The sequence below is a fragment of the Lissotriton vulgaris genome, chromosome 1_1 (genome assembly GCF_964263255.1).
Source record: "Lissotriton vulgaris chromosome 1_1, aLisVul1.2, whole genome shotgun sequence".
Lineage (NCBI taxonomy): Eukaryota > Metazoa > Chordata > Amphibia > Caudata > Salamandridae > Lissotriton > Lissotriton vulgaris.
Genome location: NC_141685.1, coordinates 15,449,328 through 15,571,223, shown reverse-complemented (window position 1 = coordinate 15,571,223; position 121,896 = coordinate 15,449,328). Strand labels below are relative to the sequence as shown.

Below are 121,896 nucleotides of genomic sequence, written 5' to 3'. Positions count from 1 at the left end.
TATCTCCTTTTCTACAATGGAGACAGCCCGGGTTATAAATTGATCCATTGTACCTATTACTACGTCTCCTGCAGCTTTTCTGGATTTGCTTGCTCTAGTGCCTGTGGCCATGCTCTTGCAAATCCCGTGCCCGCCTAGCAGAGCCAAGAGATGTGGCCCGGCCCGGCCTCTTCTGGCCCCTGATGGCCAAAGATGGTCCCGCCCTTGTCCCGGGCTTCTCCCGCGATGCTCCCGCACAGCGGGGAAGGGGCGTCCCTTTATGGGGGCGTGAAGCGAGGGGTGGGAGGGGCAACAGGTCAGCAGGTGTGCCGGGAAGCAGGGGCTCCTGGTTAGGAGAGTCCCTGCAGCGGCGCGGATGCTTCGTGCGTTATACCTTGCTCCCTCAAGTTCTTCAAGTGGGCTGTGAGCAAACGTGCTCCCAACAGCCAGACAAGCCCAAAACTGCGACGCGGCACCCGCAGAGCGGGTGCGGCTAGTTGTTGTCGAAAAGCAGTGTCAGCAGCGACCACAGGGAAACGCCGGTAAGCCCTCGGCGTGTGAGTGTCCCGCTGGAGTGAGGAGTTTCCGATCCTTTTCACCCTCTGAGCGAGGGGTGGGAGGGGCAACAGGTCAGCAGGTGTGCCGGGAAGCAGGGGCTCCTGGTTAGGAGAGTCCCTGCAGCGGCGCTGATGCTTCGTGCGTTATACCTTGCTCCCTCAAGTTCTTCAAGTGGGCTGTGAGCAAACGTGCTCCCAACAGCCAGACAAGCCCAAAACTGCGACGCGGCACCCGCGTAGCGGGTGCGGCTAGTTGTTGCGAAAAGCAGTGTCAGCAGCGACCACAGGGAAACGCCGGTAAGCCCTCGGCGTGTGAGTGTCCCGCTAGAGTGAGGAGTTTCCGATCCTTTTCACCCTCTGAGCGAGGGGTGGGAGGGACAACAGGTCAGCAGGTGTGCCGGGAAGCAGGGGCTCCTGGTTAGGAGAGTCCCTGCAGCGGCGCTGATGCTTCGTGCGTTATACCTTGCTCCCTCAAGTTCTTCAAGTGGGCTGTGAGCAAACATGCTCCCAACAGCCAGACAAGCCCAAAACTGCGACGCGGCACCCGCGGAGCGGGTGCGGCTAGTTGTTGGTGAAAAGCAGTGTCAGCAGCGACCACAGGGAAACGCCGGTAAGCCCTCGGCGTGTGAGTGTATTGTATTGATTTTGGATCCTTCCCGGATGGGCGGCAAGCCATGGTGTTGATTGATTCGTGCTCGAGGTTCCCAGTGGTGGAGGTGCTTCCGTCTACGGCATTCAGTCATGTGAAGCCAGCGCTGGATCGGGTGTTCGCCATGTTTGGGTTCCCCGATGAAGTACGCTCAGACAATGGGCCGCCGTTCCAAGGCGCAGAGTTCCAGACATATGTAGCAAGGAGGAGCATCCGACACAGGAAGATCACGCCGCAATGGCCCCAGGCAAACGGAGAGGTGGAGCGGTTTATGAGGACTATGAATCGAGCACTCAGGATTGGCGTGGAAAAAGGTGATGTGCCGGAGGAATGTCTGTCGCAGTTCTTGAATGCATATCGGTTAACACCTCACTGCACTACCAAGTGCGCCCCGGCACACGTCATGTTCAAGAGACCCCCACGAGACTGTATACCCGTGAGCCCAGCATGGCAGGCGCCAGAGTTAGATCACGAGGAGACCCAAGACCGGCGAAGAAAGACGAACGAGAGAGTGAGTCGAGCGAGGGGAGCAGGAGTCAGACCACTCGCAGTTGGCGATCGGGTAGTCCTCAAGACCCGTCACCATCAGTCGAAGTACCAAACGACATTCGAGCCGGAGATATGGGAAGTTGTGAACATCCACGGCACCATGGTGTCTGCGTCCCGAGGCACCCGAGTTGTAACGAGAAACATATCCTGGTTCAAGAGAGTGGCTCCCGGTGAAACCACGCCAGAGCAAAGGTGGGAAGACGTGGAGGTTGGAGAGGACCTGCCGGTCACCTCGGAGGAAGCACAGGAGCCCCGAGTGAGAGAGTCCGGGCCAAGCCAAGGAAATGCAGGAGGTAACGTCGCACCTCCAACAACGGAAGACGTTGCTACAGGACCATCTGAGGAGCAAGGGGCCGGATCACAGCGAAGCCAACGGTACAACCTGAGACCAAACCCAAACCCCAGTCAAAGGCTCTGAGACTACGCCTGGAGAGTACGCTCGGCAAAAGACTCTGAGTGAGGCTGGACTGAACATCTGTGAGTTTGGAGGGATGTACTGGCGGAGCCACCCGGCCCGTCCAGATACGCACGCACGCACGCATGCAGCCCGGGGGCGGGGTAGCCCTCGGGTATAAATAAACGGGCGTAAGACCGCACGTGGTCTTTGCCCCTAAGCACTAGACAGACTCTGTGTCCATTATTCACACAGTACGTTAGTTAGGCCCCACTACGCGGCCTAGGTTGTCCTTGCCCCCGTTACAACTTTACACCGCGCTCTGACACCTTTGGGTAATGTTCGCGATTTATAAAAACGCACTAAATAGAATGAATAAATCGTGATTGGCTGGGAGAGCTGGGAAGCCTGAGTGCTTCTGGTGCTGTAGTAGACTTGAAGCGGCGCAGCAGAGAAGGTAAGGTTTTGTTTTTTAATCCACCCCGCTCCCACCCACATTTGGAGCGACACACCACTACACAGGAGGTTTAGCCAAGGCTGATATTTTAGACTCATTTATCCTTTTCCTTCTTCCCATCAAATGCGTCCCACTTGCGACATGCAAATGTCACACCTAGGGGCTCCCACACCATGAAATGTCTCTCATCAGCAGACTAAAAACTTGGCAAGTTACCTACAGCTGTAAAGTCTATCTTAAAACAGCTGTAACATCAATGTAACAAAATATTTCTCCAGTAAAGCGCTGTATCACCTTTTGGCAACGTAAGCGCTATGTAGAAATAAAATTAAATAAATAGCAATGTTTCTTAAACGAGCACACTTCATACTGAACAAAGTAGTGTCTCGGGGTTGGGCATGCGCAATCAACGGTAGAGACGTGTCTGAGACCAGGGCATGCGCAGTTCATACTTCGGCGCCGAGGGTATGCGCAATACAAGAGGATGTTACCGTACACAGCTGAAAGATGAGACTCCGCCCTTTAATCTGGGCATGCGCAGTACAACCATGAGTAATTCGTATACCGGGTTCGGAACGTGCGCAGTACAACCGTAAACGAAGAGATTAGTATACCGTGTTGATGACATGCGCAGTACAGCCGCGACTGGATAGTGTACAGTGCTGAGCGCATGCGTAGTACATCAGTAATTGAGCCGCACGTGCCCCCCATCCCCCAGGTTTGGGTCGCCCGGAGCCCCCGCGGCCCCCTCTCTGCGCTCAGAATCGGAACTTTCCCTGCAAGAGATCCCCGAGAGGAAGGACCAGGCCCCGCCCCCTGGAGAAGAGAGCGGGGACCGAGGAGGTGAGTCTGAGAGAGACCAGGGTCATCACTGACCCCAACACTGACGTCACTACTGACCCCTCCCAGCCCTGCTGACCCCACTACTGACCCCCCAGCCCTGCTGCCCCCACTACTGACCCCCAGCCCTGCTGACGTCACTACTGACCCCCCAGCCCTGCTGATGTCACTACTAACCCCCACCAGCCCTGCTGACGTCACTACTGACCGACGTCACTACTGACCCCCCCAGCCCCGCTGACGTCACTACTGACCCCCAGCCCCGCTGACGTCACTACTGACCCCACCAGCCCTGCTGCCCCCACTACTGACCCCCACCAGCCCTGCTGCCCCACTACTGACCCCCCAGCCGACGTCACTACTGACCCCCCCAGCCCTGCTGATGTCACTACTAACCCCCACCAGCCCTGCTGACGTCACTACTGACCCCCCAGCCCTGCTGACGTCACTACTGACCCCCAGCCCCGCTGACGTCACTACTGACCCCCCAGCCCTGCTGACGTCACTACTGACCCCCCAGCCATGCTGCCCCATTACTGAACCCGACTAGCCCTGCTGACCCCATTACTGACCCCCCACAAGCCCTGCTGCCCCCACTACTGACCCCCCACCAGCCCTGCTGACCCCATTACTGACCCCTCAGCCCTGCTGCCCCCACTACTGACCCACCAGCCGTGCTGCCCCCACTACTGACCCACCAGCCATGCTGCCCCCACTACTGATCCCCCAGCCCTGCTGCCCCCACTACTGACCCCCACCACCCCTGCTGCCCCCACTACTGACCCCCCACCACCCCTGCTGCCCCCATTACTGACCCCCCAGCCCTGCTGCCCCACTACTGACCCTCGACCAGCCCTGCTGCCCCCACTACTGACCCCCCAGCCCTGCTGCCCCCATTACTGACCCCGACCAGCCCTGCTGCCCCACTACTGAGCCCCAACAGACCTGCTGCCCCCACTCCTGACCCCCGACCAGCCCTGCTGCCCCCACTCCTGACCCCCGACCAGCCCTGCTGCCCCCATTACTGACCCCTGACCAGCCCTGCTGCCCCCATTACTGACCCCTGACCAGCCCTGCTGTCCCCATTACTGACCCCTGACCAGCCCTGCTGACCCCATTACTGACCCCCCACCAGCCCTACTGCCCCCACTACTGACCCCCACCAGCCCTGCTGCCCCCACTGCTGACCCTCGACCAGCCCTGCTGCCCCCACTACTGACCCCCCAGCCCTGCTGCCCCCATTACTGACTTCCGACCAGCCCTGCTGCCCCCACTACTGATCCCCGACTAACCCTTCTGCCCCCACTACTGACCCCCCAGCCCTGCAACCCCACCTACTGACCCCCGACCAGCCCTGCTGCCCCCACTACTGACCCCCGACCAGCCCTGCTGCCCCCACTACTGACCCCCACCGGACCTGCTGCCCCCACTACTGACCCCCGACCAGCCCTGCTGCCCCCACTACTGACCCCCGACCAGCCCTGCTGCCCCCACTATTGACCCCCAGCCCTGCTGACGTCACTACTGACCCCTGACCAGCCCTGCTGCCCCCACTACTGACCCCCGACCAGCCCTGCTGCTCCCACTCCTGACCCCCGACCAGCCCTGCTGCCCCCACTACTGACCCCCGACCAGCCCTGCTGCCCCCACTATTGACCCCCAGCCCTGCTGCCCCCACTACTGACCCCCAGCCCTGCTGCCCCCACTACTGACCCCTGACCAGCCTTGCTGCCCCCACTACTGACCCCCAGCCCTGCTGCCCCCACTACTGACCTCTGACCAGCCTTGCTGCCCCCACTATTGACCCCCAGCCCTGCTGACCCCACTACTGACCCCCGACCAGCCCTGCTGCCCCCACTATTGACCCCCAGCCCTGCTGACCCCACTACTGACCCCCGACCAGCCCTGCTGCCCCCACTATTGACCCCCAGCCCTGCTGACGTCACTACTGACCCCCCACCAGCCCTGCTGCCCCCACTACTGACTTCCACCACCCCTGCTGACGTCACTACTGACCCCCCACCAGCCCTGCTGCCCCACTACTGACCCCCCACCCGCCCTGCTGACAGCACTACTGACCCCCCACTAGCCCTGCTGATGTCACTACTGACCCCCCCACCAGCCCTGCTGCCCCCACTACTGACCCCCCACCAGCCCTGCTGACATCACTACTGACCCCCACCACCCCTGCTGCCCCCATTACTGACCCTGACCATCCCTGCTGACCCCGTTACTGACCCCCCACCAGCCCTGCTGCCCCCATTACTGACCGCCCACCAGCCCTGCTGCCCCCATTATTGACCCCCGACCAGCCCTGCTGACCCGACCAGCCCTGCTGACCCCACTATTGACCCCCCTGCCCTGCTGACATCACTACTGACCCCCACCAGCCCTGCTGCCCCCACTACAGACCCCCACCAGCCCTGCTGCCCCTGAACCCCACCAGCCCTGCTGCCCCCACTACTGACCCCCACCAGCCCTGCTGACCCCACTACTGACTCCCACAAGCCCTGCTGCCCCCACTACTGACCCCCCAACCCTGCTGCCCCCATTACTGACCCCGACTAGCCCTGCTGCCCCCACTACTGACCCCCCAGCCCTGCTGATGTCACTGCTGACCCCCCCAGCCCTGCTTACATCACTACTGACCCCCCACCAGCCCTCCTGCCCCCACTACAGACCCCCACCAGCCCTGCTGCCCCCACTGCTGACCCCCACCAGCCCTGCTGACCCCACTACTGACCCCCACCAGCACTGCTGCCCCCACTACTGAACCCCAACCCTGCTGCCCCCATTACTGACCCTCACCAGCCCTGCTGCCCCCACTACTGATACCCCAGCCCTGCGGATGTCACTACTGACCCCCCAGCCCTGCTGATGTCACTACTGACCCCCCACCAGCCCTGCTGCCCCCACTACTGACCCCCCACCAGCCCTGCTGTCCCCACTACAGACCCCCACCAGCCCTGCTGCCCCAATACTGACCAACACCAGCCCTGCTGACCCCATTACTGTCCCCGACCAGCCCTACTGACCCCCCCCTGACCCCCCACCAGCCCTGCTGATGTCACCACTGACCCCCCACCAACCCTCCTGACCCCATCACTGACCCCCCACCAGCCCTGCTGACCCCTCTACTGACCCCCCAGCAGCCCAGCAGCCCTGCTGCCCCAACCACTGACACCGATCAGCCCTCCTGACCCCATCACTGACATCTAAATTCCAGCAGTGTCCAGGGGATAGGGGCCCAATAGAACACAAGCTGAAGGAAAAGGCGGCGGCATCTGGACAAAATCCTTTATGAGTGGAGCAATTATGCAGATACTGTGATAATAAATTGGGAGGGTGGTGTTTAATGATGTGACGCATCGGACACCCCCCCCCCCCCCTTTTCCTTCTCGTATACTAGTTGGGGATAGGGCGACAGGCACTCTGCATGGTTGGAGGATCGGGTAGTTCTAAAGCCAGATTGAAGGGATGGGGGATTTATATTTTATGTTGCAACTGTTTACAATTTAGTTGACGGAGAGGGTACAAGTGGCAATATGAGCAGGAGACGAACCTCGCATCAGGAGGTATGCAAAAAAGACCTTGCAATGATCATTTTGGTGCAATGGGGGCAGAATAGGGACTTATGGATAGAGCATAGGGTTTCAACAGACATACCAGCCCTACCCCTGATGTGAGATATATGGGTGGGATCACCATGCGAGCTTCACACTAGCCAAAATAGACACAACAACAGATAAGGGACTGAAACTCCTCTCCTGGAATGTTAACGGGCTGATAAACTCAAGCAGGGGATAGTGCTTCAATATATCAAACAACACTCCCCAGATGTTACCCTACTAGAAGGGACACCTTTGATAGGTAATTCATGTAAAGCCCTGAAACGTTATATATTAGTGTCACACTATGGATTCTCCACTGGTTCAAGAGGCGTAGGAATACTCATGTGATGCAACTTTTCCTTGGCAGTAGACCGTACCTGTAAAGACTCACAAGGTAGATACGCCGTGGTAGCATAAATCTGTGGGGCCAAACTATTATAATAGCGGCAATCTACATCACTCCTACACTCCACAACACTGTTTCCCAAGGTCTGGGGGACTTACTTCCGAACTTCCAACAGGGGAAGTTAATTATAGGGGGAGACTTTAATGCACCTCTGTCTGGATTCCTACATCGTTATACCCCGTGACTCGCCTCACAAGCCGTCGTGTTTCTTTGAGTTCCTCGTAGGTATGGGATTCGCTGATATGTTGTGTACCCATAGCCCAGACAGGGCACATTTCACATTTCACTTGTGTAGTGTAGTTCCTATATTCCCAATAGGCTCTGCGCATTGGAATAATATATCCTATAGATCAGACGTAGGACTGAGGTCGACTAGGTCTCTATCGAATATATTAGACTTAATTGTGAGTGCCAGCTAGCTCAGAGGTCACTAGAAACTTTCTCGAATTCAAAAGATGGGATTAGTTTCTGACAACCGCATAAACATGACAACTTTGTTTCCCAAGAATAAGAAATGTATCTCTAGAGTCACTGAAACAATAGATAGATATTTCACTCAGTCAATCGTGCATGCTTCGTTTCACCAGAGGTGCAGAGAAATGGAGAGACAGGCATTTTCAATAAAAGTATTTATTGAACAGTCTTCTTTCTCATGCAGAAAAAATGAACTGCTACAATCGTAATACTGGTAGCAAAGTATAATTTATACAGTACGAAGAGTATTATAAAATAGTACTGTAAAAGCATGGTATCGATTCTAAGCCATATAAAATAACATACATAAATAACAATGACTAAAAGTACTCAACTGGTGCTTCTAAAATACGCCTAACCCGGTGTACCTAACCTATGTCTAGTACAAGGGAAGAAGTAAGTGAGGTGTAGCTAAAGTTTAGTATTCTTTGCCAAGAATCTTATCCAAGAATTCTCTAAGGGTCTAATCAGCTCCGTACCTTGGTTCTAGAATGAAGGAGGTCTAGTATCTCTCTCTCAGGACTCGATTTCCCAGCAACCCGCAAGGGTAGCCTGGAAACACTTGGGCTGGATTTCTCGGCAGGAGAAAAAGACAACATCTCACTCAGTGCGTCAGCTGGAGGGTAGGCTTCCTTCGGCACTTGCTGCGGCGAGCTGTGTCTTTGAGGTAGATAGTCGAACTGCTCCAAGCCACCGTGTGTTTGCCTAGGCAAGTGTGGGCATATTTATACTTTGAAGGTGCCGAGTTTGACGTAAGGTTGGACATAAAACGTCGATCAAGCAGGGGGAAGTCCCTGACTGCTGAAGGCGGGTTTTTCCAAGAAATCATTATAGATTTTCGGAACTAGTGGAAGTAGCCATGCCGTATTAGGACTGCATGAGCTATGTCTTAATATGGTTATGATTTCTATGCCTATATAAGTATACGGTACTTTATACCTATATAAGGGCATGAATCGGGAAAATTACACTAGGGTCCTAAAACGCTATGTAGGAGAGTAGGGTCTGCTATCCTATTGTCACCCCAAATTTTTGCTTTTTGCTTCACTGGTTTCTGACTTAATGTGGCTGTGGGCCTGCTAATCAGACCCACAGCCTGCTCTCTCTCTAAATTACTGCCAATGCACTTTAGGTGCATTACGAATTGGAACTGGTTCACCTTGTGAGCCCCTGTATTAGTGCACCCTAGGTGCCCAGGGCATAGGTGTATCCAAGGCCTACCAGGGGCTGCAGCATGTATTGTGCCACCCCTGGCCTGGCCCCCATATTTGACACAACTGGCTGATCACTCAGCTGGGGTAAGTCGGTGTAACCACCTCTTACTTAGGTACAGTATGTCTGTGCCTAACCCTAAACTGGACACATATGTTCCTATCAGCCACTCCTATTGAAGGCCTCATCAATCCTGGAGGCAGAGTGCTTGGAAATATGTGAGATGGTGCTCTGGCATGAGCTGAGCCTGTCTGCAGCTGTCGGGAACCACTCCCTAAGCTGTTCCGGGATATTGCCATACCATATACTCTTAAGTGCATTATAATCCTCGCGGTTAAATGCTAACTTTGGTTTGGCTTTATCAAAACATGTCGAGTAAGGTGTCATACGAATTGGAATACTATCCCCTCGCCAATTCTGGCGACGGGGATAGCATTCCACCCTTCTAGAGGGATACGACATGTGTGTAGCCTTAACCCCGGTTAAAGTTAAACAGAGCCTCAGCATCACAAAATGGACGCTGCCACCACAGACACAAGTCTGGCCTCCTGCTGCTGACCGAAACTCGGCAGATGGTGGCCTGGACAAAGGGTTTCCTGCCTTGGGAGGTGCGAGCACCACCCCAGACAGGATTTTGTGTATTGGGTAGGACAGGGCTAAATAGAATCAGACATGCCCGGGGCACACAAGGTGTCCCCGTGCATAGGCCAGTCCAAACCGGTCCTGGGACTTTCCAGACCCAGGCCTGGCGCGGAACTGGACAAAGGAAAGGGGGTGTAACCGCCCCCCTTCCTGGTTCCTCCCAGAGGAGGGACCTAGTAGGTGATCCACCCCTCAGATTGGGAATAAGAGCGGGAGCAGTGCCATTGCACAGCAGATCATCCTGAAATCAACTTTAAACAAAGAAGAAGACTGGACTTCGACATTCTGCTGCACAGAAGACTGAAGAGAATCTCCCTTGTGGCCTAGGAGTGGCCACCCTGTGAACACAGGTACCAACCAGCAACTCGACGTCTGCTTTGCCGCCGCCTCCCGCCGGAGACCGAGCCCAGAGCCCGACAAGAACCAGACTCCCAGACCTCTCAGAGCCCGATCCACAGTCCCTGCAAAGAAGGGACCCGTGGAGGCACCGAGTGACGTGGGACCGGACCTCTTGGAAGACACTCGAAAAGCTGACTGCGCAGCTTCTGAGGCATCCTCGACGTTGTGCTTTGGGGATTGAGAACCCCCACCACCGAGCAGCCCTTGCACCGAAGATCAGCCCTCCAGCATCTCCACGATCTGCGTGGGGCCCTTTTGCATTGTGCCACTCGACGCGCCATCCCGGCCACTAGCCACGTGGTCAGCGGCCATCTTGGCGACGAACCCGAAGATTTACACAGCAGGTCTGGTTGCTCCAGACCTACCCAAGCTCCTGTGAAAAGGAGCACCCGCTCTGACCTTGCTGGTCCGAGTGGTAAGCATCTTTCACCTTCTGCCTGGCTTGCCTTTGCCAAGGCCTGTTTGCTCCGATCGAGGTGCCGACACCGCCAACAGCGAGAAGCCTGCGTGGGACAGCTCGTGACCGACTCCTGGACGTCCTCGACCCCGGGTATCCACGTGGCTGCAGAAAAAAGCTACCCGACAACGCCTGTTTGCACCCGACATCGCCTGGTTCCAATCTGGTTCCACGGTAGTCACTGGCTAGTGACTTTGAACATTGTCCCCTCTGCTTTCAGGTCTTCACATCTTCAGATCCACCCTTGGATCCACCGGAACTCTTCTCATCGAGCCGCCTGCAGCATCTTCAGCTCCAAGCACCATCGACCAGCGTGACGAAACCCGACACTACTTCGACCCTGTGCACCCGCTTCCTGTGGGTGAGGTAACTCAGCTCCGCCGGTGCTCCTGCACTGGTACTCATCCCAAGGGCCTGTGTTTTAAGTTTCAGCTCCGTAGGTCACTCGGAAGGTTCCTAACTTTCTAACTTTGTGCTTTTTACGCACCATAGACTTTGTATTGAAAAGTGCGTGCACTTTGAACACTGCACCCGAGTCCCGTGGGCCTTTCCCGACTTAGTTATTTCCAGTCTCGAATAGCTCCAGCGATTCCCAAGGCCCTAGGCCTCTTCACTTTCCTATTGGTATCTCTTATACCACTTTCTTAGTATATGGTTTAGGTGGCCCCTAGGGCTCATCCATATTGTGCAACTTTTGTGTATTTTAAACTGTCTTGTGATTTAACGCTTGTGCTTCTGTGCTCATAAAGAGTCCAGGGGATTTTATAGTTAATAAATCAATATATATTTTCAATATATATCTGTGTGGTGTCCCTTTCATTTGGTATTCAAGGGGGTTGTGTATGGTGTAACAGCTGGCTTCACATGCCTTTCAGAGTTTAGCCTAAGACTGCTTTGTCCACGTTACCACTAGGATAACTGGTCTACAAGGTTGAATTACAACCATCATCATAAGGGTTGCTTGGCATGGTACAAAGTGATCACTAGAACTAGTGAGCATTATATACCAGGCCAACTTCTCACATTGGTGAGCAGCGGATTGGGATCTGAGCTTGCTGTTGTTTTACCATTACAATCTTTGAGATTATCATTTGAAAGATCATACAGGTACCTGCTAGGTACATATAAAACAAGACTAGTATACTTAAGTTCTACTGAACTTAGTTGTTGTAGAGCAAAGGGAGTAGCACACCCTAGCTACAACTACTAGATAGGTTTAGTAGGTAAACACCAGTGTAGGTAGATTGCAACACATCCACCCACACTAGAGCAATGTCTGGAGCAGAGGGGTCCAGTGGACTTGCTCCTGTTGAGAGTGACCCTCCAAGGGCACCATCCAAATTTGCTATTTTTTCCTTTAAGGAATTAAGACAGCTTTGTGTCTTAAGGGGTCTGAAGACAGGGCCTTCCCCTACTACAGACCACCTAAGAGAGCTCTTAGACCAGTCTGAGACTCTAAAGCCCTCTAAGGCAAACCCCACAGGGGATGCTGAAGGAGGCCATCCTTCAGAGGATGACACTGTAGACACCCCTGCCCCTATCATCCTGGTAGATGAGGAAGCCTCCACCACTGGAGCTCCTCAGGTAGATGTAGAGGAAGAAGAAGAGGAGGAGGAGGTGGAAAGCAGTGAGTCAGATGATGACAGAGATAGTCAGGTGCTGGTCAGTAGGCTGAACCAGGCTAACTTAAGCTTACTTGGGAATGAATCAGGTAACAACCCATTCAGACCCCCAGGTGGACTTAACCAGGGGCATAGGAGGAGGAGGAATCACTCAGGTGAATCCAATACCTCCCATGTCTCTAGAGGCTCTCATGGTCACTCCAGGAAGGAGATGACTAGCCCTCAGAGAAGGGAACATGAGGCCAAGATGAGAGAGGCTGAGCTTAGGATCCAGAGGCAAGAGTTAGAGGTTGCCCTGGCCAAGGAGAAACTTGCTAGAGCAAGACAGCCTAGAGAGAGTGGGGTAATAGAACCCACTGGTGGCAGCAATATCCACAAGGATAAAGACAGGTCTTTTGATAATAGAAACCGGAGTAAGATTGTGCCCCCCTACAAAGCTGGGGATGACATCCATAAATGGATTACTGCAATGGAGAGAGCCTGCAGAGTACAGCAGATCCCTCAGGAGCAGTGGGCAGCAATCTTGTGGCTCTCCTTTGAAGGTAGAGGCCGAGACAGACTCCTCACAGTTAGTGATGGGGATTCTAGAAACTACCTGGTCCTGAAGAGTGCTCTGATTGATGGGTTAGGCTTAACCACTGAACAGTACAGGTTAATGTTCAGAGATACCCAGAAGACACAGACTCAGGACTGGTCTGAATTTGTTGAGTGTGCCACTAAGGCTCTGGAGGGATGGTTGCTGGGAAGCAAGGTTACAGACTATGAAGGATTGTATAATTTGCTGATGAGAGAACAAATTTTAAATAATTGTCAGAACCAGCAGTTGCATCAACATTTGGTTGACTCAGATTTGACCTCTCCCCAAGAATTGGGAAAGAGGGCAGATAAATGGGTAAGAACCAGAGTTAAGCAAAAGAACCAGAACCAGAACCAGGGTGGTGACCAGAAGAAAACAGACCAGAAGGGTGGGGAGCAGAAAGCTAAAGACCAGAAGTCTTCAACAGGGCCCCAAACTGAGACAGAGGGTGGGTCCCAAACTTCCAAGAAGAAGAAGAAAGAAGGTCAGAAGAAACCCTGGTGTAAAACTTGTAAGAACACCTCTCACTGGACAAGTGAGTGTAAAAAGGGTGGAGCCCCCAGCACTGCAGCCCCTAAGGCACCTGCACCCACTAGTACAGTTAGCAGTGCTGGTCCTCAAGCCAAGGGTTTAGTGGGTATCACTTTGGGAACTGAAGGAGATTCTGACCTAGTCAGAATCCTTACACAGGCTGTTCTGGTTTGTGAAGGGGACATAGATTTGACCCCTGACATAAGTCCCAGTAACCTGGGCAAATACAGACAGACACCTTTGATCAACAACAAAGTGGTGGCTCAAGCTTACAGGGACACATGTGCCAGTGTCACTATGGTGACACCTAACTTTGTGGACCCTGGACAATACATGCCAGGCGATGATTACCTGGTGACCAATGCCAGCAATGTCACTACTACACATAGTGTGGCACTTGTTAACTTTTCCTGGGGAGGGGTAACTGGCCTAAAGAAAGTTGTGGTTAGTGCTGATCTCCCAGTAGAATGTTTGTTGGGCAATGACCTGGAGAACTCTCTATGGTCAGAAGTTGAGTACAGGACTCATGCAGAGATGTTAGGGATATCATCACATGTCCTTGCTGTGACCAGGTCACAGGCCAAAAAGTGCCTCTCTGAACCTCAGGTCTTGGATCCTGGAACAATGGACCAAGTACCTCCCAAGAAGAAGAACAGGAGGGTTAAGGCTGCGCCTTCCCAACTGCCTACAAGTGAGGATCAGGCTTCACAGGAAACTGATCTTGAGACCCCTGAAGGAACTGTCCCTGAAGAACTTGAACCTGATCAGGTTGAGTTTCTGGGGACAGGGGGACCTTCTAGGGCAGACTTGGGGCAGGCTCAGTTAACCTGTCCTTCTCTTGAACCCCTCAGACAGCAGGCTGCTGCTGAGGCTGCTGGGAATGCTCAAGGTGCCCATAAAGTATATTGGGACGATGGACTCCTTTATTCAGAGGCTAGAGACCCCAAGCCTGGTGCTACCAGGAGGTTGGTTATACCTCTGCAATTTAGGGGCTTCCTACTCACCTTGGCCCATGATATTCCTTTAGCAGGACACCTAGGCCAGAACAAGACTTGGGACAGGCTTGTCCCTCACTTTCACTGGCCTCACATGTCTGAAGACACCAAGGAGTTTTGTCGCTCCTGTGAAACCTGCCAAGCCAGTGGTAAAGCAGGTGGAACAACAAAGGCCCCCCTGATACCACTACCTGTGGTGGGGGTTCCCTTTGAAAGAGTGGGGATTGATATTGTTGGCCCAATGGATCCCCCTACAGCATCTGGGCACAGATTCATACTGGTGGTAGTGGATCATGCCACCAGGTACCCAGAGGCAATTCCACTTAGGACCACAACAGCTCCTGTTGTGGCCAGGGCCTTACTTGGAGTTTTCTCCAGAGTGGGGTTTCCTAAGGAGGTAATATCAGATAGAGGTGCCAACTTCATGTCTGGATATTTGACAGCTATGTGGAAGGAATGTGGTGTCAACTACAAGTTCACCACCCCTTATCACCCACAATGCAATGGGCTTGTTGAGAGATTTAACAAGACCCTAAAGGGCATGATTAAAGGATTACCTGAAAAGCTCAGGCGAAGATGGGACATCCTTCTGCCCTGCCTTTTGTTCGCTTACAGAGAGGTCCCTCAAAAGGGGGTTGGCTTCAGCCCCTTTGAATTGTTGTTTGGGCACCCTGTAAGAGGACCCCTGTGTCTAGTGAAGGAAGGATGGGAGTTACCTCTCAAAAAGCCTAAACAGGACATAGTGGACTATGTACTTGGTCTCCGCTCCAGGATGGCAGAGTACATGGAAAAGGCATCTAAAAACCTTGAGGCTAGCCAAGAATTACAAAAAGCTTGGCATGACCAAAAGGCTGTCCTTGTTGAATTTCAGCCTGGACAGAAGGTATGGGTGTTGGAGCCAGTGGCCCCAGCAGCACTCCAAGACAAATGGTCTGGACCCCATACAATTCTGGAGAAGAAGGGAGAGGTTACCTACTTGGTGGACCTAGGAACTCCCAGGAGCCCCCACAGGGTGCTCCATGTAAACAGATTGAAGGCATATGTCAGCAGGGCAGACATGGGCTTGCTCATGGCTACAGATGAGGGACAGGAGGAAGAGAGTGACCCTCTCCCAGACCTGCTCACTCAGAACCCTGAGGATGGCTCAGTTGATGGTGTGGCCTTAGGTGGCAGCCTCACTGAACATCAGCAACATGACTGCAGACAAGTTCTACAGGCATACAGGCATATGTTCTCCTTGACACCCAGTCAGACTAACTGGTGTACACATGTGGTGGACACTGGTGACAGTCTTCCTGTAAAGAGCAAGATTTACAGGCAACCTGATCACGTCAGGGACTGTATGAAGACTGAGGTGCAAAAGATGCTGGAATTAGGTGTCATTGAGCCTTCAGAGAGCCCCTGGGCTAGCCCAGTGGTTCTGGTCCCCAAACCTCACACCAAAGATGGCAAGAGAGAGATGAGGTTCTGTGTGGATTACAGAGGACTCAATGCTGTCACCAGGACAGATGCACACCCTATTCCAAGGGCAGATGAGCTCATTGACAAGTTGGCTTCTGCCAAATATTTGAGCACATTTGACTTGACAGCTGGCTACTGGCAAATCAGGTTAGCTGAGGAGTCTAAAGCCAAGACAGCATTTTCTACCCCTAGTGGGCATTATCAGTTTGTGGTGATGCCCTTTGGTTTGAAAAATGCACCTGCCACCTTCCAAAGGTTGGTGAATCAAGTCCTCACTGGGTTGGATGACTTTTGTGCAGCTTATCTGGACGATATTGCTGTCTTTAGCTCCACCTGGGAGGATCACCTGGTCCACCTGAAGGAAGTGCTGGAGGCTCTGCAGAAGGCAGGCCTCACTATCAAGGCAACAAAGTGCCAGATAGGGCAGAGCAAGGTTGTATACCTGGGCCACCTTGTAGGTGGAGGCCAAGTTCAACCACTGGAGAGTAAGATCCAGACCATCAAGGACTGGTCCCCTCCAACCACCCAGACTCAGGTCAAAGCTTTCTTGGGCCTGACTGGGTACTACAGGAAGTTTGTTAAGAACTATGGGTCCATTGTGACTCCTCTTAATGATCTGACATCCAAGAAGATGCCCAAAAAGGTTCAGTGGACAGAAATCTGTCAAAAGGCATTTGATGACCTGAAGAAGGCCATGTGCTCTGCACCTATCCTGAAGAGTCCTGACTACTCAAGAGAGTTCGTTGTCCAAACAGATGCTTCTGAGTTGGGAGTGGGAGCAGTGCTTTCACAGCTTAATGTAGATGGCCAGGACCAGCCCATTGCTTTCATTAGCAGAAGGCTGACCCCCAGAGAGAAACGTTGGTCAGCTATAGAGAGGGAGGCCTTTGCTGTGGTGTGGGCCCTGAAGAAGTTGAGGCCATACTTATTTAGTACTCACTTCAAGATTCAGACCGACCATAAGCCCCTCCTATGGCTTAATCAGATGAAGGGTGAAAACCCCAAACTACTCAGGTGGTCCATTTCCCTACAGGGGATGGACTTTACAGTGGAGCACCGCCCAGGGACTGACCATGGCAACGCAGATGGTCTCTCCAGGTACTTCCACTTAGAACATGAAGACACAACTGGTCAAGGTTAGTCTAATGTCCCTGCGTTTGGGGGGGGTTATGTAGGAGAGTAGGGTCTGCTATCCTATGGTCACCCCAAATTTTTGCTTTTTGCTTCACTGGTTTCTGACTTAATGTAGCTGTGGGCCTGCTAATCAGACCCACAGCCTGCTGTTCTCTCTCTAAATTACTGCCAATGCACTTTAGGTGCATTACGAATTGGAACTGGTTCACCTTGTGAGCCCCTGTATTAGTGCACCCTAGGTGCCCAGGGCATAGGTGTATCCAAGGCCTACCAGGGGCTGCAGCATGTATTGTGCCACCCCTGGCCTGGCCCCCATATTTGACACAACTGGCTGATCACTCAGCTGGGGTAAGTCGGTGTAACCACCTCTTACTTAGGTACAGTATGTCTGTGCCTAACCCTAAACTGGACACATATGTTCCTATCAGCCACTCCTATGGAAGGCCTCATCAATCCTGGAGGCAGAGTGCTTGGAAATATGTGAGATGGTGCTCTGGCATGAGCTGAGCCTGTCTGCAGCTGTCGGGAACCACTCCCTAAGCTGTTCCGGGATATTGCCATACCATATACTCTTAAGTGCATTATAATCCTCGCGGTTAAATGCTAACTTTGGTTTGGCTTTATCAAAACATGTCGAGTAAGGTGTCATACGAATTGGAATACTATCCCCTCGCCAATTCTGGCGACGGGGATAGCATTCCACCCTTCTAGAGGGATACGACATGTGTGTAGCCTTAACCCCGGTTAAAGTTAAACAGAGCCTCAGCATCACAAAATGGACGCTGCCACCACAGACACAAGTCTGGCCTCCTGCTGCTGACCGAAACTCGGCAGATGGTGGCCTGGACAAAGGGTTTCCTGCCTTGGGAGGTGCGAGCACCACCCCAGACAGGATTTTGTGTATTGGGTAGGACAGGGCTAAATAGAATCAGACATGCCCGGGGCACACAAGGTGTCCCCGTGCATAGGCCAGTCCAAACCGGTCCTGGGACTTTCCAGACCCAGGCCTGGCGCGGAACTGGACAAAGGAAAGGGGGTGTAACCGCCCCCCTTCCTGGTTCCTCCCAGAGGAGGGACCTAGTAGGTGATCCACCCCTCAGATTGGGAATAAGAGCGGGAGCAGTGCCATTGCACAGCAGATCATCCTGAAATCAACTTTAAACAAAGAAGAAGACTGGACTTCGACATTCTGCTGCACAGAAGACTGAAGAGAATCTCCCTTGTGGCCTAGGAGTGGCCACCCTGTGAACACAGGTACCAACCAGCAACTCGACGCCTGCTTTGCCGCCGCCTCCGGCCGGAGACCGAGCCCAGAGCCCGACAAGAACCAGACTCCCAGACCTCTCAGAGCCCGATCCACAGTCCCTGCAAAGAAGGGACCCGTGGAGGCACCGAGTGACGTGGGACCGGACCTCTTGGAAGACACTCGAAAAGCTGACTGCGCAGCTTCTGAGGCATCCTCGACGTTGTGCTTTGGGGATTGAGAACCCCCACCACCGAGCAGCCCTTGCACCGAAGATCAGCCCTCCAGCATCTCCATGATCTGCGTGGGGCCCTTTTGCATTGTGCCACTCGACGCGCCATCCCGGCCACTAGCCACGTGGTCAGCGGCCATCTTGGCGACGAACCCGAAGATTTACACAGCAGGTCTGGTTGCTCCAGACCTACCCAAGCTCCTGTGAAAAGGAGCACCCGCTCTGACCTTGCTGGTCCGAGTGGTAAGCATCTTTCACCTTCTGCCTGGCTTGCCTTTGCCAAGGCCTGTTTGCTCCGATCGAGGTGCCGACACCGCCAACAGCGAGAAGCCTGCGTGGGACAGCTCGTGACCGACTCCTGGACGTCCTCGACCCCGGGTATCCACGTGGCTGCAGAAAGAAGCTACCCGACAACGCCTGTTTGCACCCGACATCGCCTGGTTCCAATCTGGTTCCACGGTAGTCACTGGCTAGTGACTTTGAACATTGTCCCCTCTGCTTTCAGGTCTTCACATCTTCAGATCCACCCTTGGATCCACCGGAACTCTTCTCATCGAGCCGCCTGCAGCATCTTCAGCTCCAAGCACCATCGACCAGCGTGACGAAACCCGACACTACTTCGACCCTGTGCACCCGCTTCCTGTGGGTGAGGTAACTCAGCTCCGCCGGTGCTCCTGCACTAGTACACATCCCAAGGGCCTGTGTTTTAAGTTTCAGCTCCGTAGATCACTCGGAAGGTTCCTAACTTTCTAACTTTGTGCTTTTTACGCACCATAGACTTTGTATTGAAAAGTGCGTGCACTTTGAACACTGCACCCGAGTCCCGTGGGCCTTTCCCGACTTAGTTATTTCCAGTCTCGAATAGCTCCAGCGATTCCCAAGGCCCTAGGCCTCTTCACTTTCCTATTGGTATCTCTTATACCACTTTCTTAGTATATGGTTTAGGTGGCCCCTAGGGCTCATCCATATTGTGCAACTTTTGTGTATTTTAAACTGTGTTGTGATTTAACGCTTGTGCTTCTGTGCTCATAAAGAGTCCAGGGGATTTTATAGTTAATAAATCAATATATATTTTCAATATATATCTGTGTGGTGTCCCTTTCATTTGGTATTCAAGGGGGTTGTGTATGGTATAACAGCTGGCTTCACATGCCTTTCAGAGTTTAGCCTAAGACTGCTTTGTCCACGTTACCACTAGGATAACTGGTCTACAAGGTTGAATTACAACCATCATCATAAGGGTTGCTTGGCATGGTACAAAGTGATCACTAGAACTAGTGAGCATTATATACCAGGCCAACTTCTCACACGCTATACAACACCTACTCCACTTATTATGTCAGATATTACTAAATTTGTAAGCATCTAAAACATAACTATAGCATGTGTTTACAATCCCACCCAAAAATACATAAAATGCATTCGAAAATGGTTGTACACATAAATGAGCATTTGTGCTTGTACGCATTTTAAAAAGCAATAGCTATCATTCAAAGCATATTTAATCGATATTGGAAATGCTTTCTGAATGAATCATGAAATGACATTTATGAAATGGCTCGAAATTTACAGAAGAGAAAGGTCGAGACCATTCCATAGCAGAATATATAAACTGTTATAATTTTTGGAGCACAAGGCCAAATATTGTCTCTGGGAAGTGTTCAGAATGAATTTCTTGTTCTCTAAGAATAGTTCTACTTTAAGCGGATTGTAGGAGAGTAGACTCTGCTTCCTATGGTCACCCCCACTTTTTGCTATGATTTTCTGGTTTTTCGACTTTAGTGTGGCTGTGGGCCTGCTAATCAGACCCACAGCCCAGCTGTTCTCTCTCTAAATTGATAATCAATCGATCAGAGTACTTGTAAAGCGCGCTACTTACCCTTGAGGGTCTCAAGGCGCTATGGGGAGGGGGGGTGCTGCTACTGCTCGAAAAGCCAGGTCTTGAGGAGTCTTCTGAAGGCGAGTAGGTCTTGGGTCTGCTGTATGTGGGTAGGGAAGGTGTTCCAGGTCTTGGCGGCGAGATAGGAGAAGGATCTGCCGCCGGAGAACCTTTGTTGGATGCGCGGGACAGCGGCGAGGGCGAGGCTGGCGGAGCTGGCGGGTGGGGGTGTACAAGCTGAGTCTGCTGTTCAGGTAGGCTGGTCCGGCGTTGTGGAGTGCTTTGTGTGCGTAGGTGAGGAGCTTGAAGGTGATCCTCTTGTCGACGGGGAGCCAGTGTAGGTCTCTCAGGTGGGGGGTGATGTGGCTGCGGCGGGGGACGTTGACGATCACTCGGGCGAAGGCATTTTGGATGCATTGTAGTCGTCGTAGGTGTTTTGCTGGGATTCCTGCGTAGAGTGCGTTGCCGTAGTCCAGTCTTGTGCTGACGAGGGCCTGTGTCACAGTTCTTCTTGTTTCGGTCGGGATCCACTTGCAGATCCTGCGGCGCATGCGGAGGGTGTTGTAGCAGGAGGAGGAGACGGCGTTGACCTGCTTAGACATGGAGAGGGAGGAGTTGAGGATGAATCCTGGCTTGCGTGCATGGTCAGTGGGTGTTGGTGCTGTTCCCAGTGTGGTCGGCCACCAGGAGTCATCCCAGTCTGAGGGGGTGGGTCCGAGGATGAGGACCTCCGTCTTGTCCGAGTTCAGCTTCAGACGGCTGCTCCTCATCAAGTCGGCGATAGCCTTCATTTCCTCGTGGAGGTTGGCTTTGGCGGTGTGTGGGTCCTTGGTGAGAGAGAGGATGAGCTGGGTGTCGTCGGCGTGGGAGATGATGTTGAGGTTGTGATGGCGGGCCACTTGTGCGAGGGGGTCCATGTAGATGTTGAACAGTGTCGGGCTGAGAGATGAGCCCTGGGGTACGCCGCAGATGATGTCGGTGGCTTCGGATCGGAAGGGTGGGATGCGGACGCTCTGGGTTCTGCCGGAGAGGAAGGACGTGGTCCAGTCAAGGGCCTTCTCTTGGATTCCGGCTTCTAGGAGGCGTGTCTTTAGAGTGCGATGGCAGACCGCGTTGAAGGCGGCAGACAGGTCCAGGAGGATGAGGGCTGATGTTTCGCCATTGTCTAGTTGGCGCCTGATGTCTTCTGTGGCGGTGATGAGGGCTGTCTCGGTGTTGTGGTTTCGTCTGAATCCGGACTGGGACGGGTCCAAGATGTTGTTGTCTTCCAGGTGGCGGGCCAATTGCATGTTGACGATTTTCTCGATGACCTTTGCCGGGAACTGGAGCAGAGAGATGGGCCGGAAGTTCTCAAGGTCCTTGGAGTCCGCCTTGGGCTTCTTGAGGAGGGCGTTGATTTCGGCGTGCTTCCAGCTTTCCGGGAATGTCGCTGTTTCAAAGGAGATGCTGATGACCTTCTGTAGTTGGAGTGCGATGGCTGCGTCTGCTTTGTTGAATATGTGGTGTGGGCACTGGTCTGATGGAGATCCTGAGTGGATGGAGTTCATGACCTTACGTGTCTCGTTCTCGTTGGACCAGGAGATCAGGCGGTTGGCGCTGGTAGTGTTTACAGGGGAGGTGAAGTATGGCGTAGTCGGGGTGGTCGTGGTGTTGAAGCTGTCGTGGATGTCAGCGATCTTACGGTGGAAGAAGATGGCTAGTGAGTCGCACAGTTCTTGTGAGGGCGGGATGTCGTTGGCGTTGGCGCTGGGGTTGGAGAGTTCCTTTACGATGCTGAAGAGCTCCTTGCTGTCGTTTGCATTGTTATCCAAGCGATCTTTGAAGGAGGATCTCTTGGCTAATCTCATGAGGTGGCGATGTCTGCAGGTGGCATCCTTGTGGGCTGCGTGTTTGTCCGGTGTGCGTTCGTGGAGCCATATCTTCTCTAGTTTCCGGCATGCGCGTTTGGAGATCTGGAGCTCGTTGGTGAACCAGGTGGCTCTCTTGCTGGCGTGGCTGTTGGAGGGTTTCTTGAGCGGGGCGAGAGTGTTGGCGCAGTCGTCGATCCACTGTCTGAGGTTGCAGGCTGCAGCGTCTAGGTTGGTGGGGTTGGCGGGTGGGTTCTGGGCGAGGGTGGTGATCAGCTGGTCTTCGGTGACTTTGGTCCAGCAGCGGCGAGGCAGCTGTTGGGTATGGTGGTTTCTTGAAGGTGAAATGGATGCAGCGGTGGTCGGTCCAGTGGAGTTCGGTGGTGCGGTCGAAGGCGACGTGGGTGCCTGTGGAGAAGAAGAGGTCCAGCGTGTGGCTGGCGGCGTGGGTGGATGCGGTGACGAGTTGTCTGAGGCCAAGGGTGGCGAGGTTGTCCATCAGGGTGGCGGAGTTGACATCGTTGTTGTTCTCGAGGTGGAAGTTCAGGTCCCTGAGGAGGATGTAGTCCATGGAGGCGAGTGCGTGGGTGCTGGCGAGGTCAGCGATGGAGTCGCTGAACTGAGCCTGGGGTCCGGGGGGTCTATAGATGAGTGTTCCTCTGAGGGTGGTGTTGGGGTCGGTGTGGATCCGGAAGTTGAGGTGTTCAGTGGTGTTCAGAGTGTCGTCTGCGTGGGTGGCGACCTTGAGGGTGGACTTGTGGACGATGGCTATTCCTCCACCGATTCCGATGGCAAGATCCCAGCGGGTGATCTTGTAGCCGCCTGGGATGGCTATGGCGATGTCGGGCACCGAGGAGTCGTCTCAGTCAGGAAGGCTGAGGTACATACCTAATTGGGAATTGGGTCACCTTTGTGAGCCCCTGTATAGTGTACCGTAGGTACCCAGGGCATAGGTGCATCCAAAGCCTACCAGGGACTGCAGCATGTTTTATGCCACCCCTGGCTGGCCATCCAAACTGACACCACAGGCTGATCACTCAGCTTGGGTAAGGTGGTGTATTCACCCCTTACTTAGATATAGTATATCTACCTTACATATAGACACATATGCACCTATAAGTCATTCCTATGATAGGGATCGACAATCCTGGAAGCAGAGTGCTTGGTTTTATGTGAGAGGGTGCCCTAGCATGAGCTGAGCCCCTCTGCAGCTTTCGGAACCATCTCCTTATAGATGTTCTATGATATAACCATACCATTTACTCTTAAGTGCATTATAATCCTAGCGGTTAATGCTAACTTTGGTTTGACTTTATCGAAACATGTCGTGTAAGGTGTCAAACATTTTGGAATACTACCCCCCCCCCCCCCCCCCAACCAGTTCTGGTGGCGGGGGTAGCATTCCACCCTTCTAGAGGGGGAAGACATGTAGTTACTGCTTTACCCGGTTAAAGTTTAAACAGAGCCCAAGCATCACAAAATGGATGCTGCTGCCACAGACACAAGTCTGACCTCCTGCTGCTGGACGAAACTCCGGCAGGGGAGGCCTGTACAATAGGTTTCCTGTCCAGGGAGGTGCCAGCACCTCCCCAGACAGGCAGATGTGTATTGGACCGGGTGGGCTGCAGCAACAGATGCTGTTTGAAACACTGCCTGGGGCACACAAAGTGATCCATGCATAGCCCGGTTCAAACCAGTTGCTGGGGCACTCCAGCCCTGCTCTGGTGCGAAACTGGACAAAGGGAAAGGGGTGTAACACCCCCTTTCCAGGTCCACCCATAGGAGGGACCTAGCAGGTAATCCAACCCCTTTTCTTAGTATAAGTATAGGAGCTGTGTCCCTAGGACTTTAGATTATCCTGGAACGAAACTCTGATACAGAACTCTTGGACCCTCGACATTCTATTTCGACGAGTGCCACGTGGGGCCTGCTCTTGCATTTCAGCTCGACGCGTCTTCCCGGTTGCTAGCCCATTGGCTAGTTGGCCCTCTGAAGACTTTCTTTTGAATTACACTGCTGGCCTGGTTGCTCCAGGCTTGCTCCAGCTTCCCTTCAAAGGAGAAGCGCCCCAGACCTTGCTGGTCTGACTCAAAGCCAATCTTCACTTCCTGCCTGGGTTGCGTTTGCCAAGGCTTGTTGGGTCCAATCCGAATTCAGACGCCACAGTCAACTGAACTCTTGGACCTTTGACATTCTATTTCGACTAGAAGACAGAAGACATCTCCCTTGTGGTCAAGGAGTGACCACCCTGTGCAAACAGGCACCATCAGTAACTTGCCGGTCTGCTTTGTCGATGCTGCCGACGGAACCTGAAGACTCAGCGACACAGGAACTGGACTTCCAGACTTCTCTGACTCCGACCCACATCCACAGCAAAGCTGAGACCTGTGGCGGACACGAGAGACGTGGGACTGGACACTCTGGACATCCTGCATTTTGCTAACAGCATCGACTCCTGAGGGGTATACAACCGTTACAACGCAACTTTTACAACGACCTACCATTACAACGCAACTTTTACAACGCAAACTATTACAACGCATTGCGCTGGGGGGCGCTCTAGGATAGGGAATAGGTTAATTTACTATCCAATAACCTTCCCTACTATCCACGGGGACTGGAGTTGGAATAGTAAATTAAACTATTCACTATCCAGCGCCTAAAAGCATTATGCGGTGTAATGGTATGCGTGGTAAAAACCGCGTTGTAAAGGTAGGCGTTGTAAAAGTATGCGTTGTAACGTCATACATCCCTCCTGAGGTAACTCGAAGTTGTGCATTGGGGTACAAGAAGCCCCAGTTCAGAGTACCATTTGCACCGAAGATCAGCCCTCCACACTCCACGAGTGCTGCGTAGGGCATGCTATTGCATTTCAGGTCGACGCGTCTTCCCGGTTGCTAGCCCGTTGGCTAGTTGGCCCTCTGAAGACTTTCTTTTGAATTTACACTACTGGCCTGGTTGCTCCAGGCTTGCTCCAGCTTCCCTTTAAAGGAGAAGCGCCCCAGACCTTGCTGGTCTGACTCGAAGCCAATCTTCACTTCCTGTGTGGGTTGCGTTTGTCAAGGCTTGTTGGGTGTATTCCGGATACCGACACCGTAGTCAACTAGATCCTTCGTGGGACAGCTCGAATCCAGCTCCTGGTCGTCTACGACACCTCCTGGTCCTCGTGGCTGCAGAGACAAGCTTCACCTGAGATCATCGCGACATCGCCTGGTTCCTTCCTGGTACCTTCCTGTTCTCTGGCTAGTGACTCAGACTCTACCCTTCTGCTTTCAGGTTTTTCACATCTTCGATCCACCCTTGGATCCATCCGGACACTCTTCCTCTGGTCGCCTGCAGCACTTCTTTGCAGATCTCCATTGAAAGCATCGACGAAACTCGACACCAAAAGACACCTATGCACCCGGCTTCCCTGGGTGAGGTAGCACGAGTACTCCGTGCTCCCGTGGGTATTGACACTCCAAGTGTCCTGGTCTAAAGGGGGTTTGTCGTAGTCAGGGGCATAACAAACGCCCCCGCAGACCCCGCATTGCGGGGGGGCCTCACTCTCTACAGTTAATGAAGGGGGCCCCCAGGGGGCCCGGCCCCCTCAGCTCTTCTGAGGGCTGTGAGAGAGGCCTGCGCTGAAGCAAGCCTCTCTCCCTCTGTGTCAGAAGCAGGTGCAGCCTGCTCCGTTCCCCTCACCCCCTCCCTCTGACTAAAGAGAAACAAAGTATCAACATTGTTTCTCTTCAGTCAGAGCCGGAGGCAGGCCCGGGACAAGGTCGGGGGCCCAGAGACAGCAGTCTCCACTGCTCCTCTGAGGCAGCACAGAGCCCGGCCCCCACTCTCTCCTCTTGATAAGCAAAGCCCACCCCACAAGAGAAGAGACAGGGACACGGAGGGGGTGGGGGCCCCACCCCACAAGAGAAGAGAAGTGACAAGGACAAGGATTGGGTGGGGGCCCGGCCCACCCCACAAGAGAAGAGACAGGGACAAGATGGGGTGGGTGCCCCATCCCACAAGAGAAGAGACAGGGACAGGCCCCCACCGAGAAGAGACAGGGACAAGGATGGGGTGGGGTGGGGGCCCCATCCCACAAGAGAAGAGACAGGGACAGGCCCCCACCGAGAAGAGACAGGGACAAGGATTGGGTGGGGGCCCCATCCCACAAGAGAGGAGAAGAGCCAGGGACAAGGAAGGGTGGGTGCCCCACCCCACAAGAGAAGAGAAGAGACAGGGACAAGGATGGGGTGGGTGCCCCATCCCACAAGAGAAGAGACAGGGACAGGCCCCCACCGAGAAGAGACAGGGACAAGGATTGGGTGGGGCCGGGTGGGGCCCCACCCCACAAGAGAAGAGACAGGGACAAGGATGGGCTGGGGGCCCCACCCCACAAGAGAAGAGACAGGGACAAGGATGAGGTGGGGGCCCCAGAGACAGCACTCTCCACTTCCCCTCTGAGGCAGCTCGGAGCCCGGCCCCAACGCTCTCCTCTCCATAAGCAAAGCCCACCCCACAAGAGAAGAGAAGAGACAGGGACAAGGCTGAGGTGGGGGCCTCAGAGAGCAAGAGCAGGAGGCAGCACAGAGCATCGCTCGGGACCCTGACAAGGGTGGGAGTGGGGGCCCCCGGACAGAGTATTCTCCAGGGCAAAGCTCACATGAGAAGGGACGAGGCAGCAAAATGGTGCCCTCAGGTAAGCACTGTTGTTAGAAGCACCATGTGGGCGTCTGCAGGGGAAGTTAAGGGGGGGCCAAGAAGGGTGCAAGGCAGAGGGGAGAAGGGTGCAAGGTAGAGAAGAGAAGGGTGCAACGCAGAGGGGAGAAGGGTGTAAGGCAGAGGGGAGAAGGGTGCAAGGTAGAGAAGAGAAGGGTGCAGAGTAAAGAGGAGAAGGGTGCAAGGCAGAGAGGAGAAGGGTGCAAGGCAGAGAGGAGATGGGTGCAAGGCGGAAAGGAGATGGGTGCAAGGCAGAGGGGAGAAGGGTGCTAGGCAGAGGGGAGAAGGGTGCAAGGCAGAGGGGGAGAGGGATGCAAGGTAGAGAAGGGTGCAAGGCGGAGGGGAGAAGGGTGTAAGGCAGAGGGGAGAAGGGTGCAAGGTGGAGGGGAGAAGGGTGCAAGGCAGAGGGGTGAAGTGTGCAAGGCAGAGAAGAGAAGGGTGCAAGGCAAAGAGGAGAAGGGTGCAAGGAAGAGAGGAGAAGGGTGCAAGGTAGAGAAGGGTGCAAGGCGGAGGGGGAGAAGGGTGCAGGGTAGAGGGGAGAAGGGTGCAAGGTGGAGGGGAGAAGGGTGTAAGGCAGAGGGGAGAAGGGTGCAAGGCAGAGGGGAGAAGGGTGCAAGGTGGAGGGGAGAAGGGTGCAAGGCAGAGGGGTGAAGTGGGCAAGGCAGAGAAGAGAAGGGTGCAAGGCAAAGAGGAGAAGGTGCAAGGAAGAGAGGAGAAGGGTGCAAGGTAGAGAAGGGTGCAAGGCGGAGGGGGAGAAGGGTGCAGGGTAGAGGGGAGAAGGGTGCAAGGCAGAGAAGAGAAGGGTGCAAGGCGGAGGGGAGAAGGGTGCAAGGCGGAGGGGAGAAGGGTGCAAGGCAGAGGGGAGAAGGGTGCAAGGCGGAGGGGAGAAGGGTGCAAGGCGGAGGGGAGAAGGGTGCAAGGCGGAGGGGAGAAGGGTGCAAGGCAGAGGGGAGAAGGGTGCAAGGCAGAGAGGAGAAGGGTGCCAGGAAGAGAGGAGAAGGGTTCAAGATAGAGAAGGGTGCAAGGCGGAGGGGGAGCAGGGTGCAAGGTGGAGGGGGAGAAGTGTGCAAGGCAGAGGGGAGAAGGGTGCAAGGCAGAGGGGAGAAGGGTGCAAGGCAGAGAGGAGAAGGGTGCAAGGAAGAGAGGAGAAGGGTGCAAGGTAGAGAAGGGTGCAAGGCGGAGGGTGAGACGGGTGCAAGGCAGAGGGGAGACAGTGCAAGGCGTAGGGGAGAAGGGTGCAAGGCAAAGGGGAGAAGGGTGCAAGGCAGAGGGGAGAAGGGTGCAAGGCAGAGGGCGAATGGTGCAAGGTAGAAAAGGGTTCAAGGTGGAGGTGGACTAGGGTACAAGGGGAGGGGGAGAAGGATACAAGGGGGAGGGGGAAAAGGTGCTAGAGGGAGGGCAAGAAGGGTGCAAGGCAGAGGAGAGAAGGGCGCAAGGGGGATGGCGATGAAGTTAAAAATGTGCGCCCCCCCTGGAAACATTTCTGCGGACACCCATGGAACGCACACTACTTTGTGAGGGAGAGTGGAGAGAGAGAGAGTGGAGAGAAACAGTGGAGAGAAACAGTGGAGAGAAACAGTGGAGAGAGAGAGTGGCTAGAGAGAGAGAGAGAGAGTGGAGAGAGACAGTGGAGAGAGAGTAGACAGTGGAGAGAGAGTGGAGATAGACAGTGGAGAGAAAGAGAGTGGAGTGAGAATGGAGAGAGCATGGAGAGACACTGGAGAGAGTGGAGAAAGAGAGAGTGGAGAGAGAGAGTGGAGAGAGAGAGTGGAGAGAGAGAGTGGAGAGAGAGAGTGGAGAGAGAGAGAGAGTGGAGAGAGAGAGAGTGGAGAGAGAGAGAGTGGAGAGAGAGAGAGTGGAGAGAAAGAAAGAGTGGAGAGAAAGATAGAGTGGAGAGAAAGATAGAGTGGAGAGAAAGATAGAGTGGAGAGAAAGATAGAGTGGAGAGAAAGATAGAGTTGAGAGAGAGAGAGAGTGGAGAGAGAGTGGAGAGAGAGACAGTGGAGAGAGACAGTGGAGAGAGCGAGTCGAGAGAGCGAGTGGAGGGAGCGAGCGGAGAGAGCGAGTGGAGAGAGCGAGTGGAGAGAGCGAGTGGAGAGAGCGAGTGGAGAGAGCGACTGGAGTGAGCGACTGGAGTGAGCGTGTGGAGTGAGCGAGTGGAGTGAGCGAGTGGAGAGAGCGAGTGGAGAGAGCGAGTGGAGAGAGCGAGTGGAGAGAGCGAGTGGAGAGAGCGAGTGGAGAGAGCGAGTGGAGAGAGAGAGAGAGGAGAGAGAGAGGGGAGAGAGAGAGAGGGGAGAGAGAGAGAGGGGAGAGAGAGAGAGGGGAGAGAGAGAGTGGAGAGAGATAGAGTGGAGAGTGGAGAGAGAGAGAGAGAGTGGAGAGAGAGAGAGTGGAGAGAGAGAGAGTGGAGAGAGAGAGAGTGGAGAGAGAGAGAGTGGAGAGAGAGAGAGAGAGAGAGAGAGAGAGTGGAGAGAGAGAGAGTGGAGAGAGAGAGAGAGTGTGGAGAGAGAGAGAGAGAGTGTGGAGAGAGAGTGGAGAGAGAGAGGGTGGAGAGAGAGACAGAGAGTGGAGAGAGAGACAGAGAGTGGAGAGAGAGACAGAGAGTGGAGAGAGAGTGGAGAGTAGAGAGAGACAGTGGAGAGAGAGAGACAGTGGAGAGAGAGACAGTGGAGGGAGACAGCAGAGAGAGAGAGTGGGTGGAGAGAGAGTGGGTGGAGAGAGAGTGAGTGGAGAGAGAGTGGGTGGAGAGAGAGTGAGTGGAGAGAGAGTGAGTGGAGAGAGAGTGAGTGGAGAGAGAGTGAGTGGAGAGAGAGTGAGTGGAGAGAGAGTGAGTGGAGAGAGAGAGTGAGTGGAGAGAGAGTGAGTGGAGAGAGAGAGAGTGGAGAGAGAGTGGAGAGAAAGTATAGAGAGAGAAGGGGGAGAGGGTGGAGAGAGAGGGAGTAGAGGGAGACAGTGGAAGGAGACAGTGGAGGGAGACAGTGGAGGGAGACAGTGGAGGGAGACAGTGGAGGGAGACAGTGGAGAGAGAGATAGTGAGAGAGTGGAGAGAGAAAGTGGAGAGAGACAGAGGAGAGACCGTGGAGAGAGAGACAGTAGAGATAGAGTGGACAGAGTTGAGAGAGAGAATGGAGAGAGAGTAGAGACTGACTGACTGAGAAACTGACTGAGAGAGAGAGTGACTGACTGACAGAGAGAGAGACTGATTGAGAGTGAGACTGACTGACTGACAGAGACTGACTAAGGTAGAGAGAAACTGATTGAGAAAGAGAGACTGAGAGAGAGAGGCAGAGACTGACTGACAGAGAGATAGACTGATTGACTGTCAGAGAGACTGACAGAGAGAGACTGACAGAGAGAGACTGACTTGGAGAGAGACTGACTGAGAGAGAGACTGACTGAGTGAGAGAGTCTGACTGACAGAGACTGACTGACAGAGTGAGAGAGAGACTGACTGACTGGGGTAAAGAGAGAATGACTGAGTGAGAGAGACTGACTGACTGGGAGATAGAGAGACTGACTGGGAGATAGAGAGACTGACTGGGAGAGAGAGAGACTGACTGGGAGAGAGAGAGAGACTGACTGGGAGAGAGAGAGACTGACTGGGAGAGAGAGAGACTGGCTGACTGAGAGAGAGATTGACTGACAGAGAGGGAGACTGACAGAGAAAGAGAGACTGACTAACAGAGAGAGAGAGAGACTGACTGACAGAGAGAGAGACTGACTGACAGAGAGAGAGACTGACTAAGAGAGAGAAACTGACAGACTGAGAGAGACTGATTGAGAGAGACTGATTGAGAGAGACTGACTGAGAGAGAGAGACTGACTGACAGAGAGAGAGACTGACTAAGAGAGACTGACTAAGAGAGACTGACTGAGAGACTGACTAAGAGAGACTGACTGAGAGACTGACTGAGAGAGACTGACTGAGAGAGACTGACTGAGAGAGACTGACTGAGAGAGACTGACAGAGAGAGACTGACTGACAGACAGAGAGCGAGAGACTGACTGACTGACTGAGAGAGACTGACTGAGAGAGACTGAATGACAGAGAGAGAGAGACTGACTGACAGAGAGGGACTGACTGACAGACTGACAAAGAGAGACAGAGAGAGAGAGAGAGAGAGAGAGAGAGAGAGACTGACTGACTGAGAGTGACTGACTAAGAGAGACTGAATGACAGAGAGAGATAGACTGACTGACTGAAAGAGAGATACTGACTGACAGAGAGAGAGAGACTGTGATGGAATTGGGGTCAAAGTGTGTATGAAGCTATGCAATGCCTCTTAAGATTGCTATTGTCTAATAAAAATAAAAATGTATTACCAAAATGTGCTCTTTGTAGTTATATCTGCTTTTGAAATACTGCATTGTCGCTTTGTCCAATGTTTTTAAACGGAAACAGGAAGGAGCAGTGAATGCACTTTTGTCAAAACTAAACGATGAGTGGGCCCGATGTTGTATATCATGAAAGGAGTCTGCATCAGGAAACCCACCTAAAATTGGGCAAACTTCCCCGGCCTACTGATGGCAGGGACCCTGTAATAAATGGTCCACCACCGATGAAAGCCTGCTGGCAGACTACGCCCAACCTTTAACTCCACCATCCACTGTTACTATTAACGGCTGCATTGGTGACAGTGGCGTAACAATCGCCCGCATCCCCTGCAGTGTGGCGGGTCGCTGGCCTGAGAGCTCTAGACAGGCATGGAGGATGGGAGGGGGGCCCCCTCCATGTAGTTTGCAGGGGGGCCCCCTCATGTTTCGTTACGCCTCTGGTCGTAGTCTATCCGGAAGTGCCCTTTATCAGTAACTTTGTAACTTTTACGTTCTCCATTATAAGTCAACGGTAACTCGCGACTGTGTTCATACACTGCGCGCGTCTCCTGTGGGCCTCCTACTTCCTAACCTTTAGTTGTCCAGTGTAGCCCCAGCGATTCCCTAGGCCCTAGGCCTACTCACTGTTTCTGTTGTGGTTCTTATACCACTTTCTTAGTATATAGTTTGTGAGGCCCCTAGGGCCAAACTGTATTTGTGCAACTTATCGTATGCTAATTGAGTAACTTGTGATGTACTTCGACCTCTGACCTCATAAAGAGTGCAGAGGGGTTGTGTTAGAAATAAATACCTATATATTTGATATATACCTTGTGTGGTGTCCTTTCATTTGGTTTTCAAGGGATTATTATTGGTAAAACAACTGGCTTCACATGCTCTCTGAAGTTTTAGCCTAAGACTGCTGGTCCATGCTACCACTACGATAGCTTGTCTATAAAGTTGACTTTACAACCACCATCAATAAGGGTCGTTTAGACTGGTGCAAGGTGCCCACTAGAATAGTGGACATCATATGTTAGGCTAACTTCTCACACAGATTACTTAGTGCCAAAAGAAAGTTCAACTTTGGAAAAAGTTCCAGAGTTAGAAGTTTCTGTTTTGAAAAGTGAAGGCCGAATTTCAGAGTTCATGGAACGCTGTGTGCAAGTTTCAAAAGGTATTCTCGGTGTCAGGAGAAAACATCAAATCGTCTAAGTTGGCCAAGAAATCGTCTGCCACAGTAGGTAAAAGTGGAACCACGTCATTAAGTAGATCAATTGTGCAAAGATGAGAAACATCCCCGTCAGCGTCATCCGCATTAGCAATGTTCGATGTAGATGGTACCTGTGTGCATGTTGCTGGATGCGCCGGTGAGATCTCAATGAATGCCGTCATCAGGATTGGCAGCCGTTGGGGGCAACACGATGCACGAGCCGTTACTGGACCTAGCAAAGCGTCAACATCTGTTGGCAGTGCTGATGGAAGTGTAAGACAGACGTCTAACACGCATTCCTCTCGGCAAAGCAGGCATTGTAGAACAGGTAAGATGCAATTTTGCCAGATTGGTCTGAATGAAAGGAACCAAGTGGTATTCTCTTAAACGAGCCAAGCCAAGAATCTGTGTAATTCTGTCACAGTACTGCATGGCTAGGAGAGCATTCTCCATGGTAGTCTGGGTATCGTTGGTGACTGGACTTGCCATATCGGAGCAGAAGAAACAAAAATAGAATTCCTACTACGAGTCCCAAAATGAGAGGCAGACCGCCGAACACAGAGTGCACAAAATTTGGAAAAATGCCGGGGACTGCTTCAAAGGGTGCTAACAGTCCCGAAAAAAATGACTTAAATACATGTGCAATACCACTCGTATCAGACATGTTTAAGATACGACCTAACATTTCTGCGAAATGTATTGGGCAGTTTGTTGATAATAAGGTATGTATCTCTGCAGAAGTCCTTGCAACTTGCAGATCATATGTTTCTCGGGACGAGGTCAGTGGCACAGTTTTTTGTATCAATTCGTATAGAAGAGGTATTCAGTGAAGGCCATAACGCCGTCTCCCTGTCTGTCTTGCTTTTTGGAAACAATACTTGTATACAACAAGTGACCCTGGCTGACACACTAACTAGATAGGCTTTTCCTGGCAGCATGCCACAACAGCTGTGATCATTCAATATTATGTAGCTACCATTGGATAGCTGCCTAAAAACTGGATCTATCACTGCTGCTAGAGAACCGTGCAGGTGGCAAGAAAGGTTATTTGAAGAACCCTCGCAGGCTCCGTGTAAATTAATACCTTGACATAAAAGTGTACCACTTAGTGAGTTTTTACAATTTTTCCCACTACGAAATACCTCCTTTTCCCCACTCCAACATTTGTGTGTGTAAGGTAAATTCCAGGTCGACTTAATGTATTCTTTACCCAACCTTTCATACAGGCCCGCTGGTATGTGTTTTAAGCAATACTGAAACTGGAAAATTGTCACTGGTCTCGTGATGGTGTCATGTATTATCCACTCCATGACAGGTTTCTCAGAAACAGTTAATGGTAATCTTTCCAGTTTTTCAATTCTCAGCACCGTATAGTCTGCTCCTCTTTGTGCCAACGAGATTTGTTTATCTGTAAGGTTAAACACAGTAAACAGTGACGTGGTGTTGATTAGACGCCATGGCACGTAGCCTGAACAAAGATTTTGTAACGTCCAGCCTAGCAGCATTATAGAATGCAATTGTGACTTGCCATGTTGTAACATTAGCAAATCCTATTCTATTACGTCAGTGGCAGAGGATACAATGCTGTCCAAAGAATAAATTCTGGAGGACAGAGTCGTTAACCCATTGTCCACTACAGAGAGAGCTTTCTCTAAATTAATACGACTAATTTCTCGTGTTCTTTCTGGAGTTTCCATTTGCGTGACTTTCAATGCTTCATTGTAAGCAGCGTATATACCGGCGTATATGAAACCTTTTTGACGTGATTTGTGAGGTCCAAGTAAGAAGTCTCGTAAATCAACGCCTTCTTTAAGTAAAGTTGAGTGTTGTTTAATTTCTGGAAGTGTGGATTTCTGAGACAGTCAAGGCATAGTTTTGCTACACTGTAAGTTGTTACTATCCCTGGATGTTGTCTCTGGGAATATCCTGGATCTGGCCTATTCACTGTGAACCCTTGTCTTTTGTTCAGGAATCTATCTTCACAGTTATTCATGTCTGTGGGCCAGATTAACCATTTTTTCCAATCAAGATCAGTTCTGTTGTGTTGTAAAATCTGTTTTACGTCTACCTCCTCATCTGTAGTGCTATTACTATCAGGTGTGGGCTTAGGTAAAGACGGTTTGTTTAAGTCTTTTATCTTAGCCAAGCCAGGACAAGATGTTTGTTGAATAGTATCATTTAAAAACATTATTTGTTCTGGGATAATGCAGGCCCTGAATAAGGCTTCTAAACCTTGTACCTGACAGTCTTTTGTGCCCCAGACAGTTTTTGTCTCAATGTTGTCTTTCCAAAAGTTAAAACCTAATGTTGACAGCTTAGCATAAAAGTTCACAGAATACATTTGTCTAGTATTGGTAAACATGTTTTTCATTCCTGTCTTATTCACATTTTTTAAATAAAACGTTTCTGGATTTGTGACATTATAACCTGAGAAGTATGGAAAATTTTCATAAAATGTTTTAGAGCTGCCCTTTGGCGGCTTTGGACAAAGTTCCCATTGATTATAAGTAAAAACATTTCTAGGGGTTGCAGATTTGTGCAAATAATGGTGACCATAATGATTAAAACAATACATTTGTTCATAATCTGATGAACCTTCTAAGTATTCATGTTTTGTGAATTTTGCTGACATGTCTAAATCTGTCATCATGTTTGTAACAGTCTCAAAGTCCCAATCATCGGAAAATGTGCTGGGTAAAACAAAGTCACTCAAAGCAACCTTAAACTAGTGTGGAATCTTCAACAGTTGCACTGGGCCATGAATGTCAAAATCAGTTCTGTCCCATGCTAAACCACCAGGTATAGGAACGGCTGTGATGTTCACTGATGACAGGTCTCTTCGCTCACGATGAGATGATTTGTGAGGTTTCAGGAGCAAGTTGATGTTCTTACTTGCTATGTACATTGTACTGTATTTTCCATCTATCATTTTTCCCAAACTTAAAACAAGAATGAGCCACAGTAGGAGAAACAGTACACCTAACACAATCCAAAATTCAACCCATGGTGAAACCAGATATGTTTTCTCAAGTTGATGAAAGAGTTCTGTTATTTTTTCTTTGAAAGGTTTATTTGCTGGTGTTGTTTCCGGTTCACTGGGATCCTCAGAAAATGTATCAAAGTTGATGAAGTAGCCATAGGCAGTTCTGTCAATTGTTGGGATTGCATCCGGATTATTCGGAATCGCTGGAGCTGTTTCTTCCTTTGCCATGTTGGTATAGTCAGAGGCTATATCATTTTAGATAGGTGTTTCTTGACAAACTGATATTAGGGTTTTAAGAGGCAAAAGTTCCATGGTTTTGTTGCATAGTCCTTCTTTTCTCACTGCAGGTTTATCAACGGTGATCAGTCTTTCAGTTTGAACCTCTTGGATTGTAGCAAGATTTGGTTGTCTGCTACATCTCGGGAGTTCAAAGTGCTTACTACTTATTATCGGTACAAAAGGGGGTGGTAATGGACTGAGCATCTGAACCAATCAAACACTCACACCCAGTCAAAAGATCTGGGTTTAATCCATCACCGTTCTTTAGCCCACTCTGCCACCCCAGGCACAGGGTCAGACTGATTTGCATATAGTCATGTCTGAACTGGGGTGGCAGAGTGGGCTAAAGAACGGTGATGGATTAAACCCAGATCCTTTGACTGGGTGTGAGTGTTTGATTGATTCAGATGCTCCGTCCATCACCACCCCCTTTTGTACCGCTTTTGGCCGCCATAAGTGTGGCAGGGCATGCTCAGACGTGACTCCCTTGCTCACTTTGCCACTGGATTCAAGCAAGCCGGGCTGAAGACAGCGGGAATGCCAGAGACTGGTCCTCGGAAGCTTGTTTCCGGTCCAGGGAAGACATGGCTTGGCAGTTTGGGCTGGACTGTTCCCATGAGGCACAGGGTCAGACTGATTTGTATATAGTCATGTCTGAACTGGGGTGGCAGAGTGGCCTAAAGAACGGTGATGGATTAAACCCAGATCTTTTGACTGGGTGTGAGTGTTTGATTGATTCAGATGCTCCGTCCATCACCACCCCTTTTGTACCTTATATTTATTATCGGCCACATGATGTGGTTTTAATCAGGTTGATGGATACGGACCTGTTCTCCTTTCTTCCAGCAAGGGGCGGCAGTAACACTGTTCTTGATCCGTGGATTGCTAGTACAGGTACTGGTTTTCTGTAAAAAGGCCCAAATTCCTTCTTATCCGCAATCTTTTCTCTGACTAGATCCCCAATCTTTGGAATCCAGACAGGCCTTGCTGTGACAGGTGGTTTCTCTTCAGTGGTCGTTGGCTTTTGTGTTGTGTTGCTCAGACTTCTTGTGTCATTTAAGTCCTGCACAATAGCCAAACGGTCTTTGATATCAAAGGGTTTTTGTTACACCACTGAAGTTTGACGATCGAGGTCTTCGATAATCATTCTAGTACCAAAAAGCATTTCATATGGAGTGATTCCACCCAGAGAATTTCTTGGCAGAATATTAAGACTACGTTGGACACTTATTAGATGTTTGACCCACCCGTCACCTGAGCCTAATACCCTAGCTGTTATAGATTGCTTTATGTCACGTTTATTTCTTTCCACTACCACATGTTTTGCTACTGAAGTTTGAACCACTGTCAGAATTTTTTCTGAAGAAGTGAATTTCATTTCAGCTTGTGTGGACAAGTGTGATTTGTAAGCTATTGGTACCTTTTCACCTTCATTAAAGGTTAAGTATGTGAATCTGCATCTCCCTGGGAGGATTCAGATCACAAGGTTGCGCACGTTGTCGCGTGTCTTTAACTGTTTTTTTGCTAACATGTCTGTTTATACTGAACGTAAAATTTCTGTGTGTTTTTGTGTCCAATTAGTTGGTTTGAAATCAGGTCTTATTAGTTCGTAGAGAGGTTTAACCCTTTCTGCGTAATTTAGAACATAAGTTCTTCCAAAATTCAGGAAACCTAGAATTGACTGTAAGTGTTTCAGCGTCTTTGGAGGTTGGAGCAGTGCACATTTCTCTAGAAAGTTCGCTGCCAGGCTTTTCCCGTCACTTGAAAGTTCATATCCTAAGAATAGGACTTTGAGGTGGGCAATTCGTGATTTCTTAAAATTGAATATGTACCCTTCTGAAGCGAACCCAAGTATAATGGTGTTCACTCTTTTCAAGTGCCTGTCCAAGTCATCATCTGTAAGATAGATGTCATCGCCATAAGATAGTGCCTCATCATCGTACGTTTGTAGTAACTTTGTTACTCTGGCTGAAAATAACCCTGGACTATTCTTGAATCCCTGGGGGAGACGGCAAAATTGTCGCTGTGTCCCCATAATTGAAAAAGCGGTCAAGTACCTGCTTTCTTGTGCAATGTTTTGACAGAAGAAACCATTTGAAATATCTAATGTGGTTTTGTATTTTTTTACGCACGATGTTATTCATCAGTGCTGCACTATGTGCATTTTGTACTGCAAAAGTTTTGCAACAAGAGTTTAAATGTCTGTAGTCGAAAACTAGACGATATGAATTGTCTGGTTTGGAGATAGGAAACAAAGGATTGTTCATAGATGGAGTGCATGTTTCAATCACCCCTTGGTATTCAAGTTGATTTAAAATCTCCCTGACCTGTTTTTAGCTTCCTGTTTAACAGGATATTGCTTTGCAATGTTGGTTGAGTTTTCAACTGAATTTTATGGTGAGGAGAATCCTCATCCCATCCTACGTGATTTTTGTATAATGCTGGGGCCTGGGCTACAGCCCATTTCCTGGCATAGTTGTATTTGTTATGAATTGGAATGTGATTTGAGAAGGCTGGCATAATTATCTCTTCGCCATGTGTGCACTCCCTGACAAAATTAGGTGGCCAGTCTTGTTCAGCCAGAAGAATGTCATAACCCTTAGATAGCTTCTCCCAAAAGAGTGCTTTTATTTTCCTAGTTATGTCCCCCTCCATCCGGAGTGTTACTTCATATAACTTATGGGGTACACTAATCCTGGTGTCGGCAGTTTCAACTTGAATGCATTCATTCAAGTCCACTGTCTCCAGAGGATCCTTCAGGATCTTGCGAGCTATGGTGACTTCTGCTGCATTGTCTAGCATTGTCTGAGCCCACTCCCTGTTCTTGAGTTGTGTCCTCAAGATCCTCAGCATGTCTGATCTTTACACTTGCTACCTTCTTCTTGGTGATTTGAGTTTTCTTATTTTTAGGAACGTGCTGTTCGTCTTTGGACTTCACGTATTCTTCCTTTTATTCTGATCGTCCTCTTCTTTTGGATTTCTGTGAGGAAGTCTGAAAGGTACTAGAGGAACGTTAATCAGTATCTTGATATCTATCAGCAAAACAAAAACTGTCCCCGAGCACAATGAAGCAAATAACAGTTCTTAAGAGAAAATTCAAATTCAAATTCTTGAGTCACACAAATGTAGCCAGAAAAACAGAGCTGACACATGTTTCGTCACGGGAAACAATCACCCATTGACTTCTTCAGGGCATGAAATAGCTCCTCATGAAGTAAAACTCCACATTTCAGGTATGACCTGTCTATGGTACTGTACTGAATCAGACTGATAAGACCTTCCTACCTACTATGAGGTTCGGTTTTTGACGACGGGTGCACTCTCCCACAAAGTTACATACTTCCTCTTTACTGAATCGCAACGATCTTGAAGATCTTATCAGTCTGATTCAGTACCGTACCAGAGACAGGTCATACCTGAAATGTGGAGTTTTACTTCATGAGGAGCAATTTCATGCCCTGAAGAAGTCAATGGGTGATTGTTTCCCGTAACGAAACACGTGTCAGCTCTGTTTTTGTGACTACATTTGTATGACTCTAATGAACATTATAGGAAGATTGATTATATGATGGAAGTTTGATGCTTGAGAAGAGAAAAGAAAAGAAAATAAAAGGAACTGATTTAATGAATATACAAAATGAAAAGAATTTGAATTTTCTTTTTCTCTTAAGAACTGCTATTTGCTTCATTGTGCTCGGGGACAGTTTTTGCTTTACTTTATACTCCTTGTGTTTTCACAGGGGAGTACTTTGGGGACATAAGTGGCCGATTTCCCGTTGTTCCTTTGAGCAGTCTATTGTTGAACCGATTGTTAATAATTGGCTTTTGCTCACGATTAATCCAGCTACTTTTTGTATGCTATTTAATATCTTTCAGGTTTTCTCAAATTATCCCTATTTCTGAGGGTGTACCTCTTTTCAGAGAGCTCCTGTTGAGGAGACCTTCCTATGGACTGAGAACGCTTCTCTTTAGGAAATGTCTGTTTCGTGTTTTCCCACTTCTTTTTAGGAGTAGTGAGATTATTTTTAATAAAAACTTTTTCAGGATTTTCTGTTAGTTGGGGTTTTAGTGCTTTTTCGCCCAAACTATCTCTACCTAGTTCTTCATAGGATTTTTCAATAATTCTTGGAAGTTCATATGATTGCTCTGTTCTATCTGTTTCTTTTAATTTTTGGCGGATTGCCACGGACGCTGCTTTACCTTTAATGTTAGCTAATAGTATAGCCGAGACCTGTTTGAAATCTTTTAGTAATTTCATACCAAGATTCAAAGCAGGTTCTGGTCCGTATTCATTCTGAATCTGTCTTAGGATGTCTGGTATTACCGCCATAGACGGAACACCATGTGTTTTGTGTAAATTGAAGCAAAGACTGTACCCCAAGTGTCACAGTCCTCCATGTGTGGTGTAATCCCCATTGGTAAACAGCTTTTTAAAATTCTGTGTTTCTCACGAGGTGTATTATCAGGGAATACTGCCTCTACCTGTGCAATTTTTTGAGCTAACCAGAACGGAATTTGTTCCCTTTTTGCGGGCAATTTAACAATGACTGATTGTATAGTCTGTGGTGTAATTTTGTTTGTGTTCCCCTGGTGAGGGGTGTGCTGTGGAATCCTTACAGCAGGTTGGACTGTTAAAGTCCTCATGACATATTGCACCAATTGTCTGTGTATTTTAATTAACTGTTTTAGCTGGGCTAACAGTTCTGGACCTGTCATTTTTTCATTGTCAGGATGTGGTGTATAGCTGGCTAGTACCGGCCATGTTGCTCCTGGTCTACCTAGTGGCCCAAGCCTGGTAATGTGATTTTGATGTTGTAGGGCACCTTTAAACCAGAGCTGATGCTCTTGGTAAGTTAGTAGAATTTCAATGTCCTCGAAAGGAACATTCCGCTGGAGGTTCCTCCACTTTGTAGTAGTGGAACTCGCGTGTTCCTGGATTTGGTGTTGGAAACAGAATCCATGAATAGAATACCTCTGTCTGCTGATATTCATGTGCTTCTATGCCAAATATTACTTTACCCCCTCTCGATGATACGCCATTATTTATAAGTTTGTAAGTTATACTTTTCCTTACAATTACCGGGATCAGTATGGCATCCGGCTCATTTTGTTGGAGATTTGTGTCGTCTAAAACTGCTTGAGCTGCTGCTGGAACTCTTTCCAATTCTTCGTCACTATCTATCATTTTGTTGACTGAAAGTTTGCAGAGCAAGTTTCAAGAAAACAAAGATAAGGTGCACAATATTTTTGGAACACTGTATCCTTCAACGTTGAACAAACCAAAACTAATACATAGGAGTTTTTCATCCTACTCAGTTATGGCGGATATTTTATCCTTTAACCCACTCCAGACGTCTATTGGAGTATTTTACTGGAAAAAGGAGTCTGTGTGAAAAGCACAACTGAGTTACTTTAGTATCTGGCGTTAAATTAGTGCCTTACCAAACGTTGGGCGCCATGTAGTGTAGTTCCTATATTCCCAATAGGCTCTGCGCATTGGAATAATATATCCTATAGATCAGACGTAGGACTGAGGTCGACTAGGTCTCTATCGAATATATTAGACTTAATTGTGAGTGCCAGCTAGCTCAGCGGTCACTAGAAACGTTCTCGAATTCACAAGAAGGGATTAGTTTCTGACAACCGCATAAACATGACAACTTTGTTTCCCAAGAATAAGAAATGTATCTCTAGAGTCACTGAAACAATAGATAGATATTTCACTCAGTCAATCGTGCATGCTTCGTTTCACCAGAGGTGCAGAGAAATGGAGAGACGGGCGTTTTCAATAAAAGTATTTATTGAACAGTCTTCTTTCTCATGCAGGAGAAATGAACTGCTACAATCGTAATACTGGTAGCAAAGTATAATGTATACAGTACGAAGAGTATTATAAAATAGTACTGTAAAAGCATGGTATCGATTCTAAGCCATATAAAATAACATACATAAATAACAATGACTAAAAGTACTCAACTGGTGCTTCTAAAATACGCCTAACCCGGTGTACCTAACCTAGGTCTAGTACAAGGGAAGAAGTAAGTGAGGTGTAGCTTAAGTTTAGTATTCTTTGCCATGAATCTTATCCAAGAATTCTCTAAGGGTCTAATCAGCTCCGTACCTTGGTTCTAGAATGAAGGAGGTCCGGTATCTCTCTCTCAGGACTGGATTTCCCAGCAACCCGAAGGGTAGCCTGGAAACACTGGAGCTGGATTTCTCGTCAGCAGAAAAAGACAGCGTCTCTCAGTGCGCCAGCTGGAGTGTAGGCTTCCTTTGGCACTTGCTGCGGCGAGCTGTGTCTTTGAGGTAGATAGTCGAACTGCTCCAAACCACTGTGTGTTTGCCTAGGCTAGTGTCGGCATATTTACACCTTGAAGATGCCGAGTTTGACGTAAGGTTGGACATAAAACGTCATCAAAGAGTCTCAGTTCTTTGAAAACTCCATGGGTTCTTGGATAAATCAATATTCAAGCAGGGGGAAGTCCCTGACTGCGGGTTTTTCCAAGAAATCGTTGTAGATTTTCAGAACTAGTGGAAGTAGCCATGCCATATTAGGACTGCATGAGCTATGTCTTAATGTGGTTATGATTTCTATGCCTATATAAGGATACAGTACTTTATACCTACATAAGGGCATGAATCGGGAAAATTACACTATGGTCCTAAAACGCTATACAGCACTTGGGAGCCCCTAACAGACGCTCTAGATTAGATTACATACTTACTTTGGCTGATCAAGTAGTACGATTTATGGAAATACGCCATTTGGCAAGGGGTATCTCTGACCTCTCCCCAGTATGGGCCACCTATGCATCAGACACGCGACAACCCAGTAAGATGTCACCATTTAATCCGTGGTATCTTAAATTGCCACTAGTGAGGGAAGGTATAAAGAAGGAACTTGAGTGCTGTTTTCAAGAAAATGAAGGATTGATGAACTTCGCACTGACTGTCTTGAAAGTTTTTACAGCTGTAGCAAGGGGACAGGCAATTTCCTTGATAGCTGGGGTTAAGAAAGAGAAACGTGCCATAGTAGCTAAATTAGAAAATTAAATTTTACAGTTAGAGAGAGGGTTGATTAGAGACACCCCAGGAAATGTCAAGCAAAGGTTGAGTATTAAAAAGAAAGATTAGAAAGACCTGGTCAATGATGCTGCTAAGGCAAGAGATGGAGCCACACAAGCTAATATCTATGACATGGGAGACAAGTGAACAGATTACTGACCAAACCTCTAACAGACAAAGGGTGTGTTTAATGGTGTGGGCGAGCTGGACATCTTTAAACCCCCTTCCTTCTTCAATTACACCAGATGCTGGGGTCAAGAACAGGGCTTTTTCTTGCTGCTTTTTTTTTGTCCCAATACTTCTTGGGAAAAAAGGGGGGGAAGAAAAGGATAAAAAAGTTGTTTTCAGGGCAAATTCCAATGAAGACACTGTAGTCTTTGTCCCTGATCTACTATGGGAAAATGCAGAGGAGGTAGCTGCCATGATCGTCCTTTGCTTCCGTTGTTGCGGCGTCGGGGTAATCCTCCACGACCAGGGGTGGGGAGGGGGGACGGCAGAGAAAACAAAGGACAGGATCAAGATATGGTTCTTATGTAAACATACAAAAAAGGGAGTGGTTTGTGCGTGCCCTTCACCAGTGCCCTGTTCGGTGTTGTGCTTTATTGAGGGAATAAATCAGTGTTTTCAAGAAGGTGCGGCCTGTAAACCCGCCCACCAGCCCTTTAATGAAGATAAGGGTGTGTGGTGCACTTGCCTGGACCCACGACTCTCCTCTTCCCTTGTGGGAGTACTGGACTCGAGGGTGGTGCTCCTTGAGCGATTTACAGCAAAGTCCTTGTCCTCCTCACTGGGAAAAGCACCGTCGTCCTCCGACTCGTCAGTTTCGCCTTGTCATCTGTCGACCCTCGGGATACATCCGTATTCTCCTTTCTCCGTCTCCTCGTTCTCCGTCTTTGTTGGCGGTGTCCTCTTCTGAGTTCCAACTCCGCCCTCCTCAGTTCTGGCTGCTGGTGATCGTCCTCCTGATTCTGCCGGATGCAATAGAATGCTACCCTCCCTTCCGGTGTAGGGTAATGCAGCCGCCATTTTGGAAATCTCTGCACCGTTCGCTGTAACAGCCTCTGCTTTCTCTCAGGCTGACACTGCATAACACACATATGACAGCGTACAAGTTTGCTGCCCACTACAAACAGATCTACCCTTCGAATAATGCATCCCCTGGGGAAGAATCTAGAGAACTGCTAGCGGACATGCCCCTTCCTACCCTTAATACTGTAGATTTAGAGCTACTGGAATCCGGCATAACAGAAGAAGAAATAGCTCTGGCAATCCGTGGATTTAGAGCCGGGAATGCAATGGGACCCAGTGGCCTTCCTATATAGCTAGACAAGATGGCGACTAACAAGATCACCCCCTACCTTAAAAACAGGTATATAGAGAGCCCGAAAGTGGGGAAACACCCTGCAGACCAACAACTGGCCACAATTGTTGTCATTCATAAAGAAGGTAAACCACGCAAATGCTGCTTTTCCTATCGCCCCATTTCTCTGCTTAATGCAGAAGTCAAAATCCTTGCCAAATTGCTGGCTTCATGCCTAATACATATTATCTCAAAACTTGTACACTCTGACCAGTCAGGCTTTATCCCAGGAAGGAACACTGCACTAAATCTACGCAGCTTTCACTGAGTTCGTGGGTGAGTAGACACACTTAGAGAAGATGCAGTGGTAATGTCACTAGATGCAAAATGGCATTCAATACCATTGATGGGTACTATTTATTCACAATGCTGGCTCTCTTGGGAGAGGAATGAGGCAGGGCTGCCACATGACGCCTTTGATCTTTGCCCTTGTGCTGGAACCCCTGGCAACATGGATTTGTGTTGATCCACTTATCACAGGCTTGTGCTGGACAGAGGAGTGGGATTACAGGATTTCCCTTTATGCTGATGAAGTAATCTTCAGGGCTCAAAAATTCCACTCGACCGCTCGCATTTGCGAGCTAAATTTAATGAGTAGGAAGACAAACTAACTTTTGTCCTCTGTCTCTGAAAACGGAGCAAATGTGACAAGATAACAAGATTTAAAGGCATTTCTATTGCTCACAAAGTAAATGAGCAATAAATATGCCTTTAAATCTTGTTACCTTGTCACATTTGCTCCGCTTTCATAGACCGAGGTCAAGTAGGTTGCAGGTAGGTCGAGGAGAGTTTTCAAGGTACTAGACCGGCAGGACTAGTACCATGTTTTGGATTTTTCGAGCCCTGCTCTTACACCTGGCATCGCCCACATCCTCCCTCAATAGAGTTCTGAATATATTTACAAAGTTTAGGGAATATTCGGGCTACACGATCAACTGGGCAAGTCTATCATTTACATACTGAATGGGACACTCCCCTCCCTACCCAGGGGATGAGAGGCAACGGTGGCCATGGAGGGGTTCTGATACCCACGCATATATATCATAACAAATCCTGCCCTACTATATGACCGAAACCTTTTAACCCCAATACAATGGAGAGATGTATGACACTGGAGATTCCTTCCACTCTCCTTGCTGGGATGTGTATTTAAGATGATAGTATTCCCTAGATTTTTATACATATTACAAAATGCACCATCCCCAGTCCCGACCGCCTATTTTAAAGCCACATAGAATGAACAGAGAACATGTACATGACAAACCCCCTCGATAAGCTACGCAAAAAGGAGTTATGGGGTGGTACGATGGAGGTATAAGGCTGCTGGATATATGGAAATATTACTGGGCAGCACAACTAATGTTAGTAAATTAGTGGCTACATAGACCGCATGAAGAACCAACTTACAGAATGGATAAGATGGCTTTACCAGGCAGTAGATACGAAAGGGCACTTTATACCACGCCAGCACGGTTACAGCAAACGGGCGCCACCAGACACACAGTTCGGCTCTGGCATGCAGTAAGTAAAAGCCTGGGATGGGCAAAGAAGATTACACAGGCCACCCCATTATGGGATATTCAACAGCTGGGAACACTGAGAAACGTCAAGGGTTTTGAAAGAGGGAACCTCATAAGTAGCTCTGGAGTGGGAGACTTATCGGCACAAGGAGGGGTGGTTCCCTTCGAAACATTACAGGGAGAATATGGTCTTGCAGATATGGAGTTGTTTTGATACATGCAAATCAGACATGCTCCCAAGCGGCCATCGCTGGGAGTGGGGGACTCCCTGAGTCCTCTCCACTGGAAGACAGAATCCAACCCCTCCTTTAACTCCGAGAGCATTGGACACTAGATATTGTGGAACTGGAGGACGAATAATGGCAGGAACTGCTGGCATCCCACTGGGAGGTGGCTATTCCCTCGAGATTCAAATTAATACAACTCAAGATACTCCTTGGAGTGTACTCCACATGTCGTACTCTAGGTCTCAAGGTAGATCCCAATTGTAGGAGGCACTGTAGTAATAATAATAATGCTAATATAATAATCCACATTTGTAAAGCGCACCACCACCCGTAAGGGTCTCTAGGCGCTGGAGGCCGTCGGGAAGATTAAGCAAGCTATTGCCCAGAGTCACATGTGCTGGGCTAATCTGCCGCCGGTGCCGGGGATCGAACCGTGATCCCCAGATTCCGGAGTCAGTCGCCCTAGATGCGGCGCCACATCTCTTCCCTCTACAGCGCCATACCTTTTCCCTAGGCAAGAGGGAGCGTTATACTACATACTTTGGGACTGCAAGTATTTAAAGGAATATTGGGGATCAGTCATATGCTGTTTTGGAGAGACACTAGGGTTTAGATTGGAGCAAAAGCTTAAATGGTGCCTCGTGAATGTGTGGGGGGCTACAGATTTGAACAGTAAAGAAAGGGCCTGGATTACGCTGGGAATGACAATAGCCAAACTTAAGATAGCGAAATCATGGGGTGCTCCTGGAACGCCAACACTCCGTGCATGGATGGAGGACATGGACTGGTGCATGCTATCACAAAAGGCTATATGTGAAAGCAGCGGCTGCCTAAAGAAGTAGGTGCAGTTATGGGGTAAATTGAACCCATTTAGGGCAGATATATGTACCCTGCCAGTGCTCGACACCCAGCCCATAGCGAGGAATTACTAGCTCTATATGTTAGAGGGAAGGAAAGTTAACATAACAATGCATATTGCTGTAATTGTGAAATATATTGTATCTCTGAATGCCATCCCTCCATTGCAAAGGTACTGTAATATTACAGACATACCCTGTTTTTGTCATCAATAAAAAGAATGCTGAAAAGAAAGACTATTGGATGCATGTGGAAATACTAAATAAAGCACAACTGATTACACTGGAGTATTGGCTATTGAGTAACTGAATTTTGGTGCCCGGGGATCTCATATTTTAGTGTTGGAAGCGTTGGCTCCCTATTGGAGTGTATAGTACGTTGGCTCCCTATTGGAGTGTATAGTAACCACTTCTCCTTGGAACACCTCTACGAAATAGTTATTTCAGATAAATTGGGTACACATGTTTATGCACCATCCTATGGCCTTGCCACCTGTCTATCTTACATTGTATGATGCAACTTTAGCTTGTTGTTGCAGACATTGTAAAGTAACTTTGTTTTTTCTTTCTTAGTTCTGTTAAAGTCACAAAACTATATTGATTACCTCTTGCTGTTTTTCGGTTCATCAGTTAATTCACTGTCACCCATATGTGAGGGCAGGCTAAAGTATCTGTTATTGTTCTCCTGCAGATTGGTATGCCTGATTTTGGGAGTGTCAACTGATGTATACTTTCAGGATTCCAAGCAAGGTAAGTAGCATCCAATGGGGAAGTGGAAATGAGACAAAAAAGAATCACTGAAAGGATTTGGGTTTTCTTTTTTCACATATGTTCTACTGTGTGAATGATCGCTGGCTCACAAGCCTTTAGATGCTAAGGATCGCTGACTCAGAACTTCTCAGTTGCTGACTCACAAGTTCATAGTGCCAATGATTGTTTTCAGGAGGTAAGGATTGCTGACCGGTTGCCACAGGGCGAGGGCCCTCAGTCGGAATCGAGAGATTCACCAAAGATGTCTTTTCTCCATGAGCATCCGCAAAGCCTGGCACAGATTTCACTATCGGCGTGTCTCAAATACTAAGCCATGTCCAAATTTGCCACCTGTCACACTGGCTCTGGTTCTGTTGGCTCCAATGAGATTGGTAGTACTCGATGGAACAGAGCAGATTCAGAGGAACCTGACGTTCAGTATAATCGTTATCTCCTCTTCTAAAATGCCGCAGGCATAACCAGGGTCCATGTTGTGCACTTCCATAAAGCAGATTGTTGCCATGTAGAGCAATCCATTAGAGGTAGGAAGCGGCCAAATGATCTAACCATACCAGTGCCAGGTACCAGTAATAGGTACTCGCTGGGGGATTATCCATTAGCAGTAATCTCGCTTCACATTGGCTGAGAGTGTAGTGCCAGCACTGAGAAATCACAGCTATTTCATCCAGCTCAATCCAATCTTGCTGTAAGGCGAGAATGAAACAAAAAACATTTGTGTAACATGTGAGACTTGTCATTACAGCTAGCTATATGGCCACCATAAATATTAGAATTTTTACTTGAATACATTATTATTATTATTATTAAATAAAATTTATAGGGCGCGCAGCTACCCGGAGGTTTCCCGGCGCCTAGGACGAATGCAACAGAAAGACAAGATTTACTGATTGAACAACCATGTCTTCAGGTTTTTACGAAAGCTTTTGTGGTTGGTTTCATGCCGAATCGAGCATGGGAGTGAATTCCATAGCACAGGGGCTAGATACGAAAAAGAGCGTCCTCCCATGCGTGCTAATTTAAATCTGGGGACTGAGAATTTAGCTTGGGAAGAAGATCTAAGTAGATGAATAGGATAATATGTCTGGACCAAGGAACATACATAACAAGGGGCCGTGCCAGATTTAATTTTATGCATATAGCATAGGGCCTTAAATTTAGTCCGGTTTTCCTTCTTAGCCAGTGTAAGTCGTGCAAGGAGCCTGAGATGGAGGATGTTTTGGGAACGCGACACAACAATCTCGCAGCTGAGTTCTGGACCATTTGTAATCTGCGTATCACATCCTTGTTTGCTCCGAGATCCAGGATGTTACCGTAATCCAGTCTAGACATTATCAGGGCCTGGATTACAGTTCTTTGCGTAGGACCTGGCAACATCCATAGTATCTTCCGGAGCCACTGCAAAATAGTAAAGCAAATGGAACCTGTCTTGGTTACTTGTTGCTTCATAGACAGTTGAACATCGATCACTATCCCCAAATTGCGGGCAGATTAGACTGTCTTGGGAAGTGTTCCCATTTCTCAGGGCCAATGACATGGGCCCCAGAAGTTTTTTGTCTTTACCCAAGATTAGAACCTCAGTTTTTTCGCCATTTAATTTTAGCCAGTTGGTATGCATCCAACTGGCTATTTTGTTCAACTCCATCTGTAAAGATGATGGTTTAGAGGCGTCATTAGCCGATAGACAAAAAAGATAGACAACCCAGCTTCTTCTGCAATGGTGGCCAAAGGACTTGCATAAAGATTGAACAACATAGGGCTCAAAGCTGAGCCTTGTGGTACACCGTTAGGGGATTTATACGTTTTAGAATTCCCCCGAGATGAAAAGACCTGAAAGGTTGTGCCTATAAGAAAATCTTTAATCCATTTCAAAGCTGAACCTTCAATTCCCTGTGACTGAAGAACTTTTATTAGTGTGGGGTGAGACACCGTATCAAAGGCGGCGCTTAGATCTAACAAAATAAGCGCCGCTGTTTCCCCTTTATCAAGGAGTTGACCAAGTGTTTCAGTGTCTCCCAGAAGAGTGGTTTCTGTGGAGTATCCAGCTCTAAATCCTGATTGGGATACATGCAAGATTTTATTTGTTTCCACAAACTGTGTGAGTTGTTGGTTCACATGCTTTTCTAAAATCTTTGAGAAAGCAGGGATGAGCGATATTGGTCGAAAGTTGGAGGGGTCAGTTGGGTCCAAATTAGGTTTCTTTAAGAGAGGAAGGACCATCATGTGCTTCCACTCTGCAGGGAGGGTGGCTTCTTTTAGAGAGGCATTAAGTAACTCCATAATGCTCTGTGATACATTAGGTTTTATTTTCTGAAGAATCTGCACTGGGAGTGGATCATTGGGGGAGCCTGATTTGAGGCTCTTTAGAATCCCAGTAAAAGATTGAAAGTCTAATGGGAGCCAGCTAGTAATTTTATGAGAGGATAAAGATGGAGAAATTTCCTCAGAATTTTGACAAACTGAGCCCTAGGATGTAATATAGTTTTGCTGCTCAGCTTTAGTGGTTATCGTTTCAAGTTCCGTATAAATTTTGTCAATCTTTTCAATAAAGAAATTTGCAACTGCTTCACAGTGTGCTTCATCAAGTGCTATGGGCGTTGGTTGGCAAGTTGTTCCAGAGAGTTCGCCAACTACTTTAAACAGTACTTTCGCATTGTTCTGAACTGATAGAATAGTGCTATTTACATATTCAGCACGGGCAGTTTGACAAAGAGAATTATAATTTCTCTTGGCGAATTTATAATTATGTTTAGAATCTGAAGAATAATCTTTCCTCCTGTGTCTTTCCAATGCTTTACATCCTGATTTTTCAACCTTTATTTTTTCAGTAAACCAAGGAGCAGGAGGGCGGTGATTGTTAAATTTCTTAAAGGATAGCAGTAGTCATGCGTCCACTGAGTCCGTAATTCAAATCTGAATAATGTTGGCATCTGATACTTTAATAGAAGAAATGGCTGGTTTATTAGTCGCCAAATGATCTTAAAGAGGTCAGTATTTAACTTCCTCCAATCTCTACATTTGCGATTGGACAAAGGAATGAAGGGCTTGTTGGACCCTAGCTCGAGTGATATCTTAAACCTCACTAAGAAATGGTCCATCCAGGTTAAAGGAAGGGCCATTTGACATAAAATATTAGGCACATTTGAAACAAACTGGATCAAGCAAGTGGCCTGCTTTATGGGTGGGGCCAGAGTTACAAAGAAGCATATTAATGGCTTCTAAGTCAGAGATAAAAGTATTGCCAATCTTGCAGGCTGGGTCATCAAAATGCACATTGAGATCACCCAAAATAGTAAAATTAGCTGCATTAATTAAAAAAGGAGTAATAGATTCAGGAAAGCTAGTGGCCCAGTGCCCAATGGGGCGGGTGGTCGAAATATTAGAAGACCTGTAAGCGTAAACTGCGGAGACAGGAGAAGCCTGAAAAAAACAGCTTCACACCCCTCCAGTTCTACAGCCTCCCATTTACATGAATATTTTTGTTTAAAAATTAATGCGGTTCCGCCTCCAGATTTGTCTACTCTATCCTTTCCAACAATCTTGTAGTTGGGCGGGAGAGCAGCCGCAATATCAGGCCCGAACTTTCATGTAGCCATGTTTCAGTAAGGAATAGTGTGTCAGGTTGTGACTGTGGATTGTGTAGAAGGTCAAAAATATCTTCTTTATGTTTTGCTAGGGTGAACTCATTGAAATGATCTCCCAGGGGTATGCTCCCTGCTGTTGGTGTTATAGTTGAGTTCCTGTTGCTAGTTATATCAACCATCTAAATGCTATCTTAATAGTAGTACACCTAAAATTACACTTAAGGCAGGAGAGAATGGTACTGCCAGGTTTAAAAGTGATGCAGTTCGTGTTCGGGCACTTCTGCATGCCTCGTAAGAAATCCGCAGAGTATTTCTTAAACTCGCTATTAATCGGAGCAGGGGTTGGGGTCCCTGGTTGCGGAAGCGCACAGACGGGCTTGTCTTTGGCGCGCCTCTGGCACGTCCTCTGGCACGTCTGCTGCGCGGAGAGTGGGGCATGGAGCTTAAACCCTTGCAGTTAGCTGACTGCTGACGTCGGCGCTCCACTTCCCCAGCCTCCACCCGGAAAAACAACAGAGACTGCTGCTCCCTCCACAACAAGCGGGCGTACCCGTGGTGGACCGGGGAGCAGTCGGTGACAAGAGCAAGAGGTAAACAGTTAAAAATTAAGTTCCCCTGATCAATACAGTTAAAAAATGCAGCTAGCCTAAATAGCTTTCACTTACACGCATCCGCTGCGCGGAGTGCAGGAATGGAGTTAAAACCCTTGCGGTCAGCTGACTGCTGACGTTGGCGCTCCACTTCCCCCGCCTCCACCCGGCAAAACAACAGAGACCGCTGCTCCCTCCACAACAAGCGGGCACATCTGTGGTGGACCGGGGAGCAGTCGGTGACAAGAGCAAGAGATGAACAGTTACAAATTAGGTTCCCCTGATCAATACAGTTAAAAAATGCAGCTAGCGTAAATAGCTTTCACTTACACGCGTCTGCTGCGCGGAGTGAGGGCATAGAGTTTAAACCCTTGTGGTCAGCTGACTGCTGACGTCGGCGCTCCACTTCCCCGCCTCCACCCGGAAAAACAACAGAGACCGCTGCTCCCTCCACAACAAGCGGGCATACCCCTGGTGGACAGGGGAGAAGTCGGTGACAAGAGCAAGAGGTAAACAGTAAAGAAAATACATGTGCTATAAACATGTTTCACAGTGCATGGTCTAATTCCACTTTTCACTGCAATTGTGTCAGAATATAGTTAGAAAGATGGAGGACATTTGTGATTTAATCTCTAACCACCGTACGTACCCTTCACCTGCTCTTTCGCCTTACTGCATCCTTTATTGCACCCAATGTTCATATTGGTAAATATTGGACCTATTAAAGACACTTTGTTTACTTTGCCGATATTAATGGCAGAGTAGCAGCGAAAGTGACATTATGACTACACTGTTGAATAAACCCTGGGTCTACTGTCACCCATAAAATGTGTACTCATTCTGTAAGGGTTCCTAGAGGCTGAGCCTAACTTTGTTCTCAAATTATTGTTTTGATTAACTGTACCACATAATTTTATCATTTATGAGTGGTCAAGTTCTTGCAAGCAGTTTAATTACATTTCAACTAAGCTCTAGAACAGTACAATAATTACAACTGTAATTACAAATTTACCCTGTGGTCAAGTTCATGGAGACAGCAGCAGTTATTCTTTTCCCATAGGAGAGGTTAATCTAGTTACAGACCATTCATAATACCATTAAAATAAATCAGCACAGGTGATGGCCTGGGTCTCGCCGACTGCTTGCTCCAGAGCAATCAATCAATCAATCAAGGCATTTATAGAGCACACTACTCACCTGTAAGGGTCTCAAGGCGCTGGGGGATGAGAGGTAGTGTTGCTAATGCTCAAACAGCCAGGTCAGAAGGTCTTCGGTCTGCCGTACGAGGATGGGGACGGCATTCCAGGACTTGGCGGTGAGGTAGGAGAAACGGTCTGCCGTCGGTGGTTGGTCTTGGGATGCAGAGGACAGTGGTGAGGCCGAGGTTGGCGGAGCGGAGCTGGCGGTTCGGGGTGTAGAAGGGGAGTCACCTGTGAGGTATGTTGGTCCGGTGTTGTGGAGTGCCTTGTGTGCGTGGGTGAGGAGCTTGAAGGTGATCCTCTTGTTGACGGGAAGCCAGTGCAGGTCTCTCAGGTGGGGTGTGATGTGGCTATGGCGAGGGATGTCTAGGAGGCGTTCTGTATGCGTTGCAGCTGTTTCAGCAGTTTGGCTGGGGCTCCCGCATAGAGGGTGTTTCCTTAGTCCAGCCTGCTGCTGACGAGAGCCCGGGGGACCGTTCTTCTTGTGTCGGTGGATCTCCACCTGTAGATCTTTTGGAGCATACACAGGGTGTTGAAACAGGAGGATGAGATGGCGTTGACTTGCTTGGTCATGGAGAGCGTTGAGTCGAGGATGAATGCCAGGTTGCTTGCGTGGTTGGTGGGTGTCGGTGCTGCACCCAGGGCAGTCGGCCACCGTGAGTCATCCCAGGCAGATGGGGTGGAGCTGAGGATGAGGACCTCCGTCTTGTCTGATTTCAGTTTCAGACGGCTGCTTTTCATCCATTCGGCGACGGCTTTCATTCCTTCGTGGAGGTTGGTTTTGGCGATGCAAGGGTCTTTGGTGAGGGAGAGGATCAGCTGTGTGTCATCGGAGTAGGAGATGATGTTGAGGTCATGCAGTCTGGCGTCGTGGGCGAGCAGGCCATGTAGATGTTGAACAGGGTCGGCTGAGGGATGATCCTTGGTGTACGCCACAGATGATCTTGGAGGCTTCGGGTCGGAAGGGGGGTAGGCGGACACTCTGTATTCTCTCAGAGAGGAAGGAGGAGGTCCAGTCCAGTACTTTGCCGTGGATTCCTGCGTCGTGGAGGTGAGTGCATAGGGTGCGGTGGCAGTCTGTGTCGAAAGCGGCTGAGAGGTTCAGGAGAATGAGGGCAGCGGTCTCGCCATTGTCCAGAAGGGCCCTGATGTCATCGGTGGTGGCGATGAGGGCCATTTTGGTGCGGTAGTTGCTGCGAAACCCGGACTGGGATGTTCTCCTCGAGGTAGTGGGTCAGCTGTTTGTTGACAGCCTTCTCGATGACCTTCACCGGGAACGGGAGCAGGGAGATGGGCCGGAAGTTCTTGAGGTCCCTTGTGTCTGCCTTGGGTTTCTTGAGCAAGGCGTTGATTTCGGCATGCTTCCAGCTCTCCGGGAAGGTCGCGGTCTCGAAAGAGGTGTTAATGGCCTTGCGGAGGTGGGAGGCGATGGTGGCGCTGGCTTTGTTGAAGATGTGGTGGGGGCATGGGTCTGATGGGGAGCCGGAGTGGATGGGGCTCGTGATTTTGATGGTGTCGTCATCATTGATGTTGGTCCATATGAGCAGGGGGTCTCTGTGGGTGGTGGCCGTGGAGTCCGAGGTGACGGCTCCTCGGTGGTCTGGTTGTCGAAGCTGTCCTGAATGTCTGCGATCTTGCGGTGGAAGAAGGAGGCAAGGGAGTTACACAGGTCTTGCGATGGTGGGATGTCGTTGGTGTTGGAGCTGGGGTTGGAGAGTTCCTTCACAATGTTGAAAAGCTCTTTGCTGTTTTGTGCGTTGTTGTCGAGGCGGTCCATGAAGGCAGTCTTTTTGGCAGATCTGATGAGGTGATGATGTTGGCGCATGGTGTTCTTGTGGGCTGCTTTGTTCTCCGGTGTCTGTTTGTGGAGCCATTTCTTCTCCAATTTTCTGCAGTTTTGTTTGGATGTCTGGAGGTTCGTGGCGAACTAGCTGGTGTTCCTGTTGGTGCATCTGTTGGAGGGATTTTTGACCGGGGCGACGTTGTTGGCGTAGTCGTCGATCCAGCGTCTGAGGTTGCTGGTGGCAGTGTCAGGGTCGGTGGGGTCGGCATGTGGGCTCTGGGCGAGGGTGGTGGTTAGCTGGTCTTCGGTGACCTTGCTCCAGCAGCGGCGGGGGATCTGTTGGGTGCGGTGGTGCGTGGTGGATTTCCAGAAGGTGAAGTGGATGCAGTGATGGTCGGTCCAGTGGATTTCGGACGTGTGGTTGACGGAGACGTGGGAGCTTGCGGAGAAGATGGGATCCAGCGTGTGGCCGGCGGAGTGGGTGGGCGTTGTCACGAGCTGTCTGAGTCTGAGGTTGGCGAGGTTGTCGATCAGGGTGGTGGAGTCGGTGTTGTTGTTGTTGTTTTCGAGGTGGAAGTTCAGGTCTCCTAGGAGGATGTAGTCTGTGGAGGCGAGGGTGTGTAGTGTAGTTCCTAGTTTCCCACTAGGCCCTGCGCATTGGAATAACATAAACAGTAGTATCGACGTGGAACTGCGGATATTCCAGGCCTCCACTGACTATGCTAAACTTAATTGGGTTGTGTTACCAACTAGCTCAGAGGTCACTGGAAACTTTCTTCTCTGCATAGGAAGTGATCAGCTTCCTTGGCACAGACAAGAAGGGATTCAGTTTTCCAACAACCGTGCAACATGACAACTTTGCTCCTCAGATCAAGAGTCGATCTCTAGGGTCGTGTGAAACAATAGACATAGATTTCACTCAGTCAGTCTAGTGCAGTTTACTTTCACAATATGTAGAGAATAGAGAGACGGGCGTTTATCAATAAAGGTTAACATTTATTGAACAGTCTTTCTTCTCGTACAAGAGAAATGTATTGCCACAATTGCAATAACTGTTATTATAAAAAGTACGTACAGTAAGATAAGAATAGCGAAATAGAACTGTAAAAGCATTGATATGGTTTCTTAGCCATACAATGGTTTAAAAGTAATAAAACATATATACAGTCATATATACATTAGGCTAACATACTCAACTGGTGCTTCTAACTAAGCCTACCCCAGTGTGCCTGACCTAAGCCTAACACGTGAGAAGGGGAGTAAGTAAGTAGCTTAAGTTAAGTTGGTTTTGCCAAGGTTTGTTTCAAGAATTCTCGTCTAAGGGTTTAGTCAACACCATACCTCTGAATAGAATGATGGAGGATTGGTATCTCCTTCAGGGGTCTCTCTCGATATCCCAGTCACCTGCGAGGGTAAACCGGAAGCGCCGGGACTGGATTTCTCTGCACGAGAAAGGCAGCGGCTTCTCTCAGCGCGTCGAGGAAGGAGGGGGGACAGCGTCCGCGGGCAGCTGGGCTGGATGTCTTCGCAGAGGACGGCTGCACGGCTCCTCAAGCGTACTGAACCACAGTTCGCGCTGTAGCGGCGATAATGGTAATCAGTAGCTTCACCACCACAGGATAGCAGGCTGCAGCGACAGAGTGCTAGTTGTTACCAACACGGGGTCATGCAGGCAGCTGGCATCAGCAACAGGTTCGCTCATTGCTTAAGGCAACGTTGGTAATATTTATACCTGACAGGTGCCGGGTTTGACGCAAGTTTGCTGGACATAAGACGTCAATTAAAGATGTCACTAGGAAGTGACAGTTATCAGTTGCTCATTAGAGTTCCATTACTAATCAAAACATAGCAAGCGGGGATTTCCAGGTTTGCTAAGTTTTTATCTTGTTGAAGAACTCTGAGTGTTATCTAGGAATATCAGATAGTGACTGCTGCTCTGTCATTGCACTAATTGGTCGCAAAGGAAGTAGCAGAGAGTCATGCTGGAATGTGGCTCTGTTCGTGTGAGGCCAGAGATGACTTTACAGAAAATCGCACTTGAACGGTTATGCCAATATAGGGAATAAAGGGCTTTATAGCCGAATAGGGGCATAAGGTCACAGTATCGATCAGGAACCTAGATAAGCACATAACACCCACTCCACGTATTCATGTCCATCAAAATTACTAAAACTAAGCAATTAGATGTATGTGTAACATTGTGTAACATAGCCCACCCCAAAATACATAAATGCATTCAAAATAGGCGTACTTGAAATACATGGAATTTAGGTACTGTACGTTTTTTTAAAGCATAGTAATCATTCAAAAGGTTATTGCATATAAAATCAATGAACGATTATGCAAAAAGAATTACACATGAAGTATCTCTGACAGAAGAAATGCGAGATAAATCATCACATAAAAATGCATTGTAATAACATGTGTGCTAGAGGCTGGTGTTATGTTGTTATGTCTCTAGATGTGTTTAGAAATAGAAGTGTGAAGCTTCTGTTCTCTAAGAATAGTTTTTACGTTAAGCAAAGAATTGTTCGTGCCAAAAAAAGGTCAATATTAGAAAAATTGTCCAATTCAAAGAAAATAGATTTCCAAAGCTCCTGGCAGTTTTTTTTTTTTGTTGATCAAAACTAAAAGCCGAATTCAGAGTTCATGGGAACGCTGTGTGTCGGAAAGCTTTTCAAAAGTTATTGTTTCTCTATGGGTGAGAACATCGTATCAGACAGGCTCGCAAAGAATTGGTCTACAAAATCAGGTGTTAGTTCAACCAAATTAGATAGCGCTGTAACTTGGCAGGTGTGAGAATGATTGCTGTCATCATAGTCGGGACCAGCAATGCTCACAGAACGTTGTACCTGGATGATGTTGCTTTTGTCACTCGCTCCACTGTTACCACTTGGCTGTAGTACAGGAGTCTCCACAAATGCCGTCATCAGGATTGGTAGCCGCTGGGGACAACACAATGCGTGAGCCGTTATTGGACTTAGCAAAGTATCGACGTCCATTGGTACTGCTGATGGAAGTGAAAGACAGATGTCCAACACGCATTCCTCGCCGCAAAGCATACACCGTAGCACAGGTAAAATGCAATTTTGCCATATCGGTCTGAATGAAAGGAACCAGGTCATGTTTAGATCTCTCAGCCTGGCCAATCCGAGGACGTTAGTTATCCTGTCCCTGTAGCGCATTGCTAGGATTGTCTCTTCCATTCCCATGGGAGCTATGTCTGAGCCGAGGCTTGCCATAACGTAGCAGGATGGTCAAAAATAGAATCCCTGCGATGAGTCCCAAAAATAGTGGAATACCACCAAAGATGGAGTGCACAAAATTAGGAAAGATTCCCAAAATTGCCTGGAAGGGTGTTAGCAGTCCCGTAAAGACTGTCTTAAATATGCCTGGGATGCTTGTTGCACTAGACATGTTAAGGAGTTGGCTAAACATTTCTACGAAATGCACGGGGCAATTTGTTGATAAAAGGTCATGGACCTCAGTAGCCGTCCTTGCGACTAGAAGATCATACGTCTCTTTAGATGACGTTATAGGCACTGTTGTCTGTAAAAGCACAGATTTCATTTTGCTTAATGTATCAATTCGTATAGAATAGAGATTCAGACGAGGCCAGAGGGGAGTCACTATGTCTGGAGGCCCGCTCGGAAACAATGCTTGCATACAGCATTTGACCATGGACGTTACTTGTACTAGATAACTTAGTCCGGGCGCGAGGCCACAGCACCTGTGATCCGTTCTAAGAATGTAACTCCCGTTCGAAAGTTGCATAAAGAAGGGCTCCATCTGAGTTGCAGGTGTGACTAGCTGGTGGCATGAGAGGTTGTTTGAATTTCCATCACATGCTCCGTGTAAATTAATACCTTGACACAAAAGTATACCGCTTAGTGAGTGTTTACAGTTGTCACCACTAAGAAATACATTTTTGTCGCTGTCACTATAGCAAGAATGAGTGTATGGTAATTTCCATTCGGATTTAATATATCCCTTACCCAATTGTTCATACTGGCCAGCAGGTATGTACTCAAGGCATTTATGAAATCGGAAAGTTGTTATCGGAATTGTGATAATTCCGTGTATTATCCATTCAATGACAGGGCTCTCTGACATTGTCAATGGTAATCTCTCGAGTTTCTCGATGCTCAAGATTGTATAGTCTTTCTGTGCCAAACTGATCTGTTTATCAGTAAGGTTAAAAATGGAAAATAATGACGTTGTGTTTATCAAACGCCAAGGCACATAGCCTGAACGAAGATTTTGCAGCGTCCAGCCTAGTTCTATAATAGAGCGTAATTGAGACTGGCCATGTTGTAACATTAGCAAATCTCTGTCTATCACATCAAAGGCAGAGGATACAATATTGTCCAAAGAATATATTCTGGAAGACAGAGTCATTAACCCATTGTCTACCACAGAAAGTGATTTCTCCAAATTAATACGATCAATTTCTCGTATTTTTTCAGCAGTTTCAATTTGCTTTACTTTCCAAGCCTCGTTGTAAGCAGCATAGATACTGGTCGCTATGAAACGCTTTTGACGCTGTTTGCGTGGTCCAAGAATGAAATCGCGCAAATCAGCACCATCTTTTAGTAAAGACAAGTGTTGCTTAATTTCAGCCAGTGTGGATGTAGTTAGCCATTCTAGGCAGAGTTTCCCTACACTGTATGTTGTTATTATTCCTGGATGTTGTCTCTGGGAATATCTTGAGTCTAATCTGGTCATTATTAATCCCTGTGTTTTATTCAGGAACCTATCTTGACAGCTATTTGTGTCTGTAGGCCAGATTAACCATTTTTTCCAATCAGGATGTGTTCTGTTGAAATGTAAAATGTGTGACACGTCTAACTCATTATCTGCAGTTGCATTCTCAGCTATTGGCTTTGGTATAGACGGTGTTTTAAAGTCTTTGTTCTTAGCTAGGCCAAGACAAGATGTTTGGTGTACAGTGTCATTTAAAAATAACATTTGTTCTGGTATCATGCAGGTTCTAAATAGTGCTTCAATGCCTTGCACCTGCCAATGTTTTGTACCCCAAATTGTTTTCGTTTCAATATTATTTTTCCAATAATCAAAACCAAATGTCATCATTTTATCATAAAATGCTTCTGAATATATCAATTTTGAATTTGTCAGCATTGTTTTCATTCCTGTTTTATCTAACAGTTTATAATAAAACGTTTCTGCATCACTGGTGTTAAACCCTGAAAAATATTTGAATTTCTCAAAAAATGCTTTAGAACTGCTTTTAGGTGGTGTAGGACAATGTTCCCATTGATTATACATAAAAACATTTCTAGGCTGTGCAGATTTATGCAAGTAATGATCCCCATAGTGGGTGTAACAGAATAACTGCTCATAACTAGATGAACCTTGTAAATAATCATGATCTGTGAATCTAGCTGACATTACTAAATCAGACATCATGTCATTAATACTGTTAAAGTCCCAATCATCAGAGAATGTACTTGGTGTCACAAAGTCACTTAAGGAAACCTTTAGTTGATGAGGATACTTCAGGATTTCGACCGGACCATAGATCTCATAGTCTGTTTTCTCCCATACTACCCCACCAGGTATTGGAATTGCTGTGATATTTACTGTTGACAGTTCTCTTTTCTTCACGTGGGATGATCTGTGTGGTTTCAGGACTAGGTTGATGTTCTGACTTGCTGTGTCCATTCAATTGTAATGAATTTTCCTAAAATTAAAACTAAAATTAGGCATAGTAGGAGTATGAATACCCCTGAGATAATCCAATGCTCAATCAACGGTGAATCCAGATATAGTTCTTTGATTTGTTGAAGGAGTCCTGTTGTATTTTCTTTAGAATACTTTTCTGTTTCTGGCATCACTTCGGGGTCGTTTAAATCTTCAGAGAAGTTGTCGAAGTTGATGAAATAACCAGAGGCAGTTCTGTCAATTGATGGGATTGTTCTTTCAATCTGTCTCTCGGTAGCACTTTCTGATGCCACATCATTGTAGACTGGTGTTGTTTCCTGACGAACTGTTTCAATCTGTGTTTCAAGAGGCACGAGTTCCATGGCATTATTGCATAGTCCTTCATTGTGCACTGCAGGCTGATCGAATGTGATGAGTCTTTCAGTTTGAACCTCTTGTATTGTTGCAAGTTTGGGTATTCTGTTGTTTCTTGGGAGTCCACTGGGCCTACTGTTGATTATAGGCCACATGCTTGTGGTTTTACCAGATCGATGGATACGATTCTGTTCTCCTTTTTACCAGCAAGGGGCGGTAGCACGACTGATCTTGTTCCGGTGACTGCCAAGACAGGTACTGCTTTTCTGTAAGAAGGCCCAAATTCCTTCTTAACCGCGATCTTTTCTCTGACTAGGTCCCCAATCTTTGGAATCCAGACAGGCCTTGCTGGGGCTGTTGCGGGTGGTGCCTCGTCAGTGGTACTTGGCTGTTGCTTTAACTTTATGTTGCTTAATGATTTTCTTGTTTCATTCAGTTCCTGTAAAACAGCCAAACGATCTTTTACATCAAAGGGCTTTGTTTCTTCTTGTACCACTGACATCTGACTATCGAGGTCCTGAACGTTCATTCTAATTCCGAACAATAGTTCGTATGGGCTGAAACCTTTTAGAGAATTTCTTGGCATGTTGTTAAGACTAGTCTGGACACTTATTAAATGTTTGACCCACCCAGCGCCTGAACCTAATACCTTCGCTGTTATAGATTGCTTTATGTCCCGTTTTTTTCTTTCTACCACACTATTCCCTTCGGGATGCGACGGACAAGAATACCGCAACCCAATTCCCATGCTGGCCATGGCCTCCCTATAGGCTCGAGAGCTGAAAGCAGGACCCTGGTCAGAATGGAACGTGGTAATTGCGTATGTGCCGATATGGACTCGCTAATCTTTTTATAACTGTTCTAGCGTCAGCCGAGCGCTGGAGGCCTCATTATTTAAGTGTATTTCGTCTTAAACGTTGTACACTGGGACGCGCTTCTCTTCTTTGATTGCGCAGCTAGACCGCCTTATGCTGTCTAGAAGGGATCCTGAAACTACACTGGCCTGTTCATTACTGCGATCTCTGTTGCAGTCTTCACAATTTTGAGCAAAACATTGAATATCTATACTCATTCCTGGCCACCAGTACTCTGATTGTAATTCTTTCAGAGAGGCTTTGATTGTTTGGTGTTTCAGACCCAACCCCATGTGTGCTTCCAGTAGGAGGAAGCCCCTCCTGCTCCTGTTTGGAATTACTCTGTCCCCCACTCCAGGGATTCGAGCAAAAGGAACGGAGTTTGCATCGATTATGTATGCATAATTGAGTGGATAGTTTACGGGTAGTGCTGCACAGTCGCCTTTTACGGTCGTTTTTACTGCCAGCATGGTTTCCCCGTCTATATACTTATCTGTACGCTTTTTTGTGGCTACGGAAGCCGGGTTAGTTGCTTCCGCGGTGGCTGTATTAGCCAATGAATTCCCTGCAACGTGAACGCCATCACGTTGAAGACTCTGTGCGTGAATCACGTGAGTCTTTTGTAGTTCTTTGTGTAAAAGAGCTACCTCGTTCCAGAGCTTTTTATGCTTTATTGTGGCACCTGTGTCATCTTTGTAGTCGTTTTCGATCCAAGTCTGCAGCTTATTGTTGTAAGAGTTGACGCAAAAATGAGAATCGCACACTATAAGTGTCGGGAATTCACGTTCTGCATTTTCGAGCGCCATCTTTAAAGATCTGATTTCAGTTCTTTGAACCGAACAGTATTTTACTGATTCAGTTTTTGTTACTTTCGGTCTGAATTTACCGCACAGCCAACGACCTTTAATGATCGCACATGCTGCATCGTAGGATTTTCTCTCTACGTTGAAATGCTGTACAAAGCTATCTGTATAGATTATACAGGCGTATTGTGGGAGAGGCAGGGTTTCGATTGGCAGAGGATATTCTTCTTCATATTCTAAATCATTCAGTTCTTCGTATTGAGGGGCAAAATAGTATTTCACATCTTCCGCTCCTAGAGAATCTATACACTGTATCCATTTCGGATCCAATGACACAGTAGGCAGGTTTACTGGGCTGAATAGCGCCTCGAAGGCGGATTCCGCTGTAAGGATATTAATCCGTTTGCCGTGTGCTAGTTCTCGTTCATTTGCTAATGCGATCTGCACTGCGTTCACAGTTCTTTCTGTGTGACTGAATGTTTTTTCTGCTTGTGTGTACAAGTGAGATTTAATTGAAATTGGTACCTTTTCTCCTTCATTAGAGGTTAGGTACGTGAATCCGCATCTTCCTGGGATGACTCGGATTACAAGATCGCGTGTGTTGTCACGTGTGTCTAATTTTGTTTTTGCTAACATGTCTGTTTGCAGTGATCTCAAAATTTCTGTGTGTTTTTGAGTCCAATTGATTTTTTTTAAATCAGGTTTAATTACTTCGTAGAGAGGTTTAACCCTCTCTGCGTAATTTAGAATGTAAGTTCTTCCGAAATTTAGAAAACCTAGAATGGATTATAAATTCTTCAGCGTTTTTGGAGCTTGGAGTACAGCGCACTTCTCTAAGAAGTTGTCCGCTAGGCTTTTCCCTTCACTTGATAATTCGTACCCTAAAAATAGTACTGTCAGATGGGCAATTCGGGACTTTTTAAAGTTGAATTTGTAACCCTCTGCTGCGAACCCAAGTATAATGGTGTTCACTCTTTTCAAGTGAGTATCCAAGTCGTCGTCTGTGAGATAAATATCATCTACGTAAGATAATGCTTCATCATCATAGATTTGTAGTAACTCTGTTACCCTAGCTGAGAATAGTCCTGGGCTGTTCTTGAACCCCTGTGGGAGTCGACAGAATTTTTTCTGCGACCCAAATGCAGAGAAAGCGGTCAAGTATCTGCTTTCTGGTGCAATGTTTTGACAAAAGAAACCATTAGAAATGTCTAATGTCGTTTTGTATTTTTTCCTAACTATGTTATTCATTAGGGCTGCACTATGCGAGTTTTGTACTGCAAAAGTTTTGCAACATGTATTAAGATGTCTGTAGTCCAAAACTAGACGATATGAATTGTCTGGCTTGGAGACAGGAAACAAAGGATTGTTCATTTGAGAGGTGCATGTTTCAATCACCCCCTGGTATTCAAGTTGATCTAAGATCTCCCTGACCTTGCTTTATGGGATACTGCCGTTGGGCAGTTGGTTCACTTTTTAGCTGGATTTTGTGAGGCGGTGAATCCTCATCCCATCCTACATGATTTTTATACAATGCAGGTGCCTGGGCTACTGCCCATTTCCTGGCATATGTATATTTTTTGTGAATCGGTATGTGATTCGAGAAGGCAGGCATAATCACTTCTTCGCCACGAGGGCACTCCCTGACAAACTCCGGGGGCCAATCTTTTTCAGCTAACAGAATATCATAGCCTTTTGAGAGCTTATCCCAAAATAGACCCTTAATTTTCCTAGTCTTATCACCCTCCATACGCAATGTTATTTCGTATATTTTATGGGGCTCGCTAAGTCTGGCGTCGGCAGTTTCAACCTGAATGTATTCATTCGTGTCCACTGTCTCCAGATGACTCATCAAGTTCTTGCGCGCTATACTGATCTCTGCTGCACTGTCCAACATTGTCAATGCCCACTCCCCGTTTTTCAACTGTGTCCTCAGTATTCTCGGCATGGTTGATTACTCTAATACTGGCTACCTTCTTTTTCTGAAATTGAGATTTCTTATTTTGAGCAGATTCCTTGTCTTTGGACTTGGTGTGCTCTCCTGGGTCTGACCGTCCTCTTCTTTCCGAATTCTGTGGAGAAGATCGAGAGGGACGTGTATCAATACTTTGATATCTATCAAGTTTTTTTATATTATCCCTATTTCTAAGGTTATATCTTTTCTCAGAGGGCTCCCGTTGGGGAGACTGGCGTTCTCGAGTCGGAGTTCTTTCCCTCCGTCGAGGAGACCTTCCTCTGGTCTGGAAAACTTTTTCCTTGGGAGTGGATTGTTTATTTCCATCCCAGCTCTTTTTAGGAGTGTTTAAATTATTTTTAATAAATAATTTTTCAGGATTTTCGAGCAGTTGGGGCTTAACTGGTTTTCCACCCAAGCTGTCTCTACCTAATTCTTCATAGCATTTTTCTATGATTTTTGCAAGCTCAACAGGATCTTTTATATCTGTTTCCTTCAACTTCTGGCGGATCGCCACAGATGCTGCTTCTCCCTTTACGTTGGCTAATAATATAGCCGTGACCTGCTTGAAGTCTTTCAGTAATTTCATACCTAGATTTAAAGCGGGCTCTGGACCGAATTCATTTTGAATCTGTTTTAGCACGTCTGGTATTACCGCCATAGACGGAACACCGTGTGTTTTTGTGTAAATGGAAGCAAAGACTGTACCCCAAGTGTCGCAGTCCTCCACGTGTGGTGCGATTCCCATAGGAAGGCAGATGGTCAAGATTCTGTGTTTCTCAATAGGGGTAGTATCAGGAAATACTGCCTCTATTTGAGTGATTTTCTGGGCTAACCAGAAAGGAATTTGTTCCCGTTTTACGGGTGTTTTACCAAGACATGACTGTATGTTCTGTGGTGTAATTTTATTTGTGTTCCCCTGATGAGGGGTCAGCTGTGGTGAATTAACAGCTGGCTGGACTGTTGCAGTCCGTATTACATATTGGACTAATTGCCTATGTATTTTTATTAATGTGTTTAGCTGTGCTAACAGCTCTTCCTTAGACATTTTTGCAATGTCAGGATGTGGTGTGTAGCTGGCTAGAACCGGCCACGTGGCTCCTGGTCTACCTAGTGGACCGAGCCTGGTAATGTGATCATTGTGTTTTAGGGCGCCATTAAACCAGAGCAGGTGCTCTTGAAATTTAAGTGGAATTTCAACCTCCTCGAAAGGGGCGTACTCATCCGGAGGTTCCTCTATTTTGTAATAGTGGAACTCTTGTGTTATAGCGTTTACCGCTGGAAAGTTTATCCATGAATAGAATACCTCTGTCTGCCGATACTCGTGAGCCTCTATCACGAAAATTACTGTACCACCTTGAGGTGGCAGTCCGTTATCTATAAGTTTTAAAGTTATAGATCTTCTTAACTGGACCGGGATGATAATAGCATCCGGGTCTGTGTATTCGGGACCTTGCTGAGTCGCATCTAGTGCGGCCCCAGAGGTGCCGTTGTTTTCTACTGACATTGTATGAATGCAGTTTTTGCAGAGTAGGTCTCCAAGGAGACAAAGATTAGGTGCACAATATTTTGGAACACTGTATCCTTCAACGTTGAATAAACCAGAGCTTTACATAGGAATCTCTTCCTACTAAGGTCGGGCGGATTTTAACCTTTCACCCACTCCAGACGTCTATTGGAGTATTTACGGGAGAAAGGGGTGTGAAATATGCACGACTGAGTTACTCTACAAGTCTTACGTTAGTTTATCGCCTTACCAAACGTTGGGCTCCATGTAGTGTAGTTCCTAGTTTCCCACTAGGCCCTGCGCATTGGAATAACATAAACAGTAGTATCGACGTGGAACTGCGGATATTCCAGGCCTCCACTGACTATGCTAAACTTAATTGGGTTGTGTTACCAACTAGCTCAGAGGTCACTGGAAACTTTCTTCTCTGCATAGGAAGTGATCAGCTTCCTTGGCACAGACAAGAAGGGATTCAGTTTTCCAACAACCGTGCAACATGACAACTTTGCTCCTCAGATCAAGAGTCGATCTCTAGGGTCGTGTGAAACAATAGACATAGATTTCACTCAGTCAGTCTAGTGCAGTTTACTTTCACAATATGTAGAGAATAGAGAGACGGGCGTTTATCAATAAAGGTTAACATTTATTGAACAGTCTTTCTTCTCGTACAAGAGAAATGTATTGCCACAATTGCAATAACTGTTATTATAAAAAGTACGTACAGTAAGATAAGAATAGCGAAATAGAACTGTAAAAGCATTGATATGGTTTCTTAGCCATACAATGGTTTAAAAGTAATAAAACATATATACAGTCATATATACATTAGGCTAACATACTCAACTGGTGCTTCTAACTAAGCCTACCCCAGTGTGCCTGACCTAAGCCTAACACGTGAGAAGGGGAGTAAGTAAGTAGCTTAAGTTAAGTTGGTTTTGCCAAGGTTTGTTTCAAGAATTCTCGTCTAAGGGTTTAGTCAACACCATACCTCTGAATAGAATGATGGAGGATTGGTATCTCCTTCAGGGGTCTCTCTCGATATCCCAGTCACCTGCGAGGGTAAACCGGAAGCGCCGGGACTGGATTTCTCTGCACGAGAAAGGCAGCGGCTTCTCTCAGCGCGTCGAGGAAGGAGGGGGGACAGCGTCCGCGGGCAGCTGGGCTGGATGTCTTCGCAGAGGACGGCTGCACGGCTCCTCAAGCGTACTGAACCACAGTTCGCGCTGTAGCGGCGATAATGGTAATCAGTAGCTTCACCACCACAGGATAGCAGGCTGCAGCGACAGAGTGCTAGTTGTTACCAACACGGGGTCATGCAGGCAGCTGGCATCAGCAACAGGTTCGCTCATTGCTTAAGGCAACGTTGGTAATATTTATACCTGACAGGTGCCGGGTTTGACGCAAGTTTGCTGGACATAAGACGTCAATTAAAGATGTCACTAGGAAGTGACAGTTATCAGTTGCTCATTAGAGTTCCATTACTAATCAAAACATAGCAAGCGGGGATTTCCAGGTTTGCTAAGTTTTTATCTTGTTGAAGAACTCGGAGTGTTATCTAGGAATATCAGATAGTGACTGCTGCTCTGTCATTGCACTAATTGGTCGCAAAGGAAGTAGCAGAGAGTCATGCTGGAATGTGGCTCTGTTCGTGTGAGGCCAGAGATGACTTTACAGAAAATCGCACTTGAACGGTTATGCCAATATAGGGAATAAAGGGCTTTATAGCCGAATAGGGGCATAAGGTCACAGTATCGATCAGGAACCTAGATAAGCACATAACAGGTGTGTGTGCTGACGAAGTTGGCGATGGAGCCGCTGAATAGTGGATGTGGTGCGGGGGGTCTGTAGATCAGAGTTCCTCTGAAGGTGGTGTTGGGATCGGTGTGGATCTGGAATTGCAGGTGTTCGGCGGTGTTGAGGGTGTCGTCAGAGTTGGTAGAGACCTTGAGGGTGGACTTGTGGACGATGGCGATTCCTCCTCCAACTCCATTGGTGCGGTCTTTGCGGGTGATATTGTAGCCGTCCGATACGGCTATGGCGATGTCGGGTGCCAAGGAGTTGTTCAACCAGGTCTCTGTCAGGAAGGCGACGTCAGGGGAGGGTGTGTCGAGCAGGTCCCAGAGTTAGACGGCGTGTTTGCGTGCAGAGCGGGTGTTCAGGAGTATGCAACGGGGGTTATTGGGTCCTGTCCTGGTGGGCGGATTGCCAGCTCTGGTGCTGGTGAAGCTGCTGTTCCGGCAGGGGAAAAGTCCTTGGGTGCGCTTGGGGTGGCCTGGAAGCAGATGTGTTCTAGTCCGGTGTTGAGTCCGTGTAGGGTGCTGACATCGTAGCGGGGTCGGGCGTTGTGGCAGTCGCAGGGGCCAGGAGTTCTGGCGCTGGGCGCGGTCCAGGCGCGGACAGGCACAGACAGACTTGCCTTAGGCGTGGGGCCACGCAGCGGCCGCCTTATATGGGGAGGTGGGAGGGAGGAGCAGCTGGGAAGCAGGAGCGGGGCGGCGAATAGGTGAGTGGGGGGGGCCGCAGGGAAGCAGCGGCGGGAGGCTACGGGGGTACAGAAGGCAAGAGGGGGAAACAGGCTGCAGAATGGGGCAAAAAACAAGTACAGGAGAACAGAGGCAACACAATTAATACAGAGGCCACACAAATAAACCAGGCAGCAAAAATTTAAAGAACAGGCAGCAAGTCACAAAAAACAGGAGCAGGCAAACACAGGCAGCGATAGGGGGAGCAGCGAACTCACGGAAGCGGCAGCAGCAGGCACAGAGTCGCAGACACACAGGCAGTGCTGTGCAGTGTGGGGGGCAGCCTAATCTGCAAGCAGGGTCAAGCAGTTGTATGGACTTCACCCCACCTTCATGTGAGCTTTATGGGTAAAGTACAGCCCTGGCATGTGTCCCTGCAGGATATAGCCAGTGCAACATATGCGCTGTCATTCTCCATCCTTTTCATGAGAGTTGGTTAGGCCGAGCCCTTATGGTTTTATTTTGGGAAGTGGCAGATCTTCACTTTCTTTCTGAATTACAGGTGGTTGTTGATGGATTCTTGTAAATGACGATCAGTTGTGGTGCCAGTGTAGACCAGAGTATTTTCTTCTGTGCATATCTTTTAAGCTTGTGAGGCGTAGGATTCTTTGTCACAGATGGCCTCTATGCTTTAAGCAGAGAATCATCAAAGGTCAATCCCTAAGGATGTAAAGCGAATGAAGAGATTTTCTGGCCAGTGAAATGTGGTCACATAGGTGTGGCGGTAGCAGTTGTATAGCCACTTTGTTTTGAATTCTTTGTAACATTCTTGGTAGGGAGAGTGAAGATCCATAGTAGAGTCAGTTCACAAAATCAGGACGTGAAAGGATGATAGGTGGTCATCTGGACCTTCTGAGGGAACCCTAGCTGAGGGTAGATTAGTCTTATGGTTCACATAGGATCAAAAGTGCTTCTCATCATTTGGTTTACTCGAAGAGCCTGCGAAATCCACATTCTTTCATGAGTTACTCTAACTTCCTGAGGTCGAGTACAGTAGAGGATGGTAGTTCTCCCAGTGTCTGAATGTGAGGATCTCTGTTTTGGATGACTTGAGATTACCTTCATTAGTCAACATCCATTGCTCAGTGTCTTGAACATAGTCATGTAGACTTGAGCTATACAGACTGCTCACACTCTCCAGTTTCAGAGGGATTGGTGTGTCATCTGCCTGGCTGCAGCACACCTGGTTGTAATGTTTGAGGTCTAGTCATGGGCTTAGGTAGGCCTTGAGCAAAATGGAGTACTGATTGATCTTTGAGGTATGCCTTCTGCTTTGATGATGACATGATGCTGACATGAATAAAGAAAGCCAGGTAATGCTCACACTGTCAGTGAGGTAAGAGATTGTGGTGAAGGGTGCCTAAAATGGAAAATAAGCCCAGTAGAGGAAGTGTGGTTGTCAGACCATCCACCTTGAAGATCAGGGCAGATTCAATGTCTGGCCAAGTGTGGAACCCAGTTTATCGGTCTGATGGTGATATGTTTACTTCAAGGACATTGCAGATCAGTTGTCTAAAAAAATAGCCATATGAGATTTTACATATATGCTGGTTGGTATATGAAAGGATGCTGTCCACACGAGGGAAACTTGAATTATTTTAATGAGCATTTATATATGTGATGTAAGTGAATCAGCAGCTGCCTTGTCAATTCACACACACCTTCCAATGAATTAGAACCCGCTTACATCACTATGCAAGTCCTACGTCTAAGGACCCAACAGTATGTATGATATCTTGAGAACACTGACTGCCTCTGGAAGCTTGTGTTATTTATTGACCATGTATATGTACATTTAGTTTCTGCATCCAAAACCCACAACTTTAGACGTAATCTCTTGTAAAACTTGTGTTTGAGCGTCCTTAAGCTCCTTACACTGTGATGCAGCATTTACAGGCAATCCAGAAATTGGAGTCTGATTTCCCTTCTCACGTCTCAAAAGATTACCATTTTGCATTGAATAAGCTCATAAATATTGGGTATGTTTGCTCATTTATATTCAGTAACAAACTCCCATTTTCACTCTGCAGGTCACTGAAGCATGGATAAAAAAAAGAAAAGTATAATTTAAGAAAATGCAACAAAAATCGCCACACTGAAGAGGTTTATGTTGAAGATCTGAAAATGTCTCAGACCCCCAATAAGTAAACAGTACCAAGAAGCCGTGGAGGAAACGGGAGTGAAGAACCCTACTTAAAGTGAAATTGATGTCGCTATTTCTGTACATTCAGTATACATTGCTGAACAACGAAATAAAAGTGTAACAAACATTCCAACAAGTGGGTTATTAGGACTATACAGCTTCAGAAATAAAAATGAGTACATCGCTATCCAGACAGCACGCCTGAAAATAACCTCTTTTGTAAATTTAGTCTACATAAGGAGAGCCTTGGAAAAAACATATCCATGCACAGAACATGAGAATTGTTGTCAGAGATTCCTATCACCTCAATGTGAGTGAACACATTTTAGTCGGAAGATTGATCTGCTGAAGTGGTAAAGAACACACCTGGCGCAAAAGAAAGTCATTGTGAAAGGTTCTTTTCATTTTTTTCACAAACATTGGAGTTTATCAAAGTTTGTTTCAACCATGCTCAGTTATGAAAAGTGACACCACCATGATCAGGCGTTTGCCACAGCTGTAAAGACCCCACATTGGGCATTGAGATGAAAGCTGAACCAATATTCTGCAACTCATTTATGTGTAAAATAATCTTTCTGCCATTGCACATGTGTAGCCTACAATAAATCAAGACAATAACTTTAAAAGTGTTTTATAAACTGCTAAATAAATGTTAGAAAAGCTTCAGTCACAAAGTGAACCTAAATCTTCCAGACAGACTTCACATAGACATAACATGGAGCCCATAACTCCATGAGAGACATTTTGAAAGGTTCAATGGAATATCTTAAATTGCTTAAAGGGGTCTCAACACTACAAGTCCAGGCTCAATGCACGTGTTAAGAATAACAGTGAAGCCCCTTGGAGAGGTTAGTGCTGAAAATGATCTGAACACGTCTGGATTTTGAAATCAGGTAAATTCTTAATCTGCTGTGTACTCAAGAAAAAACAGCTGGAGACAATAACTCAAGAAATAAATCTTTTAATTGCCCAAAATATGAGGACAGCATTAGTTATTGATTCCATCTCACCAAGATAATGTACACGAGGAAAAACCTTAAAACAACTCTAAATGTCAGAAACTTTCGACAGAAATCTTATCTCACTAACAAGAATAAAACCCTTTAATCTGAATGTCAAAAAAGCTTAATTTCTAAAATATTTTCTTAACTTACAAGAACAAAAATAGGGTGGTAGGGACCTTTTCGGTGCTCAAATTACCAGAAAAGCTTTGGTCATGAATTCTCTCACTCAGCATGAGAGAACAAATGAGGGGCAAAAAGCTTTCCAGTGCTCTGAATGCAAGAAACATTTCAGGCATAATTACAGTCTCACTGAAAACGGGACAATCCATACTGGGACAAAACCCTATTGGTGCTCTGAATGCCAGAAAAGGTTCAAAGCCAGTGTCATATACCATGAGATGATCCACTCTGGGGAAAAACCGTATCTATGCTCTGAATGCCCAAAAAGCTTCACAAAGAAAAGGTATCTTGCATACCATGAGAGAACTCACACTGGGAAGAAACCCTATGAGTGCTCTGAATGCCACAAAAGCTTCAGCCACAAAACCAGTTTTATTCGCCATGAGAGAATCCACACTGGGGAAAAACCTTATAAGTGCTCTGAATGCCAGAAAAGCTTCAGTACGAAAGAGAGTCTCATTTACCATGAGAGAATCCACACTGGGGAAAAACCTTATAAGTGCTCTGAATGCCAGAAAAGCTTCAGTCAGAAAACCAATCTCATACACCATGAGAGAATCCACACTGGTGAAAAACCTTATCTGTGCTCTGAATGCCCAAAAAGCTTCAGTAAAAAAGTATATCTCACTGAACATGAGAGAATCCACACTGGGATGAAACCCTATTGGTGCTCTGAATGCCAGAAAAGCTTTAGTCATAAAGCCAGTCTCATGCACCATCAGAGAATCCATACTGGGGAAAAACCGTATAAGTGCACCGAGTGCCCGAAAAGTTTCATGAAAAAACTCAAACTGACTTACCATGAGAGACTTCATACTGGGAAGAAACCTTATAAGTGTTCTGAATGCCAGAAAAGCTTCAGGCTTAAATTCTGTCTCACTGAACATGAGAGAACCCACACTGGGGAAAAACCATACCAGTGCTCTGAATGCCAAAGGAGCTTCAGTGCTAAAAGTAGTCTTGCTCGACACGAGAGAACTCACACTAGGGAAAAACCTTATCTGTGCTCTGAATGCCCAAAAAGCTTTAGTAAGAAAATTTATCTCACATACCATGAGATGACTCACACTGGGAAGACACCCTATTGGTGCTCTGAATGCCACAAAAGCTTCAGTCAGAAAACTAGTCTCATACACCATGAAAGAATCCACACTGGGGAAAAACCTTTTAATTGCTCTGAATGCCAGAAAAGCTTCAGTCAGAAAGGCAGTCTCACTCGACATGAGAGACAACACAGTGCGCAGAAACCTTATCAGTGCCTTGAATGCCAGAAAAGCTTCAGACTTAAAGCCAATCTCACTCGACATGAGAGAACTCACACTGGGGAGAAACCATACCAGTGCTCTGAATGCCAGAGAAGCTTCAGTGTTAAAGATAGCCTTACACGACATGAGAGAACGCACACTGAGGAAAAACCTTATAAGTGTTCTGAATGCCAGAAAACCTTCAGTCAGAAAGGCAATCTCACTCAACATAAGAGAAAACACACTGGGCAGAAACCTTCTGACTACTTTGAATGCCTAAAAAGCTTCAGTTGCCAATCCATTCTAACTATGAATGACAGAAGTCACACTGGGCATAAACCTTGCCACTGTTTTGATTGCCAAAAAAGCTTCAGTCATAGAAATAATCTGACTGTAAATGAAAAAACCTACAAGAGAAAAGTACCTTATCGGTGTTCTGAACATTGGAAATGCTTCAGTGAAAAGGCTACTCTCTCGTCGAAAGAGCATACATATACTGAGCAAAAACCTCATCAGTGCTCGGAGTGCCTAGAAAGCTTTAGTGGTAAATTCTATTTACCCACGATAAACCCCACTCTGGTCTCAAACCGTATTAGTGCTCTGACTCTCATTAATGTTCCAGTCATGTACCCCATCTCAGAGAATGCAAAATCCCACATTAAAGAAAAACCTTATCAGTGTGAATGTCCGAAAAACACAATGAATACTACAGAATAGTATTACAAATTGTGAAGGGCTCATTCCCAGCGCATTACAAAATACAAACAATAAATAGCTTCACTTTTCCTGTTATGTTGTCCAGCTTTGTAATTTGGACACAAGCAAGGTTAGGTAACCCCATTCGTTAATTTCCAAAACCCAGAACTTACTTAGATTAACAGTAAGCCTATAAACATATCCAACAACGTAAAAATATCCAAAGATACAGAAGGTTTTGCAGTATCACTAGCAGAGACTAAACTCTAGCTCTACACTTGCAGAGGCATGTCACAAAATGCATAGAATGAACAACTACCCTTCAATTTAAGGAGAAAAAGAAAAAACAACACAGTAATAGCAACCTGCAAGAAAACTGGACCAAAAGACAAACAGCTATTAATGAGCACAAGAATATAGTGGAAGGTACATCAAACTCTTGGAGCAATTTAGTAGCTACTCCGAGTGAAAGTGAAAGCCATTGCTCAGAGTAATAAAGTCGGCCCAATTTTGTTTTGTGTTGCAGCCTCATAGTGCGGACACAAGGAATTTATTGAAACTCAGCAAGTTTATTGACAAAAAAAAACCAACGCATTCCCACAATAAACATTCAGAGAGCAGTGACGCTTGAAGTAATCAATCCTATGCTGACAAATAGACAACTGAGTGGCTTTTCAGTGAACTGTTACATCTTGAACTAATAATGCTCAAGATAGTGCTGTGAACATAAAATGGCTACTGTGCTCATAGAAAAAACAAGTAAATCAGATGTTTTTTATGTTCACAAAACTAAACTTCTCTAAGTGCTAACCTGCTGACAACAGATAGTTTCATCTTGGTGTTCTTGACTAGTGGCCAACTAGTGGGTCTGACGGTATTCCACACACTGTGGCATATTTACGAAAATTGTTTGTTAAATGCTATTAGATTGATACTATTTTGGGTTCATTTGTTGAAGCACTAATCATTGTCCTAGCTAAACTGGATAAAGACCTTAAACGTGCAAGTCATTTCAGACCTTATTAATTAATTATCCAGTATTGACAACATTCTTACCAAATAAGGCCCAGTGGAGCAAATAGGGGTGCAAATCCGCTAATCACAAAGAAACACAGTTTACGAACACCAGTGTTATGTGCAACATTCTAAACCCATTTTACAAGTTGGAATTGTTTTTCTGACTCTCAAATTGGGTTTTGCGATCCATTCTGAGTCAAACTGATACATATCATAGTTTATGACTGCCATTTTTAGTTGCAAGCCATTTATTAGTTGCACAAACCTCAGTGGAGGTGATCACTGGTTCACAAAGTTGTCCCCTTGGGCCCAAGTACATTCCCACACAGAAAAGTTATCGTTATGTGCGAAATCAGAAAAGAGTTGCAAAATGTTGGTTTGCAAATTACAACCTCTGTTTGTGAACTGTCTCTTAGCACATTGTGTCCATACACTTTTAAAAGTGATCTGAGCCGGTTTTTCCTCATGATCAATTCTGTATTTGGAGAATAGATTATCATCCAGTAACACCTGTACTTCCCAAACGTTTTTATACCACAAACATTGGCCACCCACTCAGCTTTAATGGATTGTTTGTAAACGTCATGAACTTGACCACGCCCTTCAGTATTGGACTGTGGCCAAGATAATGATCCGCCCATAAAAGTGACAGATAGTGAACTGCACTGGAGTCTGAAGCTGGGGTGCTGGTTTGTGGCATCCATTCACTAAAATTACAAGGTTTCTGAAAATCTAGGGGTTGAAACCAATGATTTTAGGAAATATGAGATACCCCTTTGGCAGCAGTGTATGGGGTATGACCTCATATCTATTTTTGTATTAAAATAAGTGATGCAGTTTGGACTCCCTATATATGTGTATATTTTATAGTTTTGTCTAGTGTGAACACGGCCCAAGTGTGAACACTTTATATGAGCACCAGCTTACATTACAGAAGATCAGATTAGTATTGTTATAAACACTGTAGTAAATACTTAAGTAATTTGCCCAGAATCAAAGGACGTTGATGCAATGCCAGGACACAACCCTATTTCCCCCGATCCAAAATTGGCAGCTCTGGTTGTTGGGCCACATGTATATCAATCAATTTTTGTGTGAAAGTCATACACAAGTGGCATGGTTGTCTATCATGTATAGTGATCACAAAAACTGCAGCAACAATACTGGAAGGTTTACACAGAGTTTTGCTTGGGAATTATTGTAAAGGTTTGTCTAAAAACTTTACTTAGGGACATTGTTCTGCCCTTTTGCACTAGTGCACATCCTGGGCTAATCATTTTAAATATGACTTACATATAGACCAGAACTTTCGCAACACCCCTAGAATCGGTTCAGACTCCACATTCGAGCCACAGTTTTAGGAACACTGCACTAGACCCACAAGTTAGGTTTAAGTTTACACTGGTTCCTCTTCATCATCTAGAAGTATTTTGCCACTGAGTGTAAAAAATTATAATTATGCATTTTTTAAGCCAATTTTTTCAGCTTGACACAGCTTTTCCAACTATTGGTAATGTGCTGTATTGCACCTACAGCAAGACGAATGGATGTTTCACTGAGGCTAAATTTCTAAAGCGTTACTAAGTGATGTTTATTGACCCCTCTTGTATCCTTACTAGCCGCTTAACTCTTCCGTTGTTGCATCCATAAATCTTATGTTAATTAAGGTATAATCATTGGGGTTATTAAATGAGACACTGATGGTTTTTTATTGCTTATTATTAATATTATCGCTGTAATTCCGAATGTCTTGGAACTCCCTGTTTTGTATGCCAGAGTTTCAGTATGAACTTCACACTTAATAAAAACGAAATTGTTTTATCAGAATTTGCATTTTACTACAGACATGTTAAAGGGCATCAATTTAATATGGCAACAGTCTCAACTGAAATATTTAACCATTATCCTCACAATACAACTAAATACACAATGAATCCCAGTTGTATTGCCAAATATACAAAATATTGGTAGGAGGTCTTCCCTGTTTCTACACTGGTGTAGTACAGTTCAACAGGTAAATTGTTATTGTACCACAACTACTAAACTTATTATCAATGTTACAATTGCAATTTCCAATCTCCTTTTATGAAAAAAAGGTTGGCCTTTTATCTCTAAATGTATTCGGAGCTCTAAATTTCAAAGGATTGGTCATAAAATATGAAAGGCCTTATTTAGAGTTTAGCTAGCCCGATAAATTTGGTTTCCACTGGTATAACAAGTGCCATAGAGTATAATGGACTGGTAATACAGTGGACAGGCTCTCAGCCACGTCTGTGATGAGTATCCTGTTCACCAAACTCAAGATAGGGCCCTATACATTGAATGGTGCTATTCTCATGTGTCCTGGTTAGGCCTTGAGGAAAACACTTCCATTTTACATAGTCAAGAGGTTTTTTAAAAAAAATTGCCTCCACTTTCACACAATGACTTTTGACACACATTATGTACATGGCAAAGAGAATTAGTTTCTATGAAATTATACTTGCTTACAAACCAATTTCACCAGAACCCAATCATTGTGCCTTGGACAGGGCAAGGATGCTTTATTTTAAAAAATGAACCAGCATTTCCCTCATGGCCCAGAGGAGCACGTTGCAGTCATTGTGATATTAGTACTTGCTGACCTTACTTCTCAGCTCAGCTGTTTGCAGTTCCCGCACTGAGGGATGTCCACTTCATGACCGCAACACGGGGCTGCATTCTTTCCCTTTAGGTAATGGGTTTAGATCATCTAATATTCTTGGCAGGACACATGAATGCACCCTAGACACTTAGGTTAGGGAAGGCACAGTAGGAGTAAGCCAATATATATATATATATATATATATATATATATATATATATATATATATATATATATATATATATATATTACCTACTGGCGATCGCCAGTAGGTAGTTATAGTTAGGATTATTTTCAATAGGGAAATCTCAACATTCTATTGGCATTAACTTTGGCGCCGGTTGAGGAATCTGCCTGAAAATTTCCTCAAATTTGCCTCGCGGCGCTCCGGTCCTTGCCTGAAAAGTTGGGGGGGATTTGTCAAGCGGGGGCCGAGAAAAAAGGGAAGTCCCAAAACGTGTTTTCCCCATGTTAATTTCCATAGGGCGGTCAACCTCACTTTTAGCCCGACGGCTGAATGGACTTGCACGAAACTTGGCAAAATTGTAGGGACTGGTAGACCGATGTGCCTTTGCTATGTCTCAAGATATGTGCTCCACTGGATTTTGAGTAATTTAGGTTAAAAAAAATACATATAACTATAAGCGCGCCCCGGTACGCGCACCGTGGCGCGAACCAGCGCGCTACGCGAGTTCACGCACGGAAAGCTGATTGGCTCTCGGGTGTCTGTAAACATTCCAAACAGTCCGGAGCGGCCGCCATCTTGTGTCTCTGTAGGATCGAGACACAAGAGGTGGCAAAACCAAAGAGGGAAATGACCAAAAGGGGGCAGGATAGACCCCCCCTGACCCCCTAGGTTTGATGTGGGGGCCATAAAAGGGCCCAGCGGGGCAAAAAAAATTTGGTTTTTTTTTCGATTTGCGCGGGGGGAGCGCCCGGTACGCGAACCGGGGAGCGTACCGGGGAGCGAACCATGGGGAAAAAAGAATGACAGAGTTTTAAAAAAATGTAGCTTTTTTTATAAATTGGAGGAAGTTCTAAAAAGAAAGTTTTTTTTTCATTTTTGTTTTGTTTTTTGGAACATTTTATACTTTTTTGGCTTTTATGATCAGTTTTATAATTTATTTTGTATTTTTTATGGGGACAAACAAAAAACAGGGAATTGTAAACAGCTCAACTGGAGCAAAAAAAAAACAGGAAAAAAGTAAGGCTTCTTTCGGCACCGGTGGTTGTCTCCAGCACGGTTTATGAGTTTGATGCTCTGTTCCCCATAAGAAATGGTAGTCCCACAAAATATACAAGTAATCTTGTATTCTCCAAACTGGCGTTGGATGCATGGGACCATCTCTCTAGTTTCAGGATCCGATGGAGTGGGTTGTTTAGAGGTGCTCGGAGAAGATTGGGGAGGGTTTCTGGTCAGTTCTCTGACCTCTGCTGCAGAATAGTTATTGGGGTGCTTTCGTTGCATGTGGCGTAGCATTGTGTGATTCCCAAATGAATATTATTTTGCAGGGTTCCCCCTGGAAAGGTCAGCGCCACAGATGAGACGTCACCTTTGCAGCATTAACTTTTTTGAAACCCCTTGGGATTTTAAAAAACTCCCATATAAAGTGCTCCTTAGGTTTATATGGGGGATTGTCTTCATGCAGGAACTGCCTTCTCTCCTCCTCTTCTTCTTCACCACCACTGTGATGTTGTGGTGGTCCTTGTGGTGGTGGTGGTGGTGGTGCAGATGCTCTAGCTGCTGCTGCTACTGTAGCCATTTCTCTATCAATAGAAGCAGGTCTTCCTCACTCAAAGAATAAAGTGAGAATGAGGAAAAAAGGTGGGGGCTTTCATCATTTGGAAAACAAAACTGTTCTGAACCAATGAAAAGTGTTATTTTCAGGTCACATGAGCCGGGCTTTCATCATTTGGAAACCAAAACTGTTCTGAACCAATGAAAAGTGTTATTTTCAGGTCACATGACCCGACGCACTTACGCTACGCGCCCCGGTGCGCGCCCGGCGGCACTTATGTAGCGCGTTCGTATGCGCGTGGGTGCTTCCGGGTGCGCTTACGCAGTGCGTATCACACGGATGCAGCTACGCGATACGTCGCGATGATGTTTTCGTTCGCAGCAATAGCGCTAACGGGACGCTCACTGGTACGCGCCCTGGGGCGCACCGCAAGACTGCGCTTACCGGTGCGCTCACCGGGATTGCGCACCGGGAGCGCTCCAGGGCAAAAAAAAAAAATGAAGAATATACATATGAAAAATAGTATTACATAAATATACAATATAGGATTCATTAAAAAAATATTATATTTCATAGTTGTTGAAATTTGCTATTAAAAAACCTATGAAATTCACTGAAAAAACCATAGGTTTCACATCAGTTATAGTTAGGAATTAGTATTTAAAAAACCTATGAAATTCACTGAAAAAACCATAGGTTTCACACCAGTTATAGTTAGGAATTAGCATTTAAAAAACCTTTGAAATTCACTAATAAAAACACAGGTTTCACACCAGTTATAGTTAGGAATTAGCATTTTAAAAACCTATTAAATTCACTGAAAAAACCATAGGTTTCACACCATTTATAGTTAGCTGGAAATTTTACTGACATAAAACCATTGAAATTCCCACGTTATAGTTAGTTGGACTCACTATAACTTGCGCGCCTGCAATGCACTGCTGATGACGTCACATATTACATCACTCATGACATGGTCAGTGACATCACTCATGACATCACTGATGACACCATCCAGTGAATGTGTGTCTTTCTGAAAAATAAATATGTTTTATATATGTATATGTAAAGGTCGATGGAAGAATAAATGTTTAAATAAGTGTCTTAATGGATGTTTTTTTTTTAAAATTGATTGGTTAACTGGCTTATTAAGTGTATCTTAGTGAATACATATATTAGCGAGTATTGTTTAAATATTTAAATGTTTGTATCAGTGTTTCCCTTTGTGTATAAATGGCTGCATGGGTTGGTGAGTGGCTACATGTGTGTGTATATGGGTTATTAGATGTTTTTTTTAGTATCAGTATGAGTGTCTGTATGGTTTGGTGGGGGTGTTACTTAGCACATAGATGTATCAGTGACTGACTCACTGTTTGTATGTGTTTTGAAGACAGCATATGTGCAGGACTGTATGGGTGGATGAGTGTGTATATGTGTGTGTTAGTGAGTGAATGACTGTCTCACTAGTGTCTTTATCAGTAACTACATATGTTTTAATCTAGTATATGTGAGTATTGATGTATATAAGTGAGTATATGTGAGAATGAGAGATTGAAAGAGTTCTTGTTTAAATAAGTATGTGTTTCTATAAGTGATTGTTTGAGAGAGTAAGTATGTGTAAGTTTCCTTAGAAGTAAGGTGGTAGTGTGTGTATAGCTGTATATGCAAATAAATGGATGTTCAATAGTTTATTTGCATGTGTGATTATGTGTGTGAGTAACTTTTGGATGACTGTCGGTGTGTAACAGGATGTATAGGTGTTTCCCTACATATGATGAGTGAATATATGTATGAGTGACTATATAGAACTGTTGGTGAATGAGTGGATGTGTATATAGATGGTGGTATTACTGAATTGGTTGTTGTAACTGGTATGGGTATCTCTTTTTTTTTTTGAAAATGTTATTTTCTATTTTTGAATATGTGTTTCAAGGGTTACATTACACTGAAAGGAGGTCTGTCACAAGGATGGTGTCATCAGTGATGTCATGAGTGATGTCACTGACCATGTCATGAGTGATGTAATATGTGACGTCATCAGCAGTGCATTGCAGGCGCGCATGTTATAGTGAGTCCAACTAACTATAACGTGGGAATTTCAATGGTTTTATGTCAGTAAAATTTCCAGCGAACTATAAATAGGTTTTTTTAAATGCTAATTCCTAACTATAACTGGTGTGAAACCTATGGTTTTTTCAGTGAATTTCATAGGTTTTTTAAATACTAATTCATAACTATAACTGATGTGAAACCTATGTTTTTTCAGTGAATATATATATATATATATATATATATATATATATATATATATATATATATATATATTACCTACTGGCGATAGCCAGTAGGTATATATAGTTAGGATTTTTTTCCTATGGGATTTTTGAAAATTCTATGTCGAATAACTTTGGCGTTTGAGGACAGAATTGGCTGAAATTTTCAGGAAAATGGAACATTTTGTTTCTGAGCAGTCCCTGAAAATTTGGGGGGGTTTCGTCAAGGGGGGGCCGAGAAAAAAGGGGGGTCCCAAAACATGTTTTTCCCATGCAATTTTCCATAGGGCGGTTGGCCTCACTTTTAGCCTGAACGGCTGAATGGATTTACACCAAACTTGGCAAAATTGTAGGGACTGGTAGCCCGATGTGCCTTTGCTATGTCTCAAGATATAGGCTCCAGTGGTTTTTACAAAAATTAACTTTGAAAAATATATATTGGGCTACATTGGGCTATATATATGTTGGAGCCCAAATGTAGCCCAATGTAGCCCAATGTAGCCCAAAGATGGCCACCAGAGACAAAAAAAACAAATGTAGCCCAAATATCAGCCAGATGTAGCCCAACTATAGCCCAATGACAGAATGTCCCAGAGTGTTCTAAAGAACAACTAGAGTGCTAACAGTCCTACTTATTACAAAGGTATGGCACACCTGAAGCCATCTTGATTGGAATAAAGTGGTAACTCTTAAAACATTTAATTTAAAAAGGAACAAAATGAGGGGGTTCATTTTGCCATAGAAAGTATGATTAGCGAATATATGACGAAATCCCGCATTCCATCAGTCCGCAAAAAAAATCCCGCATGTACTATTAGGCTGCAAATTAAAATAACGAAAACTTTTAGAACGAATATGCCTTTAGCATACACTAAACAACTAAACTACCCTAAAACACTACCCCCAGCATGACCCTACACTACACAAACAGTACAACACTACCCTAAACCCTAAAACACTACCCCCAGCATGACCCTACACTACGCAAACACTACAACACTACCCAAAACCCTAAAACACTACACCCCAGCATGAGCCTACACTACGCAAACACTACAACACTACCCTAAACCCTAAAACACTACCCCCAGCATGACCCTACACTACGCAAACACTACAACACAACCCTAAACCCTAAAACACTACCCCCAGCATGACCCTACACTACGCAAACACTACAACACAACCCTAAACCCTAAAACACTACCCCCAGCATGACCCTACACTACGCAAACACTACAACACTACCCTAAACCCTAAAACACTACCCCCAGCATGACCCTACACTACGCAAACACTACAGCACTACCCAAAACTCTAAAACACTACACCCCAGCATGACCCTACACTACGCAAACACTGCAACACTACCCTAAACCCTAAAACACTACCCCCAGCATGACCCTACACTACGCAAACACTACAGCACTACCCAAAACCCTAAAACACTACACCCCAGCATGACCCTACACTACGCAAACACTGCAACACTACCCTAAACCCTAAAACACTACCCCCAGCATGACCCTACACTACGCAAACACTACAACACTACCCTAAACCCTAAAACACTACCCCCAGCATGACCCTACACTACGCAAACACTACAACACTACCCTAAACCCTAAAACACTACCCCCAGCATGACCCTACACTACGCAAACACTACAACACTACCCTAAACCCTAAAACACTACCCCCAGCATGACCCTACACTACGCAAACACTACAACACTACCCTAAACCCTAAAACACTACCCCCAGCATGACCCTACACTACGCAAACACTACAACACTACCCTAAACCCTAAAACACTACCCCCAGCATGACCCTACACTACGCAAACACTACAACACTACCCAAAACCCTAAAACACTACCCCCAGCATGACCCTACACTACGCAAACACTACAACACTACCCAAAACCCTAAAACACTACCCCCCAGCATGACCCTACACTACGCAAACACTACAACACTACCCAAAACCCTAAAACACTACCCCCAGCATGACCCTTCACTACGCAAACACTACAACACTACCCAAAACCCTAAAACACTACCCCCAGCATGACCCTTCACTACGCAAACACTACAACACTACCCAAAACCCTAAAACACTACACCCCAGCATGACCCTACACTACGCAAACACTACAACACTACCCAAAACCCTAAAACACTACCCCCAGCATGACCCTACACTACGCAAACACTACAACACTACCCTAAACCCTAAAATACTAAACCCCAGCATGACCCTACACTACGCAAACACTACAACACTACCCAAAACCCTAAAACACTACCCCCAGCATGACCCTACACTACGCAAACACTACAACACTATCCTAAACCCTAAAACACTACGCCCAGCATGACCCTACACTATGCAAACACTACAACACTACCCTAAACCCTAAAACACTAGCCCTAGCATGACCCTACACTACGCAAACACTACAACACAACCCTAAACCCTAAAACACTACCCCCAGCATGACCCTACACTACGCAAACACTACAACACTACCCTAAACCCTAAAACACTACCCTCAGCATGACCCTACACTATGCAAACACTACAACACAACCCTAAACCCTAAAACACTACCCCCAGCATGACCCTACACTAAACAACCACCACAACTCTACACTACACTAACACAACACTACACTACACAACACTACACAACACTACACTACACTACACAATCACTAACCCACGAAAAAATTAACACAAACCCACTTACCTCTCTCGTCATCGTGGTTTTCACAACGCAAATGCATTTACCATACATGCCTTTAAAACGTAATTCTTTGTAAAGGCATGCGCGATAAATGCACATGCGTTTTGAAAAAATGCGGGATAATGGTATGCGAGGTCAATGACCTTGCGGGATAATGGTATGCGGACTGAAAGTCTGCGGGATAAAAAATGTGGGAAAATGGCTGCAAACCATGATAAGCAGCAGACTTCCCAGGTGAGCACTAGCTTTACTACAGTGATCTAATGAGCAACTAGAGTGCGAACATTCAGAATTTATGGCAAATGTGTGAAACATCTGAATGCCTTCTTGATAGAACCAAAGTAAACAAGCATTGAAAATGCAATAGATCTCGCCCTCGTTTAAGTTAAAGCCATTCTGTTTGCAATGAGGTGGCTTTTTAGCTTTGCTTTTATTAGTGTTTTTAAAACTTTCATGTAAATAACATGCATATGTATGCATGTATGTATATGTATGCATGCATTTATATTAATATAGATATGCAGATTATATATGTTTATATATGTATATTACCTACTGGCGATAGCCAGTGGGTATATATAGTTAGGATTTTTTCTCTATGGGATTTCTGAAAATTCTATGTCTAATAACTTTGGCGTTTGTGGACGGAATTGGCTGAAATTTTCAGGGAAATGGCACATTTCGTTTCTGAGCAGCCCCTGAAAATTTGGGGGGGTTTCGTCAAGGGGGGGGCCGAGAAACAAGGGGGGTCCCAAAACACGTTTTTCCCATTTATTTTTCCCATAGGGCGGTTGGACTCACTTTTAGCTCGAACGGCTGAATAGATTTACATGAAACTTGGCAAAATTGTAGATATGGTTTGCCCGACGTGCCTTTGCTATGTCTCAATATATGTGCTCCAGTGGATTTTGAGAAATTAACGTTTAAAAAAAAAAATATATCTGTGACAGCGCTCCGGTTAGCGCCCCGGTTTGCGTACCTGACGCGTAACGGAACTTCGTGAAGCGAAGCTGATTGGCTCTCCGGTGTCTGTCAACATTCTAAACAGTCCGGAGCGGCCGCCATCTTGTCTCTCGGTACGATCGAGAGACAAGATGTGGTGAAAAACGAAGGGGGAAATGAAGGAAAGGGGGCAAGGTAGACCACTCCTGACCCCCTAGGATTGATGAGGGGGATATTAAAGTGCCCCGCGGGGCAAAAAAAATAATAATTTTTTTGCGATTTTACGCCGTAGAGGCGCGTCCCGGTACGGGAACCGGGCAGCTCACCGGGCAGCTAACCGGGCAGCTAACCGGCAGCGTAGCTGTCAACATTGTAAACAGTCCGGAGCGGCCGCCATCTTGTCTCTCGGTAGGTTCGAGAGACAAGATGTGGTGAAAAAAGAAGGGGGAAATGAAGGAAGGGGGGCAAGGTAAACCCCTCCTGACCCCCTAGGATTGATGAGGGGGATATTAAAGTCCCCCGCGATTTTTCGCGGTAGAGGCGCTTCCCGGTACGCGAACCGGGCAGCTAACCGGCAGCGTAACGGGAGTCCGCCATCTTGTGTTTTTGGAGCGTCCGGTTCGCGTACCGGGTAGCGTCCCGGTAAGCGTAACAAGGGGAAAAGCAAGAGAAACAGTAAAAAAAAAATTAAGGGAATAGATTTCCAGCAAACTTGACAAAATTGTAGGGACTGTTTGTTTGATGTGCCTTTGCAAGGCCTCAAGATATGTGCACGTGTGGATTTTGTCTAATTAAGGTTAAAAAAAATATATATATCTGTAAGCGTGCTCCGGCACGCTTACGTTACGGGTTTTGTTTGCGCTGCAGAGCCGATACGTCACGGTTATGCGACGCGTCATGAGGCGTCTCACGTGGCTACGTGATACATCACGTAATAAAGAATATATTTTACAGCTATAGATATTAGCTTTTAAAAAACCAATGAAATTCACTGAAAAAACCATAGGTTATAGACCATATATAGTTAGGAATTTGCATTTACAAAACCTTGAAAATTCACTGAAAAAACCATAGGTTAGAGACCATATATAGTTAGCTGGACATTTTATTGACATAAAACCAATGAAATTCCATATATAGTTAGTTGCACTAACTATATATCGCGCACCCGCAATCCACTGCTGATGATGTCACATATTACATCATTCATGACATGGTCAGTGACATCACTGATGACATCACTGATGACATCTCAAATGACATCACTGATGACATCACTGATGACATCTCAAATGACATCACTGATGACATCATGACACACCAATACCAGTTACTACATACGCACTCACTGATTCCTACGTCTACACACACATTCACTCATTCACCCATACAATCACTCATACATACAGTCACTCATTATTACAACACTATCATATGCACTCATACACCTATGCAGACACTCACACACTGCCACTCATCCATGGAGTTACTCACACATCTAGTCAGTCCTGTAAAGAATCAATCACACTTCCATTTCCTCATCTATACAGTTAAACACAGAACACCATACTTCAGTGACATCACTGATGACATCACTGAAGACATCTCAAATGACATCACTGATGACATCTCAAATGACATCACTGATGACATCATGACACACCAATACCAGTTACTACAGACGCACTAACTGATTCCTACGTCTACACACACATTCACTCATTCACCCATACAATCACTCATACATACAGTCACTCATTATTACAAGACTATCATATGCACTCATACACCGAGTCAGTCCTGTGAAGAATCAATCACACTTCGATTTCCTCATCTATACAGTTAAACACAGAACACCATACTTTTCACACATATACTAACACATACTTACTCTCTTATACAATCACTGATACAAGTACACATTGATATGCACAGAGTCACACACCTCCCAGCCAGCCACACACACACTCAGTCTTCCATACATCCACTCATTCTTCAATATGTAAAACATATTTAAACTTTACAAAAACACACAGACACTAGATGATGTCATCAGTGATGTCATTTGAGATGTCATCAGTGATGTCATCAGTGATGTCATTTGAGATGTCATCAGTGATGTCATCAGTGATGTCACTGACCATGTCATGAATGATGTAATATGTGACATCATCAGCAGTGGATTGCGGGTGCGCGATATATAGTTAGTGCAACTAACTATATATGGAATTTCATTGGTTTTATGTCAATAAAATGTCCAGCTAACTATATATGGTCTCTAACCTATGGTTTTTTCAGTGAATATATATATATATATATATATGTATATATATATATATGTATATATATATATATATATATATATATGTATATATATGTATATGTATATTCACTGAAAAAACCATAGGTTTTACACACGTTATAGTTAGGAAGTAGCATTTGAAAAACCTATGAAATTCACTGAAAAAACCATAGGTTTGACACCAGTTATAGTTAGCTGGAAATTTTACTGACATAAAACCAATGAAATTCCACGTTATAGTTAGTTGGAATCACTATAACTTGCGCGTGTAATGCACTGCTGATGACATCACATATTACATTACTTATGACATGGTCAGTGACGTCACTAATGAGATCACTGATGATACCATCTTTGTGACAGAGAGACTAACCTACTTGCACTCTAAAGTAACCCTTAAAACACATTTTGAAAAAAAAAACGAACATATAAAAAAAAGTGGACCTACCTATACCAGTTACAACAACCAATTCAGTAATTCCAACATTTATATACACATCCAATAATTCAATAACAGTTCTATATAGTCACTCGTATATATACTCACTGATTATATATAGTGATACAGCTATACATCCTGTTATATACCGACAGACATCCAAAAGTAAATCACACACATATTCACACTTGCAAATAAAGTAATAAACATCCATTTATTTACATAGACAGATATACACACAGTAGCACCTTACTTCTAAGTAAACTTACACTTACTTACTCTTTTAAACAATCACTTATAGAAACACATACTTATTTAAAGAGGAACTCTTTCAATCTCTCACTGTCACATATACTCACTTATATATATCAATACTTACATAAACTAGATTAAAACATATATTGTTACTGATAAACACACTAGTGAGGCAGGTATTCACTCACTAACACACACATATACACACTCAGCCATCCATACAGTCCTCCACATCGATTAAGACACTTATTTAAACATTTATTTTTACATCGACCTCTACATATACATATATAAAACATATTTATTTTTTAAAAAGACAGACATTCACTAGATGGTGTTATCAGTGATCTCATTAGTGATGTAATATGTGATGTCATCAGCAGTGCATTACACGCGCAAGTTATAGTGAGTCCAACTAACTATAACGTGGAATTTCATTGGTTTTATGTCAGTAAAATTTCCAGCTAACTATAACTGGTGTCAAACCTATGGTTTTTTCAGTGAATTTCATAGGTTTTTCAAATGCTACTTCCTAACTATAACGTGTGTAAAACCTATGGTTTTTTCAGTGAATTTCATAGTTTTTTTGAATGCTATTTCCTAAGTATGTAATCACGTTCGTAACTAGATAGTGTCACCGCCTACACGTCCTGAGAAGCGCATGTAAAGTCATGTGACTTGAAAATAAGACTTCCAATTGGTTCTTAGTAGTTTCTGTTCTGGAATTTACACGAAGCATTCCACCCACTTTCCTCACAATATTTTCTACTCTCAAGAGACAACAACGTCGAGCATCTTCCGGAAAAGTTTGCTGAAATGGCTGCCGTTCTGCATTCATCTTCCGAATCAGAAGGAAATGAGCGACCACCGTTAAGAAGAAAAAAGGAATCTTTCATTTGGCAATTTTTTACTTATCCTGAAGATCAAAAGAAAGTGAATGCGCCAAAAGTAACCTGCACGATATGCAATACGGAGCTCTCAAGGGGAAATCCAAATAAAAAATATTCCTTTTCTATACACACCATGCAGCGGCATGTTAAACAAAGGCATCCTGAGCATTATGCAAAAGCATCGACAAGAGCCCTGGCCACGCTATTACCATCAGAGGTGGCCAGCACATCTTCTGGTGGACGACCTGTATCTCCATCGAGTACTGAGATGGACTTGAGACCATATCTTGCGAAGGTGCACATGAAATGCAACGAGTGTGGAGAAATTCTTTTGTACGGAGAGCAGAGCCTCGTTCTTATTCAACTCAAAATTGAAAGTCATAAATGCCCCAAGAAAAGATACATTTCTTCACTTCACTTTCATAGTATTACATACTGAAAAATGTAGTACAAACTTTAAGAAATCGAAATCATCATACGACTTAAAAAAAAATAAAAAAGTTCTTTTCAGAACTAACTATTTCTACCAAAACCTGCTCCAAGAGCATCTTATGACATGTTTTTTCGCCGCTTCATTGTAGTGCGCGACCGGGTGCGCGCACCCTCCTATCGCGTACAGGACCTGACACTTGCATGTGAAGTCATGTGACTTCTAAACAACACTTCTAATTGGTTCTTGGTAGTTTCTATTCTGGAATTTACACGCAGCACTCCACCCACTTCCATCACTTTCTTTTCTACTCTCAAGAGAGAACAACGTCGAACATCTTCCCGAAGACTTCGCTACAATGGCTACCGTTCCGCATTTATCTTCCGAATCTGAAGGAAATGAGCGACCACCTTTGACAAGAAAAACGGAGGCGACGCTATTACCATCAGAAGTAATCAGCACATCTTCCGGAGGACGACCTGTATCTCCATCGAGTGCTGAAATGGACTTGAGACCATATCTTGCGAACGTGCACATGAAATGCACGAACTGTGGAGAACTTCTTGTATACGGAGAGCAAAGCTTTACTCTAATTAAACACACAATTGAGAGTCATAAATGCTCCAAGAAAAGTTACATTTCTTCACTTTATTTGGATAGTATGACATACTGAAAAATGTCGTAGCAACTTTAAGAAATCAAAAGCATCAAAACACTTGTTTCCAAAAAAAAAAAAAAAAAAGTTCTTTTCAGAACTAACTCTTTCCGCCAAAACATGCTCCAAGAGCATATTATAAGATGTTTTTTCGCCGCTTTATTTTAGTGCGAGACCGGGTGCGCGCACCCTTCTATCGCGTACAGGACCTGACACTTGCATGTGAAGTCATGTGACTTCAAAACAACACTTCTAATTGGTTCTTGGTAGTTTCTATTCTGGAATTTACACGCAGCACTCCACCCACTTCCATCACTTTCTTTTCTACTCTCAAGAGAAAACAACGTCGAACATCTTCCCGAAGACTTCCCTGCAATGGCTACCGTTCCTCATTCATCTTCCGAATCTGAAGGAGATGAGCGACCACCTTTCACAAGAAAAACGGAGGCTACGCTATTACCATCAGAAGTAATCAGCACATCTTCCGGTGGACGACCTGTATCTCCATCGAGTGCTGAAATGGACTTGAAACCATGTCTGGCGAACGTGCACATAAAATGCAACAACTGTGGAGAACTTCTTGTATACGGAGAGCAAAGCTTTACTCTAATTAAACACAAAATTGAGAGTCATAAATGCTCCAAGAAAAGTTAAATTTCTTCACTTTATTTGGATAGTATAACATACTGAAAAATGTCGTAGCAACTTTAAGAAATCAAAAGCATCATAACACTTGTTTCCAAAAAAAAAAAAAAAAAAAAAAAGTTATTTTCAGAACTAACTCTTTCTACCAAAACGTGCTCCAAGAACATATTATGAGATGTTTTTTCGCCGCTTTCTTTTAGTGCGCGACCGGGTGCGCGCACCCACCTATCGCGTACAGGCGTCGAGACACGCATGTGCAGTCATGTGACTTTAAAACAACACTTCCAATTGGTTCTTACTAGTTTCTATTCTGCAATTTACACGGAACACTCCACCCACTTCCCTAGAAAACCAGTTTATCGAAAAACTTTTAAAGCCTCCTCTTATGAAATATTCGACATCAATCACATAACAGAGTACTAAATAGCACTATATACACTCCGTCCCTTAATTATAAGAGACTTATTGCTATGTAAAAGCAACTTTTGTTTTCACGCGATAATGTGAAATGCTGAGCCTATTACATAATTTTATTTCACATATATGTTACTATTCTCCTTCGAGTACTAACACCGTAGAAAATACCACCAATAGCGGTGATATTTTTTACACCGAGAACGGGCGATTTCTATCGCTTAGAGCCCTTGCAATTATAAAGTTTTATTTCCTAAGTCTCTGATCTCCAACTGTGCAACGTAGCTCCCCTGTGTGTCGTAATAAGGTCCATAAACAAAAACTACAGGGCCAGCATTATAAACATGCACAGAACCACAAAACGACAAGAGCCACCATGTTGATATATATCCTTAATATAATAAACCTCTGAGAATAAATACATATTTCCGTGGCACCCCATAACACAAATGTGGCGTCCTCTGACTCTGCTCCATTACCAAACACCGTAACTCCCCGCCCCCCTCACATTTCACTAAACTCCGCACTCCACCCCACCCGAACCCCCTATTACAAACCCCCAACCTACCCTCCCTGCCCAAACCCACCATGAACCTCAAACCACCCCTAGAAAACTTATAAGACACAGGATTACTAAAACTCAAGAATACGCAACAGGCAAATAATGTAAATAGTACATAAAGGCACATATTTTTTCCAAAATACTATTTAAAAACATGTTCTATTTTTTATAAATCTATCATGCATCTGACCCTCTACAACTGCTTTCAAAACGTGAACTATAAACCTCTACTTTTCATTTTCAAACCATACACTTTCATCTGACCCTCTAGAACTGCTTTCAAAACATGAACTATAAACCTCTACTTTTCATTTTCAAACCATACACTTTCAATTACATTATTTTTTTTCCACAATTCATGTAATGTTACACACCTTTTCTAAAATACACCAGTCCCTATCATTTATAAGGATTTATTTTCAGTCTTCATCAGTGACACTTTCTTCACATATAATAGAAATCACTATAACTTTTTAAACGACAATGCTAACGCGGTAAAAATAACCCTTCATTTGCTTTCCTTTAAGAATGCACACTATGTACCTCACACATGCGTTTCCTAATCTTTCTATTTGGCAGCGAATACCGACCTTGAATCGGAAGACATGAACAAGACCGCCATTGTCACATTTAAAACTGAACGTTGCATCTGCTCACACACATATCTTTCACTAAGCTAACATTCACAGAAAAGAGCATTGATGTAAAAAAAAATTAACCTTGCTTTACAACTCCCTCAAATCACTCCCTTATTTTTTAACGCATCCTCCAGTTCAAAAAAAGCTACTTTTTTGATAACCACTAAGCAATATATAAGTGACTAGACTCCTAGAAAATGTATCAAGTCATTCTGCTCCTCTCCACTGCATAGCCGGCGACCTAATTCTGTGGAGTTGCTATACAACCGGCAGTGCTGTGTCGTTTCCTGTACCATCTTGGGAAATTCAAAATGGATGTCCCTCCTGCCTTCGCAAACGAACCGGACTACTTGGAACTATTTCGACAGAGAATGCTTCTGTACTACGGCACCTTACCACTCTCAACTTTGAATACTTCATATCGATTATCATTTCGATATTCGTATTTCACCTGTGTGCAGCCTGTATTTCATTGCCTGAGCTGTGATTTCACGTGGGCCCTGTATTTATGTCTCTGCAATTTGGTACCTCCTGAACCGAATTACAATCACCTCATGAATCCGTTACTTGATCATGAACAGCTTTGTTACAACGGAGGGTTTATGGCCTTTGCAGCGATACAAGGAGTTCTGGGTCATTGGAATATATTCGCAGCGGCGCAAGATTTCCTAACAGAGAGCTACATCGAAAACCCACCGAGCTGCCCTATGATGGTAAAAGACGCCCCAATAATGACAGATCATGAATGCTCCTTTCATCTTCTCAATTGGATGGCTGACATGTTTTCAGATGATAACAATGATTTCATGTTAGAGGCACTTGCTGCATACTTTGCCTACACAATGGACGGTTAACTCTTTCCTAACAGCGAGCTACATCGAAAACCCACCGAGCTGCCCTCTGATAATAAAAGAGGCTCCGATTTTAACAGATCATGAGTACTGCTTTACTCTTTTCCATTGGATAGCTGACATACTTTCAAATGATAAAACTGATTTCCTGTTACAAGCAGAAGCTACCTATTTTGCCTAAACAATGCTTCAATAACTCTCAAACAAGCCATTGACGTCCTCATTTCCTTTTGGTTTTCTATATTCTTCACGTTCTTTTCCATATTTTCTTTTGAAGAACAGACCTATTTGCTTTACTAACAGTGGACATTATGATTTCGTGTTGTTTGACAGCTGATTCATAAAGTAATGATGTATAACCACTTGCATTTTCATATATCGTTCCTAAACTGAAAGGCCAGAGACCTTCTTCCATTTATTAAAATATAATATACTTCCTTATAAGACTGTACAATGTTTTTTTCCAACTATATTCATTTTTCTTCAACTATAGCGTTTGTATTCCATGTACTACTGACAATACCAATTACTGTGTTTTTTGCAATTTCTGTACTCATATTACATAATGATTTGCCTTTAAAACAGTACATTTCTAAATAAACATTTCAAATATTCACGGTTTCTCTTTTAATCCATAATCTCAACTGAAATGATTTCATATTGAAAAACTATTCATGGGTTCCACATAACCTTAACTGTAGTCACTGAGGACCTTATTTATGAAGACCTTCCGCCGCCAGTGCCTCATTTTTTAAAATGGGAAAAAGTAACGCACCGGTGGCGCAAGGCCTTCATAAATAAAGTCCAGAATGTTTTCTTTTCTCGACCTCACTTACTGATACTAGAACCTGCAAGCCAATTACGGCCCGTGAACTCTTTCTTAGTAGGTCGCGCACCGTAAAGACAGTTATACCACTGTTAACATTTTTTTTTTCTGTTACTAAGCACCGACACAGTTCCGCTTCACTCAGAGTTAATCACTGCTCCCACGCTTCTACAGGCCAGACGCTATGTCGTATTTCTCTCCTTATCACCCTTTCATCTCCACAATAACAAACAGTTGTCCGCCTGCCACCAGAGAACAGACTCAGATGCAGAGGCACCAAAGAGTGAACCCATCACCAACTGCCATCTCCGGCTGTTTCCATGGTTACAGCTCATTCTGCACCTTGCTGAAGGCACAGGTCAAAAGTTCATGTCTTAACGTTCTACAACAAACTAAGAACACTATTTTCCCTCCAGAAACACCTACCAATACACAGCTCTGTTACATATCTTGTTTTTTCACACCCAATAGTACTTTTCGTTTAACATAAACATTAACCTGTTCAATCTCCACTTGTTACAATCAACCAATCATTTTTATTTTTTAAACCACACCCAGCCTCTTCCTTTTTCTTTATTTAGAATTTCAACTTCTAACTACCATTCCACTTCCAGAACCGATCGGAGGACGACTACAAATCCCTTGAAAATGAAGGTCTGGCTAATAGGACACAGTTATATTCACTGGAGTGAAAAATATGCAGTAAGCAGACGAATTTGCAACCTCAGCTTACCAAATGTACACATAACATGGATTTCCAAAAGAGGATTGAAATGTCACCAATTGATTCCATTGGTGAAAACTTTTATGCATCTCCCAGAACCAGACCTTATAATTGTGCACTGTGGTGGGAACGATCTAGGCACAATCACTGGGGTAGGTCTGGAAATGCTTCTAAAAGACACCTTTCGACAATTGATGACACTTTTTCCTCGATCTGCCTTGGTATATTCCAATATATGCCAAAGACAGAAATGGAATTGGTCCAATCAACATTGTGCACAATTTGAGAAAGCAAGGAGACATGTAAATAAATCTGTTTCTGCGTTCCTCAGAGATTATAGCATGGGTTCTATTTACCACAACAACTTGCGATACCACATGCAAGACGTCTATAGGAGAGACGGTGTTCATTTCACAAATGAGGGAAACAGAATCTTCCTCTGCAACATCAGGCTCTGCATCAGTACTTACTTATAAATGCAGAAAACACTCAAGTAACACAAGGGCTCTTTTCAGAGCCACCTTATATCTAAGCACTCAAACTTCTGATTTATCTCCATTTTCACACTCTTGTAAATAGGTGTGCGCGACCGGGTGCGCGCACCCCGTATTTTTTTCCGAGGGAAAATTATATCTTTTCGCGTTTAAGGGCATTACTGCACACCCCGAGAAAAGCTACGCAGCAAAACAATCTCTAACTTCTCCCCTTTCCATGTTTCAACGCTTTGAAATGAACAATATATTTACTCGCAGTGACAAAATGGCGGACAAAACTTCCTGATTTCCTTCGAATCGAACGTTAACAGACGTCACGCAGCCCAAAAAAATTCCGCTCACGCGCAGCCGTTTGGGTGCGCGCACGTGTGCGCGCCTATAGATATATAATTGACTTTAACTTTAATTTTCTCAACAACTACTGAACGGATTTACACCATTCCAAAAAAAGCGTAATCTGCGAACCGGACTCTACAGTTTTGGCAAATTTCTTATAAATCCATTCAGCCGTTCGACCTGTAGCCGAGTCTAAAGGTCCTATGGAAAATAACATGGAGAAAACACGTTTTGGGACCCCCCTTATATCTCAGCCCCCACTTGACCAATCCCCCCAAACTTTCAGGGAAGGAGCGCAGCGGACCGAGCCATCTTCTTTGAGAAATTTGCAAAGACTCATCCACGAGGGCCAAAGTTATTCCAAATAGAATGTTGAGGATTTCCTATGGAAACTAGGTCCTAACTATAACTACCTACTGGCGACCGCCAGTAGGTAATATATATATATATATACTGAAAAAAACAAAGGTTTCAGGCCTGATATAGTTAGGAATTAGGACTTAAAAACCTTTGAAATTCACTGAAAAAACATAGGTTTCAGGACTGATATAGTTAGGAATTAGCATTTAAAAAACCTTAGAAATTCACGGAAAAAAAAGCTGTAGGTTTTAGGGGTGTTATAGTTAGCTGGACATTTCAATCGCACAAAACCATTGAAATTCCTCCGATATAGTTAGTTGTACTAACTATATCTCGCGCGCCCGCAATCCACTGCTGATGATGTCACATATTACATCATTCATGACATGGCCAGTGACATCACTGATGACATCACTGATGACATCATCCAGTGAATGTGGTTTGCTTCGTTATTTAAATATGTATTATATATATATAGCAATTTGCATTGAAGAATGAGTGGATATATAAATATAAATATCTGGATGGAGGATTTAGTAGCAGTGTGATTGACTGTTTACTTGACTAATTTAAAGTGTCTCTCTAAATATATTGGATAGTGACTAAACAGTGTGAACATCTGTATCACTTTGTCAGTTGTTGTAAAAACGACTTCTCCAGTTGGTTACTAGCTATTTGAAAGTCTATATTAGTTATTGATTAGTTAATGAGTATTTGTATGGGAGAGTGAATGTGTATGTGGTTCGGTGGGAGGTGTGTGACTGCCCAAAGATGTGTGAATAGTTGATTTAGTAGGTATATGACGTTAAGACTACATGTTATAACAGTTGTTTGGGTGAGTGAATATCTTTATGGGTGTGGTGATGAGCAAATATCTCTCTTAATGGTACGTGTCCAACAAAGTAGAAAAATAAAAGACAGTGTATGTGACCGTTGTTGTATATAAATAAGTATACATAAGACTCAGTGATTGTATGCGTGACTGTATGGATAACTGTATACTTTATAGGTTTATAAGTATATTTGATATTGCTCTATTGATCATTGACTGCATGTATGAGTGAATCTGTGGGTAAGTGATTAGATGTGTATAGATCTAAGAATCACTGAGTGGGTTTTTAGAAACTTGTATTGGTGTGTCAATGGATTCAAATATGGTACTCTGTATTTTACTGTGAGTGATGAAAGGTTATACTAGTGTATGATGAGGTGTATCGTCACATGGATGATGTAATCAGTGATGTCATCAGTGATGTTATTTGAGATGTCATCAGACAGGGAAATACTTGCCGTTTTGCACACTATCCTGACTTCCAGAACAGCTGATTAGTAGCTGTGGGGAAGCAGAATCTACTCGTTCCTTGGCGCCATTGACCGCCGAAAGGGAGACGATAGCCACGCCCATCTACTGCTGGCCACGCCCCCTCCGCAGTGATATAGGACTCGCTGACCTCGCGCTGCTCCATTGCTGCTAAACTCCTGAGGCGAAAAGCCGGGAGGTGTTCTACTCATTTTAACCTGTGATTGTGTATTGTTTTTAAAGGAAATACTTGCCGTTTTGCACACTATCCTGACTTCCAGAACAGCTGATTAGTAGCTGTGGGGAAGCAGAATCTACTCGTTCCTTGGCGCCATTGACCGCCGAAAGGGAGACGATAGCCACGCCCATCTACTGCTGGCCACGACCCCTCCTACGCCACCTGCTGTTACTATAAATCATGTGTCAATACTGGAAGCGCAGCGGACGAGCGCAGCGGGCACGCCGATTGCGCGCCGAAGGCGCGCTTAAGGCAAGCTCGTCTGCGCTCGTCCGCGACGAGGACGCGCCTAGTGCCATAAACCCTGCCCAACACAGCCCACTTTCCCCCTGCTACTCCCGCGATGCTCTGCTTAATCTCCGAGGATATGCACATGAAGGTAAGCTCACCTTTGAAGAGACTGCTTCTCCCTTAACAGACATCACCCACAAGGGCCTAATTGTAGGAGGCCTCTTGAACGTCAGATCGCTACCGAAGCATGCCACTGAAATTAATCTCTTTATAGACTCACATCATCTAGATGTACTTTTTTTAACAGAGACTTGGACACATGCCAACTGTGAGACTGACTTAGCCTCTGCTTGCCCTCTAAATTTTAACATTCTCCATCTCCCTAGACCCAAAGGCCGCGGTGGCGGTGTCGGTGTCATCTTCCGAGCCTCGTGGCAAATGAACACCATTGATATAGATCCAGTACCCGGAATTGAGCTTTTCGGTCTGACTATAAATTGCCACCTAGGAGTCACCTTCACGGTAATTATTTGCTACCGACCGCCTGGGGCCTTCTCCCTCTCGCAACAGCAAGCGCTCCTCACGATTATCACTAATTTGGCAACCTCCCATAATAAACTTATTATTTTAGGAGACTTCAATCTTTGGCCAAACGGCAGCCTAGACACAGGTCTAAACAATCTTCTGCTGTCCTGTGACAGTGTGGGGCTTCACCAACTGATAAAGGACCCCACCCATTCCGCTGGCAACCGCCTTGACCTCATCTTTTCGAGTCCGGGTCTAACGCAAGTAGGCGACATCCTGCCTATGAGCTGGACAGACCACTCGCTCATTAAACTTTACATCAATAACGCCACAATAAGAAAGCCCAAGACTCACTTGCCACCACAATTTTCTTATCGTAATTGGAAAGCTTTAGAAAAACTCAGCATCTCCGCCAAAGTCTTCGAGGTGGAAGATAGTTTCTCCTCTTCCAATTCGGTGGAATACAACTACAGATCCTTTAGCGCAAAAATCACCTCCATCGTGGACTCGGCCGCCCCCCTAAAACTCTGCAAACCTAAAGGTAGAGCACCTGCTCCCTGGTACAACGACTCCCTGAAAATCCTCAAATCAACCTGTAAACAGGCTGAGAGACAATGGAGACACGGATATTGTAATAACAATAAAGTCCTCTGGAAAAAGGCACTCCGGGAATTTAAATCCGCCATCACAGAGAGCAAAGCGAATTACTACTGCTCCACCATAGCTAATGCGGCTAACAGTCCTAAAAGCATATTTCAGATCCTGGACAATATTTTACATCCTGATTGCGCCAAAAACCCCATCTCTCCATCTCAGACCCTCTGTGATAGCCTTGCTCAGTTTTTCACCGACAAAATTGAGACTATCATAAAAAATTTAGCCACGCCCCCGCCACACATCCATCCCACCCCTCCCGAAGTTAGCCCCATCAACCCTGACTCTTCGAAGTCAGCCTGCCCTCCAACGAACAGGCTCCGAGCTTTCCCCCTTCTCTCTCAAACTGAATTTGACAAAGTGGCACAAGGCATCACCTCTGGATCTCCCCTTGACCCTTTGCCTCCGAAAATCTGGAAAGCATGTGGACACGAATTATTTCATACTCTCCGGATGATTTGTAATCAATCCCTCAGCTGTGGCTTCGTCCCCACCTCTTGGAAGCAAGCGCTCATCACCCCGCTTCTAAAGAAACCCACGCTCAATCCAGAATGCTTGTCCAATTTCCGCCCCATATCACTTCTGCCATTCCCGGTGAAGGTGCTGGAACGTTGGGTCAGTAACTGCCTCTCAACCCACCTCGAGCAGCACCACATTCTGGACGAATTCCAATTTGGTTTTCGCCCAGCCCATAGCACTGAAACCGCTGTGCTCACCACTATGGAGGAGCTTAGAATGCGTGCAGACAGGGGCCAAGCTGTGGCCTTGATCTTATTAGACCTGTCTGCCGCATTCGATACTGTCAACCATGGGATCCTGCTCGAGCGGTTGAGAGAGGCAGGGATCGACGGCACGGCCCTGATCTGGTTCCACTCTTACCTCAGTGACAGAAAACAGGCTGTATCCCTTCCCCCTTTCCAATCGGCCTTCTCCCCTGTCCCTCACGGTGTTCCCCAGGGCTCCTCTATCAGCCCGATTTTATTTAATGTTTACTTGAAACCTTTGGTCACCCTAATCAAATCACACAACATGACCACAGTAAACTACGCGGACGACACTCAGCTCCTTCTCTCTTGGGAGGGCGTAGATTCCATCCCCTTAGAAGCTTTTCACAACTGTCTAAGAGACACCGCAAGCTGGCTGCACAGAAACTCCCTCCAGTTTAATTCCTCGAAAACTGAGGTTCTGTTCTGCCCTGCGAGCCGCATACCCAGCCCTCTGCCTGCTGAGTTTTGGCCCCCGGAAAACTCTAACAACCCGCCACCGGTCACCAGTGTTCGCAACCTGGGCGTCATGCTAAACCACCAACTAAGCATGGAAACGCAGGTTTCAAGAACAGTCGCTACCTGCTCAGGCCTTATGCGCTCATTGCGCAAAGTCCTGCCTCTATTACCACCTTCTGCCCGAGCATTGATAGTCAGGTGCACTATTCTTAGTCGCCTAGACTATTGTAATGCCCTGCTGTTCGAATCCCCTGCGACACTATTGGACAGACTCCAACGAGTTCAGTCGGCAGCAGCCAAACTGGCTCTTGGCTGGACCAGGAGATCTTCGGCCACCGCAGCACTGGCAGAGCTGCACTGGCTGCCGTTGAAGCAACGCATTGCCTTCAAAGCCCTTTGCCTGGTCTTTAAGGCACTACACGGTGCCGGACCCAGACCTCTCCAACGTCTGTTCTCGTGGTATACTCCCACCAGAACACTTAGGTCTACAACCGCCTGCCTTGTGAAAGTGCCCAGATGTAAGAAGGCCAGGACTGGGGGAAGATCGTTCAGAGTAGCTGCTGGCAAGCTGTGGAACAGTCTGCCTGTCGATATTCGCCAAATCCCTCATCTCCTTCCCTTCAGAAAACGAATTAAAACTTGGCTCTTTCCTCCGTCCCTTTAAATCCCCAACCATAGTTCAACCCCCCGTCTAAGAACCTTCAGGAGTAGCCAACAGCGCCAGGATACCTGCCAGGTGACAGTCGCGCTCTATAAATATTTTAAATAAATAAATAAATAAAATGATCACTGACCATGTCATGAATGATGTAATATGTGACATCATCAGCAGTGGATTGCGGGCGCACGAGATATAGTTAGTACAACTAACTATATCGGAGGAATTTCAATGGTTTTGTACAAGTGAAATGTTCAGCTAACTATAACACCCCTAAAACCTACAGTTTTTTCAGTGAATTTCTAAGGTTTTTAAAATGCTAATTCCTAACTATATCAGGCCTGAAACCTATGTTTTTTTCAGTGAATTTCAAAGGTTTTTTAAATGACAATTTTTAAATGCATTAATTGTTATATTTTGTTTTGATACTGATTTACTACATTTTTTAAACTTTATTTTTAGAAATTTTATTTTTTAAATTACATTGTAATTACATTATACATTACATTACAAAATATACTTTCTCAGAATGAATTACTTTAGTTTAAATACTTTGCAAATAGGCAATAGACTTTTAAGTATAGTAGTTACAGTTGTTGCATTGGGCAACACAATTTCAAACACAATGCAACATTGACCTCAATGTGCTTTTCTAGCTAAATGCAATTAGTTACTTTATGGATTCGTTTTCTAACCACAGGATTGGATCCTAGATTCAGTCCTTGGACATCTCCTGTAAATGGTTGAGTAAAAGTGTTTTAGTTACAGTAGTGATTTTTAAGGAATATTATTGTATTTTAAAAGTTGACACTTTGAATTTTTTTCACATAGAATCACCATTGTTCCTCAAATGATTGAGGAAAATACTGTGGCAACTCCCAGAAGGGGCACAGAGAACAGTATTACAAGCCTTAATAGGTTCTAGATTAGACTACAGAAACATCCTTTATTTAGGAGCTAATAAAGACACTATTAACCGTCAGGTTATTCAAAATGCCGCAGCTAGGTTGCTCCTTCACCTCCCAGGGCGTACAAGCATGTCAGACCATTTGAAGAAATTGCATTGGCTGAAGATCGCCAATAGAGTGAAATTTAAAGCCCTCTGCTATATGTTTCGGATCAATGTGAGGGAAGCACATACCTATTTATGTAAACTGGGCCAGAAATACTTGCCCTCCCGCACTCTTCGGTCTATGTCTCAAGACAAATTTGTTGTCCCCAGGTTCAAACGAGCACGCTTGGGGGGACGCTCATTCACTTATTTGGCCCCAGTTCTGTGGAATTCTCTTCCACTCAAACTACGTCTGGAACCTAGTTACCTCCAGTACCGGAGGGAAGTCAAAGCCTGGCTTTTTAATCAGTAGCGTCCACAGTACTCTTTGTTCAGTTAAACAGATCCAAGGCGCCAGGAAACCCTCAGGGTAGCTGTTGCGACATACAAATGTACTAAATAAATAAATAAATTGTTATCCTATGGGAGGAAATGCACTTAGCAGGTAAGTAGTGTTATCATTACTTTTTCTTACTCAGTGGTGGATCCTGGTTCCAGCACTGGTGCATCTCGTGTAAACAGATGAAAGAATGTGTTTGTCATACAGGCAATTTATTAGGAATATTTTTAGTTTGTGAAAATAGACACAGAAACTTTTCTGGTGAAAACCAGACAATGGATTCCTATGGAAGGAAATTCAAGTTACTGGTAAGTATGGTTAGAATTACTTTTCAGGATCAGTACTGGGCTCAAAGATGCAGCACTGAGGTCTCTCCTGATAACAGGTGATTAAATCGGGATTCGTAGTTTGGCTGCTTTCAAGGAATTTTTTTAAGTTCCAAAACTCCACACTTCGAAGAATTTCCAAATGAAACCAGTCAATGTTAGCCTATGGAAGGAAATTCAAGTTACTGTAAGTATTGTTAGAATTACTTTTCAGGATCAGTATTGGGCTGAAAGATGCAGCACTGAGGTCTCTCCTGATAACAAGTGAGTAAATCGGAATTCATAGTTCGGCTAATTTTTGAGGAATTTTTTAAAGTTCCAAAACTGCACACTTAGAAAATTTCCAAGTGAAATCAGTCAATGTTAGCCTATGGAAGGAAATTCAAGTTACTGTAACTACGATTAGAATTACTTTTCAGGATCAGTAGTGGGCTGAAGATGCAGTACTGAGGTCTCTCCTGATAACAGGTGAGTAAATCGGAATTCGTAGTTCGGCTGATTTTTGAGAAATATTTGTACGTTTCAAAAATAGACACTTAGAAACTTTTCTGGTGAAAACCACACAATAGATTCCTATGGAAGGAAATACAAGTTACTGGCAAGTACGCTTAGATTTACTTTTTAGGATCCGTACTGGGCTTAAAGATGCAGCACTGATTTCTCTCGTGATAACAGGTCAGTAAATCTGAATTCGTAGTTCCGCTGATTTTAGAGGAAACTTGTGCTCAATAGTGAAGGAGGACAAAAATATTTACAACAAGGGGTGGTGAAGGACAGAGTCTCTGAATTAAGCAGAAAGCTCTCACCCAGTCAAGAGATCAGGGCTAGATCCAACACCGTTTTTTAGCTCACTGCACCATCCCAGTTTCAGAACCTGGCTGTATGCAAATTAGTCTGTTCCTGTCCCAGTGCATGATGGGAACAGGGCAAACCAAACTACAAAAGCCAATTCTTACACTGGGAAGGAAACAAGCTCCCGGGGACCGGTTTCTGGCATTACAGCCGTCTTCGGCCCGGTTTGCTTGAATCCTGATGGTGCAATGAGCAAGGGTCTCACATCTGAGAATACCCTTCCACGCTTAGGGTGGACAAAAATATTTACAACAAGGGGTGGTGAAGGACAGAGTCTCTGAATTAAGCAGAAAGCTCTCACCCAGTCAAGAGATCAGGGCTAGATCCAACACCGTTTTTTAGCTCACTGCACCATCCCAGTTTCAGAACCTGGCTGTATGCAAATTAGTCTGTTCCTGTCCCAGTGCATGATGGGAACAGGGCAAACCAAACTACAAAAGCCAATTCTTACACTGGGAAGGAAACAAGCTCCCGGGGACCGGTTTCTGGCAATGAGCAAGGGTCTCACATCTGAGAATACCCTTCCACGCTTAGGGTATACTCAGACATGAGTCCCTTTCTCACTGCTCCATCAGGATTCAAGCAAGCCGGGCCGAAGAAGGCTGAAATGCCAGAAACCGGTCCCCGGTAGCTTGTCTCCTTTCTGGTAAAGAATTGGCTTGGTAGTTTAGTCTGCCCTGTTCCCATGATGCACTGGGCCAGGGACAGACTGATTTGCATATAGCCAGGTTCTGAGCTGGGTTGGGGCAGTGAGATAAATAACGGTGATGGATCAAGCCCTGATCTTTGGACTGGGTAAGAGTGGTCTGTTTAACTCAGACACTCTGTTCATCACCACCCCCTTTTCTAAATCGTTTTTGGCCACTATAGGTGTGGCAGGGTATACTCAGACATGAGTCCCTTTCTCACTGCTCCATCAGGATTCAAGCAAGCCGGGCCGAAGAAGGCTGAAATGCCAGAAACCGGTCCCCGGTAGCTTGTCTCCTTTCTGGTAAAGAATTGGCTTGGTAGTTTAGTCTGCCCTGTTCCCATGATGCACTGGGCCAGGGACAGACTGATTTGCATATAGCCAGGTTCTGAGCTGGGTTGGGGCAGTGAGATAAATAACGGTGATGGATCAAGCCCTGATCTTTGGACTGGGTAAGAGTGGTCTGTTTAACTCAGACACTCTGTTCATCACCACCCCCTTTTCTAAATCGTTTTTGGCCACTATAGGTGTGGCAGGGTATACTCAGACATGAGTCCCTTTCTCACTGCTCCATCAGGATTCAAGCAAGCCGGGCCGAAGAAGGCTGAAATGCCAGAAACCGGTCCCCGGTAGCTTGTCTCCTTTCTGGTAAAGAATTGGCTTGGTAGTTTAGTCTGCCCTGTTCCCATGATGCACTGGGCCAGGGACAGACTGATTTGCATATAGCCAGGTTCTGAGCTGGGTTGGGGCAGTGAGATAAATAACGGTGATGGATCAAGCCCTGATCTTTGGACTGGGTAAGAGTGGTCTGTTTAACTCAGACACTCTGTTCATCACCACCCCCTTTTCTAAATCGTTTTTGGCCACTATAGGTGTGGCAGGGTATACTCAGACATGAGTCCCTTTCTCACTGCTCCATCAGGATTCAAGCAAGCCGGGCCGAAGAAGGCTGAAATGCCAGAAACCGGTCCCCGGTAGCTTGTCTCCTTTCTGGTAAAGAATTGGCTTGGTAGTTTAGTCTGCCCTGTTCCCATGATGCACTGGGCCAGGGACAGACTGATTTGCATATAGCCAGGTTCTGAGCTGGGTTGGGGCAGTGAGATAAATAACGGTGATGGATCAAGCCCTGATCTTTGGACTGGGTAAGAGTGGTCTGTTTAACTCAGACACTCTGGTCATCACCACCCCCTTTTCTAAATCGTTTTTGGCCACTATAGGTGTGGCAGGGTATACTCAGACATGAGTCCCTTTCTCACTGCTCCATCAGGATTCAAGCAAGCCGGGCCGAAGAAGGCTGAAATGCCAGAAACCGGTCCCCGGTAGCTTGTCTCCTTTCTGGTAAAGAATTGGCTTGGTAGTTTAGTCTGCCCTGTTCCCATGATGCACTGGGCCAGGGACAGACTGATTTGCATATAGCCAGGTTCTGAGCTGGGTTGGGGCAGTGAGATAAATAACGGTGATGGATCAAGCCCTGATCTTTGGACTGGGTAAGAGTGGTCTGTTTAACTCAGACACTCTGTTCATCACCACCCCCTTTTCTAAATCGTTTTTGGCCACTATAGGTGTGGCAGGGTATACTCAGACATGAGTCCCTTTCTCACTGCTCCATCAGGATTCAAGCAAGCCGGGCCGAAGAAGGCTGAAATGCCAGAAACCGGTCCCCGGTAGCTTGTCTCCTTTCAGGTAAAGAATTGGCTTGGTAGTTTAGTCTGCCCTGTTCCCATGATGCACTGGGCCAGGGACAGACTGATTTGCATATAGCCAGGTTCTGAGCTGGGTTGGGGCAGTGAGATAAATAACGGTGATGGATCAAGCCCTGATCTTTGGACTGGGTAAGAGTGGTCTGTTTAACTCAGACACTCTGTTCATCACCGCCCCCTTTTCTAAATCGTTTTTGGCCACTATAGGTGTGGCAGGGTATACTCAGACATGAGTCCCTTTCTCACTGCTCCATCAGGATTCAAGCAAGCCGGGCCGAAGAAGGCTGAAATGCCAGAAACCGGTCCCCGGTAGCTTGTCTCCTTTCTGGTAAAGAATTGGCTTGGTAGTTTAGTCTGCCCTGTTCCCATGATGCACTGGGCCAGGGACAGACTGATTTGCATATAGCCAGGTTCTGAGCTGGGTTGGGGCAGTGAGATAAATAACGGTGATGGATCAAGCCCTGATCTTTGGACTGGGTAAGAGTGGTCTGTTTAACTCAGACACTCTGTTCATCACCACCCCCTTTTCTAAATCAATAGTGAAGGAGGGCAAGAACAAAGTTTTGGGTCCTGTATCTGAACTGGCTTGGACCACTAAAGTATGCTAAACAAACGAAGAGGCCAGACAGATTTATTTTTCCATTTTAGTGAAGGAAGCGGCGGGGCTTGAGGTGACATGCATGCAAGCAAGCCCTGGGGCGCGTTTTAGATTAGGGAATTAATTCTTCTTCAATCCTGAGGTCCCCTGTGAGCCAAATAGCCCACCAGGTACCTCCAGTATGCACCAGGGAGCTGTGTTGCAGAGAGGTGTTCAGAGGGAACGCCCCCTTTTTACAACACTCTGCACCGCAGCTCCGTGGTGCTTAATGGAGGTACCTGTTGGACTAGTTGGCCCCTAGGGGACCTCTGGATTGAAGACAAATTAATTCCCCAATCTAAAATGACCCACAGGGCGTGTATGCACACATGTCACCTCAGGCCCCGCGCCCTACCTTCACCACTGTGCAAACGCGCCCCTTAGAGCGTTCTAAATTGGGGGATTAAGTCCCCTTGCATACTGGGGGTCCCTGGAGGCCAGCAGGCCCACCAGGAACCTCCAGTATGCACCAGGGGGCTGCGATGCAGAGAGGTGTAAAAAGGGGCGTGGCCTCATTATACCTCTTTGCAACGCAGCCCCCTGGCACGTTTGCAGAGTGGGAACTAATTCCCCTTGCATACTGGGGGTCCCTGGGGGCCAACTAGCCCAGCAGGAACCTCCAGTATGCGCCAGGGGGTGCGTTGCAGAGAGGTGTAATGTGGCCCGTCCCTTTTTCCACCTCTCTGCAAGGCAGCCTCCTAGTGTGTTTGCAGAGGGGGAACTAATTCCCCTTGCATACTGGTGGACCCTGGGGGCCAAGTTGCCCAGCAGGAACCTCCAGTATGCGCCAGGGGGCTGCGTTGCAGAGAGGTGTTCTGAGGCCATGCCCCTTTTTACACCACTCTGCAACGCAGCCCCATGGCGCGTTTGCAGAGGGGGAACTAATTCCCCTTGCATATTGGTGGTCCTAATGAATACTGGGGGTCGCTGGGGGCCAAGTAGCCCACCAGGAACATCCAGTATGCGCCTGGGGGCTGCGTTGCAGAGAGGTGTAAAAAGGGGCGTGGCCTATTTACATGTCTCTGCAAGGCAGCCTCCTAGCGCATACTGGAGGTTCCTGGTGGGCTACTTGGCCCCCATGGACCCCCAGTATTCAAGGGGAATTACTTCCCCCTCTGCAAACGCGCCAGGGGGCCCGTTTGCAGAGTGGTGTCTACATTTTTTGGGGGGGGATCGGCAGTGTATGCGTACCATACGCGTATCCCGTGATTTAAAAAAAAAATTGGGGGGGGTCTTGGGGGTCCTTGTGGGACCCCCTGAGCAGGCCTAGGGGGTCAGGGTATTTCTACCCTGCCCCCTTTTCTTCGTTTTCACCTTTGTTTCCCTGTTTTCTTGTGACTCCGTTCTACCGAGGCACAAGATGGCTGCCAACACTTCCTGGTGCGGAGTGTTGACAGAGAGTTGACAGCCAATCAGCATGCAGCTCATGCTCGTAATTATACTTGTACGGTACTTCGTCTCTAGATATCACTATGATTTTACTTTTGATTTTCTCAGGAACTACTGAACGGATTTACATCATTTAACAAAAAGCACAATCTGCGAACCGAACTCTACCATTTTGCCAAATTTGGTGTAATTCCATTCAGCGGTTCGGGCTGTAGCTGTGTCTAAACGTCCTATGGAAATTAACATGGGGAAAACACGTTTTGGGACCCCCCCTTTTTTCTCAGCCCCCGCTTGATGAATGTACCCTAGATTTTCAGGGACGAAGCGGAGCGGAATGGGCCAACTTCTTTGAGAAATTTGCGAAGATTCAACAACGGACGCCAAAGTTATTCCCAATAGAATGTTGCGGATTTCCTATGGAAACTAGGTCCTAACTATATATACCTACTGGCGACTGCCAGTAGGTAATTTTATATATATATATATATATATCACAGAAAAAACCATAGGTTATAGACCATATATAGTTAGGAATTTGCATTTACAAAACCTTGAAAATTCACTGAAAAAACCATAGGTTATAGACCATATATAGTTAGGGATTAGCATTTAAAAAACCTTATTTTATTTGCACAAAACCATTGAAATTCCATATATAGTTAGTTTCACTAACTATATATCGCGGACCCGCAATCCACTGCTAATGATGTCACATATTACATCATTCATGACATGGTCAGTGACATCACTGATGACATCACTGATGACATCTCAAATGACATCACTGATGACATCACTGATGACAACACCCAGTGACTGTATGTTTCTGTAAAGTTAAAATATGTCTTACATATTGAAGAATGAGTGGATGTATAAGTGTCTGGATGAAGGATTTAGTAGGTGCATGACTGACTGTATGAGAGAATGATTAAATGTGTCTCACTGAGTGCATGGGTTAGTGATTAAAGTGTCTTAATTTGGCAATCATTATTTATGTTCTTCTGTAAACTGCTGCATGTTTAAATCAGTAGCTATATCAGTAACTATATGGGTTATTGAATGGTTGCCCAAGTATTTGTATGGGAGACTGAGTATGTGTGTGGGTGGCTGGGAGGTGTATAACTCTGTGCATAGATGTGTGAGCAGTTGATTCCCTAGGTGTATGGGTTCAAAAGTGCATGTAGAAACAGCTGTATGGACAGTTGACTGTGTGCATGAGTATATTGGTGAGTGAATGGATATCTCAGTGCTACATGTCAAAGTAAGTACATATGTAAAACACACTCCATGTGAGAGTTGACATATATAAATAACTGAACATAAGAGCCAGTGAATGTGAGAGTGGCTGTATGAATCATTGTGAACTTGTATCAAGGATTGTATAAGAGAGTAAATATGTGTTAGTATATGTTTGAATAAGTAAGGTGTGTATAACTGTATAGTTGAGGAAATGGAGATGTGATTGATTCTTTGCATGACTGACTAGGTGTGTGAGTAACTCCATGGATGTGTGACAGTCTGTGAGTGCCTGTTTACACTGAGTGTATCTAAGGTTATATTAGAGTCTGAAGATGTATTATCACATAAATGATATCATCAGTGATGTAATCAGTAATGTCAAATGAGATGTCAGTGATGTCATCAGTGATGTCATTTGAGATGTCATCAGTGATGTCATCAGTGATGTCATTTGAGATGTCATCAGTGATGTCATCAGTGATGACACTGACCATGTCATGAATGATGTAATATGTGACATCATTAGCAGTGGATTGCGGGTCCGCGATATATAGTTAGTGAAACTAACTATATATGGAATTTCAATGGTTTTGTGCAAATAAAATAAGGTTTTTTAAATGCAAATTCCTAACTATATATGGTCTATAACCTATGGTTTTTTCTGTGAATTTCATTGGTTTTTTAAAAGCTAATATCTATAGCTGTAAAATATATTCTTTATTAAGTGACGTATCACGTAGCCCGTGAGACGCCTCATGATGCATCGCATTACCGTGACGTATCGTCTCTGCAGCGCAAACCAAACCCAAAACGTAAGCGCGCCAGAACACGCTTAAAGATATATATATATTTTTTTAACCTTAATTAGACAAAATCCACACGTGCACATATCACAAACGTTCAAAAAACACAATATGTCGGACTCCCGTTACGCTGCCGGTTAGCTGCCCGGTTAACGTACCAGGAAGCACCTTTACCGCGAAAAATCGCAATTTTTTTTTTCACCCCCCAGGGAACTTTAATAGCCCCCTCATCAATCCTAGGGGTTCAGGAGGGGTCTGCCTTACCCCTTTCATTCATTTACACCTTTTTTTTTCCACCTCTTGTCTCTCGATCCCACAGAGAGACAAGATGGCGGCCGCTCCAGACTGTTTACAATGATAACAGCCAATCAGCTTCTCCTCAGACTCCCGTTACACTGCCGGTTAGCTTCCCGGTTAGCTGCCCGGTTAGCTGCCCGGTTCGCGTACCAAGACCCGTCTCTATGGCGAAAAAATCGGATTTTTTTTTTTGGCCCCGCGTGGCTTTATAATATCCCCCTCATCAATCCTAGGGGGTCAGAAGGGGTCTACCTTGCCCTCTTTCCTTCATTTCCCCCTTTGTTTTGGCCTCCTCTTGTCTCTCGATCCTACCGAGAGACAAGATGGCGGCCGCTCCGGACTGTTTACAATGTTGACAGCCAATCAGCTACTCCTCAGACTCCCGTTACACTGCCGGTTAGCTTCCCGGTTAGCTGCCCGGTTAGCTGCCCGGTTCGCGAACCCAGACGCGTCTCTACGGCGAAAAAATCGGAATTTTTTTTTTTTTTTTTTGGGCCCGGCGTGGCTCTATAATATCCCCCTCATCAATCCTAGGGGGTCAGAAGGGGTCTACCTTGCCCCCTTTCCTTCATTTCCCCCTTTGTTTTGGCCTCCTCTTGTCTCTCGATCCTACCGAGAGACAAGATGGCGGCCGCTCCGGACTGTTTAGAATGTTGACAGACACCGGAGAGCCAATCAGCTTCGCTTCGCAAAGTTCCGATACGCGAAAAGTTCGCGAACCGGAGCGCTGCCCGGAGCGCTGTTACAGATATATATCTTGTTTTAAACGTTAATTTCTCAAAATCCACTGAAGCACATATATTGAGACCTAGCAAAGGCACATCGGGCTAACAGTCCCTACAATTTTGCCAAGTTTCGTGGAAATCCATTCAGCCGTTCGGGCTAAAAGTGAGGCCAACCGCCCTATGGAAATTAACATGGGAAAAACGCGTTTTGGGACCCCCCTTTTTTCTCGGCCCCCCCTTGACGAACCCCCCCCTAAATTTCCAGGAGCTGCTCAGAAACAAAATGTGCCATGTTCCTGAAAATTTCAGCCAATTCTGTCCACAAACGCCAAAGTTATTAGGCATAGAATTTTCAAAAGTTCCATAGAGAAAAAATCCTAACTATATATACCTACTGGCTATCGCCAGTAGGTAATATATATATATATATATATATAAATATATATATATATATATATATATATATATAAATATATATATATATATATTACCTACTGGCTATCGCCAGTAGGTATATATAGTTAGAATTTTTTCTCTATGGGACTTTTGAAAATTCTATGTCTAATAACTTTGGCGTTTGTGGACGGAATCGGCTGAAATTTTCAGGAAAATGGCACATTTTGATTCTGAGCAGCCCCTGAAAATTTGGGGGGGTTTCGTCAAGGGGGGGCCGAGAAAAAAGGGGGGTCCCAAAACGCGTTTTTTGCATTGAGTTTTCCATAGGGCGGTTGGACTCACTTTTAGCTCGAACGGCTGAATGGATTTGCACGAAACTTGGCAAAATTGTAGGGACTGTTAGCCCGATGTGCCTTTGCTAGGTCTCAATATATGTGCTCTAGTAGTTTTTGAGAAATTAACGTTCAAACCAAGATATATATCTGTAACAGCGCTCTGGGCAGCGATCCGGTCCGCTTACTTTTCGCTTATCGGAACTTTGCGCGCAGAAAGCTGATTGGCTCTCCGGTGTCTGTCAACATTCTAAACAGTCCGGAGCGGACGCCATCTTGTCTCTCGGTAGGATCGAGAGAGAAGAAGAGGTGGAAAACGAAAGGGGAATTTAATGAAAGGGGGCAAGGTATCCCCCTCTTGACCCCCTAGGAATGTTGTTGGGGTTATTAAAGGGTCCCGTGGGGAAAATAAAAAAAAAATGATTTTTCACGGTAGAAGCGCTTCACGGGCCGCGAACTGGGCCGCAAACTGGTAGCGAAACGGGAATTCGCCATTTTGTGCTTCGTTAATTAAATTACTAGGTATAAGGGGGTGCGGGAGACGTATCCTAATCCCCTTACTAGTTATAAGTGGGTGCGGGAGACGTATCCTAATCCCCTATGTTTCCTGAGGGTGGCTGAGGAGGCTGATATATGTTGATACATCTCTTCCAGCGGCTGTGCGTTAGCTTTTTTTTTTTTTTTGCTGCGTGACAGTCCGGAGCGGCCGCCATCTTGTCTCTCGGTAGGATCGAGAGAGAAGAAAAGGTGAAAAACTAAGGGGGAATTTAATGAAAGGGGGCAAGGTATCCCCCTCTTCACCCCCTAGGAATGTTGTTGGGGTTATTAAAGGGTCCCGTGGGGAACATAAAAAAAAAATGATTTTTCACGGTAGAAGCGCTTCACGGGCCGCGAACTGGGCCGCAAACTGGTAGCGAAACGGGAATTCGCCATTTTGTGCTTCGTTAATTAAATTACTAGGTATAAGGGGGTGCGGGAGACGTATCCTAATCCCCTATGTTTCCTGAGGGTGGCTGAGGAGGCTGATATATGTTGATACATCTCTTCCAGCGGCTGCGCCATCTTGCCTTTTTTTCGAATGGCACAATTTTGTCGTGCACGGCAGCCATTTTAGATGCCAGGCTGGTCCCAGGATATCACCTAACCCTGCGGATGTAGTTTATGGCCCCAGCTGTAGAGAATTCAGACATGCCAATCCTCCTGATTTAGGCGTGTGACTACTGATTTCAGTGCTAGTCTCCCGCCTCCCGATTTCTGCAAGCAAAAACCCGGGGGCATATTACGAACAACTAGCGATAATTTTTGTCTCTAACTTGTTTAGAGACAAAAATTATCGCCGCACATCGGCGATTTTTATCGCAGATAAACCTTGCTATTATCGCAGAAAAGTCAGCGATATTCATGTATTATTGACCTAATGCTCTTAGCCATGTTATCCACCTCCCATTGGATAACATGGCTAAGAACTGCTCAGGGCAGGTGTTAGATTTTGGAGATATTCGCGCTTAGCGCGAATATCTCCAAAAGTTGGTAATAGAAGGTAGCGATGTTAGGGACTGTTTCCAGTCGCTAACATCTTGGCACGCCACTTTGCATGTCATTAGTGATAAATATCACTGACATGCAAAGCGGGGCCCAAGATGGTCGCTATCTCCTTTTAGCTGTCACTAACTGGTGTTAGCGACAGCTTGGTAATAGGGAGATAATTTTATCTCCGCTTTCATGGCTTTTAAAGCCAAAAAAGCGGAGATAAACCCCCTTGATAATATGCCCCACGATTCCTTGGGGGTTTCAGCCGACAGGGCTTGCTATTGTGTTACATGGTAATTTTTCCATGAAACGTCAGAGGGTCGATGCAGGGGTTCTAGAAGAGGTGATAAACCATTTAAGCCTCATGAACAAGCGCATGGTCTTTTAAAGATTTGTGAAGTACTCGGGGCGGCGGTGTGTGTGTGCCCTCTTTCAGGAGCGGGCGGGGGGGCACTGCCAGCAACTTGCCAGGTCAGGTAGTGTTCAACACGTGCATCACCCTTTCTCTGCCTGCTATTGCGCTCCATGCTTCGGAAAGGTAAGAAAAAGAACGTGCATTTGAGTTTGAAATGTCCGATCCTGCAGCAGCACACTTCCAAAGCCCACACATGACAATAACCCGATTCAAGGCCCCATTCACCCGTTTTTCAAAAAATAGATAACACTCCAACAAATTAAGGTTATAAAACTTTATTAACTTTTAACGATAATGAACAGAACAAAAACTAAAAACATTTAAACATTTCTTAACACAAAAAGCAACAATGGTTAGAAGCTGTCTTTTGTGCGAATAGTCCCAAGGCAGCACAACGTGCAGAGTTCTGGACGGCACCCAGGTGATGTCGCCTGGGTGCCGCACTGGTTTAGGGATCCTACAATGCTGCTCCGAAAATTGGCGTGGGGCGTCCCGGGTGGGGCGGGGGGAGGCCTCGTCAGTAGCGGTCTGTTGTGCGAATAGTCCCAAGGCAGCACAACGTGCAGAGTTCTGGACGGCACCCAGGTGATGTCGCCTGGGTGCCGCACTGGTTTAGGGATCCTACAATGCAGCACAGAAAAACAGCGTGGGGCGTCCCGGGTGGTGCGGGGGGAGGCCTCGTCAGTAGCGGTCTGTGTCCAGTGTCACATGGCTGACACAACATGTACGACAGGCACCCAGGTGATGTCCAGTAAACTGCCGCACTGGTTTTGGTATCCTACAATGCTGCTCCGAAAATTGGCGTGCGGCGGCCCGGGGGGGGGGGGAGGCGGCGTGAACGGGCCTCCCCAGGTGGCGGCCATCTAGCTGAGTTGCGCTCGCTCTTGCGGCCACAGCGTCTCGCTCACCATGTTGTGGAGTTGCTCCCACTCTTGCAGTGCAGCGATAGGCGGCTGCCACATGGCTGTCAAAATGGCGGACGGCTCCTCGGTTTTGGGCCTGGTCCACTGAAATGGCCCTGGGACACCTTGGAACTCGGACGCTTGCCTGCTAGGGCTTGGGCTCCATTCTCGAAAAGCGTCCCCTCAGCCGTGAAGATTGTATAAAAGTCTTGGGGGCCCCCGACTCCCGCAGTCTTCCGGTGGAGAGCGGCTGCCATGATTGCTCGCGGAATGACCACGACGGAGCCACGAGATGGTGGTGCTCTCATGCTGACGCCAGCTTCAGTCTGAATGATCCAGAAACAAGGTGGGGCTTTCATCGTTTGGGAAAAAAAATGTTCTAAACCAATGAAAAGTGTTATTTTTAGGTCATATGACCAAGCCTTCCATCTTTAGGAAACCAAAAGTAAAATGAACCAATGAAAAGTTTTATAAACAAGTCACATGACCTGTTCTGCGGCATAGGGCTACAAAAAGCGTAGAAAATCCGTTGGCACGTGAGGCGGCGTCAGTAGCGGACCGATGTGCGAATAGGCCGAAGGCAGCACAACGCGTCGAGATCCGGATGGCACCGAGGTGGTGTCCAGCAAATTGCCGCACTGGTGTGGCCATCCTACAATGCTGCGCCGAAAGACGGCGTGTCCAGCTGAGTTGCGGTCACTGTCAGTAGCGGACCGATGTGCGAATAGGCCGAAGGCAGCACAACGCGTCGAGATCCGGATGGCACCGAGGTGGTGTCCAGCAAATTGCCGCACTGGTGTGGCCATCCTACAATGCTGCGCCGAAAGACGGCGTGTCCAGCTGAGTTGCGGTCACTGTTGCGGTACAGTGACTCGAACGCGCCGAGATCCGGATGGCACCGAGGTGGTGTCCAGCAAATTGCCGCACTGGTGTGGCCATCCTACAATGCTGCGCCGAAAGACGGCGTGTCCAGCTGAGTTGCGGTCACTGTTGCGGTACAGTGACTCGAACGCGCCGAGATCCGGATGGCACCGAGGTGGTGTCCAGCAAATTGCCGCACTGGTGTGGCCATCCTACAATGCTGCGCCGAAAGACGGCGTGTCCAGCTGAATTGCGGTCACTGTTGCGGTACAGTGACTCGAACGCGCCGAGATCCGGATGGCACCGAGGTGGTGTCTAGCAAATTGCCGCACTGGTGTGGCCATCCTACAATGCTGCGCCGAAAGACGGCGTGTCCAGCTGAGTTGCGGTCACTGTTGCGGTACAGTGAGTCGAACGCGCCGAGATCTGGATGGCCAAGTTTCAAGTTTCATCTGGCAGTTTTTCTCCATCCCTCCTGGATCAAAGAAGGTGAATGCTATGCTGTCCTATGGCAACATGAGCATCAACCTGATGAATACGGCATTCGAAAATCATAAATGCCCTAATGCACCCAAGAAGTAATTTTTTTTTTGCTCCAGTTGAGCCGTTTTCAATGCCTGTTTTTTGTTGTTTCCCCTCCATCAAGAACAAAACAAAAATACAAGGCGCTAAGATCCGAATGGCAAGTCCTGGATGTTGAGTGCCTCAGTTGAGAGTTCTGAGCAGTGCTTGTAAGACTATCTGAAGTTTATTATAAGAATCAGAGTAAGTTGAAGACTGTCTGAAGCTTATTTGCACCTGCTGCAGCTTCACTAGGTCCGGCGGAACTTTTTGCCTTTTCTTTTCTGCTTCTTTTCCTACAATGCGTTTCATCTGAAGACACGACCAGGTCCCTGAATGTGTGCAGGGGGACGCTATTGATTGAATGAAAATGGCGGCTTGACACAAAGCTGACTCAAGCGTTACTGTTGGTGCTATACAGACAAAAATTGGTTTTCAGTTTGTACATTCTTCAGGTTTTTTTTTTCCATCCAAGTCTGATTGAGAGTTTGTAGAAAAATGGCTTCAGATTTTCCACATACTACTCTTCAACATTCTTCCTAAATGTAACAATGTGAAACTCGAGAACGGCTGTTTCTGTTTCCTTTCAAAATGCTGCCACCAATATTTTCTGAATGGAAGACACCATCTTGTAGCATAAAGGGCCGAAAGGGGTTCTGGTCTGGCCGATGGTTGGTGGAGACATTTTGACTATATCTTGGACCTGCCCGGCCTCGCCCAAAATGGCGCCGGTATAAATGGGACTCGTAACTCCTTGCCCGCAAATGTATATCTAGAAAATGTTATTGTAAGTGGCCCTGTCGTATTTTAATTACAAAATGTACGTCCACCGATTCCGCAACTGTTAGACACCTTTGTTCTTGTCACCTAATGGCCCGCTCGTTACGTTCTTCTACAGTGTAAATGTCTCCTCATCATATACGATTTCAGTTTGCTCCGTGGCCGGCCCACGTGGTTATAGGCCCGTATTTGTATACTGACATTTTCACAATAAAGGTTTTTAAAACAAAACACGGTAGTAGTATTTTCATTTGTAAAGTTTTTACTTTTAGTGACTGTTTTCGAATCAGTAAAAGGCAAGTGAAATAAAGCAGTCCAATTACATGACGGATAAAAGGTATAATATGTAGGAACGCAGTAAAGATAAATGGTCAAGGGCAGTTGTGTTTTTCATGTCTGCAACATAAAGTGATCGATAAGAATCTGATAATCAGGCGTATCGGCGACTAAGACAGCAGGCCGAATCTCTTTTACTCAACGGCTCCGTCATGGAAGGAAGAAACGCCCTTTTTCTCGAAAAAGGAATATATTTTACTTGCAAGACAGTTGTAAATTTTCCGGGAAAGTACATTAGCCTGGAATATTATAACATATGTTTGAAAAAAAAATATTGTTCGAAAATAATAAAAAGCGTAATTTTTAGGTCATATGACCAAGCTTTTCATCATTAAATTAACAAAAGTAAAATGAACCAATGAAAAGTTTTATTAACAAGTCACATGACCTGTTATGCTTACGTTACGCGCTGCGCGCCGCGCCTCGGATCACTTCCGGGTGCGCTAACGCGGCGTGTCATAAAACGCATTACGCGACAACGTAGGTCAAGAATATAGTCTAAATGTCTCCACCAACCAGCGTTCAGAACACAACCCCTTTCAGCAGTCCAAAAAGTTCTGTTAAATGACAACAGAGGGGACAGGCAACAAGAACCATCAGTCAAAGAGGGGAGGGCAAGTTCTTCTCTTCCGGGTCATGTTGGGGCGCTACCGGAACTGATCGAATTGGTAGTCTACAGTGTTTCTGGATGTTTCAGACTAAAGCTGGCGTCAGCATGAGACCACTACCATCTCGTAACTGCGTCGTGGCCATTCCACGAGCAGACATGGCAGCCGCTCCCCACCAGAAGCCTGCGGGAGTCGGAGGCCCCCAAGACTTTTGTAGAATCTTCACGGCTGAGGGGACGCTTTTCGAGAATGGGACCCAAGCCCTAGCAGACAAGCGTCCGAGTTCCAAGGTGTCCCAGGGCCATTTTAGTGGACCAGGCCCAAAACCGAAGAGCCGGCCGCCATTTTGAGAGTCCTGTGGCAGCCGCCTATCGCTGCACCGCAAGAGCGGGCGCATCTCAACTACATGGTGAGCGAGACGCTGTAGTCGCAAGAGCGGGCGGTAAACAGCTGAATGGCGGAAGAGGCACAGTGTAGCAAAAGCGGGCGGAATGGCAACTAAAACGATAAAGGGGCGCCCCACTACAGCTTGTCTTCAGGTCAAACGGATTGTGGGACAAGGTCCAGAATTGAAGAGTCATCAAAAGGCAAAAAGTTCCGCCGGACCCCGGGAGCCGGCCGCCTATGTCGGGGGCGATCTCAGGCTACACCAGTGCTATAAGACTTGGGGAGGGTGTCGGAGCCAAGCGTCTTCTCCGAGTCCATGGCCATCACACCGCCCCTCAGGGGCCTCCGTCAAGCTGTTTAGGAAGGTAACATATCACATTGTTTTCTAATGCAGTCAGGTCCACAAACGACACTCACTTACTTTGAGAATAGTGAAGCTGCAGTAGGTGGAAATAAGCTTCAGACAGTGTTACAAGCACTGCTCAGAACTCTTAACTATGGCACCCAACATCCAGAACTTATGCTATTTGAGAATGGTAGTAACATCGAAGCATCTCAGGGACCAAAACCATTAACGTACTTTCACGTATGAAAATCTTACTTGGGGAGGGGGCAGGAGCGAAGCGCCCCCTCCCAGTCAGCGCCACCACACCGTATGTTGAAAATCTGAAGCCATCGTTCTACAAAGTCAACCAAACTTGGATTGAAAAATCTAGAAAAATGTACAAACTGAAAACCAGTTTTGGTCTGCATAGCATCAGTAACAACGCTTGAGTCAGCTTTGTGTCAAGCCGCCATTTTGATTCAACAAAGCACAGGCATTGAAAAAGGCTGAAATTCAGAACTCTAAACTATGGCACCCAACATCCAGGAGCTTGCTATCTGGATCTTGGAGCCTTGTGCTGTTTTCGATCTATTCACACATCGGTCCACTACTGACATCATCTTATAAACCAACGTTATGTAAATAGTTTTTTATTAAAATGTTTTACCCTGTTTCTTTGCTGGTGTGTTGTCTATATTTTTAATATTTGCATAGGGTTTGTCGTTATTTTGTGCGGGATGGGTGATGGAGCCGAGCTGTCTTGCAGCCCTCATGGTGTGGAGCTCAGTTCATCTCACTATTTTCGTATTTCTCAAGAAGGGTTGTTCCTAATATTTCTATTTTAGCGAGGTCAAAAAGAGATCCAATTAGTGGCCTACTGATTTTGCTCGATTACTTTTATTTTTTTACACGATTTTTCACTATCTGCAAAGACTAAACAGAGTATTGCGACTTTGTGCTTGTTTGTAAATAGAGAATGATCCAAAGAGAACCAATTCTAAAACAGTAAATGCTTGGACAACAATCAATCAAATGGAGAGACAAGGAGGCACGACGGATTACAACGGGGGTAAAGGCCTGCGTTAACTACCCTTCAGTATCTGCAAAGAGAGAGTACTACTAAGGCAAAAGAGGGGAGGGGGGGGGGGTTGCAGCGTTCAAAGCACATCAGCGTGCATAAATACGAAAATGTTTTTATCTATCACGTACTTGACATTTTAAAGCTTTTCATATTTGCTATTAAAAAACCAATGAAATTCACAGAAAAAACCATAGGTTATAGTGGATATATAGTTAGGAATTTGCATTTACAAAACCTTGAAAATTCAATGAAAAAACCATAGGTTATAGGCCATATATAGTTAGGAATTAGCATTTACAAAACCTTATTTTACTCGCATAAAACCATTGAAATTCCATATATAGTTAGAAGCGCTAACTATATATCGCGCACCCGCAATCCACTGCTGATGATGTCACATATTACATCATTCATGACATGGTCAGTGACATCACTGATGACATCACTGATGACATCTCAAATGACATCACTGATGACAACTCAAATGACATCACTGATGACATCTCAAATGACATCACTGATGACATCACTGATGACAACTCAAATGACATCACTGATGACATCTCATTTGTCATCACTGATCACATCACTTATGTGATAATACAATGAACCTCTTCAGACTCTAATATAACCTTACATACACTCAGTATAAACAGACACTCACAGACTGTCACTCATCCATGGAGTTACTCACACACCTACTCAGTCATGCAAAGAATCAATCACACCTCCATTTCCTCAACTATAAAGTTATACACATCTTACTTATTCAAACATATAATAACACATATTTATTCTCTTATATAATCCCTGATACAAGCTCACAGTGATCGATACAGCCACTCACACATTCACTGGCTCTTATGTTCAGTTATTTATATCTGTCAACTCTCACATGTATTGTGTTTTACATACGTACTTACTTGCTCATGTAGCAATGAGAAATCCATTCACTCACCAACACACCCATGCATAGTCAACCGCCCATATAGCTGTTTCCACATGCACTCTTGAACTCATACTCCTAGTGAATCAACTGCTTACACATCTATGCACAGAGTCACGCACCTCCCAGCCACCCACACACACACTCAGCCTCCCATTCAAATACTTGGGCAACCAATCAATAACCCATATGGCCACTCTTATAGCTACTGATCAACACATGCAGCAGCTTACACAACAACAAACATACTGATGCACAAATTAAGACAGTTTAGTCACTAACCCATGCACTCAGTGAGACACATTTAATCACTCACTCATACAGTCAGTCATGCACCTACTAAATTCTTCATCCAGACACTTATACATCCACTCATTCTTCAATATGTGAAACATATTTTAACTTTACAGAAACATACAGTCACTGGGTGTTGTCATCAGTGATGTCATCAGTGATGTCATTTGAGATGTCATCAGTGATGTCATCAGTGATGTCACTGACCATGTCATGAATGATGTAATATGTGACATCATCAGCAGTGGATTGCGGGTGCGCGATATATAGTTAGCGCTTCTAACTATATATGGAATTTCAATGGTTTTATGCGAGTAAAATAAGGTTTTGTAAATGCTAATTCCTAACTATATATGGCCTATAACCTATGGTTTTTTCATTGAATTTTCAAGGTTTTGTAAATGCAAATTCCTAACTATATATCCACTATAACCTATGGTTTTTTCTGTGAATATATATATATATATATATATATATATGTGTGTGTCTGAGATTTTTTTACAAGTTTAAATGATTTTAGTTAATTTAACTGATTGTTTTTACTGGGTAAATGTCAGCCTCTATCTTTATTGAATTTTAACATGTTTTGTATTATGACGGAAGTGCGTAGTATTTTGCCTCTGTCTACACCAGTTAGATCATGTGTATATGAAGCGCTTCATGGCGATGTGAGGGCGAAATAAGCATCTTGCACAGTATTTGGAGTTTGCATTTGTTTTTCCAAGAAAGTGGAGTGTTTGAAAACGAAGATAAAAGGTACAGAGACAAGCTTCCTCAGTAATTGCAAACCCCCTCCGCCAGTTGGGCCGTGCAGCGGGAGGCTTTGTCTAGCGTGTGCCGGAAGCTCAACGCGTCTCTTGGCCTGAAAAAGCCGCAGCAGCCTCAGGATATCTGAAAGGATTCCACCACAAGCAAATCAACGAGAACCGGGTCGGAGGACACGAGGAATGTGGATTACATCAGAGGTAGGGACACGTTGAATTGTACGGTGGGGAGGTGTGCAAGAGCAGGCACCGGTATTCACCAAAAGCTCGGTTCTTAATCTGCCCAAAAAAATACACACAATGACCGCCGACACGCTCCGGAGCAGAGAGGCAGCAGCCGACAAAATGTTTGATGAACCCCCCAGCACAGAACAGCGGGTATTCACCCATACGGGTCCGGCAATGGGAGGGAGCTCGAATATTAGGGTTATGTTTAAAAAAACTGGAGAAATTGATGAAAAGCGAACAAGCCAAATGGTGGGAGCATGAATTCTTAAATAGATACTTGGAAGTAGTTAGAGTTCCCAGAGGCTTAAGGACAATGATAGCGCTAAGTTATGATAAACCGTATCCTAGAATGCTGCGTGCATGGGCAGAATGCAACCTGGAGTCTTCGAAAAAATTCATTGAAATTTTAGTGAAGTATGCAAAAGAAAATAGATGGCTTGAATGAGATTAACAAAATGGAAGTAACTGACAATATCACCAAACATCAGCAAGATATGCTTGTTAGATTACAAACGGAAGAGGAAATCATTATGAAAAGGAAAACTTTCAAGTTTCATCGAGACAAGCATGACTACGAAAAC

The 121,896-nt window shown here is 45.8% G+C and overlaps 1 protein-coding gene across 1 annotated transcript; it reads left to right on the top strand.

Annotated features, from left to right (window-relative positions):
- The first annotated feature begins 3,264 nt into the window (after positions 1-3,264).
- Positions 3,265-76,367, top strand: LOC147736971 (uncharacterized). Its single transcript, XM_086954053.1, has 3 exons — positions 3,265-3,428; positions 47,355-47,413; positions 70,291-76,367. The coding sequence occupies exon 3, from the start codon at positions 71,620-71,622 to the stop codon at positions 73,546-73,548; it is 1,929 nt and encodes a 642-aa protein (XP_086810179.1). The 5' UTR covers positions 3,265-3,428; positions 47,355-47,413; positions 70,291-71,619; the 3' UTR covers positions 73,549-76,367.
- The last annotated feature ends 45,529 nt before the right edge of the window (positions 76,368-121,896 follow it).

Coding starts and splice junctions, on each gene's coding strand:
- LOC147736971 (XM_086954053.1), top strand. CDS start 71,620: ATGAATTCTCTCACTCAGCATGAGAGAACAAATGAGGGGCAAAAAGCT.